A 115235-nucleotide genomic window follows, 5' to 3' on the forward strand; every position below is an offset into this window, starting at 1 on the left:
GCATTTTCGTCCAGCTTTTAATGGCAAGACCTCTTTTGTCCCTCGTTGATAATTTCTGAAAAGCAGGGTCATGTTGATAATTCCACCTTATTTTTTTCCCCCAATGGTAATTGAGCCTATTCTTTTTCCTTATTTGTAGGGTTGTTCTATTTTCTTCTTCTTCCTCTTCACCAAGTTTTAAGGGTTTTTGTTTTGCTTCCATTTTTTACTATTTTTCTTCTTATTCGTTTCCAATTTATGATGTTTTCTATTATTTTTCTCTTTTCCTTCTTTCCATTTGTTTCTTCTTTGTCTTCTTCTAAAAACCCTTGAAAGAACGGCAAGAAGAATAAAAGAAAGGGTATTTTTCCTTTTACCAACAAAATTATATTGGTAGTTTCTTTAGAAGCTTGGCAACTTGGTAGTTTTTCCAAGTTGCTAGGCATCTAGGTGGTTTGCCTTTTTGATGAATGTATGGACACAAACATAATTCCATAATACCAGACTTAGACTAAACAAAACATTAAGTGTAAATTAATCTGTCTCCCAAATTCCAAGGATCCCAGATCAATAGAAAACTATCTCAGGGCTGCATATACCCAAGACTAACAAGAGGGATAGAACTCAAGACAAAGGATCAAACATTAATCTTACTCTTGGAGCTCTGTACAGTGTTAGTTACATTATTCTTAGTTCCGGAGCTCTGTACAGTGTTAGTTGCCCAAATCGCCACCCCATATATAACAACATTACTGTCCCCCTGGACGACTAGTCGGTAGGTGTTGGGGCCACGAGTCGAGCTACTAGACCAGATAACATTGGTGCCGGAGAAGATGACCAAGTTGCCATTGTTCTGCAAGAGCAAGAAGCATGAATCACCATGGCCCGCCGTGTTGCTAGCCCACAAAGCCTTGTCTTTGTACAACACCAAATTGCAGTCCCCTTGCATTATCAGCTTGTAAGGACCATTCTGTATGAACTGGTTAGTTAAGAGCTTCTCCCCTTTAAAAATGGTGTCCTCGGCTCCCACAAGCTTGACTATTGACATTGCCAATGTGGTTGCTACCAAAACCCAAGAGGCTAGAGCCATGAGTTGAGGCTGTAGGAGACAAATGAGTGTGGAAAAGAGATAGATGGCTTTGTGGGATGAGAATGTTGGTGGCTGTGTTTAGTTTTACAAGGAGAGTTTAGGTTTCAGTAGTGGATTTTGAGTCAGGGATGAATTAGGAATAATATAAGAGGTGAGAGGCATGGAGGCAATACCGGACAAAGGATTGTGGAAAGAGAGCGGAAGGTTTGTTTGTATCAGAGTTTTGGTGGGTGCTTCGGGTTTTATGAGAATTTAGGGTTTAGTTAGTGAACTTTGAGTCATGGATGATTTAGATAAAAGATAAAAGATAAAAGGTGAGAAGCATGAACTTTCCACTAGCAATGTTGTTGCCTGTGTTATGTTAGTGACTAATTGTTTTTACTCTGAATAAGGCCACGAGGCATATATGCTGATAAGATTATGTTATCCTAGTGCCCCAATAGGATCCATCCAACATGCTGATAAGATTATGTTAATTTAATCTTATTTGAGATGGGGCATTTGGGCCTCCTTGGAAGTCATTAACTATACCATTTTAAAACTATTATAACCATTACTTGCAAATAATCATATTTAATTTTAAAATTATTTTACAAATAGTTTATATTCAAATAATTTTTAGAGGTACCCAAAGAAAGGCACAGGCAATAAAACTATCTGGTTAGCCACGGACTGTGATGAAATTTCTAAAACAACAAAAAAATAATACTTACGCCCCTTTTGATCACTAGGGACACCCAACGTCAATGTATCAATGACAAAAAGGGGGCTAATGTACTTAATGTCAGAAAATTCATGTGGTTTTGATTGCAACGTACATTGGCAATGGGTGTCTCAGATGATCAAAGGGGCGTAAATATCATTTCCCAAAAATAATGGTTTTAAATGGACTTATCAACTGAAATCACAAAATACACTTAAAAATAATGCCCCCATGCAGCAGGATCAAACTACAGACCTTCAGGCTCTGTTCACTTGCGTTCCCGGGAAAGCAAATCCCTAAAAAACAGCCTCTTTTTCCCTTGACAAGACAGAATTCTAGTGTTCACTTGCTTTCCTGAGAAAGTAACAAGCCTTGGTGAAAAATGTCAAATAATGACATGGAAATTGCCAAAAATAATGTGGAATTGTCTCTTTTCTCACAAGTGTGGGAAATCAAATTTCACTATTTTGGTCGGATTTGCTTTCCCGGAAAAACTAGTGAAAAAAGGTGAGCAAGCAGTTTCTCGGGATACCTTTTCCTACACAGTTTTCCTGGATTTCTTTTCCTAATGCCACGTTAGATTCCCGGGAACCTTTTCTTTTCCTTTCCCGGAAAAACAAGTGACCAGAGCCTCATTTTACAAGACTGACGCTCTACCACTGAGCTATAGGGGCTTATGGATTTGAAATTGGTCTCTAAACTTGTATTACTGTTTAGTGTAATCTGTTACTTAAGTTACCATTTACTTTATAATTCATGTTGTGCGTAAATCGTAAGGCTACCCGCTTGTTCGGGTTTAAAAGAAATGATACTATAGAAGATTGACTTGGGCCCACCTGCATAATGACAAGATGATCTGCACCCTTCATCTGAGACATAACAATGAAAATTACCCTAATCAAACATTCCTGACCGTTCGATAATAGAACTTGAAACCGGGCCGGTCGCACATTTTTGCTTAGAGGTCCATTTCCTTGATGAGACAATTGTTATCTTCAGTTCAATTCTCTATGGTGGGCCCTACCCAATTAAGGCTCATCGATCTTTACCATTGTATCGCCATCCGAGTGGACCCCGATCAAGCTTTTCATTGGGCATAAAACAGATGGTTGGCATTACCAAAACTAGGGTTTGGCAAATCCAGCTCCTTAATAAAAGGGAAATTTTTCCTATTTTCTTCCCCTGCAGGGGAAACTTTGCTTCAATGACCTCGAAAGGGGGAGTTTTTAGGGTTCCAGAAATGGAGAAATTGAGTGTAGAACAGCTCAAATCTCTGAAAGAGCAATCCGATCTAGAGGTAAATCTGCTACAGGACAGCTTAAACAAGATCGGAACGGCTGCTACTCGTCTTGAGATCGCTTCCAACGCCCTTCAAGATCTCTCTCTCAGACCTCAAGGTCTTCTTTTTCTTCATCTTTCTTTCTTTAACTCTTTTTACTCTGTTTTTTTTGCTTTTCTAGGGTTTTGGATTTGATCCTTTTTGTTTTGGATTTTCAGGGAAGAGAATGCTGGTGCCTCTGACGGCGTCTCTCTACGTTCCTGGCACTCTCGAAGATTCCGATAGAGTCCTTGTCGATGTCGGCACCGGATACTTCATCGAGGTTTGATTGTAATTTTCAATGATTATTGTTCTGTTTTCTGAATTTGTAGTGCTTTAAAAAGGGGGATTTTATCAGTAAAAAAAAGGAATTTTTGGACGTTTAAGACTTTAGATCTTCTTTACTCTTTCTCTTGTTGAAATTCTGTAATTAGAAGTGTTAAAGCAATGAATATTTTGGTAGTTTGAATAAACACGTTTGATTTTTTTAATGGCTACTGATATTGGCACTTCCATGTTTTGATAATTGCACTAAATAAGCTTGTCTTTTACTATTTTTCCACCTGTCTATGGTAATCGCAATTTCCAAAAAAGCTCTTGGAAGCAAATTAAGAACGAAATAGACAAGGTGATTTAGTGCAATTATCAGAACATGACTTTGCAAATATCAGTAGCCATTTTAATTTGAATGCCTTTGTGAAAACATGAAGTCATGAAACTGTTGTTCTGGTCACTTAATCCTGTAGCCTTACAATGTCGACAAGGCTGAATACTAGCTTGTGATAGAATTTCTCACAATTAGACCATTTCTGAAATCTGCTTGGTGTTGATAGTACAAGGCTGGGTACAAGCTCTAGGTGGATTTCATCTTTCTGCTTTATACATACACTTACCAGTAGTGCATGGTGTAGTTGTTTGCATGCAAGTATGTGATTACGATTTTTTTACAAATTGACTTACCCCTGACCAAGTACCCATGAAGACCCGCAAACCAGTGACTTAGATAATTATATAAAACTAGCTAAAAACTAGTGAGACACATCCCCATAACGATTCTTACATTGAGTTGAGGTTCTAGATCGGCAGTCCAACAACTGTAATACCAGTCTGGACTGAAAAACACCATAGGCCCTTGAGGATTTCTTGAACCAAAACCTCCAACACATTTTACGGTATATGGGTCTTAAGTGTTCAATCTGAAAATTGGCAACTTGATAGCCAGCCAAGCATCTCTTGTTGATGGCCTTAACCATCCCAACAAGGTATTCATACAAATCCCTAGATTCTTGTCAATCTCTTTCCCACAAAATGGATTGAGAGGCGCTTAGGAAGTTCTGGTTACCTCACTAGGCATTCTGTATCAGAACCCGTTGAATTGGCTTCTCAAATTTTCTAAATTTTCTTGTGCTGGACAAACAACAACTGCATAGCAGGTCGTTAGGCCTTTATTTCCATTCATGTAATAATATTAGCTAAAGAACACTGGGAGATGTAATTTTAATAACCACCAAAATACCTCACCTCTATCTTCCACAAATTTGAGCAAAGGGGTATCTAGCATATCGTTTCTCTCTGCATAAGGTGTGCATTATATTAGTCAAAGGATAATTTGCTGATGGTGTGCATTATATTAGTCAAAGGATAATTTGTTGATGGCGTGCATTATATTAGTCAAAGGATAATTTGTTGACTCGTATAACTTTTACAAGGTGCAATATATGATGTGGTAGATACAAAATGGGACTGTTTTGGTGTTTCTTTATTTGGATCAGTCTCTTGTTTATAATCTTTTTCCCCTTTTCTAGATCTCTTTTGGGCAATGTGATTGTCACAGTCCTAGTTATCAATTCCGTTCCGATGGGAGGTTCGTTTTGCTCATTGGAATGGAACGTTTTGGCATTCAGTTTGTATTCTATTTCGGAAAAAACATTATGACTGCTATTCTTTTTTAATTAGTTGAAATTTTTTAAGAAATTAGTTTGGTTAAAGTTTGAATGAGGGGTTTTGATGTGGTTGTAAGTTTCACATTTGTCTAGGAGAGTTAAAAGACATCAACTGTCCCTCAAGCAGCTATAAAAGAATCACTAAGAAGGGGTGAAAATGGAAATCTTAAAAAAATTGCCGAAAAAAAACATTTCTAGAATTTTTGCAGACTTTTCAAAACAGACCGAAACAGACTGCAATGGACCAGAACATAATGAAACATAGGGTGGAAAGTTTCTTTTCGCATTCTGTTCCAGTTTTCATTCTTAAACAAAATGTTTCGTCCGTTCTGAACAAAATGCAGTGGATTTGATAACTAAGATCACAGCTCATCCTTTTCCCTATCCATCGCCCGTACTTCTAAAACTTCTCTGCTTCTACGAAGCTTGCATATCAAAAGAAACCCATTTGAGGATTTTGTGGAATAGCTCTTACTTCTACCTCGTTTGATTCTGTAAAGTCAATGGGACCAGAAAATTCTCAAATTCTTGGCCGTGTTGTCCGAAACATCAGTCAGGCCTGGGTTCCCCAAAGATCATCCGTCAGAGGATGTTAATTGTCATGTTTACAGGGAGGCAAATGAAATAGCTGATTCATTAGCTAAGATGGGAGTGAAAAGAGCATCGCTTCTTGAAGGCAATCTCTCCTTCAAATGTAATTTTTTTTCTTTTCACTTTTCAGTAAGAACAACATCATCTTTCTCTTTAAAAAAACGTAATAGAAGCAAATAGAACTCTGTCAGCAAAGAGGACTAGGTTATGCCCGTATTAACATTGTCAGCCTTACATCCCTTGTCACTAGGGATGCCTGGATGGTGTCATGGCCATCTTGTGTTATGCATGTGAATCCGAAGATCTAAAAGTGTCCCATCACAGAATTAGCTGTGGTTTTTTTACTTGATAACAACTTTCAAGTATTGGAAACTCAAAATTCAAAGAGGGAATAAGGGGCCGGTAATATTTCCTGTATGACTAGGAATTCAATGAATAAAATATGTTCCAAGTTACACTAGGAACTTGAACTTGAGACCAGGCCTCTGCTATACCATTGCAACGTGTTGGATTTGTTTTGCAGCTTTTTTCTTGAAATTTTAATGATAAGGTCATGTCCAATGTCCTTTATAAAGCAGTCAATAGTAGAAATTTTTAAAATAAATGCAGAGGTGGATTACATGTTTATATTTTCAAATCCGTGTGAGATAGGTAATACATTATGTTTACTTAAGATGTGAATAATATATGTTTTTACAGTGCTTGCCATTTCTTTTGTTTTCTTTCTATTCATAACTTCTCTAAATCAATCCTAATATTGTCTTTTGGTTTTTTGTTTTTTTTTTAAATCAGAAAACAATGGTTGAAGGTAAAGATTACTGTGATCGGAAAATCAACTTGCTGAAATCAAATTACGATGAACTTATTGAGGTAGGTTGAGAGTATATCTATTTTACATAGTTAATTTGTTAATGTCTATGGTAGTTAATTTGTTCTCTTTAGATATCAATAGTACTTGTTATGTCATTGGATAACTATTCCAACTAGGTCCCTATTTGATAAATTCATTCGTGAATGATATGACCACTACAAAGTGGAAAGTCATAGGTATTCTATGATTTTTTTTTTTAGAATGGTCATAGGTATTCTATGATTGTTAGTAGTAAGATTAGTTTTATCTTATGGATTGAAAGATGATGAATGGGAATTGCAAAGACTTGACTTTTATTTCGTATTTGAGTGGTCTTGGTGGAGCATATTTTTTACTATTACATGGGGAATGCTTTGAACTGTTTATCGATTATAATCTTATTTAGATGTTAAAATATTACTTCTTTACCCAAATCTTATAGAAGTTAATAGATCTTATGATTTACAATCCAATTCTACTATTGGATTATGCATTACATCATATCTGTCATGAAGGCTCTCTAGATCCCCTTTGTTAGACGATGGAACATGCAAATTCAGTGGTCTCCTGAGTAGGATTTTCAGCATTTCCACTCCCCCTATTGAACATGCCCTGTTTATTGAACTTGATACTTACTCCTAGAGGATCCTCTCTCCTTTATTCTCCTAGAAATTCAGAATGCTCCCGCTTTTACAAAGAGTTAATGCCTCAATGGAATGAATCCTCAAAGGGGTCCAATAAGGCTTCCTTTCGAGTAATACAGGGCGGACTGAGACTCCTATATCTCGATGCAGGAGCAGGAATCTAAATGAGGGGGCCATCATTTTCATTTATTACTTTTTCAGCTATCCCTAAGCTCGATTAAAGAACAGTGCAAAGCATCATTGACTCAACCCACAGTAGAAGCCATTGGTGCCAAATATCTCTTGCTCTTTTTTAATATATTTCTGTTATTGTCTAAAAATAAAAAAATAAAATCACTGCTAGATATACACAATGACTCGCTATATTTGCAAATGTCAAACTATCTCCTCCATAAACTTACTGTGGCATACCTTGTGAGGAGCTCTCTCGCTATGGAAAATCTACCCCTTACTTGCATAGTGTAAAAGGAAGCTTACCTATAATCAGAAAATGACAAGCATCACAAATAACACAAATTTATCACGAACCTTGCATTAGAGATTCCTGCTTAAGCTCTAACTCTGGTGACCTCCTTATATGTACACAATTGCTGTAAAGTTCACTGTTTTTATTGCCAATCTTTGCAAGCCCCATATTTTTAATATGAAATTTGAAAAGTAAGAGGCTGAGATTGGGTCAAATGTGGAGATTAACTGGAAATTAAAATTCTGATTAGGTTCATATATATTTTTGTTTTTGGTTATTCACTCTTTTTTAATCAGAACCATAAACTTCTTTATGAGTAGGATTGCTTCTCCCGGTCCTGATTGCAACTTATGTTTCTCTTGTTTTTCATTTCCATATATAACTGAGGCTTATAATTAAAAAAAATGCAGGTTGCTTCTAAGAAGAAAAATGTGGCAGATGAAGCTGGAGCAATCCTACAGGCAAAGCTAAGGCAGGCGACTTCGACATCATAAAGGAATGGAAAGTTAAGGTGGTTTCTAATCATCCATTTGAAAATTTAAAGCCGAAAACTTCCGTAGTTTGTGAAATGAAACACAGCCTTCCCCAGTTTAAGGGAATTGATTCTCTAATGTTCTTCTTTTTCATCTTTTGTAAGAAGTGTTAATTGTTTCGTAAATGAATGAAGCCCATATGTTGAGAGGGTTATAGTTTATAGTTGATACCCATATTACTTGCTTAGAGAAAATGTGATCATGTGTGGTGGTGATTGTTTTGAGCATTTTCTTGCATTTTCTTGCAGTTCCAATTAAGCTGTTGGGATCTGTTACCTAAATTCATTGGTTTGCTTGGTTTGGGTTCGGCTTCTTGGTTGACAACTTACATATGAACCTTGTTCCCATGTAGGTTCGCTCTAACTCCATTGTTAGGTCTTATTTGCTTTGGGTTTTGAGACCGATTGTGCGGCCAAAACTGATTATTAGACTCAAAATTAAAATCCAAAACAAACAGGCCTTGGTTGTATTTGGGAAAAGCACTTCTCTTCACATCCTAATATGCGCATTAGGTAAGATGCAAGAAGCCGTATTAGATGTCAAGAAGCAATCGATACCCTTCGAGATGCGGAGATGTTGGGCACGTTTGGCTGCGAGGAAACTGTCGTCTCCGTGATGAGAAGTAGCTAAAAATCCGGAAATTGTTGATCCGGTTTTGAACAGAGTTTTTTGTTTCTGACTTTTATCAACTTTTCATCACGGAGACGCTGTTTCCAGGATCTTGTTTCCTGATTTTCAGGACTTCACACTTGAAGATGTCCTATTTATCATGAAAACGAATGATGTCTACCAGCCTTGGAGATTCGTAGATGTTATTGAGAAAATTTGTTGATATTGTCGTCAGATTCTCGATGTGATTTAAGGATCATGACATTAAGATTCAACAGAGAGAGAGGAACTTTTCACATTCAGAGTTTGACAGAGATGAGCTTAGGCTTTTGATTACCTTCCCGTTTTTTATTTTTTTACAATCCCTTAAACTCCGTGCTTTGCCCACTTGGTAAATGTCATAGACAACCTGACAACAGTGTCATGGGTATTAAGGATCTTAAAAAAAGATAGGGGCGAGGTTTTTTTTTCAAACCCTAAGAAAATACTAGGGATTTGCTAGGCAATTTCACGGAAAGCCATTTCGCAGCTAACTTTTGCACGAGAGAAGAGCCAAATCAGATGAAATGAATGAATAAGACAAAATCTGTTAAAAAGGGCACACTAATTTAGAGAGCCACAGCACGTAAATGCTAACCAATGCTTCATTTCTTGAATAAAAAAGCCGGAGATGCATGTGATTTTTTTTTGGGATTCAGCCATTACAAGATATTTAAAATATGGGGTGTAACTATCAAAGCAAGTGATCATAAATATCAGTTCCCTATTCAAAAACTCAGCAAAATATATTGAGATTAATATAGGGAAGTGATTTCTGCGCTCCAATGTTTTGATAAACATGCGCTTCATTTTCAGTCGTGTAGTATTTAAAGGGCTGTCTGAGGAATAATACAGGTCTCAAAAAGCTCTTACTACACGACAAACAAGTGGAGTGCATGTTTATCAAAACAAGTGGAGCGCATGTTTATCAAAACATGGGAGCTGAAATCATTTCCCTTAATATAATTAGATGAGTCATTCGGCACTATTATTGCTTCTTTTATCGCACACCAAAACAAACTATTTTTTATTTACGTACAGTGAGCACACACGGGCATACATATATTTAGATTTCTATACAATGATCATTCTGAAGGGTGAGTGTCAATCCATCTGTGCAATGCATGGGATCTTGCTGCACTTTTTCCAAATATATCAACAACTTTTCATAGAGGGGACTGAGATGATATCCACATTTTTTAACTCTACCAGAAGAGCTCAAAAATCCCTAGGCACAGAAACACTGTTTGTTATCTGGTAATTCTACATCCGGAGATGCCCGACAAACATAGGATTGCGGCTCGAGTATGGTTCACTATTGAGCAGACGCAGAAAATAAGATATCTTCAATCCATTTCTCCGAGCAATATCAGATCTTACCCGTTCCGGAGAATCACCCAAACAACCAGTGACCACAATTGCCGTCTTCTCATCCACCAGATTTGCAAGAGTCACCATCACTTCGGGCTCGGTGGCATTAGAAGCATCAACCGGAAAAATATGAGTAAAATGGCCTGCATTAATGCCCGTGTTATGAAGCCTGAAACTACTCACGAAGGTGGAGGTTATCACCTTAAATTTCTTGAGATCTTTGAGCGAAGGACAAGTGAAGCACTCCTTGTTCGTTTCATATGCAGACGAAGCAAGAATGTCGTCTGGCACATCCTCGAGTTCTCGAAACGCTGCATTGGCTCGAAACAGTTCCTGTTCAGGAATCTCCTCCTTCAAACTTCTTAACAGATGGTCACAGGTACTGTTCTTCGAAGATGTTACGAGAATTCGACTTTCTGGAAAGGTTCTGTAAATTTGAAGAATTGCCTCTCGAATGACTAGTCTAGTTCTGGAGAGTGATCCCTCGATGAGATAAGGTGGAGGAGATTCGAGATTCAGTATCTGATGGATGGCAGAGATTTCTTCCTGATGAAAATTGTGGGAGGAAAGAAATACAGAAGTAGGTTTGAGGTAATTGGTCCTCCTGACAGGCTGAGGGAAGAGGATCTGAAATGAAAGATCCATTGCAGCAGCAACTGCATGGTGAGATCGCTTTAAACAGACCCTGTTGAAGGAGAAGCTAACGTCATATTTGCGTGTTGCTGAATGCTGGGAATGGAAGTCGTTTCCGAATTCTGTATATACATATTTGCTCTTTACCACCCGAGTTAGAATTCCCTAGTTCAGAAATCAACACTGAGATTAGTGGAGTGTACAGTGACTTAGATTATCTGTAGTCTGCTTAGATTTTCATACGATGAAAAAGAAAATAGGGCACAGTAATTTCAAAAACTAACAGTAATTTACAGAAAAAGTGAGAGTCCATATTGAAAATACCCAAATTGAATAATGATGTCAAACATTCTCAAATCTATCTGATGTCCAATATCGATCAGATGGCTGAAAGATTGTTTTGAGACTGTAAATGAAAAGCAATCCAGACTGCATGTTCACGATGCCTAACATAACTATCAGGTATCAAGCACTTTCAAGGATTTTGGCTTAGAAGAATTATAGATGCAAAAATATAAGGTGTCAATTGGACTCTGCAACCTTTAGTATTGACTCCTTTCCATCCTGCTAGTTATGGACCATAAGGTATTTACAAATGTCAATTTACAATCTACGGTATTCATTTCAGCATCAGGAAATGCATAGATGGCGTCTCCGAAATTGAACATACAAGGAAGTTTAAAGAATGGTTGCTTCTACCATACGAAATGAAGAAAAGCTTCTATTTTTAAAGTTTAGAAAACCTATGGGTGTCCAATATTTATAGTTTTTGTGTAGTCATCGAGTTTTCTCTATTGACCCAGTGATATTCCAAGGCATTGATCAGGTTTTTATACCATGCAATGATGTGCATGAAGCTTCAATTAATGTAGCTAGTCCTGGTCTCCTGCGTAGTTTCCAATAGTTTATCCATCCTCTTTTGGTGGATGTAGATTTTGTAAGCCATTTTCAGGCTGGTCAAGAAGTTTGAGCTTCACTGTTCAATCATACCAACTAAACCATCATTCTTACAAACTGTTAAGGTCAAGAATGAAAAAATGTGAAGGGTAACAAATGTGATGAAAACGATGAACATATAACATGAGAGGTGAATGGAGCAAAGGCAAGTTCGCGTAGGCAGTAAGAGCCTAGCCTTCAGTAAACATGGAAGCAACAGAGAAATAGATGGGAAAGAAACCAGGGAGGAAACAAAGTCCAAGTTGAAGAACAAGTGTGAATTAAGAGAAAGGGCTCTTTCTCCATGGCAAAGGTTTATACCAAAAGTAAGATAAGCCCCGAGTCTCTAGTAGCATTTAATGAAGTCTCTAGATAACACACAGATTACCGCCCTTATTAGCCCGTGACAAAGTCTATCTTCAGCGCACGTCTAATCATGATTGTGCATAATATCCTATCACAGATGACACTTCTGCCTTAAGAGATGACAATGATTACTAGCCCTCAGGGTTATGGGATTGAACCTGTAGCTCAATTAGGAGGTGCTTTGTGTCGCAAGCATGAGGTGCGGGTTCAATCTCACCTTAAAGAATACAAAGAAAAAAGTGTCAGTTAACTTTTGTTTCTTGCATTTTCCCTTGGAAGCTTTCTTAAGAAAAATTACTTTTTATCATGACTATTATCATTTTATGCTTAATCATGAAATATTCATCATTCATCAAAAATTGAATAATGATATCAGACATTCTCAAAGCTAAAAAAGAGTCAACTCGGGGGAGTGTCGACTCGGGGGAGTCGACGCTCCTGAGTCAACACGGACGCATGGGAGTTTCAAAACCATGCCTAAAACTACCAAGGAAATAAAACTCCTAGAAACTAAATAACATGGAAATAAATTCCTAAAGTCCTAATGGCCAAATATGGCTCTTATTGAGCCTACAATCCGCATCAAAAAGGTTTATAGGAAAAGGAAGATAATCCCCCAGTCTCTATCTTGTTTCGTAGCATACAATGAAGACTCTATATAACACACAGATTACCCCCTTTACTAGCGCACGACACAAAGGGCGATAGCACTGACAATTCTAACTTCTTCCTGTTTCTATGGTTCCCGCATATCTAATCATGATTCAGCTGCATCATATCCTATGACAAATGACATTTCTGCCTTAAGAGATGACAACGATAACTAGCCCTCAGGATTATGGGATCATTATTTATGAAAGACCCGACCCTTTCATCAACCGATTCTCCGCTTCAATGTCCCCCATGGGGGTTCTTTACAACAGTGTATTCTCCGCTTTCTATCCGCTGTTCTAACCCTCCTTTCCGGAGGCTCTGGGGAAGTCGGAATAGGAGAGAACTCATCTTGGGGTAGGCTTACTACTTAGATGATCAATTCTAAATAGAAAATAGAAAGATTTCATTAAAGAGAGATCTTCCTTCAAGGATTGACAGATTAAAAAAACATTTGAACCTGTAGCTCAATTAGAAGGTGCTTTGTGTCGCAAGCATGCAGGTTCAATCTCACCTTAAAGAGTTAAAAAAAGTGTTTGTAAACTGTTGTTTCTTGCATTTTTCCTTGGAAGCTTTCTTAAGAAAATCTATTTTTTTATCATTACTATTATCATTTTATGATGCTTTATCATCAAATATTCATCATTCATAAAAAAAATTCTCTAACAGTGTCCACTTGATTGTCTAAGAATTCTCATTATGATGTTTGCACTTTCTAAGCTTGGACCTCAGGGAAAAGGAAGTTGAGAAACACAACATTTTTAGATGAGCTTTCGGCAAATCATTCTCATCCTTATTTCATGGTCAGTAAAACGATAGGTTTTTAAAGCACAAGGTACAAGCAACTTGGTAACACTAAATATCACTTTCAGCTAAAGAAACTAGAATCTTATACTGAAGGTGCTCCTGCTCCAGAATCCTGCAATTTGTAAACGTTTCAGAGTTCAGACCTTAAAATAGCTTATGTTCTACTTACGGTTTGTAATCCAGCTACCAAGAAATTATGATACCGTAGCTGTCCATGATGAATATAGTTTATCCTTAGTCTTGTCCAAGCCATATGGTGGTACCTACTAATAGTTCATGAAAGGTTTGAGCTGTTTACAAGTTATCATACATCTGAAATGTAAAACATTTTTGATATAAAAATGAAAATGCAATTTCTAGTTCCTAAGTTAACAATTGGGGTTTCATTGCACTGCATAACTTCATAAGTTGCACCTAGAAGTTAAAAGGACTTGCCTCAAAGGGATTGACTTTCTTGCCTGCAGGTTGCAAAAAAACATAATCCCTCGATAAAAGGTACGGTCGCTTCTCAGGAATGGTTTCAATCTCAAAAACTACATAAGTTTTCTTCTCTTCCTCCTTTCTTTCAATCTTGTTATTCTTCAACACTGACTTCTCAGAAGTCCACTCTTCACGAATCTCTAGAGTGACTCCCTTCAAGATGAATTCGCTCCATTTCTGATCCAAAAAAAGAAAGCAGATATGCATAACTTGATATAATGATGCAAACAGAAATTGGCTAAACTTTTTGAAACGCCCATGCTTTCAATCTTGTTACAATCTTGTGGCAAAGAATAATTATCTTTGCCTTTTTATCAGGTAACCTACAATATTAGGCAACAAGCTTGAGCAAAAGGCGAACAGTATCGGTGTTGTGGGTTTTCAAATAAAGCAAAGATAGTAATAAAAAAACAAAGGAGGATTCCTTGCACAATACTTTTCCTCAACTTTTGAGAGGAGTTATTTATAGAAAAGAAAAGGTGGTCTAGGACTGGAGTTACCTTCTAGAGAAAGCAAGTTATTTTTTTTCTTCAACTAAACTTGCTTTTTGCCTAGCAAAAGTACTACTGTAACTCTTTTTTTTTTTTTTCAAAGGAGGAGAAAGAGGCTCAAAGTTTGAGGAAATTACACAGGTACCCCGACCTTTTTTTCTTTTCTACCAAGTGGGTCGCGTGACCACGATTAAAAAAGAAGAGCAGTTCTCTTTCTCGTATCTACAACTGACAAGAAGACAAAAAAAAAAAAAAACTTGCCTTAAATCAGCCCCCCATTTTTCCCCTGGACACCCCTTTCCATATAGGCAAGACCAATTAACCTCACCCCCTTGTTCTCCTTGGCCATCCCTTCTTTTTACTTTTAACCCAATTTGACCACCCCCCTGTTTAGTTTATTACACACCTTATAACTTAAGGTATACCAGCCCCTGGTTTACCTCAGGCCCCCCCCCCCCCCCCCCCCTAAAAAAAAAAAAAAAAAAAAAGCAAAATAGAACTTTCTTTTCTCTCTCCCTCTCTCTACACCATCGCATTTTCTCTCTCCTCACCTAAGCTAATTCCACTCAAAATTGGCCCTCAACACAAAAGTTGTTCATGACAACTTTTAGAGCGTACCCAACCTAGTTTCAGCAGTGGACAGCAGTTTTCGGCATAGTTTCAGGAGCAATCTCCACCGTCGATTACGTGCCATCATCCGATCAGTATCTTCCCGACATTCGATTTCAGATCCGAGACAGGCATTGTGTTCCTTTCAACATGCCAGACAAATCAGACGGTTGATTTCAGTTTTTGACGCCGATCCCTATGGCTCCTCCAGCTGCTCCATATTTTGATAAATATGATCCTCGATATAGGAAGCTTGTTTACGTACTGGGAGTCAGCTCACCCCAATATATCTCACATTTTTACAGATTTTGATGAGTAGCTGTGATGCGGGATGTTGGGGCGAGAGAGGATCATTTCCTGTTAGAGTTTTCATTTGTGACATTTCTTTCATTTATTAGACTTTCATTTTATTCAGACAGTTGAGAGGAACAATTAATTGATTTGTTATGATTTTTGGCGAGCAACCGTGGCTCGTGGATTAGATTTAATAGTTCTTGGATTTAATTGTGGATTAATTAATATTCTTTTTAGCTGCTATGTATCTCTGATATCACGTGTTACATAAGGGAGGAAGGTGCCCCTCTTGAGTTGGGCAAAAACTTTAATAGGCCCACTTAAAATTAAATAGGTTAAGTTGAGAGGGGTTGTCCAAAGCAATACAAGGGGGTGAAAATATGAAATAGACTTCTACATCATTTTTCTCTCCTCTCTCGACTCTGAGTTTCGTCCAAAACTGAAAAACCATAAACCTCAAAACGCCACTGGTCGTAGGGACCCTGGGTCTGGGGCATGACACTTTTCAAACAATTCTCAGCAACCGAGATGCTCATTCTAACTATAAAGAGATGCCCCATAGTCATAGGGCTGAAACTAATCGCTATGTGTTATGATAAATGTAAACGTTTTAGGAAGCTGAAGCAGTTCATTCACCTTGACCATATAATGTTTCTGTTTCAATCTAAAGCAGCAGTATGAATGGGAAATAAAAAAACAGAAGAAAGAGAAATAATAAGTAAATTATGGTTACCTTGAGGTAGTAATCCTCGGCATAGAGCAGAGCAGCGAAGAAATCGACATAAGTCGACGGAGATAAGGGCTTTCTCAGAACATCAGGTACCCTGTCCCTTTCGATCAAATCCTTCAAATGCTCAGGAATTGCATAAACAGAAAGCCCACTCTTCTGATTGCTAATGCCTTTTAGTGGTCCAGGTGGTCTTTTGGGCCTACTCGGAGGATCTGAGCCTGATGGAGCGACGTTTGGAGGATTGCTAACGCCTTTTAGTGATCCAGGTGGTCTTTTGGGTTGACTCGGAGGATCGCTAACACCTTTTTGTGATCCAGGTGGTCTTTTGGGAGGAATCGGAGGATCGCTAACGCGTTTTTGTGATTCAGGTGGTCTTTTGGGCAGACTCGGAGGATCGCTAACGCCTTTTTGTGATCCAGGTGGTCTTTTGGGCGTACTCGGAGGATCTGAGCCTGATGGAGCAAATTTTATATCTATTGAATTCCTCAGAGAAGAAGGCTGAGGAGGACCGCTCTGCCTGGGACTTTTTTCTGGCAGCGATTCTTCGACGTTTGGAGGATTCTTCTTCGGAGCACCTGGGTCGGGTTTATTAGATCTCGATTTACAGAGATCCTCCGGCTGGTTCGATGGGACGGCCCACAACGAGTTTAGGTAATGGAATGCGGTCGCCGCCGCAGCTGCAACGCAGAGCGATCCGAGAGTGGAGAACATGATACTCTAGTCAGGGAAGTAAAGGTAGAGGGTTGGAGAGAATTCCATGTCCAAAAAAACTAGGGCTGTAAATAGTATATATAGAGAGAGAAAGAACATAGATTCTACGAATTTGGTTCTGTCAGTAGAAGAGTATAAATGACGGCTTTAAAAGGAAAATGTTTTCAGCACTACTGTATTTTGATGAGGGCACTCCTCACTTTAATAAAAGTATCGTATGGCCTGCACCAGAGGATGATCCAAACCGTCCATTAGATGGGCCACAGCCTAAACAGGTTGCACCCGAAAAATCATTTTCTTAAGTTGATCTAACCCTTCGATCTGAATTGTTAACCCTCTATAGATTGGAGGGTTAGGATCAACCTATGGAATTAACGTGTTTGACGTCACAGAGCGTTTTCAACCAAATAAAAAATAAAAAAAGTAAAAGTTTGTTGCACACATGTCGCATTGTCATTGTTGTCTCTCCATCGGTGGCACTTTCGGCCTTCATACCATTTTCCTAATTTCAAAAAGAGGAATGCTAGACTCCGAGCCCTTGCAAAAAATCAGGAAATAACACCCTCATTGGTCAGAACCAATTTAGGATGCTCATGGTTATAACTGCAATAAAGGAGTTTTGACCAATTAGGGCGCCCTTTTTTGAATTTTTGCAAGGGCTCCTGTAAGTCTAGCATTCCTCTTTTAAAAAGGGCGATGATAACTTAAACCCCACTACGCATTCGCACCCAACCACCCCCTAACGTGATTTGACTTCACAGAGCGTTAAAGTTGCCCACTGTTCATGTTGTAAGGGGGGCGCATGCCTATTACATAGGGAGTGAAAATATACTCTAATGGACTGTCCAAATCATAATGTAGTGACCCATACTCCCAAAGTAGGATCCGACCACCAAGGGATCCGTATGTATCTTGAGCAAGACGACCCACTCCATAGGAGAAATTATATGATGGGTGGCCGTACGAACCAGTTTTTTTCACAAAAAGACAAAAAAAAAAAGTACAGTACGTCCCACTCCATTGGATGACCCAAACCGTCCATTTGTTGGGCTACAAGGAAAATAGGTTGTGCCCCAAAAATCATTTCCATAGCATGGTCCTAACCCTCCAATCTATGGAGGGACTGCACATTATGGAAACTTCAATAGATCGGAGGGTTAGCATCATCCTATAGAAATGATTTTGGAGGCACAACCTATCTATGTTGTGGCCAAACAAATGTACGGGTTGGATCATCCTAGGAGTGAGCCGTATGGTACTTTTTGAAAATTATGGGTTTGTACAACCACCCATCATATAATTTCTCGGTTGATCTGATCCAAAGTGGATGCGTTGACACCCTTATTTAAAGGTTTGGGAAAAATAGTGTTTGAGACTTGGAAATCTGGTCAAGAAAAATAAAGCTTTTGATGGGAAAGTGGTTCTAGCGCTTTGGAGAAGAGAGAGATGCTCTTTGGAGGAAGATTATTTCTAACAAATATGGGGAGTCCATGGAGGAGTGGGTGGTGGGTAGAATAGGTACAGGTTGAGGCTCGGGAGTGTGGATGTCAGTTTATGTGGTGTCTGATGATTTTAACCAAGGGATTAGGTTCAGGGTGGGGGAAAGGAAGAGAGTGGGGTTTTGGAGTGACATATAGTTACGGGTTTGTCCTTTGTCCCGCGCTTTCCCAAGTATTCTTAGGTTTGCTTCCAATAAAAATGCAACAATGTTTGAATCCTATAAATGGGTTTTGGGGGGGGGGGGGGGGTGTGCGGGGCGTAGAATAGTTTGAGATATCACCTTCAATAGGAATCTTAGAGGTTTTGATTCTAATTGTTTTACCAACTCTCTCTCTCTCTCTCTCTCTCTCTATCTATGTTGGAAGGGTCTTTTATTTCTCAAGATAAACCGGATCAACGGATTTGGACCCGAGATCTTCCTTCTTGGCCAAGTCACATTCTAGGTCCCTTGATCGTCCTTCGGCTGCATGCTTTCCTGGGAGTAAGGTTTGGAACCCTTTGGTGCCCACAAAATTCCAAGCCTTCTGTTGGATAGTGGTTTGGAACAAAATCAATACGCTAGACGATATCAACAAGCAAAGCATCAACATGGCAAATAGGTGATTTCTATGCCTGATGGAGGAAGAGTCTATCAACCACATACTCATCCATTGTAGAGAAGCTTACAAGATCTTGACCATAGGATGATCCAAACCGTCCATTAGATGGGCCACTGCCTAAATAGGTTGCACCCGAAAAATCATTTTCATAAGTTGATCCTAACCCTTCGATCTGAATGTTAGAGGGTTGACCTAACCCTTTATAGATCGGAGGGTTAGGATCAACCTATGGAATTAATTTTTGTGGCACAATATATTTAGGCTATGGCTCATATAATGGACTGTTCATGCTATGGTGCGGGTCATACCTTACTTTTAATAAAGTGAGGAGTGCCATCATCAAAATAGAGTAGTGTTGATAACATTCCCCTAAATTTAATGCTTGGTTTGTACTTTCGCGCTAAAAGGTACAGAGGTGTAAAGATGGAGTGATAGTAGAGGCAAAGCTAAAGCAGGCGAATTCAACGTCATAAAGGAATGGAAAGTTACGGTGGTTTCTAATCATCCATTTGAAAATTTAAAGCCGAAAGTTGCCATAGTTTGTGAAATGAAAAACAGCCTTCCCCTGTTTGAAGGGAACTGATTCTCTAATGCTCTTCTTTTTCATCTTTTGTTAGAAGTGGTCATTTGTTTAGTAAAAGAATGAAGCCCATATGTTGAGGGGGCCATTGTTTATAGTTGATATCGATATTACTTGCAGAGACAAAAATGTGATCGTGTGTGGGCATGGTGATTTTCTTGAGCCTGATTGTCCATTTTTGTTTTGGATTTTGGGAACCGATTGTGTGTCCAAAACTGATTAATGGACCCAAACTCAAACGTAAATTTTTGTCTAACAATTAGTTTGGACCCCCAACTGGTTCTCAAAATCAGAAACAAACAGGGCCTCAGCTGTACTTGTGAAAATCATTTTTCTTCAGATCCTAATATCTGCCGTAGGTTTGAGAAAATTTGCCCTTATTATTGAGATTTTTTATGTGATTAAGGGTCATGTTAAGAAGATTTAGCAAAGGCATGTCGACTTGCACATTCAACATTTCATGAATAAAAAAGCCTGTGACCGTTTGTTATTTCTATTTGGGGTTCAGCCACTGCAAGAAATTTAAAATATGGGGTGTATCCATCAAAGCACTAGGGCATAAATATGAGTACCCTATTAAAAAACTCAACAAATTATAATAAGATTAATATAAATAGATGGCTCCTTCGGCACTATTACTGCTGCTTTTTTTGCACACTGAAACATTCTATTCTTTCAATTTACGTACAGTGAGAACACACGTGCATACATATATTTAGATTCGTCTACACTGATCATTCCTTGGATCTCTGAAGAGTGAGTGTCAATCCATCTGTGCAATGCATGGGATTTTGCAGCACTTTCTCCAAATATTTTATCAACTTTTCTTAGAGGGAACTGAGATGATATCCACATCTTTGAACTATACCAGAAGAGCTCAGAAATCCAAAGACACAGAAATACTGTCATCTGGTAATTCTGCACCCCGGAGATGCCCGACAAACATAGGATTGCGGCTCGAGTATGGTTCACTATTGAGTAGACGCAGAAAATAAGATCTCTTCAATCCATTTCTCCGACCAATAACAGATCTTACCCGTTCTGGAGAATAACCCAAACAACCAGTAACCACAATTGTCGTCTTCTCATCCACCAGATTTGCAAGAGTCACCATCACTTCGGGCTCGGTGGCATTAGAAGCATCAACCAGAAAAATATGAGTAAAATGGCCTGCATTAATGCCCGTGTTATGAAGCCTGAAACTACTCACAAATGTCGAGGTTATCACCTTAAATTTCATGAGATCTTTGAGCGAAGGACAAGTGAAGCACTCCTTGTTCAATTCATATGCAGACGAAGCAAGAATGTCGTCTGGCACATCCTCGAGTTCTCGAAAGGCTGCATTGGCTCGAAACAGTTCCCCTTCAGGAATCTCCTTCTTCAAACTTCTTAACAGAGAGTCACAGGTACTGTTCTTCGGAGATGTTACGAGAATTCGACTTTCTGGAAAGGTTCTGTAAATTTGAAGAATTGCCTCTCGAATGACCAGTCCAGTTCTGGAGAGTAGCATATGTTTAGTCACGGAAAGCGGTCCCTCGATGAGATAAGCTGGAGGAGATTTGAGATTCAGTATCTGATGGATGGCAGAGATTTCTTCCTGATGAAAATTGTGGGAGGAAAGAAATACAGAAGTAGGTTTGAGGTAATTGGTCCTCGTGACAGGCTTAGGGAAGAGGATCTGAAATGAAGGATCCATTGCAGCAGCAACTGCATGGTGAGATCGCTTTAAACAGACCCTGTTGAAGGAGAAGCTAATGTCGTATGTGCATGTTGGTGAATGCTGGGAATGGAAGTCGTCTCCGAATTCTGTATATACACGTTTGCTCTTTACCCGAGATAGAATTCCCTAGTTCAGAAATCAACACTCAGATTAGTGGAGTGTACAGTGACTAAGATTATCTGTACTCTGATTAGATTTTCATAAGATGAAAAAGAAAATAGGGCACAGTAATTTAAAAAACTATGAGTAATTTACAGAAAAAGTGAGAGTCCATTTTGAAAATGCCCAAATTGAATAATGATGTCAGACATTCTCAAACCTATCTGATGTCCAATATTTGATCAGATGGCTGAAAGATTGTTTTGAGACTGTAAATGAAAAGCAATCCAGACTGCATGTTCACGATGCCTAACATGACTATTAGGTATCAAGCACTTTCAGGGATTTTAGCTAGGCAGAATTGAAGATACAAAAATATAAGGTGTCACTTGGACTCTGCAACTTTTAGTATCGACTCCCTCCCATCCTGCTAGTTATGGACCATAAGGTATTTACAAATGTCACTTTACAGTCTGGTGTATTCATTTAGCATCAGGAAAAGCATAGATGGCGTCTCTGAAATTGAACATACAAGGATGTTTAGAGTATGCTTGCTTCTAGCATAGGAAATGAAGAAAAGTTCTGAGTTTTCTGAGTTTAGAAAGCCTATGGGTGTCCAATCTTTATAGCTTTAGAGTAGTCATCGACTATGTTGACCCAGTGATATTGCAAGGTGTGGGAGCCGGTTTAAATATAAAATTATCTATTTTCCATTTGAAACTATTAAATTAAATATAAAATTCCATGATTAGTAATCCGAAGCACAAACCCTATTCATCGCATAATAAATTACAAAACAAAGCACAAACTATATTCATCATATAATAACTCATTATACAATTTATCACAACAGTAAACAAAGCACATACTCAAATCTATAATAATCATCATACAAAGATATGTCAGCAATAAACAAAGTATTTTGAAATGATTTTCATTTTGAAATCACAATCAGTTCTCAAAATCCAAAACAGACAGAATCGTAAAAATTGCACGATTTAAAGTCGAATCGTACTTGAATCGTAAGATTTTTACGAAAAAAGATTCTTCGTCCGATTTGAATCGTTCATCCCACGAATCGATTTGAATCGTAAGATTTTAACAACAGAGCTCTCTATCTTTTTTCGTAGCATACAATGAAGACCATATAACACACAGATTACCACCTTTACTAGCGCGTGATACAAAGGGCTTGAGCACTGACAATTCTAACTTCCTCGTGTTTCTATGGTTCCCGCATACCTAATCATGATTCAGCTGCATCATATCCTTTTTTCTTTTTTTTTGAAATATATTTCATTAATATTGAGATAGCAATCGGGACTAGTAGTCCCAATCTACATACAAAATATTAAAACAGACTGGACTGGCATACCGGGACCAATCCTGAAAGAAGTAAACATAACATTTACATTGGGATATAAACATTCCTATTCTAAACGGTTAACTGAATCCTTTACATCTTACAACCAAAAAATATCTACCACCTGAGCCTGCTAAGGCCACTGCTTACTGCTGACCGTCGACCTAGAATCCCAGAGACAGCACCTTCAAAGACTATGGGGTGATTAGGGCCCAAAAACAAATGACTATAGCCTCCTTAATCCCAACACTTCCAAACTAATGCACTCCCAGGAAGAACAAAGCTTATGGCATCCAGAAAAAAACGAAGCGAAAGAACGAGTCTCTCAAGCCACGGTAGTAGAAGGTAAATTCTGGATGTGTAACATGTCAATCATCAAGCTCTTTAATCAGTGGATTCCTGGGGAAGTACATCCTTCAAATTCCTCAGCCTCAAACTTAAAACCTTCGAATTCCCTAAACATCAGAAAGAAAAGCCTCTCCTCGCAACCTTCAATACCTCCCAAACCTATCTAGAACAGAACCATTGCTTCTCTCCCACTAGTCTATCATATCTTCCTTTTTCTTCCTCCTCTTCTCCTCAACCTAAATTTTATGTCTTCTCCTTTCATTCTTCCCCTTCCCCTTCCCCTTCCCCTTCCCCTTTTCCTCTTTTTTTTTTTTTTTTTTTTTGGGGGGGGGGGGGCAGAAGGCTTTTTATACAGGGTTACTACCCTCGGCTCCCTTAACCTCATTCTTCTTCCCAACCTCTCTACACTCCTTCAAGTTCCTAGTATCCATAGAACGAAATAAGTTTTTTGTGGCTTTCAGGTCGTCATCATAACCTATTCCAAAGACATCTCCTATTGCCAAAAGTTCGTCCATTTCCTCACGAGGAACAACTTCATTCTCTTCTGACTCCAGAAAATCCATCAATCAAATATCCGCCTCCTGCTTATCCTCAACCACGCCTATCCGGTTCTGAATCTATAAACTAACTTCCCGGTCAAGAGTCCCTCGACTCCTGGGAGACGCTTTCTGAGGAACCTATCAACTTTTCTAACCGTTCAATCTCTGCCACCTTAATCTCCTCCCAACGTTGATGACGTGCTTGACGCTCATCTGATAGAGCCTTCTGGAAAAAATCCATCTTGTAAATCTGGACGAAAACTTCTTTCGGATCCGACTTTCCTGAAAACTGAAAAAAATCTTTCTTTGTTAACCATGGCTTCCCGCTTAAACAACTTCCATTGTTGTTTCAAGATGCTCATAGAGATTTCCTTGGGTGTCGGACATTCTTCAGACGCCAATTGTTCATTATATTCTAAATCTTGAAGGAATTGTAAGTCACCCACCTCGAACGAAACTCCCTTCCTGATCCTTAGGGAGGAAGAAGAAGCGGAAGCCATAGAAGGGAGAGGAGGACTAAAGGGTTTATCAAAATCCTTCAAAAGAAGATTAAACTTGGAGACTAGGATATGATTTTTTGGTTCCTCTCTCTTACGGAAACCCAAAAGGTTCCTTCTGAAGAGAGACAAACCGCCCTTTGTGGCTAATAAATACTTTTTCTCAATGTTCGCCCCCGCCCCTGATGACATGATTTTTCTTTTTGGGGCCAAGTGTTTATAATGAAGGCACAGGGCCTTTTCGACCGACTATTAGTATTCTTCGTTGCATTTTTTGAAACTTTTTTTTTTTTTGAAAGGTGACAATAATTGTATTATATATATAAAAAGAACCTACAAACGACCGGGACAAGGAGTCCCTGTCACATCTATGTACTTTGGGCCCCAAAGGGATGCCCACAAAAGGCACACCTACCTTAACCCCAAAAAACAATTCATTTAAGCACATACAAAAAATCTATTCCAACCTCCTACAGTAATAAACTTCAGCAATATCTAGAACATACCTGCAGATCCAATAGTAGAGATTCAATTTCCTTAGAAAATACATCTTCATCAATTCCGTTTACCAAAGCCTCCTCCGTTGGTACCTGCGATTGAAACGTACGCTTCCTCGAAATCATAGACTCCAACTTCTTCATGCCCTCCTCCCTATCCTTTACCCATTTGAAGCGCCTTGCTACCCGCTCATCCTCCATTGATTTGATGAAAAACGGGTGTTTGTGCAAGGGGGAATGAGAATTTTTAACATTCCATGTTACAGACAGATTATAGAAGGTTTCCAACCTTTTATTTGCATTTTTCGAAACCATTTTATTCTTGTTCCTTCTAAAAAATGATTTTTGATCTTTACAGTCTTTTCAACTGACACATGATGAAGGCTACCGTCAGATATATCTTTCCTAAAACCTTTCCCCATAAGAAAACTCGATTTGGCTTTAAGAACTTCTGACCAGATATTGCTTTAGGGCTGACCAAAAACCCTTTCAATGATGGGACTAAACCATTCAATGCATCAGTTTGGATGGCCATTCCCGAGGTTGAAAAAAATTCAAAATGAGGGGTAGGTAAGTCCAACGGCTCTTTCCCACTGGAAATGACCAAATTACCCCTAGAAACTACAGGAGGGGACCCAACAACGGGCGATTCCACCACCGGAAGGGATTCAACGTGAATCATTAAAGGGCTTTAAAGGCTCCTCCACCAACCTAACTCCGATGGGATAAATCATGGAATCTACCATAATATTTATGAAGGATGGAAAACAGTTCCATAAAGGAGTTAAAACTTTGACAGAGGCGAATTCCATACAGTGCTCATGGGTACTCGACAATTAAGATTCCAAAATCTAACCGAAATGTTGACCCACAGACTCAATCGTGGAAAGGGACCAGGCATGACGAGGGATATTACAGAATCTCAGTCTCATCGATCTTGCACCAGTATTTAAAATTGGAGACCGTGGCTGGAGGGAAACAAGATAGCCTCCCAGAGCATCTCCCCCCTTCGAAGAATAGAGGTGGCTTGACTCTGGGAATCCAAAGAAAAGAGCACAGATAAAGGACTCAAGCAAAAAGGTTTGCTAAGCTGTGGCAAATACCATTGTCTTTTAGCCCAAAACCAAAGCTCTTCCGCGAGGGCTCTGTTTCTCAAGGTACCGATTAAGCAACTTTTCAAAATCTTCTTCCTATCGTTAACCACTTCGCTAGGTATAGATATTACAGGGTTACCTTCCCTAGAAGGCTCAGGGATGATTTTGTGAGGCATCTTCAGGATACATACCTTGCCAACATTGGTGGTAAAAATAAGGTTTGGGTGAAATGGGCTTTGAGAAGAAAGAGATAAATGAAGAAGAAGAATTGTGGTGTTGACTGGTGGTGGGAAGATGACCGGCGGATATGGGAGCTTCCCTCTCTCACTCTCTCTATGTTCTCTGTTACTCTCCCTCTCCTCTGAGAAATTTTCAACGAAAAAAATCTCCTCTCTCCACCCAAAATGAGAAAATCCCTTATTCTCTAAGCCCTAATTTGATTGCTTGTAAAACAAGCAAAACAATAAATTTAGCCCCCCTTCCTTGTTCCCTGGACAGCCCTCTTAGCATATTTATGCCTACTCTTTCACTCTACAGGGGTGTGCTCGGGTAAAATATGAGGGGAGTCATTTTGGCTCTTCCTTTATTGCACTTAAGATTGGTATTGGCACACCCATTGTTAGATATATCACTCCCCTTCTGCAGATAACTCCAATATTACCTCATTTTGCTATTTGCCCAAATTTGGCTCTTCTTATTTCGCATTTTTCCTCCAATTGCCACCAATTTTTGTAGGGATTCCCTCATGACCAGCAACAATCCTTTATAAATTTTGCACCTTTACATGAGCATGATAGATCAGTGAAACTTTGGGTTCTCCCCTCATTTGGGTCCCACTTCCTCAGGAAGTGAAATTTTGGGATTCCAACTCAACTTCGGGACTTTAGAGCTGATCTTAGGGACTTATTCAACTACAGGATTTTTATTCAAAATGAGATGCAAAGGGAGTTCGGTCAAAATGGGGTGTCCACACAGGGTTATGAGTTTGAGCATGTATCTCAATTAGAAGGTTGTCATGCATGAGGTGCAGGTTCAATCTAACCTTAAATAATACTCAACTCAACTCAACTAAGCCTTTGTCCCAACTCAAACTAGTTGGGGTCGGCTAATGAAATCCTTTAGAAAATTTTCATGAAGAAGGGGAAAGGATCTACCCGGTTCAAATTGACTATGTCTACTCCTCAACACAAAGCAATTTTAGGTGAGCCTTCAGCAAATCATTCTTGTCCTTATTTCTTGGTCAGTATAACAATAGGTTTTAAAGCATTTGGTACAAGGAACTAAAAATCACTTTCAGCCAAAGCAACTAAAATTTTATACTAAAGGTGCTCCTGCTTCAAAATCCTGCAATGCTCCTGCTTCAGAATCCCCCAATTTGTAAATGTTTAAGAGTTCAGACCTTAAAATAGCTTATGTTCTACTTATGATCTGTATACCAGCTTCCTAGCAATTATGATATTGTGACTGTCAGCGGTGAATATGGGTTCTCCGTAGTCTTGTCCAAGCTATCTGGTGGTGGTACATACTAATAGTACATGAAAGGTTTGAGCTGATTCCAAGTTTTCAAACATCTGAAATGTAAAACATTATTGATATAAAAATGAAAATGTGATTTCCACTTCCGAAGTTAACACCTGGTGTTTCATTGCACTGTATAAGTTCATAAGTTGCATTGTAGAAGTTAAAAGTACTTGCCTCAAAGGGTTTGGCTTCCTTGCCTGTAGGTTTCAAAAAAACAGAATCCCTCGATAGAAGGTACGGTCGCTTCTCAGGAATTGATTCAGTCTGAAAAACTACATAAGTTTTCTTCTCCCTCTTCAGTCTTTCAATCTTGTTATTCTTCCACACTGACTTCTTAGAAGTCCACTCTGCAAGCAACTCTAGAGTGACTCCCTTCAAGATGAATTTGCTCCATTTCTGATCCAAAAAAGAATGCAGAGATGCATCACTTGATGTAATGATGCAAACCAAAAAAATTAATAATCCATTTATGGGAATAACAAGCACGGAAGAGAGAGAGAGAGAGAGAGAGGGGGGGGGGGGGGAATATGCATTGTGGCAGTGCAGCATACAAAGCGATAAGAAGCAACTCTATCACAAAAGTCACAAAAACAAAACAAATAATCATGTTTTGATGAAAGAAAATCTGATTGGCAGCAAGAGAAGGTTCGTCCAAATTGTGCCTACTGAACTAGTGTGAGGTAGTTCAAGCAATTCACACCTTGACCTTTTCATGTTTCTGTTTCAATCTAAGCAGTATAAATGGAAAATGCAAAAAAAAAGAAAAAAGAGAGAGATAGAGAGAGAGAGAATAAATAAGTAAACTATGCTACCTCGAGGTAATAATCCTCAGCATAGAGCAGAGTAGCAAAGTAGTCAGCATAAGTCGACAGAGATAAGGGCTTTCTCAGGACATCAGGTACCCTGTCCCTTTCAATCAAGTCCTTCAAATCCTCAGGAATTACATAAACAGGAAAACCACTCTTACTCTTCTGAATTGGTGCACTTTTGGGCGGACTAGGAGGATCTGAGCCATTTCTTACTGTAACAGTAAGAGGCAGAGAAGGCTCAGGAAGAACGCTCTGCCTCGGACGTATTTCCGGCTGTTTCGCTTGCGATTCTACCATAGATTCCACCGGAATTGTGGGAAAACAAATCCGACAAAGGCATCGAATCACTTGTTGAGGATTTGATGCTGATGGAACAGATTTTTTATCTACTGATTTAGTTACTGAAGGCACAGAAAGAACGCTCTGCCTTGCACGTATTTCCGGCTCTTTCACTCGCGGTTCTTCAACAGATTCCACCGGAATTGTGGGAGAGCAAATCCGACAAAGGCATCGAGTCGCGTGTGCAGCATCTGAAGCTGATGGAACAGATTTTTTATCTATTGATTTCGTTACTGAAACCGCAGGACGAACGGTCTGTCTCCGAGGCACTTCCGGCTGTTTCGCTGGAGATTCTTTGACAGATTCCACCGGAATTGTGGTTTTCACCCGTGATTCTTTGACCGGAATTGTGGTTTTCACCGGTGATTCTTTGACCGGAATTGTGGTTTTCACCGGTGATTGTTTGACAGATTCCACCGGAAGTGTGGCAACCTGATAAACAAATGGAGGACGAGAAGGTGCGACCTTTGGAGTCTGCGAAAATTCAGGTTTTTTCACTTGTGGTTCGTTAAGAATCTGACGATTTACTTGTGTGTTTTGGAATCTTCCACCGTCTGAAATTCTCCATGGTGGATCATCGATCGGAGCTTGAGCTTGATAGTTGATTTTCTCGATCGGCCTGTTTATCGATGATGTATGTTCTGTAACTGTTCCATAATTACGTGAAGGAGAAGAGCTTCCGGCCAAAGCTTCGTAATCTCGATGGTCTGTTTCTTCTTCGCCGCGGAGAATGTATTTCAAGATACTGAGAATACACATCATTTTCTTCACAAATTGAGAAAAATTATCAGACTCAGAGATGGATCTCAGATTCTAAGTATGCCGAAGAAGAGGACTGAAAAGGAAGACAAGTGTATTTGGGGAAGATGCAAAGAAAGATTGCTCAAGTTCCTAGGGCTAGAAGACTTACTGCTTTATAGTTTATACGTAGAATTGTACTTTAGCGCCAAAAGGTGGAGGTGTAAATGGACCCGTGCAGTCCGGTGGATTCAGTGGATCCGAGCATATTAATGTACAGAATATGACACTGGGCCGGGCAGTGGGCACAACGGCTGAATCCGAACTTAAGATCCGATATTATGTCAAATTGTTACCCAAACGATAGCCCGTCCTAGATCCGAAGAGTAATGCTAAGGAGACTGAGAGTACACGGAGCAGGGGACCGGACAAATGGGTACTCGCCAAAAAACATCTCAAGTGACGTGATTATACCTTAACGCGTTTGACGTCACAGAGCGTTTTCCACCAAAAAAAAGAAAAAAAAAAGAAAAATTTTGTTGCACACATGTCGCATTGTCATTGTGGTCTCTCCCACTTTTGGCCTTCATACCAATTTTCTAATTTAAAAAAGAGGAATCCTAGACTCACAGGAGCCCTTGCAAAAAATCAGGGAAATGACGCCTTCGTTGGTAAGAACCAATTTAGGATGCTCAGAAAATCACGGTTATAATTGCCATAAAGGAGTTTTGACCAATTAGGACGCCATTTCCCTGATTTTTTGCAAGGGCTCCTATGAATCTAGCATTTCTCTTTTAAAAAGGGCGATGATAATTTAAAGCCCATTACACATTCCAACCACCCCGTAACGTGATTTGACTTCACAAAGCGTTAAAGTTGCCCTCTGTTCACGTTGTTAGGGGGGCGCATGCCTACTACAGAGGGAGGAGGTGAAAATAAACTCTAATGGACTGTCCAAATCATAATGTAGTGACCCATACTCCCAAAGTAGGATCCGACCAACAAGGGATCCGTATGAATCTTGAGCAAGACGTCCCATATTTGCAAATGTCAAATTATATCCTCCATAAACTTACTGTATTCAATCACATTGCATAGCTTGTGAGGAGCTCTCTCGGTATGGAACATCTACCCCTTAGTTGCATAGTGTAAAAGCAGGAGCATGTGCAGGGAAGTGGCATTCTGAAATTTTGGAACTAACCAATTCATCGAAGCTTACCTATAACCAGAAAATGACAAGCATCACAAATAACACAAATTTATCACGAACCTTGCGTTAGAGATTCCTGCTTAAGCTCTAACTCTGGTGACCTCCTTATATGTACACAATTGCTGTAAATTCTGAGATTGGGTCAAATGTGGAGATTAACTGGAAATTAAAATTCTGATTAGGTTCATATATATTTTTGTTTTTGGTTATTCACTCTTTTTTAATCAGAACCATAAACTTCTTTATGAGTAGGATTGCTTCTCCCGGTCCTGATTGCAACTTATGTTTCTCTTGTTTTTCATTTCCATATATAACTGAGGCTTATAATAAAAAAAAATGCAGGTTGCTTCTAAGAAGAAAAATGTGGCAGATGAAGCTGGAGCAATCCTACAGGCAAAGCGAAGGCAGGCGAATTCGACATCATAAAGGAATGGAAAGTCAAGGTGGTTTCTAATCATCCATTTGAAAATTTAAAGCCGAAAACTTCCGTAGTTTGTGAAATGAAACACAGCCTTCCCCAGTTTAAGGGAATTGATTCTCTAATGTTCTTCTTTCTCATCTTTTGTAAGAAGTGTTAATTGTTTCGTAAATGAATGAAGCCCATATGTTGAGAGGGTTATAGTTTATAGTTGATACCCATATTACTTGCTTAGAGAAAATGTGATCATGTGTGGTGGTGACTGTTTTGAGCATTTTCTTGCAGTTCCAATTAAGCTGTTGGGATCTGTTACCTAAATTCATTGGTTTGCTTGGTTTGGGTTCTGATTCTTGGTTGACAACTTACATATAAACCTTGTTCCCATGTAGGTTCGCTCTAACTCCGTTAGAGGAACTTTTCACATTCAGAGTTTGACAGAGATGAGCTTAGGCTTTTGATTACCTTCCCGTTTTTTATTTTTTTACAATCCCTTAAACTCCGTGCTTTGCCCACTTGGTAAATGACATAGACAACCTGACAACAGTGTCATGCGTATTAAGGATCTTAAAAAAAGATAGGGGCGAGGCTTCTTTTTCAATCCGTAAGAAAATACTAGGGATTTGCTAGGCAATTTCACAGAAAGCCATTTCGCAGCAAACTTTTGCACGAGAGAATCTGTTAAAAAAGGCACACTAATTTAGAGAGCCACAGCACGTAAATGCTAACCAATGCTTCATTTCATGAATAAAAAAGCCGGAGATGCATGTGATTTTTTTTTTGGGATTCAGTCATTACAAGAAATTTAAAATATGGGGTGTATCTATCAAAGCAAGTGATCATAAATATCAGTTCCATATTCAAAAACTCAGCAAAATATATTGAGATTAATAAAGGGAAGTGATTTCTGCGCTCCAATGTTTTGATAAACATGCGCTCCATTTTCTGTCGTGTAGTATTTATAGGGCTGTCAGAGGAAAAATACAAGTCTCAAAAAGCTCTTAAAGCCCTTTAAATCCTACACGACAAACAAGTGGAGCACATGTTTATCAAAACATGGGAGCGCTGAAATCATTTCCCTTAATATAATTAGATGAGTCATTCGGCACTATTATTGCTTCTTTTATTGCACACCAAAACAAACTATTTTATTTACGTACAGTGAGCACACACGGGCATACATATATTTAGATTTCTATACAATGATCATTCTGAAGGGTGAGTATCAATCCATCTGTGCAATGCATGGGATTTTGCTGCACTTTTTCCAAATATATCAACAACTTTTCATAGAGGGGACTGAGATGATATCCACAGTTTTTAACTCTACCAGAAGAGCTCAAAAATCCCTAGACACAGAAACACTGTTATCTAATTCTGCATCCAGGAGATGCACGACAAACATAGGATTGCGGCTCGAGTATGGTTCACTATTGAGTAGACGCAGAAAATAAGATCTCTTCAATCCTTTTCTACGAGCAATATCAGATCTTACCCGTTCCGGAGAATCACCCAAACAACCAGTGACCACAATTGCCGTCTTCTCATCCACCAGATTTGCAAGAGTCACCATCACTTCGGGCTCGATGGCATTAGAAGCATCAACCAGAAAAATATGAGTAAAATGGCCTGCATTAATGCCCGCGTTATGAAGCCTGAAACTACTCACGAAGGTGGAGGTTATCACCTTAAATTTCTTGAGATCTTTGAGCGAAGGACAAGTGAAGCACTCCTTGTTCTTTTCATATGTAGACCAAGCAAGAATGTCGTCTGGCACATCCTCGAGTTCTCGAAACGCTGCATTGGCTCGAAACAGTTCCTGTTCAGGAATCTCCTTCTTCAAACTTCTTAACAGATAGTCACAGGTACTGTTCTTCGGAGATGTTACGAGAATTCGACTTTCTGGAAAGGTTCTGTAAATTTGAAGAATTGCCTCTCGAATGACCAGTCCAGTTCTGGAGAGTGGTCCCTCGATGAGATAAGGTGGAGGAGATTTGAGATTCAGTATCTGCTGGGTGGCAGAGATTTCTTCCTGATGAAAATTGTGGGAGGAAAGAAATACAGAAGTAGGTTTGAGGTAATTGGTCCTCGTGACAGGCTTAGGGAAGAGGATCTGAAATGAAAGATCCATTGCAGCAGCAACTGCATGGTGAGATCGCTTTAAACAGACCCTGTTGAAGGAGAAGCTAACGTCATATTTGCGTGTTGCTGAATGCTGGGAATGGAAGTCGTCTCCGAATTCTGTATATACATGTTTGCTCTTTACCACCCGAGTTAGAATTCCCTAGTTCAGAAATCAACACTGAGATTAGTGGAGCGTACAGTGACTTAGATTATCTGTACTCTGGTTAGATTTTCATAAGATGAAAAAGAAAATAGGGCACAGTAATTTCAAAAACTAACAGTAATTTACAGAAAAAGTGAGAGTCCATTTTGAAAATACCCAAATTGAATAATGATGTCAAACATTCTCAAATCTATCTGATGTCCAATATCGATCAGGTGGCTGAAAGATTGTTTTGAGACTAAATGAAAAGCAATCCAGACTGCATGTTCACGATGCCTAACATAACTATCAGGTATCAAGCACTTTCAAGGATTTTGGCTTAGAAGAATTATAGATGCAAAAATATAAGGTGTCAATTGGACTCTGCAACCTTTAGTATTGACTCCTTTCCATCCTGCTAGTTATGGACCATAAGGTATTTACAAATGTCAATTTACAATCTACGGTATTCATTTCAGCATCAGGAAATGCATAGATGGCGTCTCCAAAATTGAACATACAAGGAAGTTTAAAGAATGGTTGCTTCTACCATAGGAAATGAAGAAAAGCTTGTATTTTTAAAGTTCAGAAAACCTATGGGCGTCCAATCTTTATAGTTTTTGTGTAGTCATCGAGTTTTCTCTCTTGACCCGGTGATATTCCAAGGCATTGATCAGGTTTTTAGACCATGCAATGATGTGCATGAAGCTTCAATTAATGTAGCTAGTCCTGGTCTCCTGCGTAGTTTCCAATAGTTTATCCATCCCCTTTTGGTGGATGTAGATTTTGTAAGCCATTTTCAGGCTGGTCAAGAAGTTTCAGCTTCACTGTTCAATCATACCAACTAAACCATCATTCTTACAAACTGTTAAGGTCAAGAATGAAAAATGTGAAGGGTAACAAATGTGATGAAAACGATGAACATATAACATTAGAGGTGAATGGAGCAAAGGCAAGTTCGCGTAGGCAGGAAGAACCTAGCCTTCAGTAAACATGGAAGCAACAGAGAAATAGATGGGAAAGAAACCAGGGAGGAAACAAAGTCCAAATTGAAGAACAAGTGTGAATTAAGAGAAAGGGCTCTTTCTCCATGGCAAAGGTTTATACCAAAAGTAAGATAAGCCCCGAGTCTCTAGTAGCATTTAATGAAGTCTCTAGATAACACACAGATTACCGCCCTTATTAGCCCGTCACAAAGTCCATCTTCAGCGCACGTCTAATCATGATTGTGCATAATATCCTATCACAGATGACATTTCTGCCTTAAGAGATGACAATGATTACTAGCCCTCAGGGTTATGGGATTGAACCTGCAGCTCAATTAGGAGGTGCTTTGTGTCGCAAGCATGAGATGCGGGTTCAATCTCACCTTAAAGAATACAAAGAAAAAAGTGTTAGTTAACTTTTGTTTCTTGCATTTTCCCTTGGAAGCTTTCTTAAGAAAAATAACTTTTTATCATGACTATTATCATTTTATGCTTAATCATGAAATATTCATCATTCATCAAAAATTGAATAATGATATCAGACATTCTCAAAGGTAAAAAAGAGTCGACACGGGGGAGTGTCGACTCGGGGGAGTCGACGCTCCTGAGTCAACACGGACGCATGGGAGTTTCAAAACTATGCCTAAAACTACCAAGGAAATAAAACTCCTAGAAACTAAATAACATGGAAATAAATTCCTAAAGTCCTAATGGGCAAATATGGCTCTTATTGAGCCTACAATCCGCATCAAAAAGGTTTATAGGAAAAGGAAGATAATCCCCCAGTCTCTATCTTGTTTCGTAGCATACAATGAAGACTCTATATAACACACAGATTACCCCCTTTACTAGCGCACGACACAAAGGGCTTGAGCACTGACAATTCTAACTTCTTCCTGTTTCTATGGTTCCCGCATATCTAATCATGATTCAGCTGCATCATATCCTATGACAAATGACACTTCTGCCTTAAGAGATGACAGTGATAACTAGCCCTCAGGGTTATGGGATCATTATTTATGAAAGACCCGACCCTTTCATCAACCGATTCAGTGTATTCTCTGCTTTCTATCCGCTGTTCTAACCCTCCTTTCCGGAGGCTCTGGGGAAGTCGGAATAGGAGAGAACTCATCTTGGGGTAGGCTTACTACTTAGATGATCAATTCTAAATAGAAAATAGAAAACTTTCATTAAAGAGAGATCTTCCTTCAAGGATTGACAGATTAAAAAAACATTTGAACCTGTAGCTCAATTAGAAGGTGCTTTGTGTCGCAAGCATGCAGGTTCAATCTCACCTTAAAGAGTTAAAAAAAGTGTTTGTAAACTGTTGTTTCTTGTATTTTCCCTTGGAAGCTTTCTTAAGAAAATCTATTTTTTTATCATTACTATTATCATTTTATGATGCTTTATCATCAAATATTCATCATTCATAAAAAAAATTCTCTAACAGTGTCCACTTGATTGTCTAAGAATTCTCATTATGATGTTTGCACTTTCTAAGCTTGGACCTCAGGGAAAAGGAAGTTGAGAAACACAACATTTTTAGATGAGCTTTCGGCAAATCATTCTCATCCTTATTTCATGGTCAGTAAAACAATAGGTTTTTAAAGCATAAGGTACAAGCAACTTGGTAACACTAAATATCACTTTCAGCTAAAGAAACTAGAATCTTATACTGAAGGTGCTCCTGCTCCAGAATCCTGCAATTTGTAAACGTTTCAGAGTTCAGACCTTAAAATAGCTTATGTTCTACTTACGGTTTGTAATCCAGCTACCAAGAAATTATGATACCGTAGCTGTCCGTGATGAATATAGTTTATCCTTAGTCTTGTCCAAGCCATATGGTGGTACCTACTAATAATTCATGAAAGGTTTGAGCTGTTTACAAGTTACCATACATCTGAAATGTAAAACATTTTTGATATAAAAATGAAAATACAATTTCTAGTTCCTAAGTTAACAATTGGGGTTTCATTGCACTGCATAACTTCATAAGTTGCACGGTAGAAGTTAAAGGACTTGCCTGAAAGGGATTGACTTCCTTGCCTGAAGGTTGCAAAAAGACATAATCCCTCGATAAAAGGTACGGTCGCTTCTCAGGAATGGTTTCAATCTCAAAAACTACATAAGTTTTCTTCTCTCCCTCCATTCTTTCAATCTTGTTATTCTTCAACACTGACTTCCCAGAAGTCCACTCTTCACGAAACTCTAGAGTGACTCCCTTCAAGATGAATTCGCTCCATTTCTGAACCAAAAAAGAAAGCAGATATGCATAACTTGATATAATGATGCAAACAGAAATTGGCTAAACTTTTTGAAACGCCCATGCTTTCAATCTTGTTACAATCTTGTGGCAACGTAATCACCAAGAACTAAAAGCAGAAATATGAAGCACACGGAGCAATAAGAAGCAATTTTGTCACAAAAGTGAAAAATCAAAACAAATAATCAATTTTTAATGAAATACAATCTGATCAACAGAGACGGTTCTTCCAAATCATGTCAACTGAACTAGTGTGACACCAATCCGGATCATAATTTGCTTCCTTTCAACAAAGACAGGACTCATATACAGTGACAAAATTGGCTAAACTTTTTGAAACACCCTAGCCCAAGGGTATTTCCGTCAATTTTTACCTATGGGCAAATTTTATAATTGTGGAAACTAATTAGGGTTATTTTAGTAAATTCATTTTAAACCTAAGGTCTATGGGTATAAAATTTACACGACGACATGCACCATCAATACCAGGAGCAATTGAAAGTGCATTCGGTATAATGGAAAGGGATGCGGTTGATGTGAGGGTATTAAGGGCTTTATGTGGCAATGGAATTCCCTTTAACGTGTTGAGAAATCCACAATTTCATGAGATGGTTTCAGCTATAAACAGAGCTCCTAAAGGTTACAAGGCTCCTTCTTTTGAAAAACCAAGAACTACGTTATTAGATGAGGTGAAAAGGAATGTTGAAAAAGATATGCATCCTGTTAAAGATACTTAGTATTCTCATGGGGTATCAATTGTGTCAGATGGGTGGACAAATGTTAGGCATCAACTACTAATTAACATTCTGGCTGTAAATAGTCGTGGAGCAATGTTTTTATACGCTGAAGACTTTGAAGGAATAGAAAAATCAGGTGCGGCAATTGCAGAATTATTGCTAAAAGCAATTGAAGAGGTGGGGTCGACAAATGTACTTCAAGTGGTGACGGACAATGCGGCGAATTGCAAACTTGCTGGAAAAGAGGTAGAAAAGGTACACAAGCATATCTTTTGGTCACCCTGTGTTGTTCATACGTTAAATTTGATTTTTAAAGATTTGGCAAAAGGATTTGAATGGTTCCACAATACGTATAAAAGAGGAAAAGCAATTGTGAAATACTTTTTGAATCATACCCATGCATTGGCCATGTTTAGAGCACAATCAAAATTAGAGCTATTGAAAGTAGCTAAGACAAGGTTCGCATCGCACTACATCTTGTTGAAGCGACTCATTGATTGTAGAGAGGCTCTTGCAACTACTATTGTGCTCAAAACATGGAAAGACTTGGTAAAGAATGGAGATGAACATATGCGAAAAATGGGAGCTTTGGTTGCCAAAACTATAACTACTGAAGATTTTTGGGAGGATGTGGATAGTATCTTAGCCATCACAAAACCAATTTATTTTCTGATCAAATTTTGTGATGGTGACGGTCCAAAAATGGGTGAAATTTATGAAATGATGGACAATATGCTTGGTGAAATAAAAGACTATGAAAAAAGGGAATCATTGTGACAAGTATCCCAAGGTTGAAGAAATTGTGTTAAAGAGGTTGGAAAAATGAATATCCCAATGCATTGTCTTGGATTTACACTTACACCGCGATTTTATGATCCGCGGTACCTTGCTATGCCAGCACCAGGAGGCACAGTTAGAAGGAGTCTGAATCAAGATAAAGAAGTGATTAAGGGTGTTATGGGAGCTTTTGCAAAGATATCAGAAAGCGTGGAAGAAGCAAAATTGTTACGTGAACAATTTGCTGTCTTTCATATGCGAAAAGGTCTTTATGCTATGGCAGCTGCTCAAACAGATGCTGTAATCATGGATGCAATCGATTGGTGGGTAACATACAGATCAGAAACTCCAGAGTTGGCTGAGGTAGCTAAGAAGGTATTGTCGCAACCAATTACTAGTTCATCAGTGGAGCGAAATTGGAGCACTTATTCTTTTAATGTCAAGAGAAATAGGCTGAATTCTTCACGTGCTGATAAATTGGTTTTCATCCATTCAAATATTCGCCTGCAGTCACGCTTCACAGAAACTTATAAGGATGGACCTTTTAAGAAGTGGGATATTGATCCAGAACATACTAATATTAATGATTCCATTGTTTGACTAGAGGATTTTACAGAAAAAGATGATGAAATAGCACCTTTGCATGCTTCGATGCCGGCTTCAAGCACAAGACCATCTCCTTCTCCAAGTTCAAGCACGCCATCAAATCGTCGCCCCGGACTACAACAAACTCGCATATCTAGCTTTACAAGAGGGGGCACTCCATTGGACTAGGGAAAGAGAGATGCAATGTTGCACACTAGCTGATTAGTTTTTTTATCATTTGTCATATTTTTATGTTTTAATTTCATATCCCAGTAGTTATTTTTTGTTGCTATCATTTTGGATGGAGTATGCAATATATGTTAGTTTGGACTTTGGACTTTGGAGTATGGAACTATGGATTTTGGAGTTGAATTTTTTTTTGGACTAAATATGTAAGGCATTCATGAGGTTTTTGCTTCTTTTTTTAATTAAATGTATGTAGTACATGGTCTTTGTACTTTGGCAACCAATTCTTGTAAAAAATGTATGAAATATTACACAGACACATATGTAAACATATAGAGAGTACCAGAGCGATCCGAATTAGCGCTCCAAATCGACCCGCGATCCCAAATACCGAACCAACTAAGCATACCCTCATCGTACCGCGTACCGGCTAACCAACGTACCGCGTGCCCGTTCCCGTACCGCGTACCGCAACGAACCTCGTTCCAGGTAACGTTGGTATAAATACACTTAAAGAGCTATAAATCACAATTTATTATTCTAAGAACAAACCCGATTGGAGGAAATTTCTGGAGAGAACCTAGAGGGAGAGGAAGGATCGTGATGGAGGAGATTCGAGCATGAGAAATCTAAGGTTAGAGCCTTAGGGTATTCTTTGACGTGTCAAGAAGAAAATGTGGGATTTTGGGGGGGTGAAAATTCAGAAAAATAAGGCGAACTGTGTATTCTGGAAAAATCGAGAATTGCAGGTTTTGGTCGACCGAAGGAGGGCTCGGTTGACCGAACCCATTTGGACGGGTCCTAGAAAATTTTCAGAACCTCGGATTTGGCTGACTGCAAGGGGGGGAGGGGGGGCTCACCCTTGGTCGACTGAAGACGACCGATTGAGCCAGGTTGAGGTTTGGGTTTTTGGGGGTGCTTTTTGGAGCATAAACCCGCCGCAATTGACTTGTATTCGCACTCTACGCGAATTGAATGACGGTAATTGGTACGTAACTAGTATTTCTATATTGGTGTTTCCTTCGTGATTTATCGTTCTCGTATATGAATCGTATTTTAAGCATGTATATGACATGTTGAAACTATGTGCATTGTTGTTTCTATTGAAAGCATGTTTTAAAGTAAAATAATGGATCAAGAACGATGTGTTGTTGCATATGATTTGCAAGTTGTTCATATTTTGTAACTTGTTGAGTATGTTCCATGGAATTGTTGTGGGTCCGACGGGACCGGTGTGATGCTATATCCTCACGTGAACCCTAGTATAGCTATGTTATCGTATCCCCACCTTTGCCAATAGGGACTATGAAATTGGTGTGTAGTCATGAGATATCGGTCCCGACCTCTTCCAATAGGGGCTGTGAAACTGGACATCGACCTTTGCCAATAGGGGCTGTGAAACCTGGCCGTGACTACGTTGGACCGATCGCCAACATGTTGCCAATAGGAGATGTGAAGCTGGTGTTGATTGTCCGTCACTTGGGAGGTGACAGAGGCTATAGCTATGACTAGTGGGTATTTGGTTGTTTTGTATCTTGCTTCTTCGTGTATTTTGAAATGTTGTTTTGATATTCTTGTCAAGATACAATGCATGTTTATAAAATAATTGTTGAATTTTATTTTAATGCTCTTGTAGTCTTGTTCATGATTCGGTTGTTGTTTATTTCATCCATCTGATATAGGAAGCTTGTTTACGTACTGGGAGTCAGCTCACCCCAATATATCTCACATTTTTACAGATTTTAATGAGTAGCTGTGATGCGGGATGTTGGGGCGAGAGAGGATCATTTCCTGTTAGAGTTTTCATTTGCGACATTTCTTTCATTTATTAGACTTTCATTTTATTCAGACAGTTGAGAGGAACAATTAATTGATTTGTTATGGTTTTTGGCGAGCAACCGTGGCTCGTGGATTAGATTTAATAGTTCTTGGATTTAATTGTGGATTAATTAATATTCTTTTTAGCTGCTATGTATCTCTGATATCACGTGTTACATAAGGGAGGAAGGTGCCCCTCTTGAGTTGGGCAAAAACTTTAATAGGCCCACTTAAAATTAAATAGGTTAAGTTGAGAGGGGTTGTCCAAAGCAATACAAGGGGGTGAAAATATGAAATAGACTTCTACATCATTTTTCTCTCCTCTCTCGACTCTGAGTTTCGTCCAAAACTGAAAAACCATAAACCTCAAAACGCCACTGGTCGTAGGGACGCTGGGTCTGGGGCATGACACTTTTCAAACAATTCTCAGCAACCGAGATGCTCATTCTAACTATAAAGAGATGCCCCATAGTCATAGGGCTGAAACTAATCGCTATGTGTTATGATAAATGTAAACGTTTTAGGAAGCTGAAGCAGTTCATTCACCTTGACCATATAATGTTTCTGTTTCAATCTAAAGCAGCAGTATGAATGGGAAATAAAAAAACAGAAGAAAGAGAAATAATAAGTAAATTATGGTTACCTTGAGGTAGTAATCCTCGGCATAGAGCAGAGCAGCGAAGAAATCGACATAAGTCGACGGAGATAAGGGCTTTCTCAGAACATCAGGTACCCTGTCCCTTTCGATCAAATCCTTCAAATGCTCAGGAATTGCATAAACAGAAAGCCCACTCTTCTGATTGCTAATGCCTTTTAGTGGTCCAGGTGGTCTTTTGGGTTGAGTCGGAAGATCGCTAACGCCTTTTAGTGATTCAGGTGATCTTTTGGGCGGACTCGGAGGATTGCTAACGCCTTTTTGTGATCCAGGTGGTCTTTTGGGCGTACTCGGAGGATCTGAGCCTGATGGAGCAAATTTTGGACCTATTGAATTCCTCAGAGAAGAAGGCTCAGGAGGAACGCTCTGGCATGGAGATGGAGCGACGTTTGGAAGATTGCGAAAGCCAGGTGGTCTTTTGGGCGGACTCGGAGGATTGCTAACGCCTTTCTGTGATCCAGGTGGTCTTTTGGGCGTACTCGGAGGATCTGAGCCTGATGGAGCACATTTTGGACCTATTGAATTCCTCAGAGAAGAAGGCTCAGGAGGAACGCTCTCGCATGGAAATGGAGCGACGTTTGGAGGATTGCGAAAGCCTTTTAGTGATTCAGGGGGTCTTTTGGGCGGACTCGGAGGATTGCTAACGCCTTTTTGTGATCCAGGTGGTCTTTTGGGCGTACTCGGAGGATCTGAGCCTGATGGAGCACATTTTATATCTAATGAATTCCTCAGAGAAGTAGGCTGAGGAGGACCGCTCTGCCTGGGACTTTTTTCTGGCAGCGATTCTTCGACGTTTGGAGGATTCTTCTTCGGAGCACCTGGGTCGGGTTTATTCGATGGGACGGCCCACAACGAGTATAGGTAACAGAATGCGGTCGCCGCCGCAGCTACTACGCAGAGCGATCCGAGAGTGGAATACGCCATTTTTAAGACAGCAAAACCTCTTCTTTCTTTTTTGATGGGTTAACATCAAAACCTTGGAGAACATGATACTCTTGTAAGGGAAGTAAAGGTAGAGGGTTGAAGAGAATTCCATGTCCAAAAAAACAGGGCTGTAAATAGTATAGAGAGAGAGAGAGAGAGAATAGATTCTAAGGTTTTTGAATCGGTTTTATAAAGCTCGTAAGTGGAGAACGAAGAACGAATTTGGTTCTGTCAGTAGAAGACGGATAAAGGACGGCTCTAAAAGGGCAATGTTATCAGCAATACTGTATTTTGATAAGGGCACTCCTCACTTTAATAAAAGTATGGTATGGCCTGCACCATAGGATGATCCAAACCGTCCATTAGATGGGCCACAGTGATCGGAGGGTTAGGATCATCCAATGGAATTAATTTTTGTGGCACAACATATTTAGGCTGTGGCTCATATAATGGACGGTTCATCTTATGGTGCGGGTCATACCTTACTTTTAATAAAGTGAGGAGTGCCATCATCAAAATACATTAGTGTTGATAACATTTCCCTAAATTTAATGCGTAGTTTGTACTTTCGCGCTAAAAGGTAGAGAGGTGTAAAGATGGAGTGATAGTAGAGGCAAAGCTAAAGCAGGCGAATTCAACGTCATAAAGGAATGGAAAGTTACGGTGGATTCTAATCATCCATTTGAAAATTTAAAGCCGAAAGTTGCCAGAGTTTGTGAAATGAAAAAACAGCCTTCCCCTGTTTGAAGGGAACTGATTCTCTAATGCCCTTCTTTTTCATCTTTTGTTAGAAGTGGTAATTTGTTTAGTAAATGAATGAAGCCCATATGTTGAGGGGGCCATTGTTTATAGTTCATATCGATATTACTTGAAGAGAGAAAAATGTGATCGTGTGTGGGCATGGTGATTTTTTTTAGATTTTTTATGTGATTAAGGGTCATGTTAAGAAGATTTAGCAAAGGCATATCGACTTGCACATTCAACATTTCATGAATAAAAAAGCCTGTGACCGTTTGTTATTTCTATTTGGGGTTCAGCCACTACAAGAAATTTAAAATATGGGGGGTGTATCCATCATAGCACTAGGGCATAAATATGAGTACCCTATTCAAAAACTCAACAAATTATAATAAGATTAATATAAATAGATGGGTCCTTCGGCACTATTACTGCTGCTTTTTTTGCACACTAAAATATTCTATTCTTTTAATTTACCTACAGTGAGAACACACGTGCATACATATATTTAGATTTCTCTACACTGATCATTCCTTGGATCTCTGAAGAGTGAGTGTCGATTTTGCTGCACTTTCTCCAAATATATTATCAACTTTTCTTAAGAGGGAAGTGAGATGATATCCACATTTTTGAACTATACCAGAAGTCCATTCACTTGTGTGAAGTGGGATAATTGCTTTTGAGTGGAACCCCAACACATTTCCCATATACTGGCATTTAAATTTATAAGCTTTAAAATAGCTTAGAGCTTGTCACGGGCCACCCAAGTTACGTATCCAAAAGTTGTAAAAGCAAGAGCCTTTTCTTTTCGCTGAGTTGTCCAAAATCAACACACTTTTAGAGGCACAAGATCTTTGCTAACACTCATGTTGCCATTCCCATGGATACTTTAATTCTTACAAAAGCTTTGATTCCATTGTTGCTTAAGAAAGTTGGAATCCACTGTTTCCTAGAGGGCATCTTTAGTTGTATGATGAACTTTTTTTTTTTTTTTTTAAAGTTAAAGAAGCACCGCATTTTCATCATTTGTTTCTGTTGATGAAATGCTTTTATTTGCTTTTGATCCCTACTTCTAACTGAATCTTTACATAGATTGAGAATTATTCTCCCTAATTAATGAAAAATGGTATAAATAAGTTAGAATTTTTCTGTGCCTGGGGGAGGGAGGGAGGGAGAGAGGGGATCAACAACATTTTGTTTATTTTTTCTTGTGCCCTCTTGCATAGCCATGGAGCAATAAGGTGGCATATTATTTCTTATCTGAGCAAAGGAGTGTAATCCTGTTTTCCCCTTGGATATATACTCATTATTATGAGTAAAGAAATTTGGTATACGTTGTTACGACCTTGACTCCGAGCGTAGCGGAGTTGATCTTCTTAGAATGGGTTTAAAATTTAAAAATGGGCGTAAAATTTTTACACCCATTTTTCATCCAAAGAAACAGAGCCTTTATCCAAAAAAAGAAGAGAAAAGAAAAGGATTCAAAGTAGACATCTTTCTCCAATCAACATCTCTAACGGAAAATTAGTGGAGTGTGGAGATTAGTGGAGTGTACAGTGACTTAGATTATCTGTACTCTGATTAGATTTTCATAAGATAAAAAAGAAAATAGGGCACAGTAATTTAAAAAACTATGAGTAATTTACAGAAAAAGTGAGTCCATTTTGAAAATGCCCAAATTGAATAATGATGTCAGACATTCTCAAACCTATCTGATGTCCAATATTGATCAGATGGCTGAAAGATTGTTTTGAGACTGTAAATGAAAATCAATCCAGACTGCATGTTCACGATGCCTAACATGACTATCAGGTACCAAGCACTTTCAGGGATTTTAGCTAGGCAGAATTGAAGATACAAAAATATAAGGTGTCACTTGGACTCTGCAACTTTTAGTATCGACTCCCTCCCATCCTGCCAGTTATGGACCATAAGGTATTTACAAATGTCACTTTACAATCTGGTGTATTCATTTAGCATCAGGAAAAGCATAGATGGCGTCTCTGAAATTGAACATACAAGGATGTTTAGAGTATGCTTGCTTCTACCATAGGAAATGAAGAAAAGTTTTGAGTTTTCTGAGTTTAGAAAGCCATGGGTGTCCAATCTTTATAGTTTTAGAGTAGTCATCGACTTTTCTATGTTGACCCAGTGATATTGCAAGGTGTGGGAGCCGGTTTAAATATAAAATTATCTATTTTCCATTTGAAACTATTAAATTAAATATAAAATTTCATGATTAGTAATCCGAAGCACAAACCATATTCATCGCACAATAAATTACAAAGCAAAGCACAAACTATATTCATCATATAATAACTCATTATATAATTTATCACAACAGTAAACAAAGCACATACTCACATCTATAATAATCATCATACAAAGATATGTCAGCAATAAACAAAGTATTTTGAAATGATTTTCATTTTGAAATCACAATCAGTTCTCAAAATCCAAAACAGACAGAATCGTAAAAATTGCACGATTTAAAGTCGAATCGTACTTGAATCGTAAGATTTTTACGAAAAAAGATTCTTCGTCCGATTTGAATCGTTCATCCCACGAATCGATTTGAATCATAAGATTCAAATCATAAATCGTAAGATTTTAACAACAGAGCTCTCTATGTTTTTTCGTAGCATACAATGAAGACCATATAACACACAGATTACCACCTTTACTAGCGCGTGACACAAAGGGCTTGAGCACTGACAATTCTAACTTCCTCCTGTTTCTATGGTTCCCGCATATCTAATCATGATTCAGCTGCATCATATCCTTTTTTCTTTTCTTTTTTGAAATATATTTCATTAATATTGAGATAGCAATAGGGACTAGTAGTCCCAATCTACATACAAAATATTAAAACGGACTGGACTGGCATACCGGGACCAATCCTGAATGAAGTAAACATAACATTTACTTTGGGATATAAACATTCCTATTCTGAATCCTTTATATTTTCTTACAACCAAAAAATATCTACCACCTGAGCCTGCTAAGGTCACTGCTTACTGCTGACCGTCGACCTAGAATCTCAGAGACAGCACCTTCAAAGACTCTGGGGTGATTGGGGCCCAAAAACAAATGACTATAGCCTCCTTAATCCCAACACTTCCGAACTAATGCACTCCCAGGAAGAACAAAGCTTAAGGCATCCAGACAAAAACAAAGTGAAAGAACGAGTCTCTCAAGCCACGGTAGTAGAAGGTAAATTCTGGATGTGTAACACGTCAATCATCAAGCTCTTTAATCAGTGGATTCCTTGGGAAGTACATCCTTCAAATTCCTTAGCCTCAAACTTAAAACCTTCGAATTCCCTAAACATCAGAAAGAAAAGCCTCTCCTCACAACCGTCAATACCTCCCAAACCTATCTAGAACAGAACCATTGCTTCTCTCCCACTAGTCTATCATATCTTCATTTTTCTTCCTCCTTTTCTCCTCAACCTAAATTTTTTGTCTTCTCCTTTCATTCTTCCCCTTACCCTACCCCTTTTCTTCTTTTTTTTTTTTTTTTTGGGGGGGGGGGGGGGGGGGGGAGGGGGCAGAAGGCTTTTTATACAGGGTTACTACCCTCGGCTCCCTTAACCTCATTCTTCTTCCCAACCTCTCTACACTCCTTCAAGTTCCTAGTACCCATAGAACGAAATAAGTTTTTTGTGGCTTTCAGGTTGTCATCATAACCTATTCCAAAGACATCTCCTATTGCCAAAAGTTCGTCCATTTCCTCACGAGGAACAACTTCATCCTCTTCCGACTCCAGAAAATCCATCAATCTAGAATCCGCCTCCTGCTTATCCTCAACCACGCCTATCCGGTTCTGAATCTATAAACTAACTTCCCGGTCAAGAGAATCCCTTGACTCCTGGGAGACGCCTTCTGAGGAACCTATCAACTTTTCTAACCGTTCAATCTCTGCCGCCTTAATCTCCTCCCAACGTTGATGACGTGCTTGACGCTCATCTGATAGAGCCTTCTGGAAAAAATCCATCTTGTAAATATGGACGAAAACTTCCTTCGGATCTGATTTTCCTGAAAACTGAAAAAAATCTTTCTTTGTTAACCATGGCTTCCCGCTTAAACTGCTTCCATTGTTGTTTCAAGATGCTCATAGAGATTTCCTTGGGAGTCAGACATTCGTCAGACGCCAATTGTTCATTATATTCTAAATCTCGAAGGAATTGTAAGTCACCCACCTCGAACGAAACTGCCTTCCTCATCCTTAGGGAGGAAGAAGAAGCAGAAGCCATAGAAGGGAGAGGAGGAGTAAAGGGTTTATCGAAATCCTTCAGAAGAAGATTAAACTTGGAGGCAAGGATATGATTTTTTGGTTCCTCTCTCTTACGGAAGCCCAAAAGGTTCCTTCTGAAGAGAGACAAACCGCCCTTTGTGGCTAATAAATACTTTTCTCGATGTTCGCCCCCGCCCCTGATGACATGATTTTTCTTTTTGGGGCCAAGTGATTTTAATGAAGGCACAGGGCCTTTTCGACGTTGCATTTTTCGAAACTTTTTTTTTTTGAAAGGCGACAATAATTGTATTATATATATAAAAAGAACCTACAAACGACCGGGACAAGGAGTCCCTGTCACATCTTTGTACTTTGGGCCCCAAAGGGGTGCCCACAAAAGGCACACCTACCTTAACCCCAAAAAACAATTCATTTAAGCACATACAAAAAATCTATTCCAACCTCCTACAGCTATAAACTTCAGCAATATCTAGAACATACCTGCAGATCCAATAGTAGAGATTCAATTTCCTTAGAAAATACATCTTCATCAATTCCGTTTACCAAAGCCTCCTCCTCCGTTGGTACCTGCGATTGAAACGTACGCTTCCTCGAAATCATAGACTCCAACTTCTTCATGCCCTCCTCCCTATCCTTTACCCATTTGAAGTGCCTTGCTACCCGCTCATCCTCCATTGATTTGATGAAAAACGGGTGTTTGTGCAAGGGGGAATGAGAATTTTTAACATTCCATGTTCCATACAAATTATAGAAGGTTTCCAGCCTTTTATTTGCATTTTTCGAAACTATTTTATTCTTTTTCCTTCTGAAAAAACGATTTTTGATCTTTACAGTCTTTTCAACTGACACAGGATGAAGGCTACCGTCAGATATATCTTTCCTAGAACCTTTCCCCATAAGAATACTCGACTTGGCTTTTAAGAACTTCTGACCAGATATTGCTTTAGGGCTGACCAAAAACCCTTTCAATGATGGGACTAAACCTTTCAATGCATCAGTTTGAATGGCCATTCCCGAGGTTGAAGAAAATTCAAAATCAGGGGTAGGTAAGTCCAACGGCTCTTTCCCACTGGAAATGACCAAATTACCCCCAGAAACTACTGGAGGGGGCCCAACAATGGGCGCTTCCACCACCGGAAGGGATTCAACGTGAATCATTAAAGGGCTTTAAAGGCTCCTCCACCAACCTAACTCCGATGGGATAAATCATGGAATCTACCATAATATTTAGGAATGATGGAAAACAGTTCCATAAAGGAGTTAAAACTTTGACAGAGGCGAATTCCATACAGTGCTCATGGCTACCCGACAATTGAGATTCCAAAATCTAACCGAAATGTTGACCCAGAGACTCCATCGTGGAAAGGGACCAGGCATGACGAGGGATATTACAGAATCTCAGTCTCATCGATCTTGCACCAGTATTTAAAATTGGAGACCGTGGCTGCAGGGAAACAAGATAGCCTCCCAGAGCATCTCCCCCCTTCGAAGAATAGAGGTGGCTTGACTCTGGGAATCGAAAGAAAAGAGCACAGATAAAGGACTCAAGCAAAAAGGTTTGCTAAGCTGTGGCAAATACCATTGTCTTTTAGCCCAAAAGCAAAGCTCTTCCACGAGGGCTCTGTTTCTCAAGGGTACTGATTAAGCAACTTTTCAAAATCTTTTTCCTATCATTAAGCACTTCGCTAGGTATAGATATTACAAGGTTACCTTCCCTAGAAGGCTCAAGGATGATTTTGTGAGGCATCTTCTGGATCCATACCTTGCCAACATCTGCCTTTCTGCCAATATCTACCTTTATGCTATTCTTCGGCTCCAAACATTTTCTACAAACTCACCTTGTGCCAAAGTTGCTATACCTACACTTTGAGCACCTCCAATCGCTCACATTCTGATTTGAAGCAAACTGATTACCGCGGCATGGCCATTTCTAAAATCGAGATGACGTGTCAATAATTCCAAATCTTCTTGACTTCCTAGCGATCGAGGGAAGGATCTAGGAGGATGCCACGAGTTCCTATCTCTACTACCTTTTTGGCTTAATACTATCCAGGATCTCCGACAACAGCTATTGAAAACTCCAGACGAAAAGAAAGCTTCTTAGGTAGAATAACCACTATCGAGCAAATCCAAAAAGGTTGGCGCTACCCAGTCAAGGTTGGAGCCACAAATACAACAGTTGGAGATGCTGTCAAAGCCCACCTGAGGGTTAAAGTGTCGTCGATTGAAGAAATTTCGAACCAACATGCTAGCCCCTTTGAATTCCTCGCCCTGCTGCATCGTATCCTATGACAAATGACACTTCTGCCTTCATAGATGACAATGATTAATAACCCTCAGGGTGTGGACCCCGATCCTGAGGACGAGAGCCGAGGACGCGAGATCCCCCTGCAATCCTCAAAGATCTCCACATGTGAAGGAGAGCTCTACCAAGGAACTCTCAAAACGCATGCCACCCGCACAGCATAACACGAGTGGTGATAAATGATATACCTCTTGATCTAAGGATAAATCCTCAAACCAAGACGTAACTAAAATAACTCAGAATCGTCATCCATGGATAGGCCATGGAACCCCAAGATCAAATCCTCTGTGCAATAGATAACGAAAAATATATATGGGCTCGAGCCTGATAACGAATGGAGAAGGTCCGAAGAGCACCCCCAATTCATCCGAGTGCAAGCATTTGGTCTCTTATGCCATTTTCATTAACTCTAAAGAATTTTGGGCAAAATCATGTGAAATGGGAACAAAATATCACCGGGAAGACGTCTACCTAATCATGCATGACTAGGGGATGAAATAACAAGCACGCACAAAATAAATGGAAGAAGTGTCGCCTAGTCACAACTAGGTTATGAGTGACATGCTTAACTGGTGTCTAAGTTCTGGTAGACAAACACATGCATGCAGCAGCTAAAGGTATAAAGTCTGTACAAGAAAGAAAGAAAACACAACAAAACATACAACATGACAACACAACAAATCCTAAACTCTAAACAATTTAGCCCGAGTCCTTGGGTGGTCTGATGTTCATCCAAAGAAGCCTATGTATCCCCGCCTCCACGAGAATCAGAGCAACGTAGTTTTTCGCGCCAATTCTAAGCTATGATGCCTAAGACACCTAGACTTCTATCCTTGACTCCATCTAGAAGACCGGACTAGTTATTAAACCTTCTCGAGTGATTATTTAAATTCCAGTGAATTGTAGATTTTAGGACACCCTATATGCCCTAACTAAATGCAGGTTAGCCCTAAGCTAAATGCAGGTTAGCCCTAGACTCCATCTAGAAGACCGGACTAGTTATTAAACCTTCTTGAGTGATTATTTAAATTCCAGTGAATTGTAGATTTTAGGACACCCTATATGCCCTAACTAAATGCAGGTTAGCCCTTAGCTAATGCAGGTGGTTCAACCTATGTGTAACTAGGCTGTGTTTTCTAAAGAAAACAAAGGGCAGACTAACGCACCATATTCTAGTCATCAGTCGGCGATGTGGATCGTCAACTGACCGGACGGAGGCGTAACAAACTCCTAACTCTAACACAAACACAAACCACACACACAACAATCAAACAACACATCAAGGACAAACTCCTAACTCTAAAAAAACTCTATCTAGGACAAACTCCTAACTCTAAAGGATGAGCTTTTTGAAAAAAAAAAATTTATAAAAGATTTTTGTGTTTTTTAAAGAATTCAAATGATTTATTTACAAAGTTTGGCTGGACTTGGGATAATGATCCCAAACTGCACTACGTACCTCGTAGAAGAGGATCAAGCCAACGTAGTTCGAAAACGAACTTTCCTAGTACGCTCCTAAAACTATAACACTTTAGATGATTTTGAATTTTATCTGATTTTCAAATGTTTTTGAATTTTAAAATATTTCAATGTTTTTTTATGTTTTTACAGTTTTCAAGTGTTTTTGGATTTTAAAATGATTACAATGTTTTTTTATCTTAAAAAGTTTTCACTCTTAAAGGGAACACGCAAGTACAGCCACAAACTAGGGCAAAACCCTAAAGCTAAAGGGGAAACCTCGAACAAGCAACTAGCGTCTCGAAGAGACGATCCACAACATGTAAACTAGTGCCCCAACAACAGAGAAAACGATCTAAGGTCCCAAGCAAGCAATGCTCCAATAAGACTACGTGAGTCTCAAACAAAGAAGAATGATAACGACTCTAAAGGACCAACTCCTAGCCATAGGACAAACTAATAATAGTCTAAAAGATAGACTCCTAAACAAAACAACACTAAAGAAAAAGTGTAAACAAGTCAATGACTCTCTATTAACGCCACCAAAATGGGAGGGAAATGAGTCAAAGAATCGCTAATAACGCTACCAATGAATCAGGGCATGCCGCCTAAAGACTTGCTAGAAGAAAGGGGGGACTCTAATATGAGGCTAAGTAAGCCTCCTAAAGGGTAAACTCTCTAAATGAGACAAGACTTGTCTCCAAAAAAGGAAAACATTCTAATGAGACAAAGTGTGTCCTCTAAAATGAGACTCATGAAATTTGGAAGGTCTGGACATGATTTAGAAGTGATCTTAGAAGTTTAGATGTCTAGGTTGACATGTAGCACGGGTTCCATTCATTTAACATAAAATAAAAAAATAAAAAAAAAACATTGAAAGCACTCTACACAACATGCAATTTTCACAAGTAAAGCTCTAAAATACAAAGTAAATCGTGAAAATTGATCAATATATGATTTATGACTTGCTAGCATGCTCATCATATCCCAATACAAGCATTAGAATCAATATAGGCTCAAAACAATCTAAAAAAAAAAAAAGGTGAAATTTTCACCCAACATGATATTTTCACAAAAAATGGTTAAAAATACCAGACAATTCATGAAAATTATTCAATATATGATTTAAAACTTGCTACCAAGCTCAAAACATAAAAAACAATCATTAAAATTGAATAGAGCTCAACTTGTCGATGATTTTCAAGAAATGGCACAGTTATGACATATAGTGTGAAAAATGCAACTTTGCACCGACTTTTGGACCCCTCAAACATCAAAACCATCTAAAACTCTCCGAATCAAAATCGTAGATCTTAGCATAAGAGACATTCTCTCAGTTGACCACTTCGTTTGGATCTGGCCAGAAGTGGCCGGAAAATGGTCTCTTCCGATCCATCGCCATTAAAAGACATATTAGTGTTTTAACTGAAAATTCGAGCTCAATTTTGACACTCAAAACATCGTTTCTGGAAAAATTCGCTCAAGGACAAAGTATTAGAAAATCTTGTGAAGAACATTTTTCCCTTCTACGGCTTCGGACGAAACAGACCTGAAATAGACTAAAAATGGTCAACAAGCTGCTATTGCAGAAATGACAGTTTTTTCAGAAAAACTGAAGCTTGTAAGTAGTTTTTGACATATTAAAAAGCATTTATGAAAATATTTGCTCAATAAGACAGTTTTGGGAAATATTATAACGAACCAGTTGACAGTTTCGAACAATTCCGGCCAGAAGCAGCCCAAAAGTTACTCGACACGATAATTTCTAAAATAACTTGAACAAAAACAACGTTATGGACTGAAAACTTTAAACGGGCATAACTCTCTCGTCTTTTGGCCAAATTTGGGCCGCCATATGTCGAACTGACCGGCTCGACGAGATCTACAATATTAATATGTTTATTTTTGGTGATTTTGGCCAAAAAAAGGATAAAGCTTCAAATCCAAATGAATAGGATATGTATAAACTATCTCACATACTCATAATCACCAAGTCTAAGAAGAAAAGCAAACGTAAAACAATTGTAACTGACAAATTAAGTGACCATAAGAACAATTCAACAAAGCACGGAAGAGGGCGCAGCAAAGAACCACACAGCATTATCGGGCATTATACATGCAAAGCAAACAGAGATAACTTAGTAGAAAACCTCTTTAGTGACAATCCCATTCAATAATTTCTTACACCTGTTTCACCAAACAATGAGTGTGCAAAAGGATGATTCACTTTAAAACCAAACAGGTCCTTGAGATTTTTTTTACCAAATGAAAGGATACCTTGTAGTTCTTTCTATCAGATAACACACAGAGAATCCACAACAACAGAGTCAAAAATAAAATAAAATTTGTCCAATACCATAGAAAATGTGAGTTCGTGCATCTGCTAAACAAAATTGTAATGATATCATTTTCCCAAAACCATGGAAAAAGGGACTCTAATTATTCATGCATAGAATTTTAGAACTTGGATCAAGGATATGACCCAACTCTCTAAATTCCCATGGAAAATAGTAAATGGTATAAACAATTTAGAGCCCTAAGCTAGCATGGATGATAACAGTAAGCAACAAAATGATTCAAACCTTAAACTGACATGATATGTATGATTTTATCAATCTCTAAATTGAAGAGGGGGGCAGCCAATTACTAAATTGTGTTAAAAACAAGGCTGATTCAGGGGCTGAATTTATGCCAAAACTGAGACCAAAACATGGACTGAATTTACGCCAAAACAGGGAGTATATCATGAACTGTATTGTGTAAAAATTGGGAATGACTCGTGGGCTGTATTTGTACAAAACAGGGGCTGTACCATGGGATAAATTGTGCAAGAACGAGCTAAACACACATACGAGCATGAAAACCAAACAACATATACCTGATTTGTTGATTCCGACAAATTTCACCCAAACTTGTTAGAGCAGAAAAACAGATTTTGAGCTTGAATTGAGCTTGTAGCCGAACCTACTGATGGGGAAGAGCTCCTACCCCCTTCAAATTCTACTCCAATGAAGATGCGAAGAGCCACACCGGAGAGATTGCTGAAATTAGATTGGGGTTACCGGAAACGAAATCTCGACGGAATTGATGGTGAATCACAGGATTTCGGTAAATCTTGGCATTTTGAATAACAATTTGTATTTTATGGAAGAAGAGATGGTGTTGGGCGGAAATGGAAGGGGGTTCGATGGTAGGGGAAAATGAGAATCGGAGATGTTGCTGTGAATAGGGGTTTAAGAAGAGGCTTTCGAAGGTGAAGGTGGATATGGAATGGGTGTGATGATGGAGATAGAGAAGGAAATGGGTTATAGGGAGATGGTGGTTGTAATGGAATAGATTCAGGATGGGTTCGGGTTGGGGTTTTTTGATCTAGGGATTAGCTTTGAAGGAAGATGAAAAGAGGGTTTGATGAGATAAAGAGGTGGGTTTCAATGGATAGGGTTTTTGGGGGAGGAGATGATGGTGGAGGTGAGGTAAATGAAGAGGGTTTGAGGTTGAAATTGATGGCTAATGAAAATGGGAGAGATGGTGGATGACCGGATTTAATGGAGGTTGTGGCCGGATTCCGACGAGAATCCGACCGGAGAAGAAGGTTTTGATGGCGGTAAAAAAAAGGTTTGGGTGAAATGGGCTTTGAGAAGAAAGAGATAAATGAAGAAGAAGAATGGAGGTGTTGACTGGTGGTGGGAAGATGACCGGCGGATATGGGAGCTTCCCTCTCTCACTCTCTCTATGCTCTCTGTTACTCTCCCTCTCCTCTGAGAATTTTTCAACGAAAAAAATCTCCTCTCTCCACCCAAAATGAGAAAATCCCTTATTCTCTAAGCCCTAATTTGATTGCTGGTAAAACAAGCAAAAAGATAAATTTAGCCCCCCTTCCTTGTTCCCTGGACAGCCCTCTTAGCATATTTATGCCTACTCTTTCACTCTACAGGGGTGTGCTCGGGTAAAATATGAGGGGAGTCATTTTGGCTCTTCCTTTATTGCACTTAAGATTGGTATTGGCACACCCATTGTTAGATATATCACTCCCCTACAGATAACTCCAATATTACCTCATTTGCTATTTGCCCAAATTTGGCTCTTCTTATTTGGCATTTTTCCTCCAATTGCCACCAATTTTTGTAGGGATTCCCTCATGACCAGCAACAGTCCTTTATAAATTTTGCACCGTTACATGAGCATGATAGATCAGTGAAACTTTGGGTTCTCCCCTCATTTGGGTCCCACTTCCTCGGGAAGTGAAATTTTGGGATTCCAACTCAACTTCGGGACTTTAGAGCTGATCTTAGGGACTTATTCAACTACGGGATTTTTATTCAAAATGAGATGCAAAGATTTCCAACTCAACTTCGGGACTTTCGGCCGAAACGAATTTTACATGAAGTCGTTTCTTTAGGCGAAATATCACCGAAATTCCAAGAAAATGTCACCGAAATTTGAGTTGAAATTTCGTTTTTAGCCTTTTTTACAAAATTTCCACCGAAATTTTAAATAGATCCATCATAATTTTTAAAGAGTCCACCGAAATGTTATAATTCCCAACGAAATTTATGAAATATTCACCGAAATAGCCAAAATTTCCACTGAAATCCCCGAAATTTACACCAAAATATTAGACATTTCGGTCAAATTTGAAAAAAAAAAACGAAATCATAATCATATTTTTACATGATTTCGGCGACCGAAATTTAAAACCTTCGTTCTATGTTATGTTCCTAGTCCTCAAATATTTCCTCACTGTTTCTACCCAAGTTATTTTCGGTCTGCCCAACCTCTTTTTTTTAACTCCATCAACTTGGCACGAGTCACTTCTTATCACTGAAGCATCGAAAGGTCTACGTTGGAAATGCCCAAACCATCTTAAGCGGTGCTCTCTCATCTTCTCCTCGATTGGTGCCACCCCACCTTTTTACAGATGTCTTCATTTTTAATTCGATCTAACCTTGTGTGGCCGCACATCTATCTAAGCATTCGCATCTCCGCTACACTCATCTATGCACATGTTGCTTCTTGGTGGCCCAACATTCTGGACCATACAGCATGGCCGGCGTGACAGCTGTCTTATAAAACTTCCACTTCAACTTGGTAGGTATTTTATGATCGCACAGAACTCCTAAAGCATGCTTCAACTTCAACCAACCTGCTCTTATTATATGATTAACATCCTCTTCAATCTCTCCTCCCTTATGTAGGATTGAACCAAGATAGCGAAAGATATCCCTCTTAAGTACCTCCTATCCAGTCATATTTACTACATCGTCACCCCGCCTCCTCACATTACTAAAGTTGCACTACATATACTCTGTTTTAGTCCTGCTTAGTCTAAAACCTTTGGATTCCAAAGTAGTTCCCCATAACTCTAACTTAGCATTAACTCATGTTTTGGTTTCGTCAATTAATACTATGTCATCTGCAAATAAGATACACCACGGCACCTCGTCCTGGATACCCTCCGTAAGTTCATCCACAACTAGAGTAAAGAGATAAGGGCTTAGAGCTGATCCTTGGTGCAGTCCTATTGTAATCGGAAACTCACCAGATGTGCCGTCTGTGGTTCAGATACTAGTTACTACTCCGTCGTACATATCCTTAATCATATCAACATAGTAGGCACTTTTTTCCTTGCAAGAACCCACCACATAACACTCCTGGGAACCCTATCATACACTTTCTCCAAATCAATGAAAACCATATGAAGGTCCTTTTTATTTTCTCTAAATCTCTCCATTAAGCGCCTAATCAAGAAGATAGCTTCCATAGTCGACCGTCCGGAGATGAAGCCGAGCTGATTCTCTGACACTTTAGTCTCTTTTCTTAGTCTATGCTCAATTACCCTTTCCCAAAGCTTCATGGTATGACTCATTAGCTTAATTCCTCGGTAGTTGGTGCAACTCTGGATATCCCCTTTATTCTTATAAATAGGTACTAATGTACTCTTCCTCCACTCATCAGGCATCTTCTTAGTCTTCAAAATATTGTTAAATAATCTAGTTAACCTAACCAAACCAAACCAAACCCACATCACCCAAGCATCTCCAAGACTAAATAAAAAGTGTTAGTATACTTTTGGTTCTTGCATTTTCCCTCGATTGATTTCTTAATAAAGATCACCATTTATCATGACTATTATAGTCTTATGATGCTTAATCATCAAATATTCATTATTCATCTCAAATTCTCCAACAATGTCCATCACTTATCGGTCTAAGAATACTCGTTATGATGTTTGCACTATCTAAGCTTGGACATCAAGGAAAGGGAAGTTGAGAAACACAAAGCAATTTTAGATGAGCCTTCAGCAAATCATTCTTGTCCTTATTTCTTGGTCAGTATAACAATAGGTTTTAAAGCATTTGGTACAAGGAACTAAAAATCACTTTCAGCCAAAGCAACTAAAATTTTATACTAAAGGTGCTCCTGCTTCAAAATCCTGCAATGCTCCTGCTTCAGAATCCCCCAATTCGTAAACGTTTCAGAGTTCAGACCTTAAAATAGCTTATGTTCTACTTATGGTCTGTATACCAGCTTCCTAGCAATTATGATATTGTGACTGTCAGCGGTGAATATGGGTTCTCCGTAGTCTTGTCCAAGCTATCTGGTGGTGGTACATACTAATAGTACATGAAAGGTTTGAGCTGATTCCAAGTTTTCAAACATCTGAAATGTAAAACATTTTTGATATAAAAATGAAAATGTAATTTCCACTTCGGAAGTTAACACCTGGTGTTTCATTGCACTGTATAAGTTCATAAGTTGCATTGTAGAAGTTAAAAGTACTTGCCTCAAAGGGTTTGACTTCCTTGCCTGTAGGTTTCAAAAAAACATAATCTCTCGATAGAAGGAACGGTCGCTTCTCAGGAATTGATTCAGTCTGAAAATCTACATAAGTTTTCTTCTCCCTCTCCAGTCTTTCAATCTTGTTATTCTTCCACACTGACTTCTCAGAAGTCCACTCTTCAAGCAACTCTAGAGTGACTCCCTTCAAGATGAATTTGCTCCATTTCTGATCCAAAAAAGAATGCAGAGATGCATCACTTGATGTAATGATGCAAACCAAAAAAATTAATAATCCATTTATGGGAATAACAAGCATGGAAGAGAGAGAGAGAGAGAGAGAGAGAGAGAGAGAGAGAGAGAGGTGCTTAATTTGATACAGCCAGCACCTTATTTCCCACACACACAATGTTGGTTGAAAAGGAAAAGGGGAATATGCATTGTACATAGCAGTAACTTGCACCAAGAAACCAGAAACGCACAATTACAATCTTGTGGCAATGCAGCATACAAAGCGATAAGAAGCAACTCTATCACAAAAGTCACAAAACCAAAACAAATAATCATGTTTTGATGAAAGAAAATCTGATTGGCAGCAAGAGAAGGTTCGTCCAAATTGTGCCTACTGAACTAGTGTGACACCAATCCAGATCGTGGTTTGCTTCTTCTCAACAAAGACAGAAACTAATATAGTGAGAAAATTGGCTGAGCTTTTCCAACAATTCTCAATAACCCCGATTTTCATTTCAAGTGCAGTGGGCACAATGGCTGAATCCGAACTTAAGATCCGATATTATGTCAAATTGTTACCCAAACGATAGCCCGTCCTAGATCCAAAGAGTAATGGTAAGGAGACTGAGAGTACACCGAGCAGGGGACCGGACAAATGGGTACTCGCCAAAAAACATCTCAAGTGACGTGAGTACACCTTAACGTGTTTGACGTCACAAAGCGTTTTCAACCAAAAAAAAGAAAAAAGAAAATAAAATTTTGTTGCACACATGTCGCATTGTCATTGTTGTCTCTCCATCGGTGGCACTTTTGGCCTTCATACCATTTTTCTAATTTAAAAAAGAGGAATGCTAGACTCACAGGAGCCCTTGCAAAAAATCAGGGAAAGGACGCCCTCGTTGGTCAAAACCAATTTAGGATGCTCAGAAAATCATGGTTATAACTGCCATAAAGGAACATCTACCCCTTAGTTGCATAGTGTAAAAGCAGGAGCATGTGCAGGGAAGTGGCATTCTGAAATTTTGGAACTAGCCAATTCATCGAAGCTTACCTATAATCAGAAAATGACAAGCATCACAAATAACACAAATTTATCACGAACCTTGCGTTACAGATTCCTGCTTAAGCTCTAACTCTGGTGACCTCCTTATATGTACACAATTGCTGTAAAGTTCACTGTTTTTATTGCCAATCTTTGCAAGCCCCATATTTTTATTATGAAATTTGAAAAGTAAGAGGCTGAGATTGGGTCAAATGTGGAGATTATCTGGAAATTAAAATTCTGATAAGGTTCATATATATTTTTGTTTTTGGTTATTCACTCTTTTTTAATCAGAACCATAAACTTCTTTATGAGTAGGATTGCTTCTCCCGGTCCTGATTGCAACTTATGTTTCTCTTGTTTTTCATTTCCATATATAACTGAGGCTTGTAATAAAAAAAAATGCAGGTTGCTTCTACGAAGAAAAATGTGGCAGATGAAGCTGGAGCAATCCTACAGGCAAAGCTAAGGCAGGCGACTTCGACATCATAAAGGAATGGAAAGTTAAGGTGGTTTCTAATCATCCATTTGAAAATTTAAAGCCGAAAACTTCCGTAGTTTGTGAAATGAAACACAGCCTTCCCCAGTTTAAGGGAATTGATTCTCTAATGTTCTTCTTTTTCATCTTTTGTAAGAAGTGTTAATTGTTTCGTAAATGAATGAAGCCCATATGTTGAGAGGGTTATAGTTTATAGTTGATGCCCATATTACTTGCAGAGAGAAAATGTGATCATGTGTGGTGGTGATTGTTTTGAGCATTTTCTTGCATTTTCTTGCAGTTCCAATTACGCTGTTGGGATCTGTTACCTAAATTCATTGGTTTGCTTGGTTTGGGTTCGGCTTCTTGGTTGACAACTTACATATGAACCTTGTTCCCATGTAGGGTTCGCTCTAACTCCATTGTTAGGTCTTGTTTGCTTTGGGTTTTGAGACCGATTGTGCGGCCAAAACTGATTATTAGACTCAAAATTAAAATCCAAAACAAACAGGCCTTGGTTGTATTTGGGAAAATCACTTCTCTTCACATCCTAATATGCGCATTAGGTAAGATGCAAGAAGCCGTATTAGATGTCAAGAAGCAATCGATACCCTTGGAGATGCGGAGATGTTGGGCACGTTTGGCTGCGAGGAAACTGTTGTCTCCGTGATGAGAAGTTGCTAAAAATCTGGAAAATGTTGATCCGGTTTTGAACAGAGTTTTTTGTTTCTGATTTTTATCAACTTCTCATCACGGAGACGGCTGTTTCCAGGATCTTGTTTCCTGATTTTCAGGACTTCACACTTGAAGATGCCCTATTTATCATGAAAATGAATGATGTCTACCAGCCTTGGAGATTCGTAGATGTTATTGAGAACTGGAGATTCGTAGATGTTATTGAGAAAATTTGTTGAAATTGTCGTTAGATTCTCGATGTGATTTAAGGATCATGACATAAAGAATCAACACAGAGATTTGACATAAAGAATCAACGCAGAAAAACAGATTTTGAGCTTGAATTGAGCTTGTAGCCGAACCTACTGATGGGGAAGAGCTCCTACCCCCTTCAAATTCTACTCCAATGAAGATGCGAAGAGCCACACCGGAGAGATTGCTGAAATTAGATTGGGGTTGCCGGAAACGAAATCTCAACGGAATTGATGGTGAATCACCGGATTCCGGTAAATCTTGGCATTTTGAATAACAATTTGTATTTTATGGAAGAAGAGATGGTGTTGGGCGGAAATGGAAGGGGGTTCGATGGTAGGGGAAAATGAGAATCAGAGATGTTGCTGTGAATAGGGGTTTAAGAAGAGGGTTTCGAAGGTGATGGTGGATATGGAATGGGTGTGATGATGGAGATAAAGAAGGAAATGGGTTATAGGGAGATGGTGGTTGTAATGGAATAGATTCAAGATGGGTTCGGGTTGGGGTTTTTTGATCTAGGGATTAGCTTTGAAGGAAGATGAAAAGAGGGTTTGAAGAGATAAAGAGGTGGGTTTCAATGGATAGGGTTTTTGAGGGAGGAGATGATGGTGGAGGTGAGGTAAATGAAGAGGGTTTGAGGTTGAAATTGATGGCTAATGAAAATGGGAGAGATGGTGGATGACCGGATTTAATGGAGGTTGTGGCCGGATTCCGACGAGAATCCGACCGGAGAAGAAGGTTTTGATGGTGGTAAAAAAAAGGTTTGGGTGAAATGGGCTTTGAGAAGAAAGAGATAAATGAAGAAGAAGAATGGTGGTGGGAAGATGACCGGCGTATATGGGAGCTTCACTCTCTCACTCTCTCTATGCTCTCTGTTACTCTCCCTCTCCTCTGAGAATTTTTCAACGAAAAAAATCTCCTCTCTCCACCCAAAATGAGAAAATCCCTTATTCTCTAAGCCCTAATTTGATTGCTGGTAAAACAAGCAAAACGATAAATTTAGCCCCCCTTCCTTGTCCCTGGACAGCCCTCTTAGCATATTTATGCCTACTCTTTCACTCTACAGGGGTGTGCTCGGGTAAAATATGAGGGGAGTCATTTTGGCTCTTCCTTTATTGCACTTAAGATTGGTATTGGCACACCCATTGTTAGATATATCACTCCCCTACAGATAACTCCAATATTACCTCATTTGCTATTTGCCCAAATTTGGCTCTTCTTATTTGGCATTTTTCCTCCAATTGCCACCAATTTTTGTAGGGATTCCCTCATGACCAGCAACAGTCCTTTGTAAATTTTGCACCGTTACATGAGCATGATAGATCAGTGAAACTTTGGGTTCTCCCCTCATTTGGGTCCCACTTCCTCGGGAAGTGAAATTTTGGGATTCCAACTCAACTTCGGGACTTTAGAGCTGATCTTAGGGACTTATTCAACTACGGGATTTTTATTCAAAATGAGATGCAAAGGGGGTTTGGTCAAAATGGGGTGTCCACACAGGGTTATGAGATTGAGCATGTATCTCAATTAGAAGGTTGTCATGCATGAGGTGCAGGTTCAATCTAACCTTAAATAATAATCAACTCAACTCAACTAAGCCTTTGTCCCAACTCAAACTAGTTGGGGTCGGCTAATGAAATCCTTTAGAAAATTTTCATGAAGAAGGGGAAAGATCTACCCGGTTCAAATTGACTACGTCTACTCCTGACACTAGTTGGGTACATCTACATGGATCATTTTCTTCCATTCTATCATTTCCAAGGTCATGTTCTCTGTATGGTTTTAAATTTCGGCCGAAACGAATTTTACATGAAGTCGTTTCTTTACAAGATTTCGGCGAAATATCACCGAAATTCCACCGAAATTCAAAGAAAATGTCACCGAAATTTCGGTTGAAATTTCGTTTTTAGCCTTTTTTACAAAATTTCCACCGAAATTTTATATAGATCCATCATAATTTTTAAAGAGTCCACCGAAATGTTATAATTCCCACCGAAATTTATGAAATATTCACCGAAATAGCCAAAATTTCCACTGAAATCCCCGAAATTTACACCAAAATTTTAGACATTTCGGTCAAATTAAAAAAAAAAACGAAATCATAATCATATTTTTTCATGATTTCGGCCGAAACCGAAACGTTTCGGTTTCGGTGACCGAAATTTAAAACCTTGGTTCTCTGTTATGTTCCTAGTCCTCAAATATTTCCTCACTGTTTCTACCCAAGTTATTTTCGGTCTGCCCTACCTCTTTTTTTTAACTCCATCAACTTGGCACGAGTCACTTCTTATCACTGAAGCATCGAAAGGTCTACGTTGGAAATGCCCAAACCATCTTAAGCGGTGCTCTCTCATCTTCTCCTCGATTGGTGCCACCCCACATTTTTACAGATGTCTTCATTTTTAATTCGATCTAACCTTGTGTGGCCGCACATCTATCTAAGCATTCCCATCTCCGCTACACTCATCTATTCACATGCTGCTTCTTGGTGGCCCAACATTCTGAACCATACAGCATGGCTGGCCTGACAACTGTCTTATAAAACTTCCACTTCAACTTGGTAGGTATTTTATGATCGCACAGAAATCCTAAAGCATGCTTCAACTTCAACCAACCTGCTCTTATTATGCGGTTAACATCCCTCTTCAATCTCTCATCCCTTATGTAGGATTGAACCAAGATAGCGAAAGATATCCCTCTTAAGTACCTCCTATCCAGTCATATTTACTACATCGTCACCCCGCCTCCTCACATTACTAAAGTTGCACTCCATATACTATGTCTTAGTCCTGCTTAGTCTAAAACCTTTGAATTCCAAAGTAGTTCTCCATAACCCTAACTTAGCATTAACTCCTGTTTTGGTTTCGTCAATTAATACTATGTCATCTGCAAATAACATACACCACGGCACCTCGAACTGGATACCCTCCGTAAGTTCATCCACAACTAGAGTAAAGAGATAATGGCTTAGAGCTGATCCTTGGTGCAGTCCTATTGTAATCGGAAACTCACCAGACGTGCCGTCTGTAGTTCTGATACTAGTTATTACTCCGTCGTACATATCCTTAATCATATCAACATATTTAGTAAGCACTTTTTTCCTTGCAAGAACCCACCACATAACACTCCTGGGAACCCTATCATACACTTTCTCCAAATCAATGAAAATCATATGAAGGTCCTTTTTATTTTCTCTAAATCTCTCCATTAAGCGCCTAATCAAGAAGATAGCTTCCATAGTCGACCGTCCGGAGATGAAGCCGAGCTGATTCTCTGACACTTTAGTCTCTTTTCTTAGTCTATGCTCAATTACCCTTTCCCAAAGCTTCATGGTATGACTCATTAGCTTAATTCCTCGGTAGTTGGTGCAACTCTGGATATCCCCTTTATTCTTATAAATAGGTACTAATGTACTCTTCCTCCACTCATCAGGCATCTTCTTAGTCTTCAAAATATTGTTAAATAATCTAGTTAACCTAACCAAACCAAACCAAACCCACATCACCCAAGCATCTCCAAGACTAAATAAAAAGTGTTAGTATACTTTTGGTTCTTGCATTTTCCCTCGATTGATTTCTTAATAAAGATCACCATTTATCATGACTATTATAGTCTTATGATGCTTAATCATCAAATATTCATTATTCATCTCAAATTCTCCAACAATGTCCATCACTTATCGGTCTAAGAATACTCGTTATGATGTTTGCACTATCTAAGCTTGGACATCAAGGAAAGGGAAGTTGAGAAACACAAAGCAATTTTAGATGAGCCTTCAGCAAATCATTCTTGTCCTTATTTCTTGGTCAGTATAACAATAGGTTTTAAAGCATTTGGTACAAGGAACTAAAAATCACTTTCAGCCAAAGCAACTAAAATTTTAAACTAAAGGTGCTCCTGCTTCAAAATCCTGCAATGCTCCTGCTTCAGAATCCCCCAATTCGTAAAGTTTCAGAGTTCAGACCTTAAAATAGCTTATGTTCTACTTATGGTCTGTATACCAGCTTCCTAGCAATTATGTTATTGTGACTGTCAGCGGTGAATATGGGTTCTCCGTAGTCTTGTCCAAGCTATCTGGTGGTGGTACATACTAATAATACATGAAAGGTTTGAGCTGATTCCAAGTTTTCAAACATCTGAAATGTAAAACATTTTTGATATAAAAATGAAAATGTAATTTCACTTCTGAAGTTAACACCTGGTGTTTCATTGCACTGTATAAGTTCATAAGTTGCAATGTACAAGTTAAAAGTACTTGCCTCAAAGGGTTCGACTTCCTTGCCTGTAGGTTTCAAAAAAACATAATCCCTCGATAGAAGGTGCGGTCGCTTCTCAGGAATTGATTCAGTCTGAAAAACTACAGAAGTTTTCTTCTCCCTCTTCAGTCTTTCAATCTTGTTATTCTTCCACACTGACTTCTCAGAAGTCCACTCTTCAAGCAACTCTAGAGTGACTCCCTTCAAGATGAATTTGCTCCATTTCTGATCCAAAAAAGAAAGCAGAGATGCATCACTTGATGTAATGATGCAAACGAAAAAATTTAATAATCCATTTATGGGAATAACAAGCACGGAAGAGAAAGGGAGAGAGAGAGAGAGAGAGGTGCTTAATTTGACACAGCCAGCACCTTATTTCCCACACACATAATGTTGGTTGAAAAGGAAAAGGGGAATATGCATTGTGGCAATGCAGCATACAAAGCGATAAGAAGCAACTCTACCACAAAAGTCACAAAACCAAAACAAATAATCATGTTTTGATGAAAGAAAATCTGATTGGCAGCAAGAGAAGGTTCGTCCAAATTGTGCCTACTGAACTAGTGTGACACCAATCCAGATCGTGGTTTGCTTCTTCTCAACAAAGACAGAAACTAATATAGTGAGAAAATTGGCTAAGCTTTTCCAACAATTCTCAATAACCCCGATTTTCATTTCAAGTGCAAAGAGATGTCCCTAACTCAGACCTAAAAATTATGATAAAGGTACGAGTTTGAGGTAGTTCAAGCAATTCATTCACCTTGACCTTTTCATGTTTCTGTTTCAATCTAAGCAGTATAAATGGAAAATGCAAAAAAAAAAAAAGCAGAGAGAGAGAGAGAGAGAGAGAGAGAGAGAGAGAATTAATAAGTAAATTATGCTACCTTGAGGTAATAATCCTCAGCATAGAGCAGAGTAGCAAAGTAGTCAGCATAAGTCGACAGAGATAAGGGCTTTCTCAGAACATCAGGTACCCTGTCCCTTTCAATCAAGTCCTTCAAATCCTCAGGAATTACATAAACAGGAAGCCCACTCTTACTCTTCTGAATTGGTGCACTTTTGGGCGGACTAGGAGGATCTGAGCCTGATCGATCAAATTTTAGATCTATTGCATTTCTTACTGTTAGCAGAGAAGACTCAGGAAGAACGCTCTGCCTCGGACGTATTTCCGGCTGTTTCGCTTGCGATTCTTCCATAGATTCCACCGGAATTGTGGGAGAACAAATCCGACAAAGGCATCGAATCACTTGTTGAGGATTTGATGCTGATGGAACAGATTTTTTATCTACTGATTTAGTTACTGAAGGCACAGAAAGAACGCTCTGCCTTGCACGTATTTCCGGCTGTTTCACTCGCGGTTCTTCGACAGATTCCACCGGAATTGTGGGAGAGCAAATCCGAGTCGCGTGTGCAGTATCTGAAGCTGATGGAACAGATTTTTTATCTATTGATTTCGTTACTGAAACCGCAGGACTAACGGTCTGTCTCCGAGGCACTTCCGGCTGTTTCGCTGGAGATTCTTTGACAGATTCCACCGGAATTGTGGTTTTCACCCGTGATTCTTTGACCGGAATTGTGGTTTTCACCGGTGATTCTTTGACCGGAATTGTGGTTTTCACCGGTGATTGTTTGACAGATTCCACCGGAAGTGTGGCAACCTGATAAACAAATGGAGGACGAGAAGGTGCGACCTTTGGAGTCTGCGAAAATTCAGGTTTTTTCACTTGTGGTTCGTTAAGAATCTGACGATTTACTTGTGTGTTTTGGAATCTTCCACCGTCTGAAATTCTCCATGGTGGATCATCGATCGGAGCTTGAGCTTGATAGTTGATTTTCTCGATCGGCCTGTTTATCGATGATGTATGTTCTGTAACTGTTCCATAATTACGTGAAGGAGAAGAGCTTCCGGCCAAAGCTTCGTAATCTCGATGGTCTGTTTCTTCTTCGCCGCGGAGAATGTATTTCAAGATACTGAGAATACACATCATTTTCTTCACAAATTGAGAAAAATTATCAGACTCAGAGATGGATCTCAGATTCTAAGTATGCCGAAGAAGAGGACTGAAAAGGAAGACAAGTGTATTTGGGGAAGATGCAAAGAAAGATTGCTCAAGTTCCTAGGGCTAGAAGACTTACTGCTTTATAGTTTATACGTAGAATTGTACTTTAGCGCCAAAAGGTGGAGGTGTAAATGGACCCGTGCAGTCCGGTGGATTCAGTGGATCCGAGCATATTAATGTACAGAATATGACACTGGGCCGGGCAGTGGGCACAACGGCTGAATCCGAACTTAAGATCCGATATTATGTCAAATTGTTACCCAAACGATAGCCCGTCCTAGATCCGAAGAGTAATGCTAAGGAGACTGAGAGTACACGGAGCAGGGGACCGGACAAATGGGTACTCGCCAAAAAACATCTCAAGTGACGTGATTATACCTTAACGCGTTTGACGTCACAGAGCGTTTTCCACCAAAAAAAAGAAAAAAAAAAGAAAAATTTTGTTGCACACATGTCGCATTGTCATTGTGGTCTCTCCCACTTTTGGCCTTCATACCAATTTTCTAATTTAAAAAAGAGGAATCCTAGACTCACAGGAGCCCTTGCAAAAAATCAGGGAAATGACGCCTTCGTTGGTAAGAACCAATTTAGGATGCTCAGAAAATCACGGTTATAATTGCCATAAAGGAGTTTTGACCAATTAGGACGCCATTTCCCTGATTTTTTGCAAGGGCTCCTATGAATCTAGCATTTCTCTTTTAAAAAGGGCGATGATAATTTAAAGCCCATTACACATTCCAACCACCCCGTAACGTGATTTGACTTCACAAAGCGTTAAAGTTGCCCTCTGTTCACGTTGTTAGGGGGGCGCATGCCTACTACAGAGGGAGGAGGTGAAAATAAACTCTAATGGACTGTCCAAATCATAATGTAGTGACCCATACTCCCAAAGTAGGATCCGACCAACAAGGGATCCGTATGAATCTTGAGCAAGACGTCCCATATTTGCAAATGTCAAATTATATCCTCCATAAACTTACTGTATTCAATCACATTGCATAGCTTGTGAGGAGCTCTCTCGGTATGGAACATCTACCCCTTAGTTGCATAGTGTAAAAGCAGGAGCATGTGCAGGGAAGTGGCATTCTGAAATTTTGGAACTAACCAATTCATCGAAGCTTACCTATAACCAGAAAATGACAAGCATCACAAATAACACAAATTTATCACGAACCTTGCGTTAGAGATTCCTGCTTAAGCTCTAACTCTGGTGACCTCCTTATATGTACACAATTGCTGTAAATTCTGAGATTGGGTCAAATGTGGAGATTAACTGGAAATTAAAATTCTGATTAGGTTCATATATATTTTTGTTTTTGGTTATTCACTCTTTTTTAATCAGAACCATAAACTTCTTTATGAGTAGGATTGCTTCTCCCGGTCCTGATTGCAACTTATGTTTCTCTTGTTTTTCATTTCCATATATAACTGAGGCTTATAATAAAAAAAAATGCAGGTTGCTTCTAAGAAGAAAAATGTGGCAGATGAAGCTGGAGCAATCCTACAGGCAAAGCGAAGGCAGGCGAATTCGACATCATAAAGGAATGGAAAGTCAAGGTGGTTTCTAATCATCCATTTGAAAATTTAAAGCCGAAAACTTCCGTAGTTTGTGAAATGAAACACAGCCTTCCCCAGTTTAAGGGAATTGATTCTCTAATGTTCTTCTTTCTCATCTTTTGTAAGAAGTGTTAATTGTTTCGTAAATGAATGAAGCCCATATGTTGAGAGGGTTATAGTTTATAGTTGATACCCATATTACTTGCTTAGAGAAAATGTGATCATGTGTGGTGGTGACTGTTTTGAGCATTTTCTTGCAGTTCCAATTAAGCTGTTGGGATCTGTTACCTAAATTCATTGGTTTGCTTGGTTTGGGTTAGGCTTCTTGGTTGACAACTTACATATGAACCTTGTTCCCATGTAGGTTCGCTCTAACTCCATTGTTAGGTCTTATTTGCTTTGGGTTTTGAGACCGATTGTACGACCAAAACTGATTATTAGACTCAAAATTAAAATCCAAAACAAACAGGCCTTGATTGTATTTGGGAAAATCACTTCTCTTCACATCCTAATATGCGCATTAGGTAAGATGCAAGGAGCCGTATTAGATGTCAAGAAGCAATTGATACCATTGGAGATGCGGAGATGTTGGGCACGTTTGGCTGCGAGGAAACTGTTGTCTCCGTGATGAGAAGTTGCTAAAAATCCGGAAATTGTTGATCCGGTTTTGAACAGAGTTTTTTGTTTCTGATTTTTATCAACTTCTCATCACAGAGACGGCTGTTTCCAGGATCTTGTTTCCTGATTTTCAGGACTTCACACTTGAAGATGCCCTATTTATCATGAAAACGAATGATATCTACCAGCCTTGGAGATTCGTAGATGTTATTGAGAAAATTTGTTGATATTGTCGTTAGATTCTCTATGTGATTTAAGGATCATGACATAAAGAATCAACACAGAGAGAGGAACTTTTCACATTCAGAGTTTGACAGAGATGAGCTTAGGCTTTTGATTACCTTCCCGTTTTTTATTTTTTTACAATTCCTTAAACTCCGTGCTTTGCCCACTTGGTAAATGACATAGACAACCTGACAACAGTGTCATGGGTATTAAGGATCTTAAAAAAAGATAGGGGCGAGGCTTCTTTTTCAATCCCTAAGAAAATACTAGGGATTTGCTAGGCAATTTCACAGAAAGCCATTTCGCAGCAAACTTTTGCACCAGAGAAGAGCCAAATCAGATGAAATGAAGGAATAAGACAAAATCTGTTAAAAAAGGCACACTAATTTAGAGAGCCACAGCACGTAAATGCTAACCAATGCTTCATTTCATGAATAAAAAAGCCGGAGATGCATGTGATTTTTTTTTTGGGATTCAGTCATTACAAGAAATTTAAAATATGGGGTGTATCTATCAAAGCAAGTGATCATAAATATCAGTTCCCTATTCAAAAACTCAGTAAAATATTAATATAGGGAAGTGATTTCTGCGCTCCAATGTTTTGATAAACATGCGCTCTATTTTCTGTTGTGTAGTATTTAAAGGGCTGTCAGAGGAATAATACAGGTCTCAAAAAGCTCTTAAAGCCCTTTAAATACTACACGACAAGCAAGTGGAGTGCATGTTTATCAAAACATGGGAGCGCTGAAATCATTTCCCTTAATATAATTAGATGAGTCATTCGGCACTATTATTGCTTCTTTTATTGCACACCAAAACAAACCATTTTATTTACGTACAGTGAGCTCACACGGGCATACATATATTTAGATTTCTATACAATGATCATTCTGAAGGGTGAGTGTCCATCTGTGCAATGCATGGGATTTTGCTGCACTTTTTCCAAATATATCAACAACTTTTCATAGAGGGGACTGAGATGATATCCACATTTTTTAACTCTACCAGAAGAGCTCAAAAATCCCTAGACACTGTTATCTGGTAATTCTGCATCCCGGAGATGCCCGACAAACATAGGATTGCGGCTCGAGTATGGTTCCCTATCGAGTAGACGCAGAAAATAAGATCTCTTCAATCCATTTCTCCGAGCAATATCAGATCTTACCCGTTCTGGAGAATAACCCAAACAACCAGTAACCACAATTGCTGTCTTCTCATCCACCAGATTTGCAAGAGTCACCATCACTTCGGGCTCGGTGGCATTAGAAGCATCAACCAGAAAAATATGAGTAAAATGGCCTGCATTAATGCCTGTGTTATGAAGCCTGAAACTACTCACGAAGGTGGAGGTTATCACCTTAAATTTCTTGAGATCTTTGAGCGAAGGACAAGTGAAGCACTCTTTGTTCGTTTCATATGTAGACCAAGCAAGAATGTCGTCTGGCACATCCTCGAGTTCTCGAAACGCTGCATTGGCTCGAAACAGTTCCTGTTCAGGAATCTCCTCCTTCAAACTTCTTAACAGATAGTCACAGGTACTGTTCTTCGGAGATGTTACGACAATTCGACTTTCTGGAAAGGTTCTGTAAATTTGAAGAATTGCCTCTTGAATGACCAGTCTAGTTCTGGAGAGTGGTCCCTCGATGAGATAAGGTGGAGGAGATTTGAGATTCAGTATCTGATGGATGGCAGAGATTTCTTCCTGATGAAAATTGTGGGAGGAAAGAAATACAGAAGTAGGTTTGAGGTAATTGGTCCTCGTGACAGGCTTAGGGAAGAGGATCTGAAATGAAAGATCCATTGCAGCAGCAACTGCATGGTGAGATCGCTTTAAACAGACCCTGTTGAAGGAGAAGCTAACGTCATATTTGCGTGTTGCTGAATGCTGGGAATGGAAGTCGTCTCCGAATTCTGTATATACATGTCTGCTCTTTACCACCCGAGTTAGAATTCCCTAGTTCAGAAATCAACACTGAGATTAGTGGAGTGTACAGTGACTTAGATTATCTGTACTCTGCTTAGATTTTCATAAGATGAAAAAGAAAATAGGCCACAGTAATTTCAAAAACTAACAGTAATTTACAGAAAAAGTGAGTCCATTTTGAAAATACCCAAATTGAATAATGATGTCAAACATTCTCAAATCTATCTGATGTCCAATATCGATCAGATGGCTGAAAGATTGTTTTGAGACTGTAAATGAAAAGCAATCCAGACTGCATGTTCACGATGCCTAACATAACTATCAGGTATCAAGCACTTTCAAGGATTTTGGCTTAGAAGAATTATAGATGCAAAAATATAAGGTGTCAAATGGACTCTGCAACCTTTAGTATTGACTCCTTTTCATCCTGCTAGTTATGGACCATAAGGTATTTATAAATGTCAATTTACAATCTACGGTATTCATTTCAGCATCAGGAAATGCATAGATGGCGTCTCCGAAATTGAACATACAAGGAAGTTTAAAGAATGGTTGCTTCTACCATAGGAAATGAAGAAAAGCTTGTATTTTTAAAGTTTAGAAAACCTATGGGTGTCCAATCTTTATAGTTTTTGCGTAGTGATCGAGTTTTCTCTGTTGACCCGGTGATATTCCAAGGCATTGATCAGGTTTTTAGACCATGCAATGATGTGCATGAAGCTTCAATTAATGTAGCTAGTCCTGGTCTCCTGCGTAGTTTCCAATAGTTTATCCATCCCCTTTTGGTGGATGTAGATTTTGTAAGCCATTTTCAGGCTGGTCAAGAAGTTTGAGCTTCACTGTTCAATCATACCAACTAAACCATCATTCTTACAAACTGTTAAGGTCAAGAATGAAAAATGTGAAGGGTAACAAATGTGATGAAAACGATGAACATATAACATGAGAGGTGAATGGAGCAAAGGCAAGTTCACGTAGGCAGTAAGAGCCTAGCCTTTAGTAAACATGGAAGCAACAGAGAAATAGATGGGAAAGAAACCAGGGAGGAAACAAAGTCCAAGTTGAAGAACAAGTGTGAATTAAGAGAAAGGGCTCTTTCTCCATGGCAAAGGTTTATACCAAAAGTAAGATAAGCCCCGAGTCTCTAGTAGTATTTAATGAAGTCTCTAGATAACACACAGATTACCGCCCTTATTAGCCCGTGACAAAGTCCATCTTCAGCGCACGTCTAATCATGATTGTGCATAATATCCTATCACAGATGACACTTCTGCCTTAAGATATGACAATGATTACTAGCCCTCAGGGTTATGGGATTGAACCTGTAGCTCAATTAGGAGGTGCTTTGTGTCGCAAGCATGAGGTGCGGGTTCAATCTCACCTTAAAGAATACAAAGAAAAAAGTGTTAGTTAACTTTTGTTTCTTGCATTTTCCCTTGGAAGCTTTCTTAAGAAAAATTACTTTTTATCATGACTATTATCATTTTATGCTTAATAATGAAATATTCATCATTCATCAAAAATTGAATAATGATATCAGACATTCTCAAAGCTAAAAAAGAGTCGACTCGGGGGAGTCGACGCTCCTGAGTCAACACGGACGCATGGGAGTTTCAAAACTATGCCTAAAACTACCAAGGAAATAAAACTCCTAGAAACTAAATAACATGGAAATAAATTCCTAAAGTCCTAATGGGCAAATATGGCTCTTATTGAGCCTACAATCCGCATCAAAAAGCTTTATAGGAAAAGGAAGATAATCCCCCAGTCTCTATCTTGTTTCGTAGCATAAAATGAAGACTCTATATAACACACAGATTACCCCCTTTACTAGCGCACGACACAAAGGGCTTGAGCACTGACAATTCTAACTTCTTCCTGTTTCTATGGTTCCCGCATATCTAATCATGATTCAGCTGCATCATATCCTATGACAAATGACACTTCTGCCTTAAGAGATGACAGCGATAACTAGCCCTCAGGGTTATGGGATCATTATTTATGAAAGACCCGACCCTTTCATCAACCGATTCTCCGCTTCAATGTCCCCCATGGGGGTTCTTTACAACAGCGTATTCTCCGCTTTCTATCCGCTGTCCTAACCCTCCTTTCCGGAGGCTCTGGGGAAGTCGGAATAGGAGAGAACTCATCTTGGGGTAGGCTTACTACTTAGATGATCAATTCTAAATAGAAAATAGAAAACTTTCATTAAAGAGAGATCTTCCTTCAAGGATTGACAGATTAAAAAAACATTTGAACCTGTAGCTCAATTAGAAGGTGCTTTGTGTCGCAAGCATGCAGGTTCAATCTCACCTTAAAGAGTTTAAAAAAGTGTTTGTAAACTGTTGTTTCCTGCATTTTCCCTTGGAAGCTTTCTTAAGAAAATCTATTTTTTTATCATTACTATTATCATTTTATGATGCTTTATCATCAAATATTCATCATTCATAAAAAAAATTCTCTAACAGTGTCCACTTGATTGTCTAAGAATTCTCATTATGATGTTTGCACTTTCTAAGCTTGGACCTCAGGGAAAAGGAATTTGAGAAACACAACATTTTTAGATGAGCTTTCGGCAAATCATTCTCATCCTTATTTCATGGTCAGTAAAACGATAGGTTTTTAAAGCATAAGGTACAAGCAACTTGGTAACACTAAATATCACTTTCAGCTAAAGAAACTAGAATCTTATACTGAAGGTGCTCCTGCTCCAGAATCCTGCAATTTGTAAACGTTTCAGAGTTCAGACCTTAAAATAGCTTATGTTCTACTTACGGTTTGTAATCCAGCTACCAAGAAATTATGATACCGTAGCTGTCCGTGATGAATATAGTTTATCCTTAGTCTTGTCCAAGCCATATGGTGGTACCTACTAATAATTCATGAAAGGTTTGAGCTGTTTACAAGTTATCATACATCTGAAATGTAAAACATTTTTGATATAAAAATGAAAATACAATTTCTAGTTCCTAAGTTAACAATTGGGGTTTCATTGCACTGCATAACTTCATAAGTTGCACTGTAGAAGTTAAAGGACTTGCCTCAAAGGGATTGACTTCCTTGCCTGAAGGTTGCAAAAAAACATAATCCCTCGATAAAAGGTACGGTCGCTTCTCAGGAATGGTTTCAATCTCAAAAACTACATAAGTTTTCTTCTCTCCCTCCATTCTTTCAATCTTGTTATTCTTCAACACTGACTTCCCAGAAGTCCACTCTTCACGAAACTCTAGAGTGACTCCCTTCAAGATGAATTCACTCCATTTCTGATTCAAAAAAAGAAAGCAGATATGCATAACTTGATATAATGATGCAAACAGAAATTGGCTAAACTTTTTGAAACGCCCATGCTTTCAATCTTGTTACAATCTTGTGGCAACGTAATCACCAAATACAATCTGATCAACAGAGACGGTTCTTCCAAATCATGTCAACTGAACTAGTGTGACACCAATCCGGATCATAATTTGCTTCCTTTCAACAAAGACAGGACTCATATACAGTGACAAAATTGGCTAAACTTTTTGAAACACCCTAGCCCAAGGGCATTTCCGTCAATTTTTACCTATGGGCAAATTTGATAATTGTGGAAACTAATTAGGGTTATTTTAGTAAATTCATTTTAAACCTAGGGTCTATGGGTATAAAATTTACACAACGACATGCACCATCAATACCAGGAGCAATTGAAAGTGCATTCGGCATAATGGAAAGGGATGCGGTTGATGTGAAGGTATTAAGGGCTTTATGTGCCAATGGAATTCCCTTTAATGTGTTGAGAAATCCACAATTTCATGAGATGGTTTCAGCTATAAACAGAGCTCCTAAAGGTTACAAGGCTCCTTCTTTTGAAAAACCAAGAACTACGTTATTAGATGAGGTGAAAAGGAATGTTAAAAAATATATGCATCCTGTTAAAGATACTTAGTATTCTCATGGGGTATCAATTGTGTCAGATGGGTGGACAAATGTTAGGCATCAACTACTAATTAACATTCTGGCTGTAAATAGTCGTGGAGCAATGTTTTTTTACGCTGAAGACTTTGAAGGAATAGAAAAATCAGGTGCGGCAATTGCAGAATTATTGCTAAAAGCAATTGAAGAGGTGGGGCCGACAAATGTACTTCAAGTGGTGACGGACAATGCTGCGAATTGCAAACTTGCTGGAAAAGAGGTAGAAAAGGTACACAAGCATATCTTTTGGTCACCCTGTGTTGTTCATACGTTAAATTTGATTTTTAAAGATTTGGCAAAAGGATTTGAATGGTTCCACAATACGTATAAAAGAGGAAAAGCAATTGTGAAATACTTTTTGAATCATACCCATGCATTGGCCATGTTTAGAGCACAATCAAATTAGAGCTATTGAAAGTAGCTAAGACAAGGTTCGCATCGCACTACATCTTGTTGAAGCGACTCATTGATTGTAGAGAGGCTCTTGCAACTACTATTGTGCTCAAAACATGGAAAGACTTGGTAAAGAATGGAGATGAACATATGCGAAAAATGGGAGCTTTGGTTGCCAAAACTATAAGTACTGAAGATTTTTGAGAGGATGTGGATAGTATCTTAGCCATCACAAAACCAATTTATTTTCTGATCAAATTTTGTGATGATAACGGTCCAAAAATGGGTGAAATTTATAAAATGATGGACAATATGCTCGGTGAAATAAAAGACTGAAAAAAGGGAATCATTGTGACAAGTATCCCAAGGTTGAAGAAATTGTGTTAAAGAGGTGGGAAAAATGAATATCCCAATGCATTGTCTTGGATTTGCACTTACACCGCGATTTTATGATCCGCGGTACCTTGCTATGCCAGCACCAGGAGGCACAGTTAGAAGGAGTCTGAATCAAGATAAAGAAGTGATTAAGGTGTTATGGGAGCTTTTGCAAAGATATCAGAAAGCGTGGAAGAAGCAAAATTGTTACGTGAACAATTTGCTGTCTTTCATATGCGAAAAGGTCTATATGCTATGGCAGCTGCTCAAACAGATGCTGTAATCATGGATGCAATCGATTGGTGGATAACATACGGATCAGAAACTCCAGAGTTGGCTGAGGTAGCTAAGAAGGTATTGTCGCAACCAATTACTAGTTCTTCAGCTGAGCGAAATTGGAGCACTTATTCTTTTATTCATAATGTCAAGAGAAATAGGCTGAATTCTTCACGTGCTGATAAATTGGTTTTCATCCATTCAAATATTCCCTTCGAGTCACTCTTCACAGAAACTTATAAGGATGGACCTTTTAAGAAGTGGGATATTGATCCAGAACATACTAATATCGATGATTCCATTGTTTGACTAGAGGATTTGAGATGGAGATCCCTTGATGGTGACTACATAGATGCTTCAGAATATTTTACAGAAAAAGATGATGAAATAGCACCTTTGCATGCTTCGATGCCGGCTTCAAGCACAAGACCATCTCCTTCTCCAAGTTCAAGCACGCCATCAAATCGTCGTCCCGGACTACAACAAACTCGCATATCCAGCTTTACAAGAGGAGGCACTCCAATGGACTAGGGAAAGAGAGATGCAATGTTGCACACTAGCTGATTAGTTTTTTTTATCATTTGTCATATTTTTATGTTTTAATTTCAGATCCGAGTAGTTATTTTTTGTTGCTATCATTTTGGATGGAGTATGCAATATATGGTAGTTTGAACTTTGGACTTTGGAGTATGGAACTATGGATTTTGGAGTTGAATTTTTTTTTTTTTTGGACTAAATATGTAAGGCATATATGAGGCTTTTGCTTCTTTTGTTAATTAAATGTATGTAGTACATGGTCTTTGTACTTTGGCAACCAATTCTTGTAAAAAATGTATGAAATATTACACAGACATATATGTACACATATAGAGAGTACCGGAGCGACCCGAATTAGCGCTCCAAATCGACCCGCGATCCCAAATACCGAACCAACTAAGCATACCCTCATCGTACCGCGTACAGGCTAACCAACGTACCGCGTTCCAGGTAACCTTGGTATAAATACACTTAAAGAGCTATAAATCACAATTTATTGTTCTAAGAAGAAACCCGATTGGAGGAAATTTCTAAAAAGAACCTAGAGGGAGAGGATGGATCGTGATGGAGGAGATTCGAGCATGAGAAATCTAAGGTTAGAGCCTTAGGGTATTCTTTGACGTGTCAGAAGAAAATGGGGGATTTTGGGGGGGTGAAAATTAGGAAAAATAAGGCGAACTGTGTATTATGGAAAAATCGAGAATTGCAGGTTTCGGTCGACCGAAGGAGGGCTCCGTTGACCGAACCCATTCGGACGGGTCCTAGAAAATTTTCAGAACCTCAGATTTGGCTGACCGCAGGGGGGGGGGGGGGCTCACCCTTGGTCGACTGAAGACGACCGATTGAGCCAGGTTGAGGTTTGGGTTTTTGGGGGTGATTTTTGGAGCACAAACCCGCCGCAATTGACTTGTATTCGCACTTTACGCGAATTGAATGACGGTAATTGGTACGTAACTAGTATTTCTATATTGGTGTTTCCTTCGTGATTTATCGTTCTCGTATATGAATCGTATTTTAAGCATGTATATGACATGTTGAAACTATGTGCATTGTTGTTTCTATTGAAAGCATGTTTTAAAGTAAAATCATGGATCAAGAACGATGTGTTGTTGCATATGATTTGCAAGTTGTTCATATTTTGTAACTTGTTGAGTATGTTCCATGGAATTGTTGTGGGTCCGACGGGACCGGTGTGATGCTATATGCTCACGTGAACCCTAGTATAGCTATGTTATCGTATCCCCACCTTTGCCAATAGGGACTATGAAATTGGTGTGTAGTCATGAGATATCGGTCCCGACCTCTTCCAATAGGGGCTGTGAAACTGGACATCGACCTTTGCCAATAGGGGCTGTGAAACCTGGCCATGACTACGTTGGACCGATCGCCAACATGTTGCCAATAGGAGATGTGAAGCTGGTGTTGATTGTCCGTCACTTGGGAGGTGACAGAGGCTATAGCTATGACTAGTGGGTATTTGGTTGTTTTGTATCTTGCTTCTTCGTGTATTTTGAAATGTTGTTTTGATATTCTTGTCAAGATACAATGCATGTTTATAAAATAATTGTTGAATTTTATTTTAATGCTCTTGTAGTCTTGTTCATGATTCGGTTGTTGTTTATTTCATCCATCTGATATAGGAAGCTTGTTTACGTACTGGGAGTCAGCTCACCCCAATATATCTCACATTTTTACAGATTTTAATGAGTAGCTGTGATGCGGGATGTTGGGGCGAGAGAGGATCATTTCCTGTTAGAGTTTTCATTTGCGACATTTCTTTCATTTATTAGACTTTCATTTTATTCAGACAGTTGAGAGGAACAATTAATTGATTTGTTATGGTTTTTGGCGAGCAACCGTGGCTCGTGGATTAGATTTAATAGTTCTTGGATTTAATTGTGGATTAATTAATATTCTTTTTAGCTGCTTTGTATCTCTGATATCAGATGTTTGTTGATCTTACTGACCTTGCACGCCCATGTCGTTGGTCTGTGGCGTGGGTGTACGGCGTTGTCATAGGCAGGGGCGGAGCTACGTGTTACATAAGGGAGGCAGGTGCCCCTCTTGAGTTGGGCAAAAACTTTAATAGGCCCACTTAAAATTAAATAGGTTAATTTGAGAGGGGTTGTCCAAAGCAATACAAGGGGGTGAAAATATGAAATAGACTTCTACATCATTTTTCTCCTCTCTCGACTCTGAGTTTCGTCCAAAACTGAAAAACCCTAAACCTCAAAACGCCACTGGTCGTAGGGACCCTGGGTTTGGGGCATGACACTTTTCAAACAATTCTCAGTAACCGAGATGCTCATTCTAACTATAAAGAGATGCCCCATAGTCATAGGGCTGAAACTAATCGCTATGTGTTATGATAAATGTAAACGTTTTAGGAAGCTGAAGCAATTCATTCACCTTGACCATATAATGTTTCTGTTTCAATCTAAAGCAGCAGTATGAATGGGGAAAAAAAAAACAGAAGAAAGAGAAATAATAAGTAAATTATGGTTACCTTGAGGTAGTAATCCTCGGCATAGAGCAGAGCAGCGAAGAAATCGACATAAGTCGACGGAGATAAGGGCTTTCTCAGAACATCAGGTACCCTGTCCCTTTCGATCAAATCCTTCAAATGCTCAGGAATTGCATAAACAGAAAGCCCACTCTTCTGATTGCTAATGCCTTTTAGTGGTCCAGGTGGTCTTTTGGGTTGAGTCGGAAGATCGCTAACGCCTTTTAGTGATTCAGGTGATCTTTTGGGCGGACTCGGAGGATTGCTAACGCCTTTTTGTGATCCAGGTGGTCTTTTGGGCGTACTCGGAGGATCTGAGCCTGATGGAGCAAATTTTGGACCTATTGAATTCCTCAGAGAAGAAGGCTCAGGAGGAACGTTCTGGCATGGAGATGGAGCGACGTTTGGAAGATTGCGAAAGCCAGGTGGTCTTTTGGGCGGACTCGGAGGATTGCTAACGCCTTTCTGTGATCCAGGTGGTCTTTTGGGCGTACTCGGAGGATCTGAGCCTGATGGAGCACATTTTGGACCTATTGAATTCCTCAGAGAAGAAGGCTCAGGAGGAACGCTCTCGCATGGAGATGGAGCGACGTTTGGAGGATTGCGAAAGCCTTTTAGTGATTCAGGTGGTCTTTTGGGCGGACTCGGAGGATTGCTAACGCCTTTTTGTGATCCAGGTGGTCTTTTGGGCGTACTCGGAGGATCTGAGCCTGATGGAGCACATTTTATATCTAATGAATTCCTCAGAGAAGTAGGCTGAGGAGGACCGCTCTGCCTGGGACTTTTTTCTGGCAGCGATTCTTCGACGTTTGGAGGATTCTTCTTCGGAGCACCTGGGTCGGGTTTATTCGATGGGACGGCCCACAACGAGTATAGGTAACAGAATGCGGTCGCCGCCGCAGCTACTACGCAGAGCGATCCGAGAGTGGAATACGCCATTTTTAAGACAGCAAAACCTCTTCTTTCTTTTTTTGATGGGTTAACATCAAAACCTTGGAGAACATGATACTCTTGTAAGGGAAGTAAAGGTAGAGGGTTGAAGAGAATTCCATGTCCAAAAAAACAGGGCTGTAAATAGTATAGAGAGAGAGAGAGAGAGAGAATAGATTCTAAGGTTTTTGAATCGGTTTTATAAAGCTCGTAAGTGGAGAACGAAGAACGAATTTGGTTCTGTCAGTAGAAGACGGATAAAGGACGGCTTTAAAAGGGAAATGTTATCAGCAATACTGTATTTTGATAAGGGCACTCCTCACTTTAATAAAAGTATGGTATGGCCTGCACCATAGGATGATCCAAACCGTCCATTAGATGGGCCACAGTGATCGGAGGGTTAGGATCATCCAATGGAATTAATTTTTGTGGCACAACATATTTAGGCTGTGGCTCATATAATGGACGGTTCATCTTATGGTGCGGGTCATACCTTACTTTTAATAAAGTGAGGAGTGCCATCATCAAAATACATTAGTGTTGATAACATTTCCCTAAATTTAATGCGTAGTTTGTACTTTCGCGCTAAAAGGTAGAGAGGTGTAAAGATGGAGTGATAGTAGAGGCAAAGCTAAAGCAGGCGAATTCAACGTCATAAAGGAATGGAAAGTTACGGTGGTTTCTAATCATCCATTTGAAAATTTAAAGCCGAAAGTTGCCAGAGTCTGTGAAATGATAAAAACAGCCTTCCCCTGTTTGAAGGGAACTGATTCTCTAATGCCCTTCTTTTTCATCTTTTGTTAGAAGTGGTAATTTGTTTAGTAAATGAATGAAGCCCATATGTTGAGGGGGCCATTGTTTATAGTTCATATCGATATTACTTGCAGAGAGAAAAATGTGATCGTGTGTGGGCATGGTGATTTTTTTTAGATTTTTTATGTGATTAAGGGTCATGTTAAGAAGATTTAGCAAAGGCATATCGACTTGCACATTCAACATTTCATGAATAAAAAAGCCTGTGACCGTTTGTTATTTCTATTTGGGGTTCAGCCACTACAAGAAATTTAAAATATGGGGGTTGTATCCATCATAGCACTAGGGCATAAATATGAGTACCCTATTCAAAAACTCAACAAATTATAATAAGATTAATATAAATAGATGGGTCCTTCGGCACTATTACTGCATACATATATTTAGATTTCTCTACACTGATCATTCCTTGGATCTCTGAAGAGTGAGTGTCGATTTTGCTGCACTTTCTCCAAATATATTATCAACTTTTCTTAAGAGGGAAGTGAGATGATATCCACATTTTTGAACTATACCAGAAGTCCATTCACTTGTGTGAAGTGGGATAATTGCTTTTGAGTGGAACCCCAACACATTTCCCATATACTGGCATTTAAATTTATAAGCTTTAAAATAGCTTAGAGCTTGTCACGGGCCACCCAAGTTACGTATCCAAAAGTTGTAAAAGCAAGAGCCTTTTCTTTTCGCTGAGTTGTCCAAAATCAACACACTTTTAGAGGCACAAGATCTTTGCTAACACTCATGTTGCCATTCCCATGGATACTTTAATTCTTACAAAAGCTTTGATTCCATTGTTGCTTAAGAAAGTTGGAATCCACTGTTTCCTAGAGGGCATCTTTAGTTGTATGATGAACTTTTTTTTTTTTTTTTTTAAAGTTAAAGAAGCACCGCATTTTCATCATTTGTTTCTGTTGATGAAATGCTTTTATTTGCTTTTGATCCCTACTTCTAACTGAATCTTTACATAGATTGAGAATTATTCTCCCTAATTAATGAAAAATGGTATAAATAAGTTAGAATTTTTCTGTGCCTGGGGGAGGGAGGGAGGGAGAGAGGGGATCAACAACATTTTGTTTATTTTTTCTTGTGCCCTCTTGCATAGCCATGGAGCAATAAGGTGGCATATTATTTCTTATCTGAGCAAAGGAGTGTAATCCTGTTTTCCCCTTGGATATATACTCATTATTATGAGTAAAGAAATTTGGTATACGTTGTTACGACCTTCACTCCGAGCGTAGCGGAGTTGATTTTCTTAGAATGGGTTTAAAATTTAAAAATGGGCGTAAAATTTTTACACCCATTTTTCATCCAAAGAAACAGAGCCTTTATCCAAAAAAAGAAGAGAAAAGAAAAGGATTCAAAGTAGACATCTTTCTCCAATCAACATCTCTAACGGAAAATTAGTGGAGTGTGGAGATTAGTGGAGTGTACAGTGACTTAGATTATCTGTACTCTGATTAGATTTTCATAAGATAAAAAAGAAAATAGGGCACAGTAATTTAAAAAACTATGAGTAATTTACAGAAAAAGTGAGTCCATTTTGAAAATGCCCAAATTGAATAATGATGTCAGACATTCTCAAACCTATCTGATGTCCAATATTGATCAGATGGCTGAAAGATTGTTTTGAGACTGTAAATGAAAATCAATCCAGACTGCATGTTCACGATGCCTAACATGACTATCAGGTATCAAGCACTTTCAGGGATTTTAGCTAGGCAGAATTGAAGATACAAAAATATAAGGTGTCACTTGGACTCTGCAACTTTTAGTATCGACTCCCTCCCATCCTGCCAGTTATGGACCATAAGGTATTTACAAATGTCACTTTACAATCTGGTGTATTCATTTAGCATCAGGAAAACCATAGATGGCGTCTCTGAAATTGAACATACAAGGATGTTTAGAGTATGCTTGCTTCTACCATAGGAAATGAAGAAAAGTTTTGAGTTTTCTGAGTTTAGAAAGCCATGGGTGTCCAATCTTTATAGTTTTAGAGTAGTCATCGACTTTTCTATGTTGACCCAGTGATATTGCAAGGTGTGGGAGCCGGTTTAAATATTAAATTATCTATTTTCCATTTGAAACTATTAAATTAAATATAAAATTTCATGATTAGTAATCCGAAGCACAAACCATATTCATCGCACAATAAATTACAAAGCAAAGCACAAACTATATTCATCATATAATAACTCATTATATAATTTATCACAACAGTAAACAAAGCACATACTCACATCTATAATAATCATCATACAAAGATATGTCAGCAATAAACAAAGTATTTTGAAATGATTTTCATTTTGAAATCACAATCAGTTCTCAAAATCCAAAACAGACAGAATCGTAAAAATTGCACGATTTAAAGTCGAATCGTACTTGAATCGTAAGATTTTTACGAAAAAAGATTCTTCGTCCGATTTGAATCGTTCATCCCACGAATCGATTTGAATCATAAGATTCAAATCATAAATCGTAAGATTTTAACAACAGAGCTCTCTATGTTTTTTCGTAGCATACAATGAAGACCATATAACACACAGATTACCACCTTTACTAGCGCGTGACACAAAGGGCTTGAGCACTGACAATTCTAACTTCCTCCTGTTTCTATGGTTCCCGCATATCTAATCATGATTCAGCTGCATCATATCCTTTTTTCTTTTCTTTTTTGAAATATATTTCATTAATATTGAGATAGCAATAGGGACTAGTAGTCCCAATCTACATACAAAATATTAAAACGGACTGGACTGGCATACCGGGACCAATCCTGAATGAAGTAAACATAACATTTACTTTGGGATATAAACATTCCTATTCTGAATCCTTTATATTTTCTTACAACCAAAAAATATCTACCACCTGAGCCTGCTAAGGTCACTGCTTACTGCTGACCGTCGACCTAGAATCTCAGAGACAGCACCTTCAAAGACTCTGGGGTGATTGGGGCCCAAAAACAAATGACTATAGCCTCCTTAATCCCAACACTTCCGAACTAATGCACTCCCAGGAAGAACAAAGCTTAAGGCATCCAGACAAAAACAAAGTGAAAGAACGAGTCTCTCAAGCCACGGTAGTAGAAGGTAAATTCTGGATGTGTAACACGTCAATCATCAAGCTCTTTAATCAGTGGATTCCTTGGGAAGTACATCCTTCAAATTCCTCAGCCTCAAACTTAAAACCTTCGAATTCCCTAAACATCAGAAAGAAAAGCCTCTCCTCACAACCGTCAATACCTCCCAAACCTATCTAGAACAGAACCATTGCTTCTCTCCCACTAGTCTATCATATCTTCATTTTTCTTCCTCCTTTTCTCCTCAACCTAAATTTTTTGTCTTCTCCTTTCATTCTTCCCCTTCCCCTACCCCTTTTCTTCTTTTTTTTTTTTTTTTTTTTGGGGGGGGGGGGGGGGAGGGGGCAGAAGGCTTTTTATACAGGGTTACTACCCTCGGCTCCCTTAACCTCATTCTTCTTCCCAACCTCTCTACACTCCTTCAAGTTCCTAGTACCCATAGAACGAAATAAGTTTTTTGTGGCTTTCAGGTTGTCATCATAACCTATTCCAAAGACATCTCCTATTGCCAAAAGTTCGTCCATTTCCTCACGAGGAACAACTTCATCCTCTTCCGACTCCAGAAAATCCATCAATCTAGAATCCGCCTCCTGCTTATCCTCAACCACGCCTATCCGGTTCTGAATCTATAAACTAACTTCCCGGTCAAGAGAATCCCTTGACTCCTGGGAGACGCCTTCTGAGGAACCTATCAACTTTTCTAACCGTTCAATCTCTGCCGCCTTAATCTCCTCCCAACGTTGATGACGTGCTTGACGCTCATCTGATAGAGCCTTCTGGAAAAAATCCATCTTGTAAATATGGACGAAAACTTCCTTCGGATCTGATTTTCCTGAAAACTGAAAAAAATCTTTCTTTGTTAACCATGGCTTCCCGCTTAAACTGCTTCCATTGTTGTTTCAAGATGCTCATAGAGATTTCCTTGGGAGTCAGACATTCGTCAGACGCCAATTGTTCATTATATTCTAAATCTCGAAGGAATTGTAAGTCACCCACCTCGAACGAAACTGCCTTCCTCATCCTTAGGGAGGAAGAAGAAGCAGAAGCCATAGAAGGGAGAGGAGGAGTAAAGGGTTTATCGAAATCCTTCAGAAGAAGATTAAACTTGGAGGCAAGGATATGATTTTTTGGTTCCTCTCTCTTACGGAAGCCCAAAAGGTTCCTTCTGAAGAGAGACAAACCGCCCTTTGTGGCTAATAAATACTTTTCTCGATGTTCGCCCCCGCCCCTGATGACATGATTTTTCTTTTTGGGGCCAAGTGTTTTTAATGAAGGCACAGGGCCTTTTCGACGTTGCATTTTTCGAAACTTTTTTTTTTTGAAAGGCGACAATAATTGTATTATATATATAAAAAGAACCTACAAACGACCGGGACAAGGAGTCCCTGTCACATCTTTGTACTTTGGGCCCCAAAGGGGTGCCCACAAAAGGCACACCTACCTTAACCCCAAAAAACAATTCATTTAAGCACATACAAAAAATCTATTCCAACCTCCTACAGCTATAAACTTCAGCAATATCTAGAACATACCTGCAGATCCAATAGTAGAGATTCAATTTCCTTAGAAAATACATCTTCATCAATTCCGTTTACCAAAGCCTCCTCCTCCGTTGGTACCTGCGATTGAAACGTACGCTTCCTCGAAATCATAGACTCCAACTTCTTCATGCCCTCCTCCCTATCCTTTACCCATTTGAAGCGCCTTGCTACCCGCTCATCCTCCATTGATTTGATGAAAAACGGGTGTTTGTGCAAGGGGGAATGAGAATTTTTAACATTCCATGTTCCATACAAATTATAGAAGGTTTCCAGCCTTTTATTTGCATTTTTCGAAACTATTTTATTCTTTTTCCTTCTGAAAAAACGATTTTTGATCTTTACAGTCTTTTCAACTGACACAGGATGAAGGCTACCGTCAGATATATCTTTCCTAGAACCTTTCCCCATAAGAATACTCGACTTGGCTTTTAAGAACTTCTGACCAGATATTGCTTTAGGGCTGACCAAAAACCCTTTCAATGATGGGACTAAACCTTTCAATGCATCAGTTTGAATGGCCATTCCCGAGGTTGAAGAAAATTCAAAATCAGGGGTAGGTAAGTCCAACGGCTCTTTCCCACTGGAAATGACCAAATTACCCCCAGAAACTACTGGAGGGGGCCCAACAATGGGCGCTTCCACCACCGGAAGGGATTCAACGTGAATCATTAAAGGGCTTTAAAGGCTCCTCCACCAACCTAACTCCGATGGGATAAATCATGGAATCTACCATAATATTTAGGAAGGATGGAAAACAGTTCCATAAAGGAGTTAAAACTTTGACAGAGGCGAATTCCATACAGTGCTCATGGCTACCCGACAATTGAGATTCCAAAATCTAACTGAAATGTTGACCCAGAGACTCCATCGTGGAAAGGGACCAGGCATGACGAGGGATATTACAGAATCTCAGTCTCATCGATCTTGCACCAGTATTTAAAATTGGAGACCGTGGCTGCAGGGAAACAAGATAGCCTCCCAGAGCATCTCCCCCCTTCGAAGAATAGAGGTGGCTTGACTCTGGGAATCGAAAGAAAAGAGCACAGATAAAGGACTCAAGCAAAAAGGTTTGCTAAGCTGTGGCAAATACCATTGTCTTTTAGCCCAAAAGCAAAGCTCTTCCACGAGGGCTCTGTTTCTCAAGGGTACCGATTAAGCAACTTTTCAAAATCTTTTTCCTATCATTAAGCACTTCGCTAGGTATAGATATTACAAGGTTACCTTCCCTAGAAGGCTCAAGGATGATTTTGTGAGGCATCTTCTGGATCCATACCTTGCCAACATCTGCCTTTCTGCCAATATCTACCTTTATGCTATTCTTCGGCTCCAAACATTTTCTACAAACTCACCTTGTGCCAAAGTTGATATACCTACACTTTGAGCACCTCCAATCGCTCACATTCTGATTTGAAGCAAACTGATTACCGCGGCATGGCCATTTCTAAAATCGAGATGACGTGTCAATAATTCCAAATCTTCTTGACTTCCTAGCGATCGAGGGAAGGATCTAGGAGGATGCCACGAGTTCCTATCTCTACTACCTTTTTGGCTTAATACTATCCAGGATCTCCGACAACAGCTATTGAAAACTCCAGACGAAAAGAAAGCTTCTTAGGTAGAATAACCACTATCGAGCAAATCCAAAAAGGTTGGCGCTACCCAGTCAAGGTTGGAGCCACAAATACAACAGTTGGAGATGCTGTCAAAGCCCACCTGAGGGTTAAAGTGCCGTCGATTGAAGAAATTTCGAACCAACATGCTAGCCCCTTTGAATTCCTCGCCCTGCTGCATCGTATCCTATGACAAATGACACTTCTGCCTTCATAGATGACAATGATTAATAACCCTCAAGGTGTGGACCCCGATCCTGAGGACGAGAGCCGAGGACGCGAGATCCCCCTGCAATCCTCAAAGATCTCCACATGTGAAGGAGAGCTCTACCAAGGAACTCTCAAAACGCATGCCACCCGCACAGCATAACACGAGTGGTGATAAATGATATACCTCTTGATCTAAGGATAAATCCTCAAACCAAGACGTAACTAAAATAACTCAGAATCGTCATCCATGGATAGGCCATGGAACCCCAAGATCAAATCCTCTGTGCAATAGATAACGAAAAATATATATGGGCTCGAGCCTGATAACAAATGGAGAAGGTCCGAAGAGCACCCCCAATTCATCCGAGTGCAAGCATTTGGTCTCTTATGCCATTTTCATTAACTCTAAAGAATTTTGGGCAAAATCATGTGAAATGGGAACAAAATATCACCGGGAAGACGTCTACCTAATCATGCATGACTAGGGGATGAAATAACAAGCACGCACAAAATAAATGGAAGAAGTGTCGCCTAGTCACAACTAGGTTATGAGTGACATGCTTAACTGGTGTCTAAGTTCTGGTGGACAAACACATGCATGCAGCAGCTAAAGGTATAAAGTCTGTACAAGAAAGAAAGAAAACACAACATGACAACACAACAAATCCTAAACTCTAAACAATTTAGCCCGAGTCCTTGGGTGGTCTGATGTTCATCCAAAGAAGCCTATGTATCCCCGCCTCCACGAGAATCAGAGCAACGTAGTTTTTCGCGCCAATTCTAAGCTATGATGCCTAAGACACCTAGACCTCTATCCTTGACTCCATCTAGAAGACCGGACTAGTTATTAAACCTTCTTGAGTGATTATTTAAATTCCAGTGAATTGTAGATTTTAGGACACCCTATATGCCCTAACTAAATGCAGGTTAGCCCTAAGCTAAATGCAGGTTAGCCCTAGACTCCATCTAGAAGACCGGACTAGTTATTAAACCTTCTTGAGTGATTATTTAAATTCCAGTGAATTGTAGATTTTAGGACACCCTATATGCCCTAACTAAATGCAGGTTAGCCTTAGCTAATGCAGGTGGTTCAACCTATGTGTAACTAGGCTGTGTTTTCTAAAGAAAACAAAGGGCAGACTAACGCACCATATTCTAGTCATCAGTCGGCGATGTGGATCGTCAACTGACCGGACGGAGGCGTAACAAACTCCTAACTCTAACACAAACACAAACCACACACACAACAATCAAACAACAAATCAAGGACAAACTCCTAACTCTAAAAAAACTCTATCTAGGACAAACTCCTAACTCTAAAGGATGAGCTTTTTGAAAAAAAAAAATTATAAAAGATTTTTGTGTTTTTTAAAGAATTCAAATGATTTATTTACAAAGTTTGGCTGGACTTGGGATAATGATCCCAAACTGCACTACGTACCTCGTAGAAGAGGATCAAGCCAACGTAGTTCGAAAACGAACTTTCCTAGTACGCTCCTAAAACTATAACACTTTAGATGATTTTGAATTTTATCTGATTTTCAAATGTTTTTGAATTTTAAAATATTTCAATGTTTTTTTATGTTTTTACAGTTTTCAAGTGTTTTTGGATTTTAAAATGATTACAATGTTTTTTTATCTTAAAAAGTTTTCACTCTTAAAGGGAACACGCAAGTACAGCCACAAACTAGGGCAAAGCCCTAAAGCTAAAGGGGAAACCTCGAACAAGCAACTAGCGTCTCGAAGAGACGATCCACAACATGTAAACTAGTGCCCCAACAACAGAGAAAACGATCTAAGGTCCCAAGCAAGCAATGCTCCAATAAGACTACGTGAGTCTCAAACAAAGAAGAATGATAACGACTCTAAAGGACCAACTCCTAGCCATAGGACAAACTAATAATAGTCTAAAAGATAGACTCCTAAACAAAACAACACTAAAGAAAAAGTGTAAACAAGTCAATGACTCTCTATTAACGCCACCAAAATGGGAGGGAAATGAGTCAAAGAATCGCTAATAACGCTACCAATGAATCAGGGCATGCCGCCTAAAGACTTGCTAGAAGAAAGGGGGGACTCTAATATGAGGCTAAGTAAGCCTCCTAAAGGGTAAACTCTCTAAATGAGACAAGACTTGTCTCCAAAAAAGGAAAACATTCTAATGAGACAAAGTGTGTCCTCTAAAATGAGACTCATGAAATTTGGAAGGTCTGGACATGATTTAGAAGTGATCTTAGAAGTTTAGATGTCTAGGTTGACATGTAGCACGGGTTCCATTCATTTAACATAAAAAAATAAAAATAAAAAAAACATTGAAAGCACTCTACACAACATGCAATTTTCACAAGTAAAGCTCTAAAATACAAAGTAAATCGTGAAAATTGATCAATATATGATTTATGACTTGCTAGCATGCTCATCATATCCCAATACAAGCATTAGAATCAATATAGGCTCAAAACAATCTAAAAAAAAAAAAAAAGTGAAATTTTCACCCAACATGATATTTTCACAAAAAATGGTTAAAAATACCAGACAATTCATGAAAATTATTCAATATATGATTTAAAACTTGCTACCAAGCTCAAAACATAAAAAACAATCATTAAAATTGAATAGAGCTCAACTTGTCGATGATTTTCAAGAAATGGCACAGTTATGACATATAGTGTGAAAAATGCAACTTTGCACCGACTTTTGGACCCCTCAAACATCAAAACCATCTAAAACTCTCCGAATCAAAATCGTAGATCTTAGCATAAGAGACATTCTCTCAGTTGACCACTTCGTTTGGATCTGGCCAGAAGTGGCCGGAAAATGGTCTCTTCCGATCCATCGCCATTAAAAGACATATTAGTGTTTTAACTGAAAATTCGAGCTCAATTTTGACACTCAAAACATCGTTTCTGGAAAAATTCGCTCAAGGACAAAGTATTAGAAAATCTTGTGAAGAACATTTTTCCCTTCTACGGCTTCGGACGAAACAGACCTGAAATAGACTAAAAATGGTCAACAAGCTGCTATTGCAGAAATGACAGTTTTTTCAGAAAAACTGAAGCTTGTAAGTAGTTTTTGACATATTAAATAGCATTTATGGAAATATTTGCTCAATAAGACAGTTTTGGGAAATATTATAACGAACCAGTTGACAGTTTCGAACAATTCCGGCCAGAAGCAGCCCAAAAGTTACTCGACACGATAATTTCTAAAATAACTTGAACAAAAACAACGTTATGGACTGAAAACTTTAAACGGGCATAACTCTCTCGTCTTTTGGCCAAATTTGGGCCGCCATATGTCGAACTGACCGGCTCGACGAGATCTACAATATTAATATGTTTATTTTTGGTGATTTTGGCCAAAAAAAGGATAAAGCTTCAAATCCAAATGAATAGGATATGTATAAACTATCTCACATACTCATAATCACCAAGTCTAAGAAGAAAAGCAAACGTAAAACAATTGTAACTGACAAATTAAGTGACCATAAGAACAATTCAACAAAGCACGGAAGAGGGCGAAGCAAAGAACCACACAGCATTATCGGGCATTATACATGCAAAGCAAACAGAGATAACTTAGTAGAAAACCTCTTTAGTGACAATCCCATTCAATAATTTCTTACACCTGTTTCACCAAACAATGAGTGTGCAAAAGGATGATTCACTTTAAAACCAAACAGGTCCTTGAGATTTTTTTTACCAAATGAAAGGATACCTTGTAGTTCTTTCTATCAGATAACACACAGAGAATCCACAACAACAGAGTCAAAAATAAAATAAAATTTGTCCAATACCATAGAAAATGTGAGTTCGTGCATCTGCTAAACAAAATTGTAATGATATCATTTTCCCAAAACCATGGAAAAAGGGACTCTAATTATTCATGCATAGAATTTTAGAACTTGGATCAAGGATATGACCCAACTCTCTAAATTCCCATGGAAAATAGTAAATGGTATAAACAATTTAGAGCCCTAAGCTAGCATGGATGATAACAGTAAGCAACAAAATGATTCAAACCTTAAACTGACATGATATGTATGATTTTATCAATCTCTAAATTGAAGAGGGGGGCAGCCAATTACTAAATTGTGTTAAAAACAAGGCTGATTCAGGGGCTGAATTTATGCCAAAACTGAGACCAAAACATGGACTGAATTTACGCCAAAACAGGGAGTATATCATGAACTGTATTGTGTAAAAATTGGGAATGACTCGTGGGCTGTATTTGTACAAAACAGGGGCTGTACCATGGGATAAATTGTGCAAGAACGAGCTAAACACACATACGAGCATGAAAACCAAACAACATATACCTGATTTGTTGATTCCGACAAATTTCACCCAAACTTGTTAGAGCAGAAAAACAGATTTTGAGCTTGAATTGAGCTTGTAGCCGAACCTACTGATGGGGAAGAGCTCCTACCCCCTTCAAATTCTACTCCAATGAAGATGCGAAGAGCCACACCGGAGAGATTGCTGAAATTAGATTGGGGTTACCGGAAACGAAATCTCGACGGAATTGATGGTGAATCACAGGATTTCGGTAAATCTTGGCATTTTGAATAACAATTTGTATTTTATGGAAGAAGAGATGGTGTTGGGCGGAAATGGAAGGGGGTTCGATGGTAGGGGAAAATGAGAATCGGAGATGTTGCTGTGAATAGGGGTTTAAGAAGAGGCTTTCGAAGGTGAAGGTGGATATGGAATGGGTGTGATGATGGAGATAGAGAAGGAAATGGGTTATAGGGAGATGGTGGTTGTAATGGAATAGATTCAGGATGGGTTCGGGTTGGGGTTTTTTGATCTAGGGATTAGCTTTGAAGGAAGATGAAAAGAGGGTTTGATGAGATAAAGAGGTGGGTTTCAATGGATAGGGTTTTTGGGGGAGGAGATGATGGTGGAGGTGAGGTAAATGAAGAGGGTTTGAGGTTGAAATTGATGGCTAATGAAAATGGGAGAGATGGTGGATGACCGGATTTAATGGAGGTTGTGGCCGGATTCCGACGAGAATCCGACCGGAGAAGAAGGTTTTGATGGCGGTAAAAAAAAGGTTTGGGTGAAATGGGCTTTGAGAAGAAAGAGATAAATGAAGAAGAAGAATGGAGGTGTTGACTGGTGGTGGGAAGATGACCGGCGTATATGGGAGCTTCCCTCTCTCACTCTCTCTATGCTCTCTGTTACTCTCCCTCTCCTCTGAGAATTTTTCAACGAAAAAAATCTCCTCTCTCCACCCAAAATGAGAAAATCCCTTATTCTCTAAGCCCTAATTTGATTGCTGGTAAAACAAGCAAAACGATAAATTTAGCCCCCCTTCCTTGTTCCCTGGACAGCCCTCTTAGCATATTTATGCCTACTCTTTCACTCTACAGGGGTGTGCTCGGGTAAAATATGAGGGGAGTCATTTTGGCTCTTCCTTTATTGCACTTAAGATTGGTATTGGCACACCCATTGTTAGATATATCACTCCCCTACAGATAACTCCAATATTACCTCATTTGCTATTTGCCCAAATTTGGCTCTTCTTATTTGGCATTTTTCCTCCAATTGCCACCAATTTTTGTAGGGATTCCCTCATGACCAGCAACAGTCCTTTGTAAATTTTGCACCGTTACATGAGCATGATAGATCAGTGAAACTTTGGGTTCTCCCCTCATTTGGGTCCCACTTCCTCGGGAAGTGAAATTTTGGGATTCCAACTCAACTTCGGGACTTTAGAGCTGATCTTAGGGACTTATTCAACTACGGGATTTTTATTCAAAATGAGATGCAAAGGGGGTTTGGTCAAAATGGGGTGTCCACACAGGGTTATGAGATTGAGCATGTATCTCAATTAGAAGGTTGTCATGCATGAGGTGCAGGTTCAATCTAACCTTAAATAATAATCAACTCAACTCAACTAAGCCTTTGTCCCAACTCAAACTAGTTGGGGTCGGCTAATGAAATCCTTTAGAAAATTTTCATGAAGAAGGGGAAAGATCTACCCGGTTCAAATTGACTACGTCTACTCCTGACACTAGTTGGGTACATCTACATGGATCATTTTCTTCCATTCTATCCTTTCCAAGGTCATGTTCTCTGTATGGTTTTAAATTTCGGCCGAAACGAATTTTACATGAAGTCGTTTCTTTACAAGATTTCGGCGAAATATCACCGAAATTCCACCGAAATTCAAAGAAAATGTCACCGAAATTTCGGTTGAAATTTCGTTTTTAGCCTTTTTTACAAAATTTCCACCGAAATTTTATATAGATCCATCATAATTTTTAAAGAGTCCACCGAAATGTTATAATTCCCACCGAAATTTATGAAATATTCACCGAAATAGCCAAAATTTCCACTGAAATCCCCGAAATTTACACCAAAATTTTAGACATTTCGGTCAAATTAAAAAAAAAAAACGAAATCATAATCATATTTTTTCATGATTTCGGCCGAAACCGAAACGTTTCGGTTTCGGTGACCGAAATTTAAAACCTTGGTTCTCTGTTATGTTCCTAGTCCTCAAATATTTCCTCACTGTTTCTACCCAAGTTATTTTCGGTCTGCCCTACCTCTTTTTTTTAACTCCATCAACTTGGCACGAGTCACTTCTTATCACTGAAGCATCGAAAGGTCTACGTTGGAAATGCCCAAACCATCTTAAGCGGTGCTCTCTCATCTTCTCCTCGATTGGTGCCACCCCACATTTTTACAGATGTCTTCATTTTTAATTCGATCTAACCTTGTGTGGTCGCACATCTATCTAAGCATTCCCATCTCCGCTACACTCATCTATTCACATGCTGCTTCTTGGTGGCCCAACATTCTGAACCATACAGCATGGCTGGCCTGACAACTGTCTTATAAAACTTCCACTTCAACTTGGTAGGTATTTTATGATCGCATAGAACTCATAAAGCATGCTTCAACTTCAACCAACCTGCTCTTATTATGCGGTTAACATCCCTCTTCAATCTCTCATCCCTTATGTAGGATTGAACCAAGATAGCGAAAGATATCCCTCTTAAGTACCTCCTATCCAGTCATATTTACTACATCGTCACCCCGCCTCCTCACATTACTAAAGTTGCACTCCATATACTATGTCTTAGTCCTGCTTAGTCTAAAACCTTTGGATTCCAAAGTAGTTCTCCATAACCCTAACTTAGCATTAACTCCTGTTTTGGTTTCGTCAATTAATACTATGTCATCTGCAAATAACATACACCACGGCACCTCGAACTGGATACCCTCCGTAAGTTCATCCACAACTAGAGTAAAGAGATAATGGCTTAGAGCTGATCCTTGGTGCAGTCCTATTGTAATCGGAAACTCACCAGACGTGCCGTCTGTAGTTCTGATACTAGTTATTACTCCGTCGTACATATCCTTAATCATATCAACATATTTAGTAAGCACTTTTTTCCTTGCAAGAACCCACCACATAACACTCCTGGGAACCCTATCATACAATTTCTCCAAATCAATGAAAATCATATGAAGGTCCTTTTTATTTTCTCTAAATCTCTCCATTAAGCGCCTAATCAAGAAGATAGCTTCCATAGTCGACCGTCCGGAGATGAAGCCGAGCTGATTCTCTGACACTTTAGTCTCTTTTCTTAGTCTATGCTCAATTACCCTTTCCCAAAGCTTCATGGTATGACTCATTAGCTTAATTCCTCGGTAGTTGGTGCAACTCTGGATATCCCCTTTATTCTTATAAATAGGTACTAATGTACTCTTCCTCCACTCATCAGGCATCTTCTTAGTCTTCAAAATATTGTTAAATAATCTAGTTAACCTAACCAAACCAAACCAAACCCACATCACCCAAGCATCTCCAAGACTAAATAAAAAGTGTTAGTATACTTTTGGTTCTTGCATTTTCCCTCGATTGATTTCTTAATAAAGATCACCATTTATCATGACTATTATAGTCTTATGATGCTTAATCATCAAATATTCATTATTCATCTCAAATTCTCCAACAATGTCCATCACTTATCGGTCTAAGAATACTCGTTATGATGTTTGCACTATCTAAGCTTGGACATCAAGGAAAGGGAAGTTGAGAAACACAAAGCAATTTTAGATGAGCCTTCAGCAAATCATTCTTGTCCTTATTTCTTGGTCAGTATAACAATAGGTTTTAAAGCATTTGGTACAAGGAACTAAAAATCACTTTCAGCCAAAGCAACTAAAATTTTAAACTAAAGGTGCTCCTGCTTCAAAATCCTGCAATGCTCCTGCTTCAGAATCCCCCAATTCGTAAAGTTTCAGAGTTCAGACCTTAAAATAGCTTATGTTCTACTTATGGTCTGTATACCAGCTTCCTAGCAATTATGTTATTGTGACTGTCAGCGGTGAATATGGGTTCTCCGTAGTCTTGTCCAAGCTATCTGGTGGTGGTACATACTAATAATACATGAAAGGTTTGAGCTGATTCCAAGTTTTCAAACATCTGAAATGTAAAACATTTTTGATATAAAAATGAAAATGTAATTTCCACTTCTGAAGTTAACACCTGGTGTTTCATTGCACTGTATAAGTTCATAAGTTGCAATGTACAAGTTAAAAGTACTTGCCTCAAAGGGTTCGACTTCCTTGCCTGTAGGTTTCAAAAAAACATAATCCCTCGATAGAAGGTGCGGTCGCTTCTCAGGAATTGATTCAGTCTGAAAAACTACAGAAGTTTTCTTCTCCCTCTTCAGTCTTTCAATCTTGTTATTCTTCCACACTGACTTCTCAGAAGTCCACTCTTCAAGCAACTCTAGAGTGACTCCCTTCAAGATGAATTTGCTCCATTTCTGATCCAAAAAAGAAAGCAGAGATGCATCACTTGATGTAATGATGCAAACCAAAAAATTTAATAATCCATTTATGGGAATAACAAGCACGGAAGAGAGAGGGAGAGAGAGAGAGAGAGAGGTGCTTAATTTGACACAGCCAGCACCTTATTTCCCACACACATAATGTTGGTTGAAAAGGAAAAGGGGAATATGCATTGTGGCAATGCAGCATACAAAGCGATAAGAAGCAACTCTACCACAAAAGTCACAAAACCAAAACAAATAATCATGTTTTGATGAAAGAAAATCTGATTGGCAGCAAGAGAAGGTTCGTCCAAATTGTGCCTACTGAACTAGTGTGACACCAATCCAGATCGTGGTTTGCTTCTTCTCAACAAAGACAGAAACTAATATAGTGAGAAAATTGGCTGAGCTTTTCCAACAATTCTCAATAACCCCGATTTTCATTTCAAGTGCAAAGAGATGTCCCTAACTCAGACCTAAAAATTATGATAAAGGTACGAGTTTGAGGTAGTTCAAGCAATTCATTCACCTTGACCTTTTCATGTTTCTGTTTCAATCTAAGCAGTATAAATGGAAAATGCAAAAAAAAAAAAAGCAGAGAGAGAGAGAGAGAGAGAGAGAGAATTAATAAGTAAATTATGCTACCTTGAGGTAATAATCCTCAGCATAGAGCAGAGTAGCAAAGTAGTCAGCATAAGTCGACAGAGATAAGGGCTTTCTCAGAACATCAGGTACCCTGTCCCTTTCAATCAAGTCCTTCAAATGCTCAGGAATTACATAAACAGGAAGCCCACTCTTACTCTTCTGAATTGGTGCACTTTTGGGCGGACTAGGAGGATCTGAGCCTGATCGATCAAATTTTAGATCTATTGCATTTCTTACTGTTAGCAGAGAAGGCTCAGGAAGAACGCTCTGCCTCGGACGTATTTCCGGCTGTTTCGCTTGCGATTCTCCCATAGATTCCACCGGAATTGTGGGAGAACAAATCCGACAAAGGCATCGAATCACTTGTTGAGGATTTGATGCTGATGGAACAGATTTTTTATCTACTGATTTAGTTACTGAAGGCACAGAAAGAACGCTCTGCCTTGCACGTATTTCCGGCTGTTTCACTCGCGGTTCTTCGACAGATTCCACCGGAATTGTGGGAGAGCAAATCCGAGTCGCGTGTGCAGTATCTGAAGCCGATGGAACAGATTTTTTATCTATTGATTTCGTTACTGAAACCGCAGGACTAACGGTCTGTCTCCGAGGCACTTCCGGCTGTTTCGCTGGAGATTCTTTGACAGATTCCACCGGAATTCTGGTTTTCACCGGTGATTCTTTGACCGGAATTGTGGTTTTCACCGGTGATTCTTTGACAGATTCCACCGGAAGTGTGGCAACCTGATAAACAAATGGAGGACGAGAAGGTGCGACCTTTGGAGTCTGTGAAAATTGAGGTTTTTTCACTTGTGGTTCGTTAAGAATCTGACGATTTACTTGTGTGTTTTGGATTCTTCCACCGTCTGAAATTCTCCGTAGTGGATCATAGATCGGAGCTTGAGCTTGATAGTTGATTTTCTCGATCGGAATTGTGGTTTTCACCGGTGATTCTTTGACAGATTCCACCGGAAGTGTGGCAAACTGATAAACAAATGGAGGACGAGAAGGTGCGACCTTTGGAGTCTTTGAAAATTCAGGTTTTTTCACTTGTGGTTCGTTAAGAATCTGACGATTTACTTGTGTGTTTTGGATTCTTCCACCGTCTGAAATTCTCCGTGGTGGATCATCGATCGGAGCTTGAGCTTGATAGTTGATTTTCTCGATCGGCCTGTTTATCGATGATCCATAATTACGTGAAGGAGAAGCGTAATCTCGATGGTCTGTTTCTTCTTCGCCAAGGAAAATGTATTTCAAGATATTGAGAATACAAATCATTTTCTTCACAAATTGAGAAAAAATTTCAGACTCAGAGATGGATCTCAGATTCTAAGTATGCCGAAGAAGAGGACTGAAAAGGAAGACAAGTGTATTTGGGGAAGATGCAAAGAAATATTGCTCAAGTTCCAAGGGCTAGAAGACTGACTGCTTTATAGTTTATACGTAGATTTGTACTTTAGCACTAAAAGGTGGAGGTGTAAATGGACCCGGGCAGTCCGGTGGATTCAGTGGATCCGAGCATTAATGTACAGAATATGACACTGGGCCGGGCAGTGGGCACAACGGCTGAATCCGAACTTAAGATCCGATATTATGTCAAATTGTTACCCAAACGATAGCCCGTCCTAGATCCGAAGATTAATGCTAAGGAGACTGAGAGTACACCGAGCAGGGACCGGACAAATGGGTACTCGCCAAAAATCTTCTCAAGTGACGTGACCATACCTTAACGTGTTTGACGTCACAAAGCGTTTTCCACCAAAAAAAAAAGAAAAAGAAAGTAAAATTCTATTTCATTGTTGTCTCTCCATCGGTGGCACTTTTGGCTTTCATATCATTTTCCTAATTTAAAAAAGAAGAATCCTAGACTCACAGGAGCTCTTGCAAAAAATTAGGGAATGGATGCCCTCGTTGGTCGAAACCAATTTTGGATGCTCAGAAAATCACGGTTATAACTGCCGTAGAGAAGTTTTGACCAATTGGGGCGCTATTTTCCTGATTTTTTGTAAGAGCTCCGGTCAGTCTAGCATTCCTCTTTTAAAAAAGGGCGATGATAATTTAAATCCCATTACGCATTCGCACTTCACAAAGCGTTAAAGTTGCCCGCTGTTCACGTTGTAAAGGGGGAGCATGCCTACTACAGAGGGGGTGAAAATATACTCTAATGGACTGTCCAAATCATAATGTAGTGACCCATACTCCCAAAGTAGGATCCGACCAACAAGGGATCCGTATTTATCTTGAGCAAGACGACCCATATTTGCAAATGTCAAATTATCTCCTCCATAAACTTACTGTATTCAATCACATTGCATACCTTGTGAGGAGCTCTCTAGCTATGGAACATCTACCCCTTAGTTGCATAGTGTAAAAGCAGGAGCATGTGCAGGGAAGTGGCATTCTGAAATTTTGGAACTAACCAATTCATCGAAGCTTACCTATAATCAGAAAATGACAAGCATCACAAATAACACAAATTTATCACGAACCTTGCGTTAGAGATTCCTGCTTAAGCTCTAACTCTGGTGACCTCCTTATAAGTACACAATAGCTGTAAAGTTCACTGTTTTTATTGCCAAACTTTGCAAGCCCCATATTTTTAATATGAAATTTGAAAAGTAAGAGGCTGAGATTGGGTCAAATGTGGAGATTAACTGGAAATTAAAATTCTGATTAGGTTCATATATATTTTTGTTTTTGGTTATTCACTCTTTTTTAATCAGAACCATAAACTTCTTTATGAGTAGGATTGCTTCTCCCGGTCCTGATTGCAACTTATGTTTCTCTTGTTTTTCATTTCCATATATAACTGAGGCTTATAATAAAAAAAAATGCAGGTTGCTTCTAAGAAGAAAAATGTGGCAGATGAAGCTGGAGCAATCCTACAGGCAAAGCGAAGGCAGGCGAATTCGACATCATAAAGGAATGGAAAGTCAAGGTGGTTTCTAATCATCCATTTGAAAATTTAAAGCCGAAAACTTCCGTAGTTTGTGAAATGAAACACAGCCTTCCCCAGTTTAAGGGAATTGATTCTCTAATGTTCTTCTTTCTCATCTTTTGTAAGAAGTGTTAATTGTTTCGTAAATGAATGAAGCCCATATGTTGAGAGGGTTATAGTTTATAGTTGATACCCATATTACTTGCTTAGAGAAAATGTGATCATGTGTGGTGGTGACTGTTTTGAGCATTTTCTTGCAGTTCCAATTAAGCTGTTGGGATCTGTTACCTAAATTCATTGGTTTGCTTGGTTTGGGTTCTGATTCTTGGTTGACAACTTACATATAAACCTTGTTCCCATGTAGGTTCGCTCTAACTCCGTTAGAGGAACTTTTCACATTCAGAGTTTGACAGAGATGAGCTTAGGCTTTTGATTACCTTCCCGTTTTTTATTTTTTTACAATCCCTTAAACTCCGTGCTTTGCCCACTTGGTAAATGACTTAGACAACCTGACAACAGTGTCATGGGTATTAAGGATCTTAAAAAAAGATAGGGGCGAGGCTTCTTTTTCAATCCCTAAGAAAATACTAGGGATTTGCTAGGCAATTTCACGGAAAGCCATTTCGCAGCAAACTTTTGCACAAGAGAAGAGCCAAATCAGATGAAATGAAGGAATAAGACAAAATCTGTTAAAAAAGGCACACTAATTTAGAGAGCCACAGCACGTAAATGCTAACCAATGCTTCATTTCATGAATAAAAAAGCCGGAGATGCATGTGATTTTTTTTTTGGGATTCAGTCATTACAAGAAATTTAAAATATGGGGTGTATCTATCAAAGCAAGTGATCATAAATATCAGTTCCATATTCAAAAACTCAGCAAAATATATTGAGATTAATAAAGGGAAGTGATTTCTGCGCTCCAATGTTTTGATAAACATGCGCTCCATTTTCTGTCGTGTAGTATTTATAGGGCTGTCAGAGGAAAAATACAAGTCTCAAAAAGCTCTTAAAGCCCTTTAAATACAACACGACAAACAAGTGGAGTGCATGTTTATCAAAACATGGGAGCGCTGAAATCATTTCCCTTAATATAATTAGATGAGTCATTCGGCACTATTATTGCTTCTTTTATTGCACACCAAAACAAACTATTTTATTTACGTACAGTGAGCACACACGGGCATACATATATTTAGATTTCTATACAATGATCATTCTGAAGGGTGAGTGTCAATCCATCTGTGCAATGCATGGGATTTTGCTGCACTTTTTCCAAATATATCAACAACTTTTCATAGAGGGGACTGAGATGATATCCACAGTTTTTAACTCTACCAGAAGAGCTCAAAAATCCCTAGACACAGAAACACTGTTATCTAATTCTGCATCCAGGAGATGCACGACAAACATAGGATTGCGGCTCGAGTATGGTTCACTATTGAGTAGACGCAGAAAATAAGATCTCTTCAATCCTTTTCTACGAGCAATATCAGATCTTACCCGTTCCGGAGAATCACCCAAACAACCAGTGACCACAATTGCCGTCTTCTCATCCACCAGATTTGCAAGAGTCACCATCACTTCGGGCTCGATGGCATTAGAAGCATCAACCAGAAAAATATGAGTAAAATGGCCTGCATTAATGCCCGCGTTATGAAGCCTGAAACTACTCACGAAGGTGGAGGTTATCACCTTAAATTTCTTGAGATCTTTGAGCGAAGGACAAGTGAAGCACTCCTTGTTCTTTTCATATGTAGACCAAGCAAGAATGTCGTCTGGCACATCCTCGAGTTCTCGAAACGCTGCATTGGCTCGAAACAGTTCCTGTTCAGGAATCTCCTTCTTCAAACTTCTTAACAGATAGTCACAGGTACTGTTCTTCGGAGATGTTACGAGAATTCGACTTTCTGGAAAGGTTCTGTAAATTTGAAGAATTGCCTCTCGAATGACCAGTCCAGTTCTGGAGAGTGGTCCCTCGATGAGATAAGGTGGAGGAGATTTGAGATTCAGTATCTGCTGGGTGGCAGAGATTTCTTCCTGATGAAAATTGTGGGAGGAAAGAAATACAGAAGTAGGTTTGAGGTAATTGGTCCTCGTGACAGGCTTAGGGAAGAGGATCTGAAATGAAAGATCCATTGCAGCAGCAACTGCATGGTGAGATCGCTTTAAACAGACCCTGTTGAAGGAGAAGCTAACGTCATATTTGCGTGTTGCTGAATGCTGGGAATGGAAGTCGTCTCCGAATTCTGTATATACATGTTTGCTCTTTACCACCCGAGTTAGAATTCCCTAGTTCAGAAATCAACACTGAGATTAGTGGAGCGTACAGTGACTTAGATTATCTGTACTCTGCTTAGATTTTCATAAGATGAAAAAGAAAATAGGGCACAGTAATTTCAAAAACTAACAGTAATTTACAGAAAAAGTGAGAGTCCATTTTGAAAATACCCAAATTGAATAATGATGTCAAACATTCTCAAATCTACAATCTACGGTATTCATTTCAGCATCAGGAAATGCATAGATGGCGTCTCCAAAATTGAACATACAAGGAAGTTTAAAGAATGGTTGCTTCTACCATAGGAAATGAAGAAAAGCTTGTATTTTTAAAGTTCAGAAAACCTATGGGCGTCCAATCTTTATAGTTTTTGTGTAGTCATCGAGTTTTCTCTCTTGACCCGGTGATATTCCAAGGCATTGATCAGGTTTTTAGACCATGCAATGATGTGCATGAAGCTTCAATTAATGTAGCTAGTCCTGGTCTCCTGCGTAGTTTCCAATAGTTTATCCATCCCCTTTTGGTGGATGTAGATTTTGTAAGCCATTTTCAGGCTGGTCAAGAAGTTTCAGCTTCACTGTTCAATCATACCAACTAAACCATCATTCTTACAAACTGTTAAGGTCAAGAATGAAAAATGTGAAGGGTAACAAATGTGATGAAAACGATGAACATATAACATTAGAGGTGAATGGAGCAAAGGCAAGTTCGCGTAGGCAGGAAGAACCTAGCCTTCAGTAAACATGGAAGCAACAGAGAAATAGATGGGAAAGAAACCAGGGAGGAAACAAAGTCCAAGTTGAAGAACAAGTGTGAATTAAGAGAAAGGGCTCTTTCTCCATGGCAAAGGTTTATACCAAAAGTAAGATAAGCCCCGAGTCTCTAGTAGCATTTAATGAAGTCTCTAGATAACACACAGATTACCGCCCTTATTAGCCCGTCACAAAGTCCATCTTCAGCGCACGTCTAATCATGATTGTGCATAATATCCTATCACAGATGACATTTCTGCCTTAAGAGATGACAATGATTATTAGCCCTCAGGGTTATGGGATTGAACCTGCAGCTCAATTAGGAGGTGCTTTGTGTCGCAAGCATGAGGTGCGGGTTCAATCTCACCTTAAAGAATACAAAGAAAAAAGTGTTAGTTAACTTTTGTTTCTTGCATTTTCCCTTGGAAGCTTTCTTAAGAAAAATAACTTTTTATCATGACTATTATCATTTTATGCTTAATCATGAAATATTCATCATTCATCAAAAATTGAATAATGATATCAGACATTCTCAAAGGTAAAAAAGAGTCGACACGGGGGAGTGTCGACTCGGGGGAGTCGACGCTCCTGAGTCAACACGGACGCATGGGAGTTTCAAAACTATGCCTAAAACTACCAAGGAAATAAAACTCCTAGAAACTAAATAACATGGAAATAAATTCCTAAAGTCCTAATGGGCAAATATGGCTCTTATTGAGCCTACAATCCGCATAAAAAAGGTTTATAGGAAAAGGAAGATAATCCCCCAGTCTCTATCTTGTTTCGTAGCATACAATGAAGACTCTATATAACACACAGATTACCCCCTTTACTAGCGCACGACACAAAGGGCTTGAGCACTGACAATTCTAACTTCTTCCTGTTTCTATGGTTCCCGCATATCTAATCATGATTCAGCTGCATCATATCCTATGACAAATGACACTTCTGCCTTAAGAGATGACAGTGATAACTAGCCCTCAGGGTTATGGGATCATTATTTATGAAAGACCCGACCCTTTCATCAACCGATTCAGTGTATTCTCTGCTTTCTATCCGCTGTTCTAACCCTCCTTTCCGGAGGCTCTGGGGAAGTCGGAATAGGAGAGAACTCATCTTGGGGTAGGCTTACTACTTAGATGATCAATTCTAAATAGAAAATAGAAAACTTTCATTAAAGAGAGATCTTCCTTCAAGGATTGACAGATTAAAAAAACATTTGAACCTGTAGCTCAATTAGAAGGTGCTTTGTGTCGCAAGCATGCAGGTTCAATCTCACCTTAAAGAGTTAAAAAAAGAGTTTGTAAACTGTTGTTTCTTGTATTTTCCCTTGGAAGCTTTCTTAAGAAAATCTATTTTTTTATCATTACTATTATCATTTTATGATGCTTTATCATCAAATATTCATCATTCATAAAAAAAATTCTCTAACAGTGTCCACTTGATTGTCTAAGAATTCTCATTATGATGTTTGCACTTTCTAAGCTTGGACCTCAGGGAAAAGGAAGTTGAGAAACACAACATTTTTAGATGAGCTTTCGGCAAATCATTCTCATCCTTATTTCATGGTCAGTAAAACAATAGGTTTTTAAAGCATAAGGTACAAGCAACTTGGTAACACTAAATATCACTTTCAGCTAAAGAAACTAGAATCTTATACTGAAGGTGCTCCTGCTCCAGAATCCTGCAATTTGTAAACGTTTCAGAGTTCAGACCTTAAAATAGCTTATGTTCTACTTACGGTTTGTAATCCAGCTACCAAGAAATTATGATACCGTAGCTGTCCGTGATGAATATAGTTTATCCTTAGTCTTGTCCAAGCCATATGGTGGTACCTACTAATAATTCATGAAAGGTTTGAGCTGTTTACAAGTTACCATACATCTGAAATGTAAAACATTTTTGATATAAAAATGAAAATACAATTTCTAGTTCCTAAGTTAACAATTGGGGTTTCATTGCACTGCATAACTTCATAAGTTGCACGGTAGAAGTTAAAGGACTTGCCTGAAAGGGATTGACTTCCTTGCCTGAAGGTTGCAAAAAGACATAATCCCTCGATAAAAGGTACGGTCGCTTCTCAGGAATGGTTTCAATCTCAAAAACTACATAAGTTTTCTTCTCTCCCTCCATTCTTTCAATCTTGTTATTCTTCAACACTGACTTCCCAGAAGTCCACTCTTCACGAAACTCTAGAGTGACTCCCTTCAAGATGAATTCGCTCCATTTCTGAACCAAAAAAGAAAGCAGATATGCATAACTTGATATAATGATGCAAACAGAAATTGGCTAAACTTTTTGAAACGCCCATGCTTTCAATCTTGTTACAATCTTGTGGCAACGTAATCACCAAGAACTAAAAGCAGAAATATGAAGCACACGGAGCAATAAGAAGCAATTTTGTCACAAAAGTGAAAAATCAAAACAAATAATCAATTTTTAATGAAATACAATCTGATCAACAGAGACGGTTCTTCCAAATCATGTCAACTGAACTAGTGTGACACCAATCCGGATCATAATTTGCTTCCTTTCAACAAAGACAGGACTCATATACAGTGACAAAATTGGCTAAACTTTTTGAAACACCCTAGCCCAAGGGTATTTCCGTCAATTTTTACCTATGGGCAAATTTTATAATTGTGGAAACTAATTAGGGTTATTTTAGTAAATTCATTTTAAACCTAAGGTCTATGGGTATAAAATTTACACGACGACATGCACCATCAATACCAGGAGCAATTGAAAGTGCATTCGGTATAATGGAAAGGGATGCGGTTGATGTGAGGGTATTAAGGGCTTTATGTGGCAATGGAATTCCCTTTAACGTGTTGAGAAATCCACAATTTCATGAGATGGTTTCAGCTATAAACAGAGCTCCTAAAGGTTACAAGGCTCCTTCTTTTGAAAAACCAAGAACTACGTTATTAGATGAGGTGAAAAGGAATGTTGAAAAAGATATGCATCCTGTTAAAGATACTTAGTATTCTCATGGGGTATCAATTGTGTCAGATGGGTGGACAAATGTTAGGCATCAACTACTAATTAACATTCTGGCTGTAAATAGTCGTGGAGCAATGTTTTTATACGCTGAAGACTTTGAAGGAATAGAAAAATCAGGTGCGGCAATTGCAGAATTATTGCTAAAAGCAATTGAAGAGGTGGGGTCGACAAATGTACTTCAAGTGGTGACGGACAATGCAGCGAATTGCAAACTTGCTGGAAAAGAGGTAGAAAAGGTACACAAGCATATCTTTTGGTCACCCTGTGTTGTTCATACGTTAAATTTGATTTTTAAAGATTTGGCAAAAGGATTTGAATGGTTCCACAATACGTATAAAAGAGGAAAAGCAATTGTGAAATACTTTTTGAATCATACCCATGCATTGGCCATGTTTAGAGCACAATCAAAATTAGAGCTATTGAAAGTAGCTAAGACAAGGTTCGCATCGCACTACATCTTGTTGAAGCGACTCATTGATTGTAGAGAGGCTCTTGCAACTACTATTGTGCTCAAAACATGGAAAGACTTGGTAAAGAATGGATATGAACATATGCGAAAAATGGGAGCTTTGGTTGCCAAAACTATAACTACTGAAGATTTTTGGGAGGATGTGGATAGTATCTTAGCCATCACAAAACCAATTTATTTTCTGATCAAATTTTGTGATGGTGACGGTCCAAAAATGGGTGAAATTTATGAAATGATGGACAATATGCTTGGTGAAATAAAAGACTATGAAAAAAGGGAATCATTGTGACAAGTATCCCAAGGTTGAAGAAATTGTGTTAAAGAGGTGGGAAAAATGAATATCCCAATGCATTGTCTTGGATTTACACTTACACCGTGATTTTATGATCCGCGGTACCTTGCTATGCCAGCACCAGGAGGCACAGTTAGAAGGAGTTTGAATCAAGATAAAGAAGTGATTAAGGGTGTTATGGGAGCTTTTGCAAAGATATCAGAAAGCGTGGAAGAAGCAAAATTGTTACGTGAACAATTTGCTGTCTTTCATATGCGAAAAGGTCTTTATGCTATGGCAGCTGCTCAAACAGATGCTGTAATCATGGATGCAATCGATTGGTGGGTAACATACGGATCAGAAACTCCAGAGTTGGCTGAGGTAGCTAAGAAGGTATTGTCGCAACCAATTACTAGTTCATCAGTGGAGCGAAATTGGAGCACTTATTCTTTTAATGTCAAGAGAAATAGGCTGAATTCTTCACGTGCTGATAAATTGGTTTTCATCCATTCAAATATTCGCCTGCAGTCACGCTTCATAGAAACTTATAAGGATGGACCTTTTAAGAAGTGGGATATTGATCCAGAACATACTAATATTAATGATTCCATTGTTTGACTAGAGGATTTTACAGAAAAAGATGATGAAATAGCACCTTTGCATGCTTCGATGCCGGCTTCAAGCACAAGACCATCTCCTTCTCCAAGTTCAAGCACGCCATCAAATCGTCGCCCCGGACTACAACAAACTCGCATATCTAGCTTTACAAGAGGGGGCACTCCATTGGACTAGGGAAAGAGAGATGCAATGTTGCACACTAGCTGATTAGTTTTTTTATCATTTGTCATATTTTTATGTTTTAATTTCATATCCCAGTAGTTATTTTTTGTTGCTATCATTTTGGATGGAGTATGCAATATATGTTAGTTTGGACTTTGGACTTTGGAGTATGGAACTATGGATTTTGGAGTTGAATTTTTTTTTGGACTAAATATGTAAGGCATTCATGAGGTTTTTGCTTCTTTTTTTAATTAAATGTATGTAGTACATGGTCTTTGTACTTTGGCAACCAATTCTTGTAAAAAATGTATGAAATATTACACAGACACATATGTAAACATATAGAGAGTACCAGAGCGACCCGAATTAGCGCTCCAAATCGACCCGCGATCCCAAATACCGAACCAACTAAGCATACCCTCATCGTACCGCGTACCGGCTAACCAACGTACCGCGTACCCGTTCCCGTACCGCGTACCGCAACGAACCTCGTTCCAGGTAACGTTGGTATAAATACACTTAAAGAGCTATAAATCACAATTTATTATTCTAAGAACAAACCCGATTGGAGGAAATTTCTGGAGAGAACCTAGAGGGAGAGGAAGGATCGTGATGGAGGAGATTCGAGCATGAGAAATCTAAGGTTAGAGCCTTAGGGTATTCTTTGACGTGTCAAGAAGAAAATGTGGGATTTTGGGGGGGTGAAAATTCAGAAAAATAAGGCGAACTGTGTATTCTGGAAAAATCGAGAATTGCAGGTTTTGGTCGACCGAAGGAGGGCTCGGTTGACCGAACCCATTTGGACGGGTCCTAGAAAATTTTCAGAACCTCGGATTTGGCTGACTGCAAGGGGGGGAGGGGGGGCTCACCCTTGGTGGACTGAAGACGACCGATTGAGCCAGGTTGAGGTTTGGGTTTTTGGGGGTGCTTTTTGGAGCACAAACCCGCCGCAATTGACTTGTATTCGCACTCTACGCGAATTGAATGACGGTAATTGGTACGTAACTAGTATTTCTATATTGGTGTTTCCTTCGTGATTTATCGTTCTCGTATATGAATCGTATTTTAAGCATGTATATGACATGTTGAAACTATGTGCATTGTTGTTTCTATTGAAAGCATGTTTTAAAGTAAAATAATGGATCAAGAACGATGTGTTGTTGCATATGATTTGCAAGTTGTTCATATTTTGTAACTTGTTGAGTATGTTCCATGGAATTGTTGTGGGTCCGACGGGACCGGTGTGATGCTATATCCTCACGTGAACCCTAGTATAGCTATGTTATCGTATCCCCACCTTTGCCAATAGGGACTATGAAATTGGTGTGTAGTCATGAGATATCGGTTCCGACCTCTTCCAGTAGGGGCTGTGAAACTGGACATCGACCTTTGCCAATAGGGGCTGTGAAACCTGGCCGTGACTACGTTGGACCGATCGCCAACATGTTGCCAATAGGAGATGTGAAGCTGGTGTTGATTGTCCGTCACTTGGGAGGTGACAGAGGCTATAGCTATGACTAGTGGTATTTGGTTGTTTTGTATCTTGCTTCTTCGTGTATTTTGAAATGTTGTTTTGATATTCTTGTCAAGATACAATGCATGTTTATAAAATAACTGTTGCATTTTATTTTAATGCTCTTGTAGTCTTGTTCATGATTCAGTTGTTGTTTATTTGATCCATCTGATATAGGAAGCTTGTTTACGTACTGGGAGTCAGCTCACCCCAATATATCTCACATTTTTACAGATTTTGATGAGTAGCTGTGATACGGGATGTTGGGGCGAGAGAGGATCATTTCCTGTTAGAGTTTTCATTTCAGACATTTCTTTCATTTATTAGACTTTCATTTTATTCAGACACTTGAGAGGAACAATTAATTGATTTGTTATGGTTTTTGGCGAGCAACCGTGGCTCGTGGATTAGATTTAATAGTTCTTGGATTTAATTGTGGATTAATTAATATTCTTTTTAGCTGCTTTGTATCTCTGATATCAGATGTTTGTTGATCTTACTGACCTTGCACACCCATGTCGTTGGTCTGTGGCGTGGGTGTACGGCGTTGTCATAGGCAGGGGCGGAGCTACGTGTTACATAAGGGAGGCAGGTGCCCCTCTTGAGTTGGGCAAAAACTTTAATAGGCCCACTTAAAATTAAATAGGTTAATTTGAGAGGGGTTGTCCAAAGCAATACAAGGGGGTGAAAATATGAAATAGACTTCTACATCATTTTTCTCCTCTCTCGACTCTGAGTTTCGTCCAAAACTGAAAAACCCTAAACCTCAAAACGCCACTGGTCGTAGGGACCCTGGGTTTGGGGCATGACACTTTTCAAACAATTCTCAGTAACCGAGATGCTCATTCTAACTATAAAGAGATGCCCCATAGTCATAGGGCTGAAACTAATCGCTATGTGTTATGATAAATGTAAACGTTTTAGGAAGCTGAAGCAATTCATTCACCTTGACCATATAATGTTTCTGTTTCAATCTAAAGCAGCAGAATGAATGGGAAAAAAAAAACAGAAGAAAGAGAATAAATAAGTAAATTATGGTTACCTTGAGGTAGTAATCCTCGGCATAGAGGAGAGCAGCGAAGAAATCGACATAAGTCGACGGAGATAAGGGCTTTCTCAGAACATCAGGTATCTTGTCCCTTTCGATCAAATCCTTCAAATGCTCAGGAATTTCATAAACAGGAAGCCCACTCTTCTGATTGCTAATGCCTTTTAGTGGTCCAGGTGGTCTTTTGGGCGGACTCGGAGGATCTGAGCCTGATGGAGCAAATTTTAGACCTATTGAATTCCTCAGAGAAGAAGGCTCAGAAGGAACGCTCCGCCTCGGACGTATTTCCGGCAGCTTCGCTCGCGATTCTTCGACAGATTCTACCGGAATTGTGGGAGAGCAAATCCGACAACGGCACGGAGATGGAGCGACTGATCTAGTTACTGAAGGCACAGAAAGAACGCTCTGCCTTGCACGTATTTCCGGCTGTTTCACTCGCGGTTCTTCGACAGATTCCACCGGAATTGTGGGAGAGCAAATCCGACAAAGGCATCGAGTCGCGTGTGCAGTATCTGAAGCTGATGGAACAGATTTTTTATCTATTGATTTCGTTACTGAAACCGCAGGACGAACGGTCTGTCTCCGAGGCACTTCCGGCTGTTTCGCTGGAGATTCTTTGACAGATTCCACCGGAATTCTGGTTTTCACCGGTGATTCTTTGACCGGAATTGTGGTTTTCACCGGTGATTCTTTGACAGATTCCACCGGAAGTGTGGCAAACTGATAAACAAATGGAGGAGGAGAAGGTGCGACCTTTGGAGTCTGTGAAAATTGAGGTTTTTTCACTTGTGGTTCGTTAAGAATCTGACGATTTACTTGTGTGTTTTGGATTCTTCCACCGTCTGAAATTCTCCATGGTGGATCATCGATCGGAGCTTGAGCTTGATAGTTGATTTTCTCGATCCGCCTGTTTATCGATGATGTATGTTCTGTAACTGTTCCATAATTACGTGAAGGAGAAGATCTTCCGGCCAAAGCTTCGTAATCTCGATGGTCTGTTTCTTCTTCGACACAGAGAATGCATTTCAAGATACTGAGAATAAACATCATTTTCTTCAGACTCAGAGATGGATCTCAGATTCTAAGTATGCCGAAGAAGAGGACTGAAAAGGAAGACAAGTGTATTTGGGGAAGATGCAAAGAAAGATTGCTTAAATTCCACGGGCTAGAAGACTTACTTCTTTATAGTTTATACGTAGATTTGTACTTTAGCGCTAAAAGGTGCAGGTGTAAATGGACCCGCGGGCAGTCCGGTGGATTCAGTGGATCCGAGCATTAATGTACAGAATATGACACTGGGCCGGGCAGTGGGCACAACGGCTGAATCCGAACTTAAGATCCGATATTATGTCAAATTGTTACCCAAACGATAGCCCGTCCTAGATCCGAAGAGTAATGCTAAGGAGACTGAGAGTACACCGAGCAGGGACCGGACAAATGTGTACTCGCCAAAAAAATCTCAAGTGACGTGAGTATACCTTAACGTGTTTGACGTCACAAAGCGTTTTCCACCATAAAAAAGAACAAAAAAAGTAAAATTTTGTTGCACACATGTCGCATTGTCATTGTTGTCTCTCCATCGGTGGCACTTTTGGCCTTCATACCATTTTCCTAATTTAAAAAAGAGGAATGCTAGACTCACAGGAGCCCTTGCAAAAAATCAGGGAAAGGACGCCCTCGTTGGTCAAAACCAATTTAGGATGCTTAGAAAATTACGATTATAACTGTCATAATGGAGTTTTGACCAATTAGGGTGCCCTTTTCCTGATTTTTTGCAAGGGCTCCTGTGAGTCTAGCATTCCTCTTTTAAAAAGGGCGATGATAATTTAAACCCTATTACGCATTCGCACCCAACCACCGCCTAACGTGATTTGACTTCACAAAGCGTTAAAGTTGCCCACTGTTCACGTTGTAAGGGGGGCGCATGCCTACTACAGAGGGGGTGAAAATATACTCTAATGGACTGTCCAAATCATAATGTAGTGACCCATACTCCCAAAGTAGGATCCGACCAACAAGGGATCCGTATTTATCTTGAGCAAGACGTCCCACTCCATAGGAGAAATTATATGATGGGTGGCTGTACGGACCAGTTTTTTTCACACAAATAAATTTTTAAAAAAAGTACAGTACGTCCCACTCCATTGGATGACCCAAACCATCCATTTGTTGGGCTACAAGGAAAATAGGTTGTGCCCCAAAAATCATTTCCATAGCATGATCCTAACCCTCCAATCTATGGAGGGACTGCACATTATGGAAACTTCAATAGATCGGAGGGTTAGCATCATCCTATAGAAATGATTTTGGGGGCACAACTTATCTATGTTGTGGCCAAACAAATGTACGGGTGGGATCATCCTAGGAGTGAGCCGTATGGTACTTTTTGAAAATTATGGGTTTGTACAGCCACCCATCATATAATTTCTCGGTTGATCTGATCCAATGTGGATGCGTTGACACCCTTATTTAAAGGTTTGGGAAAAATAGAGTCTGAGACTTGGAAATCTGGTAAAGAAAAATAAAGCTTTTGATGGGAAAGTGGCTTTGGCGCTTTGGAGAAGAGAGAGATGCTCTTTGGAGGAAGATTATTTCTACCAGATATGGGGAGTCCATGGAGGAGTGGGTGGTGGGTAGAATAGGTAGAGGTTGAGGCTCGGGAGCGTCGATGTCAGTTTATGTGGTGTCTGATGATTTTAACCAATGGATTAGGTTCAGGGTGGGGGATAGGAAGAGAGTGGGGTTTTGGAGTGACATATAGTTACGGGGTTGTCCTTTGTCCCGCGCTTTCCCAAGTATTCTTAGGTTTGCTTCCAATAAAAATGCAACAATGTTTGAATCCTATAGATGGGTTGGGGGGGGGGGGGGGGGGGGGGGAGGCTGGAATAGTTTGAGATATCACCTTCAATAGGAATCTTAGAGGTCTTGATTCTAATTGTTTTACCAACTCTCTCTCTCTCTCTCTCTCTCTCTCTCTCTCTCTCTCTCTCTCTCTCTCTGTGTTGGAAGGGTCTTTTATTTCTCAAGATAAACCGGATCAACGGATTTGGACCCGAGATCTTCCTTCTTGGCCAAGTCACATTCTAGGTCCCTCAATCGTCCTTCGGCTGCATGCTTTCCTAGGAGTAAGGTTTGGAACCCTTTGGTGCCCACAAAATTCCAAGCCTTCTGTTGGACAGTGGTTTGGAACAAAATCAATACGCTAGACGATATCAACAAGCAAAGCATCAACATGGCAAATAGGTGATTTCTATGTCTGATGGAGGAAGAGTCTATCAACCACATACTCATCCATTGTAGAGAAGCTTACAAGATCTTGACCCCAAGTTTATGAATGGTTTTGCTACCAATTGGTGGCTTCAGATTCAAACAAAAACCTCCTGTTAGGTTGGAATATTGTTGGTTTAGGCTCAGTGAGAAAAATTCTTTGGTGCTTCATCCTTTCGCAATTATTTGGGAGATTTAGCTTTAAAGAAATGCTCGATTTTCGAGGATAAGTATTCTTTCTCCTACCTTCTAGCTTGGAAGATCAAATACAATGTGGCTATGTGAGCTGGTTGTCATCGAGATTTTTTTATTACATCATTGAGTGCATTATTAGGAATTTGAAGACGATCTCGTCGGGCACCGTCACAAATAAGAAGACATCGGCTTTGTGGAAACCTCCTCCCTGTAATACTCTTAAACTCAATGTTGAAGGTTGCTCCCTTGGAAACCCTAGCAAAGCAAGAATTGAGGATGTGTTTAAATATAATAATGGCATCATCATTTGTCTGTTTTCAGGTCTGATTGGCTTAACAAACTCCATGGAGGTTGAGGTTCGGGCTATCCACCTTGGCATGAGCAAATTTAGGGAACATGTGGAAGGTAAAATAGATGTGGAAAGTGATTCATCTAATGTTATTTCATGGGTTCAAGGTAAGAGTGTAGGTACTTGGAGATTAGCTAGGGTTTTGGATGAAATTTCAACAATGTATTATCAAATTATCTGGCTAGACTTATTTTGGAGGCCTATGATGAGATTGAAACCATAAATGACTTTCCTTTTTGTCAGAGGTGGAGGATTCCATGTTGGGCATCCTTGTTGACCTCATAGGTTACCCTACAACTCAGAACTACCCTAAGGTGATCTTGAAACAGAAAAGCCATGGGGCAGGCCCATAGAGCAATATGATCCCTCAAGTGTAAGAACATATAATGGGTCCTTTCCGATAGGACAACCTTATCCATATTTCCGTCCACAGGCTATTATACAATGATTCATTCAGTGCGCAAACCTTTTTGCAACACCCATTCTACCTGCTTAGGGTCCACTACCCTAGTGACCGAGATAGGCCACCCCAATTCTTGTATGGAAGCTAGGTATGATGCTGGTTTTTTTATATGAAGAGATTTCCAATTTCAACCCCAATCAGGAACTTTTAGGCTTTCAAAGAGCTGGAATATAATGTCTCTCTGCCCTTAGGATTTGTGGTTTCACTGGCATGATATTTCTATGATGCTACCTAAGGACAAACTTGTGTTAAAAAACAAGTATATCACACGCCCTATTATTATTATTATTATTATTATTATACCCAGTAATGTCATGAACTGTAACCTTATTAATGAATTAATCAATTCAATAAATTAAAGCACTAGCTTTTAGGGCATATACACTAATAGTGCCCAAATTTTTTGAAACTTCAGCAAAAAAGAAGAAGAAGAAATAGTTCTATACAGAAGACGAAGGGAGCCACTGTTTTATTTTTTCCCTTTTTAAGATAAGTAGTTTCGTGTAACAAAGCACTAGTGTTTAAAAAGGCATGATTTTCCGTTAAAGGTAGGATATTAAATTATTGATTTCCAAACATCGGTGTCTAGATTTTTCTACACTGACAAAGATTCTCGAGGCGAAGAAATCTTGCTCCCCATTTATATTTCTAGCACCCTCTTGGTAAGCATGATCCGATTTCTCACAGTCCTGATTTCTCACACCCTCTTGGTAAGCTCCGCCCATAAATCTCTCTTTCCCTTTCCCTATTAGTTTTGTTCTTCTTAAACTCAGAAGAAGAAGAGGCTACTTTCAGACTATTTTGAGTGGGGTTTTGTGGTATTATTTCTGTTGTTTTTCGATGGCTGGGAGGTTTTCGAGGAATTTTCTGAGAGAGGTTGTGTGTATGAAGTTGAGATTCGGAGGAGCTCCAGTTAGTCTGAGACAAACGACTACGGCTGCAGGATCTGGTCCGTCCATTCCCCACTCTTCAAAAAGAGTATTGCATTCTCTTATCTTTTCTCTTCCTCATTATTTAAACTTCATTGCACTCCCAAAAAAATCTTTTTTTTGTGTGTTTATGCTAATTTGATTTTGTATGTTTTTAGCGTTTGATTGAGTTTTAAACATATGCATGCATTTGCAATTCTTCGCATTTTACTGTAATTTGTACACTTTATTTGATCGGTCGCATTTTTCACATCCTATTTTTTTTTTTTGGAATGGTAAAGAATTAGATTGTTTGCATTTCTGTGTGTCTCCATGCATTTCTGAGAATGTGTTTTGGTTTTGGTTGCGATTTTCATGTCATTTTTTAGTGATAGTTATTCAATGTTTTTTTTGGGTGCTCCGGTGAACAAATATTTGAGTTGAAATTTTGAAATACACTCCATTGCATTATATTGTGCTTCGGTAGGTTATCGGTTGTTCGACCGAAAAACAACCCTAGATAATTTTGACCCAATTGAAGTGTTGGGTTTTTCGCCGAACAAAACCCACTAAAATTAC

The 115235-nt window shown here is 39.1% G+C and overlaps 5 protein-coding genes and 1 long non-coding RNA gene across 14 annotated transcripts; 1 reads left to right on the plus strand and 5 right to left on the minus strand.

Moving 5' to 3' along the window:
* Positions 1 to 2901: 2901 nt before the first annotated feature.
* On the plus strand, positions 2902 to 8278 carry PFD5 (prefoldin 5). Its single transcript, XM_077391027.1, has 4 exons — positions 2902 to 3169; positions 3270 to 3373; positions 6417 to 6494; positions 7995 to 8278. The coding sequence occupies exons 1-4, from the start codon at positions 2977 to 2979 to the stop codon at positions 8076 to 8078; spliced, it is 459 nt and encodes a 152-aa protein (XP_077247142.1). The 5' UTR covers positions 2902 to 2976; the 3' UTR covers positions 8079 to 8278.
* Positions 8279 to 9740: 1462 nt separating this feature from the next.
* LOC143886868 (putative RNA helicase SDE3) lies at positions 9741 to 16964 on the minus strand. Of its 3 annotated transcripts, XM_077391029.1 has the most exons (4): positions 16400 to 16963; positions 16137 to 16318; positions 13965 to 14186; positions 9741 to 10934 (listed from the first exon to the last, which is right to left on the minus strand). In XM_077391029.1, the coding sequence occupies exons 1-4, from the start codon at positions 16842 to 16844 to the stop codon at positions 10029 to 10031; spliced, it is 1755 nt and encodes a 584-aa protein (XP_077247144.1). In that variant the 5' UTR covers positions 16845 to 16963; the 3' UTR covers positions 9741 to 10028. The 3 variants fall into 3 exon arrangements, with proteins under 3 accessions (XP_077247144.1, XP_077247143.1, XP_077247145.1); XM_077391028.1 differs by having other exon boundaries at positions 16137 to 16962; XM_077391030.1 differs by lacking the exon at positions 13965 to 14186 and having other exon boundaries at positions 16137 to 16964.
* Positions 16965 to 20099: 3135 nt separating this feature from the next.
* LOC143886870 (putative RNA helicase SDE3) lies at positions 20100 to 29235 on the minus strand. The gene is made up of 3 exons (XM_077391031.1): positions 28014 to 29235; positions 27376 to 27597; positions 20100 to 21369 (listed from the first exon to the last, which is right to left on the minus strand). The coding sequence occupies exons 1-3, from the start codon at positions 29109 to 29111 to the stop codon at positions 20401 to 20403; spliced, it is 2289 nt and encodes a 762-aa protein (XP_077247146.1). The 5' UTR covers positions 29112 to 29235; the 3' UTR covers positions 20100 to 20400.
* Positions 29236 to 31829: 2594 nt separating this feature from the next.
* Positions 31830 to 79929, minus strand: LOC143886871 (putative RNA helicase SDE3). 7 transcript variants are annotated; one of them, XM_077391037.1, is made up of 4 exons: positions 78801 to 79924; positions 73804 to 74025; positions 69883 to 70792; positions 31830 to 32019 (listed from the first exon to the last, which is right to left on the minus strand). In XM_077391037.1, exons 1-4 carry the CDS (start codon positions 79734 to 79736, stop codon positions 32000 to 32002), a joined length of 2088 nt encoding a protein of 695 aa, XP_077247152.1. In that variant the 5' UTR covers positions 79737 to 79924; the 3' UTR covers positions 31830 to 31999. The 7 variants fall into 7 exon arrangements, with proteins under 7 accessions (XP_077247152.1, XP_077247153.1, XP_077247148.1 ...); XM_077391036.1 differs by lacking the exon at positions 31830 to 32019 and adding an exon at positions 69625 to 69820; XM_077391033.1 differs by lacking the exon at positions 69883 to 70792 and having other exon boundaries at positions 31831 to 32996; positions 78801 to 79921.
* LOC143886872 (uncharacterized) lies at positions 44496 to 54579 on the minus strand. Its single transcript, XR_013253935.1, has 2 exons — positions 53546 to 54579; positions 44496 to 44650 (listed from the first exon to the last, which is right to left on the minus strand). It is a non-coding gene; the product is annotated as an uncharacterized LOC143886872 (long non-coding RNA).
* A 20537-nt stretch (positions 79930 to 100466) lies between the features above and the next one.
* Positions 100467 to 110633, minus strand: LOC143886873 (putative RNA helicase SDE3). Its single transcript, XM_077391040.1, has 3 exons — positions 109469 to 110633; positions 104398 to 104619; positions 100467 to 101649 (listed from the first exon to the last, which is right to left on the minus strand). Exons 1-3 carry the CDS (start codon positions 110522 to 110524, stop codon positions 100705 to 100707), a joined length of 2223 nt encoding a protein of 740 aa, XP_077247155.1. The 5' UTR covers positions 110525 to 110633; the 3' UTR covers positions 100467 to 100704.
* Between the last annotated feature and the right edge of the window lie 4602 nt (positions 110634 to 115235).

The sequence above is a fragment of the Tasmannia lanceolata genome, unplaced genomic scaffold (genome assembly GCF_043159265.1).
Source record: "Tasmannia lanceolata isolate RefF3 unplaced genomic scaffold, GAP_Taslan_0.1 ptg000011l, whole genome shotgun sequence".
Classification (NCBI taxonomy): Eukaryota; Viridiplantae; Streptophyta; class Magnoliopsida; order Canellales; family Winteraceae; genus Tasmannia; species Tasmannia lanceolata.

What these genes read in the sequence shown, in the direction of transcription:
- LOC143886868 (XM_077391028.1), bottom strand. Translation starts at nt 16,844, where the DNA reads ATGTTCTCCACTCTCGGATCGCTCTGCGTTGCAGCTGCGGCGGCGACC. An exon ending in CCGAGGATTACTACCTCAAG is followed by an intron (nt 14,187 to 16,136) that starts GTAACCATAATT and finishes TTTTTGGATCAG; the next exon opens with AAATGGAGCGAATTCATCTT. An exon ending in AGAAAGTCAATCCCTTTGAG is followed by an intron (nt 10,935 to 13,964) that starts GCAAGTCCTTTT and finishes TTTCTGAACTAG; the next exon opens with GGAATTCTAACTCGGGTGGT.
- LOC143886871 (XM_077391033.1), bottom strand. Translation starts at nt 79,736, where the DNA reads ATGGCGTATTCCACTCTCGGATCGCTCTGCGTAGTAGCTGCGGCGGCG. An exon ending in CCGAGGATTACTACCTCAAG is followed by an intron (nt 74,026 to 78,800) that starts GTAACCATAATT and finishes TTTTTGAATCAG; the next exon opens with AAATGGAGTGAATTCATCTT. An exon ending in AGGAAGTCAATCCCTTTGAG is followed by an intron (nt 32,997 to 73,803) that starts GCAAGTCCTTTA and finishes TTTCTGAACTAG; the next exon opens with GGAATTCTAACTCGGGTGGT.
- PFD5 (XM_077391027.1), top strand. Translation starts at nt 2,977, where the DNA reads ATGACCTCGAAAGGGGGAGTTTTTAGGGTTCCAGAAATGGAGAAATTG. An exon ending in TCTCTCTCTCAGACCTCAAG is followed by an intron (nt 3,170 to 3,269) that starts GTCTTCTTTTTC and finishes TTGGATTTTCAG; the next exon opens with GGAAGAGAATGCTGGTGCCT. An exon ending in GCACCGGATACTTCATCGAG is followed by an intron (nt 3,374 to 6,416) that starts GTTTGATTGTAA and finishes TTTTTAAATCAG; the next exon opens with AAAACAATGGTTGAAGGTAA.
- LOC143886870 (XM_077391031.1), bottom strand. Translation starts at nt 29,111, where the DNA reads ATGATGTGTATTCTCAGTATCTTGAAATACATTCTCCGCGGCGAAGAA. An exon ending in CTGAGGATTATTACCTCGAG is followed by an intron (nt 27,598 to 28,013) that starts GTAGCATAGTTT and finishes TTTTTGGATCAG; the next exon opens with AAATGGAGCAAATTCATCTT. An exon ending in AGGAAGCCAAACCCTTTGAG is followed by an intron (nt 21,370 to 27,375) that starts GCAAGTACTTTT and finishes TTTCTGAACTAG; the next exon opens with GGAATTCTATCTCGGGTAAA.
- LOC143886873 (XM_077391040.1), bottom strand. Translation starts at nt 110,524, where the DNA reads ATGATGTTTATTCTCAGTATCTTGAAATGCATTCTCTGTGTCGAAGAA. An exon ending in CCGAGGATTACTACCTCAAG is followed by an intron (nt 104,620 to 109,468) that starts GTAACCATAATT and finishes TTTTTGGTTCAG; the next exon opens with AAATGGAGCGAATTCATCTT. An exon ending in AGGAAGTCAATCCCTTTCAG is followed by an intron (nt 101,650 to 104,397) that starts GCAAGTCCTTTA and finishes TTTCTGAACTAG; the next exon opens with GGAATTCTAACTCGGGTGGT.